The sequence below is a fragment of the Antechinus flavipes genome, chromosome 3 (assembly GCF_016432865.1).
Source record: "Antechinus flavipes isolate AdamAnt ecotype Samford, QLD, Australia chromosome 3, AdamAnt_v2, whole genome shotgun sequence".
NCBI classification, from domain to species: domain Eukaryota; kingdom Metazoa; phylum Chordata; class Mammalia; order Dasyuromorphia; family Dasyuridae; genus Antechinus; species Antechinus flavipes.
Genome location: NC_067400.1, coordinates 300,860,394 through 300,982,289, shown reverse-complemented (window position 1 = coordinate 300,982,289; position 121,896 = coordinate 300,860,394). Strand labels below are relative to the sequence as shown.

Genomic DNA, 121,896 nt, shown 5'->3' with positions numbered 1-121,896 from the left:
TAAACTGTAAGGCATGATAAAAGTAAACCCAACAACCCATAGCAGTATCTTGAAGCCATTTTTTTTTCAAATAGAATACCAAGCTTCTATTTACCCTTGTAAATTCGTTCTTTTGTGTATTCATTGGACTTAGCCAAGACTGTGGAAATGATGGGGGTCATAAGAGTAATATTGCTAAAAAATTAAAGCTTCTTTATGATCTCCATTGGGCCATTGATGTTGTTGTCAGTAATTTTTCAAAGACAGAAGGAAGTCAAAAGAGATAAAATATGGACCAGAAAGTAGGATTTGAGATATTGATGGAGTTTATATGGAAGTCAGTTAAAGAGGATGGAGATGAAAACAGTTTGCTTTCTGCAATAAGACTAAGGTTGTATGTATATAATATGACAAATAGACTCTATCAAGGTTCTAACATTCTAATCAGTGTTAGTCATAATTTTTCACAAGTTCCACATGATAATCGTAAGATATGTTTTTAAGTTTGAGCATTAAATGAATGCCAGAAAAAAAAAACTGGCTTCTCTTAAAATGTATTTCATGATTTCTTTCTCTATCTCCCTTTACCTCTTTCTTTCTTTTTTTTCTTTCTGTCTGTTTCTTCTCCCCTCTACTCTCAATTTTATCCCCTTTCCTCTGTTTTCCCTCTCACTCTATATTGGCCAGAATTCCCCAAAAAAGAGGCTTTGATTTTCAACAAAATGACCAAAACACTGGCAAAAGAAAGAAGAATGAAGGAGCCCAAATAATTGAACTCTAATTCCCCAAGGATTAACTATAATATGTACTTGACTTGGTGTGACTAATAAGAGTCAGCACATGGAAAGAGCTAAATTGATATTTCTGAAACATAATTTCAGGTTTTTAAAATTGCTTTGATTTTAGAAGTAGGCAATTTCACACTTAGTTTCTCCCACTGATGGCATCGCTGTGGCGGAAGCTACTTCTAGATGTACCTCATCAGCACCTGGACTTCCCAGTAGGCAAGGATTATTTCATCATTAGTCAGTAAACATTTATGAAGTACCTACTGTGTTCCAGGCATTGTGCTAAGTGCTTAGAATATGAAGGCCAAAATAACCTGCTAAAACAATCACCACTCTCTACAGACTAATGGGGGAGACCTAGGCCCAGTATTACATGTTAGCCAGAGCTGAACCAAGGACTCTTGTAGCCCACGTGGCAGCTTCCACTGGTTATGTCAGCAAGCTATTGATTGGTATTGGTCAAAGATCAAGAGATGGAAGAACTTTTGATTCTAATCATTTACTCTGATCCCATCATCTTACACATGAGGAAACTAAATCGTAGATTAAATGATTTATCGGGACATGGCAAAATAAATTACTTGACTTGTAAGTCCAGAAGACCCAGGTCTTATTCCTGCATCTAATATTTATTATCTCTGTGGCTGATCAAATCACTCAGTATCTCTGGACCTTAGTTCTATTGTAAATGTGAGGGGTTGGACAGAATGGCTTTAAATCTAGGATCTGGTTCGAAATCAATGACCCTGTGACTGGGGTCACAAAGTAGTAAGAGGCAGAGTGAAAATTTGAATCCAGGTCCTCTCATTCTAATTTTTGATATTCTATCTCCACTATGCTGGATACCTTTTGAGTCAGTTCCACCACCAGCCCTTAGGCAGGAATTGCATTCATCTTTGTAAATGCAGCACCTAACCCATTGACTTCACATGGGAAACCTTAATGGATTATTTAGAAAATGAAAACAAGACATAGCCAGCTACTGAAAATAGAAACTGTATAAAATTGAGTATCATTGTGTAGATAATAAGTAATCAGTCCGCAAATGTTTATTGAATACCCACAGGACCAGGTACCCATCACTGTGCTTCTCAACCTATTCCACTTGTTCACATTATCTTATCCATGCACTGGATGCCTTCTAGATTGATTGACATTGCATGAATACCATGCAGTGTTAAAACCGCAGATCTGTTACCTCTCATTTTCACGATGGGACTAGCTCATCTTTTCTTCCATACATTTTTCGGATGTATCTACTTTATACCACTTCTCCTCTGCAAATTCTCATTAATAACATGTTGCAACCTCCCTCTACTTACCACACACTTTTCCATTATCCTTTGACCTACAGCTTCAATTCTTTGAAGACTGGTATTCCATGACTAATATCTATAAGCATTATTGGATGATTATTAATATTTTTAAAATGTGGACCTTTGTTTCTGAGAGAAACTTAGATAGATGTGTCATTAAAAACACTGTACAATTTTCCAAAGGCAATCTAGCCAAGAAATGTCAGACTCTGGCCCCATGGGCCACATTATGGTTAGCAACATACTCAAATATGGCCCAAAGCAGATTAAAATGTAATTGAGATATATTTTAAAAATACAATAAAACATAGATTATGTGGTTTTCTGAGTCAATGTGAGGCCCACAGGGATTTCTATGAATGAATGGTTTAATGGACTCCATTTCTACTTGAGTTTAACATCTGAACTAATCTACTCCTTTTCAGTTCTGGTACCCGCTCATTGTTCCTTCACAGTGCCTGATGTGTATGTGTATATATATATTTGAATATATATATATATGTTTACATAAATGTTTATATGTAAATATATGTATACAAAACTGATGGATGAGCCTATTCACCTAGCTACATTTCATTACCTGTAATAGGTAAACTAATGGGTTTATTCTATGTGACTGGTTAGACCAGACTCCCTTGTGAGATTATGAATATCATTTAAAAAGATTTGCAAGATATGAGACTTGATGCAGTCAATGTAATGTCATTTGCAAACAAGAGCATCTGGAAGATTTCACCATTTCTAGGGAATCTTTTTTTTTTTCCATTTAAACTCTCCAATGAACATTCTCCTAATGGTGGAAAACATGTTTAGTGATCATATATATCCTTAGCTTTGTGCCTCACTTGATAATTGTAATAGCCAACATTTATATACCACATAAAAATTTAGAAAAGTACTTTATGCATATTAACTCAGTTGATCCTTACTACAATTCTATGAGGCAAGTGTTTTTATTAATTTCATTTTATGGATGAGGAAACTAAGTTAGATAGAGGTTAAATGACTTGGCCCAAAAAACAGAATTCAAACTCAGTTCTATCTAGCATATCACCAATCTAATAGCTTCATATTAATGATCGAAGAGTTCTCAAAGATGTCTTTATCATTATATTTTCATGGAATCTTACAAGACTTAGGTATATGCATAGAAGACACATTGTTAGTGTTTTTTTCTACTAAGTAGAGTCTTTATAGTCAGCAAGCAGTCACAGTGAATTTTCAGTATACTTTTCATCCTCTTATTTGATTATATAAAAATATGAACAGCTGCATATTGTTTTTAAAACCTTGCTGATTTTGCATACTTTCATTGAAGATGTCTATGATAGATATGTAGATTATTCTTAGAAAAATTTTGTGGAGATATGAAAGTAGCCCATTGTTACTGATATTCTTTTGGATATTCTTTTTATTTTTAGTATGAGATTTTTTTGAGCCTTTACCATAGTAAAAGTACATTCTTTGAAAATCAATATCTCAGTGTTTCAAAAATTATTCTACCCCATTTCCTTCTCTGTGTAAAGTCTTGTTCATCTTCCCATCTTTGGAGTTTTGTTTTGTTTTTTTTGGTACTATTTCTGTTTCCTCCTGTGACACATCCAGGACTGTGATGTTAGAATCCAAATATGACACCACTGCTATTGTTGATCAGAGAAAAACAGATTGTTAAACCTCCATTACAGATGGATTATTTACATATCATTTCTCTTTCTCTTCCATTCATTGTCTTTTTCATTTCAGCTATACATGCCCTAGTGTCAATCTGGCTTAATTGGGTCTCCTACCAAGTGCTCTATAAACTTGTTTTCTCTCTTATGTTTCTCAGTGTTTTCCTAAGTTAGAATATTATAAAGATTATAAAGTAATGGCTATAAAAGCAACTTCTCTTATACAAGGGATAAATCACTGTGGGCTGAAGTAGCTGGGGGAAAAGAATCACAAAAACATTTAGACAAATTGGCCTGGAAGAGTAGTTATTATTTAGATCAGTTATAGGAAGCAAGGAGAGCTTTTCTGGCAAGGAGAAAATTGTAACAAAAATCAAAAGTTGAGAAGGAATATGGTATTATTCTTCCCTTCCTAGCACAAAGTACTGAAATTTCTGATTTTTATTGGGGAAAACTCTGTTCCCCTGCTTTTGATTTGCCCCAAAGTCCTCAATTTCTCAAGGGATATATTCATACTTTATCAATATAAGACTGTACATTTAGAGCCAAAAGGAATCTTAGAGGACATCTAATGAAATCTCTTCATTTTTACAAATGTGGAAAGTGAGGTTCAGAGAAGTTAAATGACCTTTCAAAGTTATTACATAGTTAGTAATTTGCCAAATTTGGGTTTAGACTCCAAAGTATAGAGTCTTATTCTGTAGGTTTTAAATTTACTTAAGAGCAGTCAAAATAACTAGGAATTATGCATGCTTATGGTTTTCTATTTTCTCTTTCCCTAGTTTGTTTATGAATTATTTATCCTTTTAAATGTATACCTTACAAAATTAAGCAAGCAGTATTCCACTGATCCATTGACTTCCTTAGAGATCTGGCAAATCCAGCCCTGCTTATTGTTAACATAATTTTAATTAAGGAGTCATGAACTGCTTGTTGAAATTTAACCATAATCTCATTCAGTGAGGGTGAGGCTTTATCCTTTGGATGACGTTGAGTGAAATCCCAAGAGAGACAGAACTAAAATGGCATGGAAAAAAGAAACAACTGAATTTTGAGTGTAAGGCTGAAGCAAAAAAAAATCTCTCAAGGAATACTTTATATATCATCATGTTTGAAAACTGTTCAGACCCACAGAGTCATAACTTGATTCTATCAGAAGGCAGCAAAGGATTAAGCATCTGACAATGCTTATATCATCTTATTAGAAAAAAAAAGATATCTGAAGGTTGCAGATTGCTCATCCAGACTATTTCAAAGGCTTTTATGATTCTTTCAGCATAAAGAAAACAACTTCCCACATTCAGTAGACAAATAAAAGTTTTATATAAGAAGCATATCATGCCTACAATAGGCAGAAATCTGGGCCACGTATTAGATACAGACATGCAAAAAATAATAACAACTATTCCATGAGATTATGTTAACAGCACAAATCATAAAGGCTCCTTGCTGGGAGTTCTGTCATTCTCTTTAATCTTAGATACTTTAGTGCTAGTCCATTTTCTTCAGGAGGGAGTATTACCAAAGCAAAACATCCTGATTAGGATCCTCATGGATTATAACAAAATCATTTATAACTGAGAGTATTAAATAATTCTTTTAAAGGCTTAAAACTTCATAGTCTTACATAATGTACTTGGTTATAATCCATGTTGCTTAAATATTGGATTAAAAAATTCTTTAGCTGAAAGTTCACAATACAGAGAAAACACATGTATTTTAAATGACAGATCAGAAACAGTTCCAATGTCTATTATTCCAACCACAACTCTTTTCATTTTCTTATATCAGTTGTTCTGAAAACAGCTACCACTGACAGCAAGCTAGTTAGTGGTTTAGACACCATTTCATCCAGCTAACCCACTTCCTGCCAAAGTATTATCTCCAGACATTGCTATTAAAATACACATTTTTAATGGGAAATAAAGGAAATACCAAGCTAGTTTATTATTTAAAAGAGTTTACAATAAGTAGAATGAAAGATCAAGAGCTGAACTACCTAATAGCTAGATGAAGAAGGGTACCATCTGAACCTTGAGCAAGTTGCAAGATCTAAGAATAGAGTAAGAGTTTTTGCTTTACTCTTGACTTGCCTCTAACTGTCTTTCTTATTTATCTCAGTCAGATAGTGTAGTATGGTGAATAGAGCATCACAATTGGAGTCCCAAAAACTTGGATTCAAATCCAACCACAGGCACTTAACTTCGCTGAGACCCAGTTTCCTTCTTTGTAAGATGAAGAGATTAAATTAAATAACTCTAAAGCCCTGTTCAGTTCTAAATTAATGATCTTTTATTCTCTCTTCTTCACTCTTTAGATTTGCACACTAGACATGGAGGACATACAGCCACTTTGAGAAAGTCTTTCCGCCCGTCCTCCCTGCTAACCTTCATTAATGACCAGTCCATTCAAAGAATGCCATCTTTTTCTTAAATCTTTCTTAAATAAGAGAAATAAGTATTCATCAAACTGAGCAATAGAGTTGTTTACATGAAAGATGGACATATCCGTCCTAATTATTTGTCTGTCATTTTCTGTCCTATACATCTCTCTAGCTCTCTATGTCCTTAAATCTGCATCTCCATTCTTCCTTCCATCTCTTCCTTCCCTCTTAGATGGATAGATGGATGAATGACTGAATGAAAAAGATTCATATTAAGTTCTTACTGTGTCAAAACACTTTGCTAGATGCTAGGCATACAATTAAAAAAACTAGTCTCTTCTTTCAAAGAGCCTATATCCTAATAAAGGAAGATAGTATATTTGTAGTAAGTTATTACATCAGTCCTTCAAAAGATCCATTACTTAATCAGTATAAGGACTCTTTGTAAGAATTATTTCAATCCTCTCTTGACCTTAGTGGAATGTTTTCATGAGCTGCTATGATCACTATGGTCAAACTAATTCACTGCCTCCTGTGCAGCTTTCTTGGTACTGAGCATTTCTACACTATGTTTGTTGGTCCTCAGGCTGCAAAAGCACAGTCAGGCTGGGATGTCCTTCCTGAAGTCAAGATAAACTTTCTCTTCTTTCTCTCCTGGACCTCCTACATTCTTGCTCCTTACCTCATTACTCACTTAAAATTTATTTTCTCCAAAGTTACCCCTGATCTTTTAACTGAGAAGTCTAATGGCTTTTTCACAGTTTTCATCATTCTTGAACTCTCTCCAGGATTCAACATGATTGAGCATCCTTTGCTTTTGTAATACTTTTTCCTCATGGGTTCCTTTCCATATGTCTGGCAATTCCTGATCCCTCTTTATTGGATCTTCATTACTATTTTGGCCTCTATTTGAGTATGTATCCCAAGGACCTCTTCAATTTTTACACCTTCTCTCTTGATGATTCATCCCATCCCATGGACTCAATTACATCTTGGGACATAACTACCAAATCTATATATTCCACACTTTATTGGACAGTTCCAATTAGATGCTCGTAGAAATCTCAAACTCAGCTCCTCTAAAATAGAATTCACTATCTTTTCCAAAAACAGCTCACCCCCTCAAACTAATTTCCTTCTCAAGATCAAGAATACCATCATCCTACCAGTCCCCGAGGTTTACAAGCTCAGCATCTTCACTTCTCTCTCTTCTTACAGTCTAAGCCTTTGCTACATTTCTTCACATAATTTTTTCATCTATTTCCCTTTTTCTACTCATAGCTACCATCATAGCTCAGATTTTCATTTCTTACCTGGACCATTGCAACAGCCTCTTAGTTGAGTCTCCCTCATCCTTCTTTGTTTTACAATTTAAGTCTTTTGCAGCCTCAGCTAATTTATCTTTCCAAATTTATTAGAAAATCTAGGTGCATTATTCCTAGTCCAGTCCATCTAGAAGCACCAATATAGAGCTGCGCTGGTCTTTGAAAGTAACTAAGGCTTCCAATGGGTGGTGAGGGGAAGCAAGAGCATTTTAGGAATGGGCAAGATATATGAACTTGGTCTGCCTCAGTTTTCTCAGTCATAAAATGGGGATTAAAATCATCTACCTGAAAAAAATCATTAAGAATAAAGTAATAATAGCAAAGTTCTTAGCATACCTTAAAGTGTTATAAATGATAGTTTATGATAAAGATGATGAAGAGGGAAAGAAGGATCAGTACATAGATAGAACATGGAATATAGTGTATGGAGTGGAACACAAATGTCTTTTATGCTATTATTGTTCTTCAATAAGAAAGAAGGAAGGAGGTAAAGAGGAAAAGTAAGAATCTTCCAAAGTCAACCCTTCAGTGCATTACCATTTTGCTTAAAGTCTGTGTAGCCCTTCCATTCATCAATGTATTTCTTCTACTATCATTATCCTTCAAACCCATAGAATTCATTAGGATCATACAGCTTAGAAATCTTCTGTTCTAAATTTTACATTTTTTATTTTAGAATATATATATATGTATTTTATAGTATTTGTATAATACGTGTTCAAAAATCGTTCATACAGCTTGAAGATCCTTTAGAGATCATATGTTCCAAATTTTTATATATTTTATTTTAGGGTATGTGTGTGTATATATTTATATATACACACATATATTCACATTATTACTTGGCCTCAAGGGTCCTAATAAAAAGGACTGCCAGGTGTGTATAATGTAGAGAAATCATGGAAAGATGCCACAGCTAGATGGCATCCAGACAGCATAGAATCTTAAAGTACAGGAAGACCCAAACTTAAAGTGAACTTCAGATACTTTCTAGCTGTGTGACTTTGAGGATTCCTCTCTGTGGTGTTTTCTTCCTTTGTATAATATATGATGGTTCTTTGTGGGAGCAGGTTTCTTGGGGAGGTTTTCTGGAGGCAGCCTTAGTATCAGTTCAGATCAATAATCACCTCAAAAGCAGCCAGGGATTTAAATGCAGTCTTTTATTGTCTCTTCCAAAACAGCCCGGTTGGTTTTCTTAAAGTCTATCTCTCTGCTTGGTTCCAAGAGCTTTTGCAGCTTCTCTGGCAGCTTCTGCCTCCAGCTCAACTCCGACTCCTGGCTTCTCAGTCTCCAACTATGCTCCCCTCTCAATCTTTTCAACTGAATTCTTCTGACTGAGCTCAGCTGTTTTTATGCTCTTTTAGAGGTGTAAATGCAAAGGTTGATGACTCCTCTGAGAGTGGGATTATGGGAGGTGTGAATTTGGATATCTCATACTGAATCCTGAAATCTCCCAAATGTGTGAACCAATGTGTGAGCTAATGTGTGAATTCTCAAAGGTGTTAACTTAAGCATTATTTCTGTCAAATCCATTGAGTTATCACCTTGTTTCAAGTTCTGGCTCATAACACCTCTCAATCTTAGTTTGCTCAATTGCAAAATGGTAATAAGAACATCTACCTCCCAGGATTGTGGCAAGAATCAATATTTGTAAAAAGCTTAGGACAGTGCCCAACACAAAGCAAGCATTTAATAAATACTAGTTTATTTCTTTTCGTCACTTCCCAGGCATTGAAATTAAGAGTGTATTCTCGTGGTTTTAACTAAATCTTCCAAGTGTCAGATATCTTCTGATATAGATGTCATATCATCACATCAAGACAACTTTGTGTAACCTACAACTTTCTCTGGCATTTGCTTCAACTTTTAGTTAGCCCAGGAGATCCAAAAGATGCTGTCCTAAGCTACCTTAGATACTTTATGTATGAGAAGAAAAATTTTAGAACCCAATAGAGGTATGAGTTACTGGGATTTAACACTTGACCCTTGGAAATCCTGAGGGCTGAACTAGAGATAGCTGGACCTCCAGAGAGAGACATATATTTTGGTGTCCTATTGAAATCTCAGGAAGAACCTAAGAAACTTAGTTTATGGAGTATGAGCAGTGCTGAATGGTAAAATACAAGGAGAAAACCTCCTTCAAACAGAGTAAGAAAAAATTCCTCACAGCCTTTATTTCCCACTCACTGGGGGAGTGGGATATGACTCACTGTGTGTGTAATTTAGTTTTTATAGATTCAGTAACATCCCACAAAGTGTGATGATGATTTTTCTCATCTGTATATATCAAAGAAAATATTTGTGTCATTTAAATCAGTATCAGAAATAAATTTTGAAAAAAAGAATCATTATGAAACTTATCCTCAAGACATACGTAAGCCCTGATCTCATTTGTGCAGCAGTCTGCATTGATGTCATTTTCTTGGAGTGAGTTCAATTTTTGTGCTTGCTGCCTACCAAGCTTTCAGCCATTCAGCTCAGACTGTTGCTATGGGTCTGATGCCCATGATTTAATGTGCTGTTGGGGGCTGTCTTTAAAAACAAATCCTTCAGAGCTTTTCTTTTTCCAATTTTTAAGTTTACAGATGAAAATGATGCTGTCATGACCCCGAAACATGAAAAGGAGGAGACTTTGATGAACAAAGGTAAAAAAGTGAACTTGTGGACAAAAATATGGCCAGTAGCAAAATTGAATACTTAGAACTTTGTGACTTCATCATGAGATAAAGAAACAGGAGCCTCATTCTTATGTTAATAGTTTGGATTTTTAATATGAAATTATGGCTCTATCAATAAGAGTGGGTTAAAAGTTACATGGTCAACACTATTTGTAGATGAATAATGATGCTGCCTTATATCTTGAATGTTGTGAATCAAATTGCCAGAAAGGGTCGCATAGGCTAAAATGACCAGACCACCTGAATTCTCCCCATTTTTTTTAATCTTTGATTTAGTGTATGGCTTCCAAGTGCATATATCTTAACATGGAAGAATGAAGTTAACTCCAGCAGTTCTAAACATCTTGAGGTCAGGGGTGATTTTTCATTTAGTCTTATTGTAGTCAGTGTTAACACAGCATTTTACATGACCTGTGATTTTATTGATTTAGTTTAGTTAACTGTCAATGAAGAAATTCCTTGATAGCTTTATAGTCTTAGTGGACTGGAATGCTGAGAAGCCAAATCACTTACGCAGGGCCTCATAGCTAGCATATGCCAAAATGGGGGACTTGTAACTGGACTTAGGGAATCTGGATTTGTCCAAGGACAATTTTTTTTCCTACTCTGCCCTGCTGTCTTAACATTTCATGTAGTAGTCACTTAACAAATGCTTGTTGATTGGGATTGGATTTACCCTTAGAATGGATTAATTGATTTTGAGGTATAAAGGACTTGAGTGATCACTTAGTTCAATTCCCTTCACCTATTTTTTTTTTTTGCTTTTTTAAAATTAAACTTAATTTTTAAATCTCTCCCACTTGCTTCCTTCCTAAACTGTCTAAGAGAGGCAGGAAGCCTTTTGTAACAAAAAAAATCACATTGGTCATGTCCAAAAATATATGTCTTATTCTATGTATTAAGCACATCACCTCTTTGTCAGAAGATGGATAGCATCTACCCTCTGGAACCCTGGTTGTTCCCTGCATTGATCAGAGACCTTAAGTCTTTCACAGTTGTCCATTTTTACAATTCAATCCCTTCATTTGTCCAAGGGGTGGATGAAGACCAAAGAAAGTTAATTGATGTCCCCTGATCATATAGATTATAAGCTTATGAGCCAGGATTTGAATTCTCATCTTTTTAAATAAAGGCCCAGCATTTTGTCCACCATGTTATCTCTGCCTAATTGCTTATTGTATTTAATTAATTATGTATTTATTACAATTGTTCTATTCAATTAATTCATTAGCATGAGTTATTTTAGAAAAAAAGGAGGTCATAGCTAATAGAAGATGGATTAAATAATAATAATCCTAAAAGAAACAATTATTTAACACCTACTATGTGTCAGATACTGTACCAAGTACTGGGAATACAACAAAGAAGAAAAAACTCCTTGCCTTCAAGAAGCTTACAATCTAATGGGGGAACCTGAAGATCAAAGGAGTGAAATGACCTAAGCAACAGCACACACTGAATAGAATTAGGGTATGGCCTAAAACCCACATCTGCCAACTTTATTTGTAGTACTTTTAAATAAAATATTTAGAAAGCAGGGTTCGGAGAGAATAGCAGGTGGTACATGTTAAGTTTCAATTGAGGATGCTGAAGGCACTGGAAAGGTCCAAATAAGAGGGCAGCAGCCAGAGAGGACTCCATTAAGAAGATACTGGGGACAAAAGGAAAACCATGAAGACCCTGAATACCTGGCAGTTTGGGCCATGGTTGGGTAAGGACATCTAAGGCAAATTGCATCATTTGATCTTGGTCCCTGACCCACATCTATTGACAGGAGATTGTAATTCTTGCTTATGACTAAAAGTTAATTTCTGTTGTATTCTCAAGTAGTACAGCAAAAGTGGCTGTTAGATGGACCCAAGATGGCAGAGAGAAGCCAGAAAGTTAACTAAACCTTCCCCGGTTTCCTTCAGAAACAATAAATCAGGCCTCTAAAAGAACTCACAAAAAAGACAGAGTAAATCCGTTTTTTAGCTTAAGATAAATGAAAAGGTCTTCAAGGAAGATCTATCTCACTTGGGTAAAAGGGAACAGAGCACAGCATAGGCAGTGTCTGAGCAAGCCAAGGGGAGGCTCTTAGCCACAAGTCTGCACCCAAGATTTAGCAGGCCAATGATACAGCTAGAAGGCCTGTAGCTTCAACACAGAAGGGAAACTGCCAGCCCCAGAATCTAGGTGCAGCTAGATTGGACTACTCCAGCATAATGGGTAAGCTCTCAGCTTCAGGGATTCTGGCACAGAAAGCCAGAGACTGGATCCTTGGCCCTCAGTGAAAGAAACTTGGGATGGTGGCCCTTGTATCTCAGGAGCAGAATTCAACTTTTAAAAATGAGAAGAAAAAAAAAAATAAAGAGCCCAGACTTATAAAAAGCTACTGTGGTGATAGGAAAGATTCAAATACAAACTTAGAAAAGGACAAAAATGTCAAAATGTTGACATGTGAAGCCTCAGAGAGGAATATGAATTGTTCTTGAGCCCAAAAAGCTTTTCTTTTTTAAAAAAGTTTAAAACTGATTTTGAAAAATCAAATAAGCAAGGTAGAAGAAAAATTGGGAAAAGGAATGAGCTATGTAAGAGAATTTTAAAAGAAGAATCAACACCTTGGAAAAGGAAGCAAAAAGAAATCCTGTAAGAAAACAAATCCTGGGGCAGCTAGGTTGTGCAGCAGTTAGAGCACCAGCCTGAAGTCAGAAAGACTCGAGTTCAAATCTGGTCTCACCCACTTAATGCTTCCTAGCTGTGTGACCCTGGGCAAGTCACTTAACCCCAAGTGCCTCAGCAAAAAAAAAAAAAAGAAAGAAAGAAAGAAAATAAAACCTTAAAAAATAGAATTGGTCAAATGGAAAAGGAGGTACAAGAAATAGCTGAAGGAAAATAATTTCATAAAAATTAGAATTAGGGAGAGAGAAGCTAATGACTGTGAGAAATTAAGAATCAGTCAAACAAAATCAAAAGAATGAAAAAGTAGAAGAAAATATAGGGGGAAATCCATAGTTAGAAATCATAACTGAATGTAAATAGGATGAACTTTCTCATAAAGTGAAAGTAGATAGCAAAGTGAACTAAAAATCAAAATCCTAGAATATATTGTTTTTAAGAAACACATTTTAAGCAGAGAAGCATAAAGATAAGAGACTAGAGCAGAATATCTCATGCTTCATCTGGGGAAAAAAAGCAAAGGTAGCAATTCTGAGCACAAAGCAAAATTAAAAAAAAATAGATTTATTTTAAAAAGACGAGGAAGGAAGCTACATCTTGCTAAAAATACTACAGACAACAAAGTAATATCAGTACTAAATATATATGCACTAAGTAGTATAGCATCTGGATCCTTAGAGGAAAAATTAAGTGAGTTACAGGCAGAAATAAATTACTATAGTAATGAGGGATCTCAACCTCCTCCTCTCATAATTAGATATATCTTACCTCAAAATAAGAAAATTAAGGAGGTGAATAGAATTTTAGAAAAGTTAGTTATGATAGGCCTTTGGAGAAATTTGAATCAGGATATAAAGGAATATCCCAATTTTCTCAGTGGTACAGGGATCCACACAAAAATTGACTATATATTAGGACATTAAAACCCTCACACTCAAATGTAGGAAGACAGAAATAGTAAATGCATCCTTTTCAGATCATGATACAGTAAAACTTACAAATAATAAAAGATTATGTAAAAATAAACCAAAAATTAATTGGAAACTAAATAATCTTGAATAAATGGGTCAAAAAAATCATAAAAATCAATAATTTCATCAAAGAGAATGACAATTTTGAGACAGTGTAGTAAAATTGATGGGATGCAACCAAAGCATTTCTTAAGGGAAATTTTGTACCCCTAGAAGTTTATTTCATGAATAAAATAGAGAAAAAGGAGATCAATGAATTGGGAAGACAAATAAAAAGCTAGAAAAAGAACTAATTAAAAACCACCAATTAAATACCAAATTAAAAATTCTGAAAATCAAGGGAAAATTAATAATATTGAAATTATCTAATAAAAAAAACTATGAATTAGTTTTATTTAAAAAAACCAGAATAGATAAACCTTTGGTTAATTTGATTAGAAAAAGGGAAAAAGAAAACCAAATTTCCAGTATCAAAAATGGAATTGGTGAATTTACCAGCAATGAAGTAGAAATTAAAACAATAATCATGACCTAGTTTGCCCAACTTTATGCCAATAAATCTGACACTCTAAGTACAATAGATGAATACTTATAAAACTATACATTGCCCCAATTAATAGAAAATAAAATAAAATATTTAATCTATTTTAGAAAAAGAAGATGAACAAGCCCACAGTGAAGTCCCTAAGAAAAAATTTCCAGGACTAGATTGATTTAAAAATGAATTCTATCAAACATTTAATGAACAATTAATCCTGCTGTACAAACTATTTGGAAAAAATAGGTGGAATCATATCAAATACTTTTTATGACACAGTTGATGCCTAAATCTGGAAGAGCCAAAAGAAAGAAAGTTATAAATCAATTTCCCAATTGAGTATTAATGAAAATAAAATATTAGCAAAGAGATTGCAGCAATTTATCACCAATGCAATGATTGGGTGGGATTTATAGCAGGAATGTAGGGCTGGTTCAATATTCAATACTTGTAAGCAAAGTAGATTCCTTCTTTGTCTTTTTAAAGATCTATTTTTTATTTTGCTTTGTGTGAGATTAGAATTGCTCTCCCCTGCTTTTTTTCCCATCTAAAGCATGAGATATCAGCATAATTGACCATAACAATAACAAAATGAACAGATATTATGTGATTATCTCAATAGATGCATAAAATAGCATTTCACAAAATACTATTCCTATTAAAAACACTAGAGAGCATAGGAAACTGGAGCTTTTATTGTGCTTGATTGATAAGTCGAATAAGAAGGTCTAAAAAAATCACCAAGCATTATCTGTAATAGAGATAAGCTGGAAGCTTTCCCAATAAGATCAAAGATGAAAGAAAGATGCCAGTTATCACTGCTATTATTTCAAGATTGTACTAGCAATGTTAGCTTTAGCAATAAGAGAAGAAATTGGAATAGACAATGAGGGAAATGATATGATGGTATCCAGCCATCGAGAAATTTAAAAAAACTATGTGAAGCAACAGCTGTAGCAAAGTTTCAGGATATAAAATAAACCCACAAAACTCACCAGCACTTCTATATTACTAACAAAACTTAGCAGCAATAAATAGAAAGAGAAACTCCATTTAAAATAACTGTAGACGATATAAAATATTTGGAAGTCTATTTGCCAGGACAAATCCATGAACTGTATGAACATAATTATAAAACACTTTTCACATAAATAAAGTCAGCTCTAAGCAACTAGAAGAATATCAATTGCTCATGAGTAAGCCGAGATACCATAATAAAAATGATAATTCTTCCTAAATTAATTTACTTATCCTGGGCCATACCATTCACACTATCAAAAAAATTTTTAGAGCTAGAAAAATAATAATAAAATTCATCTGGAAAAACAAAAGATCAAATATATCAAGGGAAATGTTGGGGAAAATGCAAAGAAAGATAACTTAGTCTTACCAGATCCAAAACTATTTTAAAGCACCAATCATCAAAAATGTTTGGTATTGGCTAAGAAATTCAATGGTAGATCAGTGGAATAGATTAAATACACAAAACACTGTAGTCAATAATTGTATTAATCTTCTTTTTGATAAACCCAAAGACTTCAGTGTCTAGAATAAGAACTCACTATCTCACAAAAGCTTCTAAGAAAACTAAAAATAGTGTGGTGGAAACTAGGCATATGCAAACATCTCACACCATATACCAAGATAAGGTCAAAAATGGGTATATGATCTAAACGTAACATGTGATACTTTAAGCAAGTTAGAAGACCAATCTATAGATCTATAGAAAAAGAAAGAATTTATGACCTAACAATAGAGAACATTATGAAATGGAAAGTGAATAATTTTGGTTACATTAAAAAAGTTTTGCAGAAGCAAAATCAATGCAACCAAGTTTTAAAGGAAAGCAGAAAATGGAGAAACAATTTTTATATCAAGTGTTTCTAATAAGGACCCTCTCAAATTCATAGAGAACCGAATCAAATTTATAAGAATACAGATCATTCCCCAGTTGATAAATGGTCAAAGGCTATAAACAGGGAATTTTCAGATGAAGAAAATAAAGCTATAGTCATATGAAAAATGTTCTAAATCACTATTAATTAGAGAAATGAAAATGAAAACAACTCTGTGGTACTATTTCACATATCAAATTGGTTAACATGACAGAAAGGAAAATAATAAATGTTGGAGAAGATGTCAGAAAAATGGGACCACTAATGTATTATTGGAGAAGTTGTGAACTGATCTAGCCATTCAATTGAGAGCAATTTGGAATGATGCCCAAATGACAATCAAACTGTGCATACCCCTTGATCCAACAATACCATTGTTAGGTCTGTGTTCCACAGATAATATAAAAAGGGAAAAGGACCTACATGTACAAAAATGTTTTTAGCAGCTCTTTATGTGTTGTCAAGGAATTGGAAATTGAGGAAATGCCCATCAATTGGGGAATAGCTGACCAAATTATTATATGAATGTAATGGAGAACTATGGAGAATGTAATGGAGAAATGAAAAGCAAGAACATTTTAGAAAAACCTGGAAAGATTTACATGAACTGATACTGAGAGAAGTAAGAAGAATCTGGAGAATATGGTAACATAACATTGCATGATGATCAACTATGATAGAATTACCTCTTCTCAGCAATTCAGTGATCCAAGACAACTCCAAGGGACTCATGATGGAAAATGCTGATCCTCCACAGAAAGAAACTGAGGAGTGTATATTGAAGCATACTTATTACACTTTTTTTGTTGTTTTTTTCTTTTTTTCTTTTTTTTTTGGCTTTTCCCATTATTTCTCTTTCTTCTTTCACAACATGATTAATGTGGAAATATGTTTACATGATTGCACATGTATATGTCAGATTGTTTGCCATTTTGAGGAAGGAGGTTCAGAAGGAGGTGGAGAAAAATTGGAATTCAAAATGTTATAAAAAATGTTGAAAACTGTCTTCATATGTAATCAGGAAAATTTTTTAAAAATCAATAATATAAAAGGGGACAGAGAGTGAGCAGAGGCTTGTGGGAGACTGGGAATGAGGCATCTGACTAACTCCTTAGTAGTTAACCTTTGTACCATGAATAGCACGTAATGAAAACCAGTTACATCCAGTCTCTCTTAGATCATCATCATAAACACTTTGCAGAAAGATGATTTTTAATTACCCTAAGAATACCTTGGTACTATTTTACATATTGATGTTTTACTACAAAGACAAATTGTTTATGGATAGGTTCTTATTTTATGTTTTTATTGATATGTCTTTTTGGGTTATTGTCTCATTATCAAAATGTGATTGCTTTTCTTTTTACAAGGTTTAGTCTCAGTGGATGATAAACCGAAACTGCGCGCTGATACTCCAGAAACAAAACAGAACTCTTCACCACTTAACTCGGAAAGGTGAGAATACGGCAATTACAGAGAATCAAAGTAATTTTAATTATACTGTTGAAATACAGTTATCAGTGTTGAAGTACAAGAAGAGCCAAATTATGGTAACAAACAAGAGATGATAAGTGGGGACCAAATTATGTGGAGGAAAGAAACACTGAAGATAAATCTCATAGATCTAAATCTAGATCATATCTCAGGCCAACCTCCTCCCCTTTTACAGATGAGGAAAACTTTGGCCACAGAGATTAAGTGACAGGTTCATCATCACTAGGCTAGTGAGAATCAGGAATGAGGTATAAATATTTGATTTCATGGTTAATGTTTTTAACACTATAAGGTATTTTATTCTTGACTTTTTTCTAAATCAGGGGTTCTTAACTTGGGGTTTAAAGATTTCAGGGAGTCTATAAATCTGGGTGGGAAAAAATAACATCTCTACTTCAGTATAATTGGTTTTTTTTCTTTGGGGGGGTGGTAATACTATGTGCTTTATTATATGAATTTAAAAACCTTATTCTGATGAGGGGTGGAGTGTTCCATAATCTTCACCAGCCTTCCAATAGGGTCTACAACACAATAAAATTGAGAACTCCTGTTGTCAATCCTTTTTGTCATTTCATATTTCCCTCAGGGGATTGGAATCCATTCTTCATATGGTATTATAACAGGGCATATTATATGTGGTTCTCACAAGGAGTAACTAATTCAAATTATTGTAAAGCTATCACAAATAGAAAATGGGACCTGTCTGGAGGTATGCTTATAAAGGAATGAAACTGATTTTCCGGCATGGCTTTTAGAATCAGTCTCATTACTTTGCCATCACATCTCATCTATGTAATTGTAGCCAGCTTCTTAAGATACCAGCATTTTTCTGACTTGAAACTCATGAAACATTTTTTTAAATAAAAAAAATCTTAAATTTTCAGATCTTACAAGGCATATGAATAACAGAATCAAATTGAATCTTTGATTTTTTTTTCCCCAGAAAAATGCCAAGTATATTATCCAGGGTAAAAAAAAATGTGTTGAAGGGAAAAAAAAATGAGTATTCATACCTGGAAATAAAAGATCTTGTATTTGACAGAGGGGAGGCAAATTTAGAGCAGCTAAATAGAAAATCATCACTGCATGAGCAGAGCTGCCTTTTTCTCCCTCTTGTATACTTGCTTTGTGGTCTTGTGAGAAGTATTTAGTCCTCATCTTCACAAAGTGAAGTTCAAGGTATTTCTCAGTTTTCTCAACCATAAAATAAGGGGGCCAGTTAGTATTCCTTCCAACTCTTAATTAGTTCTATGGCTTTCTAATATGAGCAATCTCGACATTTCTCCCCCATCCCTGTTCCCACCCACCCCCATTGTTTCCTGCTGCTGATTATGTTTACGTTGAAGAAATGAAATCAAGTCTGCAAAGATCTTTCAGATGCTTGGAAGAATTGTCAGGTACCATTAATTAAGCACTTACTTTGTGCCAGGAACTGTGTTGTGTGCTGAGCTTACCAAAAAATGGCAGAAATTGAATCCTTGATCTCAGGCAACTCATATTCTAAGGGGTGAGACAATATGTAAGTGTACTTGTATACATATATACATAAATTTGAGTGTGTGTCTATATATACATATATACACACACATATATATTTTATACACAAATTTATATATATATACATATACACACATATTTATATATTGTATATATTATATACATATATTTGTATTAGACTTACATGTGTATGTGTGTATGTGTATATATATGTGTGTGTGAAAACCAGGATTTCTTAATCTGTGAATATTAAAAAAATTGATAATTATATTTCAGTATAATATTTTGGTAATTCTATATATTTGTTATGCATTTAAAAACATGATTCAGAGAAAGGATTCAGACTTTACCAGCCTGCCAAAAGAATCATGACATAAAAAGAGTTAAAAACAAAAATCTTTTTCATAATTGGAAGGTTAACTCAGTGAGAAGGCATGGAAGTAGAAGTAGAGAGAGTATATGGGAAGACATTAGGAAAGGTATCCTACAGAATGTGGAAAATAATTCAACTGTGGTACATCATTTTAATTTTTTATATAAGTTTTGCCATTTTAATATCTTGTGTTAAAAGACAAAGGATTTTTTTCCTATCTTTTAATTTCATTTTTAATTTCAAATTCTGCCCCTTTTCCTACCCAGTTCTCTGCCCATTGAGAAGGCACAAAAAAGAACAAGAAATACAAAAATCAGGAAGAAGCAAAGTATTTAAGAGAGGCATCTTTATATAAAGGATAGAGGGCCAGCCCAGATTTGGTTGCAATCCTTCTTCTAGAATTTACTGATTATATGATTTGGGGCAATACATTTAAACCCTTATTTTTCTCAGTATTTTTGCAAAACTAAATAACAGGATATCAATGCTTATAACTTATTCCCCTTACCTTTCCAGTGTGCTTACACCTTATACAGCCTCTTCTCCCTGCTATGAGATCCAGTGCCAGTGGCTTCCTGGCTATTCTTCCCACAAGACTCTCTCCAGATTCTAGGACCTTTCTCTGATGCTTCCTCATGTCTAGATACTCCCCTCCTCAACTCTGCCTCTGTCTTATTGTTTTTTTCAAAGCCCAGCTAAAAAATCCCACTTTATATAGGAAGAATTTCCCAACTCCCCTTAATTCTAGTGCCCTCTTTGTTTGATATCTACAGTTTATCTTGCACATGGCTTGTTTGTACATAATTGTTTGCATTAGATTGTGCTCCTCCATTAGATTGTGAGCTTCTTGAAGGCAGGGACTGCACTGTCTTTTGTTTCCTTTTATATCCCAGCACTTAACACACTGCCTGGCAAAAAGTAGTTGCTTTAATAAGTGTTTATTGATTGACTGACATTGACTAAGAAGGAGGATTTCCTCACCATTGGATTTACTCTATCAGTCAAATCCCAAGTTTAGTCCTTCTCTCCATCTAAAAAAAAAGTGGCAAGAGACAAAAGCTTTTATTCGACTGCACCTGCACAATGGAGTTGTGCATGCTGGGAATGCATGAAATAAACATAATTGTGTTTATGTAAATTCATGTGAATATCTTGGATACTTACATTTGAATATATTGTAATAACACTGGTAGGAAAAAGCTTTTGCTGCAGATGTAAGATGCTTTTTTTAAAGCCATCTTGTTGGTAAGCCTTGTCCTGGACAAAGCTTCTGGGAACCTAAAACTGTTCATAAAATTTTTAGCAATTTTTAAAATTCTCCAGGAAAAATGACTTACATAACAAATATGGCAGCTGTGGGGTATAGATTTCTTTTGTTTTTGAGAGATTGCTCATCTAAAATGATACCTTCAAGATTTAATGAGACTTTGTTAAAAAAAATAATAATTCATCCCTAATCCAGAAATCCAGTCCCTATGTGACCAAGGGAACACATAAGCTGGTATCAAAAGGACCCCAAATCCATGTACTTCTGTGCAAAACATTTTAATAAGTAACTTAGACACTACTTACATCACTAAAAAGGCAAAATATCTTTCTAAATAAAGTTTCTGATATAAAAGAGGATAATTAATGAGCATTCAGACACATTGTTCAGTGTTCTTAACAGACAATTAAGCATTAGAATATATAGTGTTAATCTACACAGCTTCAACTGAATTCAGACAAGGTAATTAATGCCAATGAGTTATGTTGATAAAAGAACTTTTCATTTGATATTGTCTCCAATTTCAAGAATAAACTGAAAGTATAAACTACACTATACTGTTCACATGGACATTAACATGATTTGTCATTAATGAACTCATAATACTGTAAGGAGACCACTTTATTATATATATACACACAGATACATATATATGTGTAAATACTACTATTGCTTAGGAAGTATGCCAGGTTAAATATCAAAATAGATATCCTTTGTTAACTAGTAACAAAATTGCAAATACTTCTGGTAATATTTTTAGACTGCTCTGTGACTTTGGGCATTACCTCTCTCTGGCTCTCAATTAAGGCAGCTACATGGCACAGTGGATAAAACTACATGGCAGAGTGGATAAAGCATTACACTTGGATTTAGGGAGATTCATCTTTATGAGTTCAAATTCAGCTTCAGACACTTTATAGTTGTATGATACTGGGCATATATATCACTTAACTTTTCTTGCCTTAGTTCCTCATCTATAAAAAATGAGCTTAAAAAAGTAAATAGCAAATCACTCCATGATCTTTGCCAAAAAAAAAAAAAAAACATCAAAATAGAGCTAAAAAGAATTGGATATGACTGAAACGTCAGAACAAATATGCTTCTCTTCCCTTGTCTTAAAATGAGGAACTCAATAGCCTCTAAGAGTCTTATAAGTCTAAGTTTATGATTCAGTGACCCTGTGTAATCAGAGAATTGGACAGCCCACGTGTTCCACTGGTACTCATACTTTGTCAACACATTTAGAAAAAAGCCTCTAGGATGTTGGGAGGCCCTTCTGTGAAGAGCATATTGGAGGTCATGGGCAAGAGCTGCACACAATGAGAAAGGCATAATTGATCTGCCATCTATATAGTTGGAAGATATGACAAAACCAATGATCAGAGCTGAGCAAACAGTACATGGTTATTGATTGATTATTTAGATAAGAATTGGCAAATTGCCACTTAAGGACCAAATCTAGCCACTTATTTTTATACTGACCATAAGTTAAGAATAGCTGTTACATTTTAAAATAGAATACAATTTTATTTGAAAAGGAAAAATAAATATTCTTAGCTCTCAATCCATATAAAACCAGACAGCTGAATTTGGCCTATATTTTGCTGACCCCTGGCTTAACTCAATTTACAAATATAACCAAGTAGAAAAATCAGCTTTTTACAATAAGAAGTGCATCATTTTTAGCAAATGATATTATATTGAAATAGTCTAGGTAATCCTCCAACAATCTAAAAAAATTATACTTAATGTTCAAATGTATTTATTGTTTATATTATAAATATGTTCTTTATATGCATAAACTTTCTTACAAACACATCCTTATACTTGACTCTAAGTAGGTCTGTGATTAACAGTTTGCTTACTAATAACTTATTTAAAAGTTGGTAGATTTCTTCATGCAGATTTCATTGAGCCCTGGAACATTGCATCAGTCTAGAGTTCTACATGTGAAAAACCCAAATAAAAAATCTAGGGTACATATGTGTGTGTGTGTGTGTGTGTGTGTGTGTGTGTGTGTATACATGCGCATGTGTGTCTGTAGCCCCTAGATCTTTGAGTTTATTGATATAAGAATCCCCCATGCCTAGATGTAAAAACTCCTTCTATCATTACAGGTAAGTACCTTCCCTACATTTTATCATCTTAGAGAGTTTTCTCAAGCACTGAGAAGTCTGTGATTTGCTCAAGATCACACAGTCAATTTGTCTTAAGAGATGTTTTTCTATCCGCTATTTTGTACTGCTCCATCTTCTTTTTTGTTGGAGCCCAATAAGTTGGCAATGAACCTAAAATTAAATGAGGGAAGGGAAAAAGCATTTTTATGTTTATTGTGTGCCAGACAATGCTATAAATTCATTACAAATATGATCTCATTTGATCCACACAAAACTCTTGTTGGGTGGATTACTATTATTCTCATTTTACAGTTAAGAAAACTGGAGCAAACAAGCTTGCTAGAGTCACACAACTAGAAAATACCTGAAACAGAATTTAAATCCAAGAACTAGAGGAAGGAAAATCCATAGGTTACCATTAATGAATAATATAGCTATTTTAATGATCTCAAGCCTTTTTATGAAACAAAAGTCCTTATTTTAAAAGCCTTGCTGATGCAAGGCTATGATTCATAGTATATACTTCAGAATACTTAGAATGGCTGGAGTTGAAGATCACCCAAAGGGCAATGGAGAGGCATGTGGTCAGTGCACAGTAGACTGCCACATGTTGCCAAGAAGGAATCACACAGGAAATCATGTGGAAAGGATATCCTCAAAGAAATGTCACTGGAAATAATAAAGGTGGGCTGATTATATATTAAGAGTGAAGACTATTGAGTCTTCAATCAGAATCCTCCATTGATATTCACATGCTCAGAAAAGCACAGTAAATGGGACTTCCCATTACCAAATTTGTAAGAGGACATAAATGATAACTGCACCAGATGAGCAGGTAGTTTGCTCTGCATTGTAGGGAGGAAACAATCCCATTAGTTACCCCTTGGAATATGGGAACATTTTCTAATAAAATAACAGCCTGTGAAGGCTTGACTCAAGATGAGCTAAATTTTAGAATCCTGTCTCCATTCCCTGGCTCTCCTGGTTTCTGCATATAGATAATATCCCCTTGCTGACTGATGTGCCTTAAGCAGAGCAGTCCCAACATGTCTGAACTAGGGAAATGTTTTAGTTGAAAAGCCTTCTTTGCAGTAAGAAGCAGAGGCATACTGTTAACAAAGGCAATTTTTCACACATTCTGCACAAATTTTGTCAGGAAAAAATTGAAAGCAAAATTTGCCAGGGATTTTTGGAATTTAACCTAATCTAAAAATCAATTAGCATAACCACCCAAAAAGAGGTTTTCATTATTACACTTCTTTGATTTCTTTCCTCCTAATAATTTTTGAGAGTTCATGAAGCATAGTTGGCCTCAAAGTTGTAAAGCCCTGGATTTAAGTCATCTTTCTGACAGCAAACTGACTGTGTGACCTTAAGAAAATCATTTAATACTCACTGCTCTGGACTAATCTTTCCAGAGAATATACTAACCTGCTTTAGTAGAGGGAATTCTCTACTGGTGAAATCACAGTTCAAGTCTTCACGTCATCTTGCTTTTTTAAGGTAGAATTTCACCAAAGAAACCTCATATGTGTCCTTAAATTGACCCTGCATTTGAAATAATAAACTATGTTTGTTTTTGTTCAGTCTATCAGCAGATGATTTAAGTACATGCCCAGGCCAGAAAGAACGGTTTGTGAAGCATGAATGTGATGTTGCTGTTCCTTTTTTAAAGCCTTCTCAAAGTACCTGTGCCAAGAAAACAATAGAAAAACTGATGGCTCAGTTAAGGTAAAAGCATCTCTTATTAGCACACATTCCAATTTTTCACATTAAGAATTTATAAGACTTTCTATTCCTTGATTTTTCTTTCCACTAAATTCTGTCACTGGTCGGATTATCCTATTAAAGTACTTAGCAGCATGTGCTATCATTACATAAATCAGATCTTGCCTTGAATAAAATAATAACCCCTAAATGGTCGCAACTAGCAGCATATCAGTTAGAAGAATAAATTAGGAATTAATTCTATTCTGTGAGTTGTTGTGGGTTTGGTCTGGTTCTTTTTCTTTTTAATTACATATTATTTATTTTTAACATTCTTTTAGTTTTAAATTTTGAATTCCAGATTCTTTGCCTCCCTTTCATTCTTCCTCTACCCCCTAAAAGGGCAAACAATATGGATTATTTATATTAATCAAAATAGGTGATCATTACAACATTGATATTACTGTACACAATGATCTCACTTTGTATCAATTCATATAGATCTTCTCATTTTTTTTTTCTGACACCAATCTCATCATTCTTATATTCGGTAATACTCCATCACCACCATATGCCACAACTTGTTCAGCCCTTCCCCAATTGATGAGCATTCCTTCAATTTCAATTCTTTGGCACCATAAAAGAGTCATTGCAAATATTTTTAAAAGTCCTTTCCCTTTTTCTTTGAACTCTTTGGAGTACAGACCTAGCAGTGGCATGACTGGATCAAAAGTTATGCATAGTTTTTAGCCTTTGGGGTATAATTCAGGTTTTCTATAACCATTAGGTGAGTTCACTACTCCACCAAAAGTTCATTAATGCCAATCTTTCTTCATCCCCTCCAGTAACTGTCATTTCTGGTGGGTATGAGGTGATGCCTCAGAGTTGTTTTAATTTGCATTTCTTTAACCTGTAATGATTTAGAGAATTTTTTTATGTGACTGTGGATAGCTTTGATATCTTCTGCAAACTACTTGTATATATCTTTTGACCATTTATCATTGGTGATTGGCTCTTATTTTTATAAATTTGATTTAATTCCTTATATGTTTGAGAAATGAGGCCTTGATCAGAGACATTTGATATAAATTTTTTTTTTGATATCACTTCATTGTCTTTGGTACCTTTTAGCAAAATGGAGTTTCCCTGATTCTCTCTTTCAATTTGGTATATTTTTGCTTTTGCTTTCTTTGATTGCTACCCCTGTTTTTTTTTACTTCAGCTGAAGCACAATAGATTTTGCTCCAGCCCTTTATTTTAACTCTGTATATCTTTTTATTTCAAGTGTGCCTATTGGACACAACATATTTTTAGGTCTTAGTTTCTAATCCATTCTGCTGTATGCTGCTATTTTATGGGTTGGCTCATCCAATTCACTCTGTTTTCTTCCATTTCTTCTTCTCTTCTTATCCTGTTTTTCTTCAAAAGTCTAGTTTGCTTCTGCCCTCTGTCTTGAGCACAAATTAAAGAGAATACTTAGGGGCCTCATACTGCCATAAACTCACTACACTGCCCTTCCTATATCTCTTGCCTGAATCCTGCCCATCTTGACACTTAGAAAAAAACAGGTATGTCAGTTTGAATTCACAATAGTGAAAGCCTAGTTTTTTTCAGCTTTTATTTGCTGACTTTTAGCCACAACTGTTCTATTTCTTCTACTATAGCCTAACTGTATTGAATTTCCTTATCTGCTTTGGCAAAACAATTTAAAGAGCAGGTAAATAGGACGGTGCCATTCTCAAAGAATTCTTTCATTCTTTACTTTACAACCCCAACCCAGCACTGTACCTGGCACATACTGGGAATTTAATAAATGCGTGTGGATTAATTGATCATGGTTTGAAAGTCAAATCAATCAATAAATATTTACTAATGGTAAATATTAAGCTCCAAAATATAAGAAAGGCAAAAACCAGTCTCTGTTTTCAAAGAGCTCACATGTATACAGAAACTATAGATGGGATAAATTGTAAATAAACAACACAAGGAAGGCTTTGGTAATAAATAAGCACTGAGATTAGAAAGGCTTCCTGCAGAAGGAAGAAATTTTAATTGAGATTTGAAAGAAGCCAGGAGGCAAAGAAAGAGGGAGAGCATTCCAGACATGGGAGACAACCAGAGAAAATACCTGAAGATGAAGCATCTTGTCAAAAAACAGCAAGAATCCCAGTATTGCTGGGTCACAGAATAGGTGAGGATTGGTAGGAAGGGTGAAGAGAAGAGGAGAGAGTGAAAATATAAAGAAACTTGGAACAGTGAGGGAGAAGGCAGGTTATGAAAGCTTTGAATGCCAAACAGAAGAATTTATATTTGTTTCCAGAGATGATAGAGATTGGAATTTACTGAGTAGAAGGGTGACATGGTCAGACCCACAATTTTAGGAAAATTTTTTAGATGACTGAAAAATAGACCAGAGAATGGAGAATGGAGAAATATGAGACAGGGAGAATAAACATCCGACTATTTCAGTACTCCAAACTTGAGGTGATGAGGATCGATATTAGGGTAGTAGTAGTACTTTTTGGGGGGAGGAAAGAAAGTGCTTTATTTAAATCATTATTTAAAAAGCTAAATAACTACAAGATGAAAGCTTTTGTTTTGTTTTTCTTTGTTTTTTCTCAATTTTTCAAATATGTATAAAGATAGTTTTCAAAATTCATTTTGTAAGATTTTGTTTTCCAAAATTTTCTCCCTCCTTCTCTCAACTCTCCCCTCCCCAAGATAGCAAGCAGTCTTTTTAGGTTATACATGTACAATTCTTTTAAATATTTTTCCATTTTTGTCATGGTGTTCAAGAAAATTCAGAACGAAAGGGAAAATACCATGAGAAAGAAAAAGCAAAAAAAAATGCTTCAATGGTGGTAATAGTATTTGAGGAGAGATGGGGGTAAATTTGATAGTAAATTTGACAATAGATTGGATATGGGAGAGAGGGAGTGAGGAAGGATAACCCCTAAGTTGTCAGCCTAAAGACAGGATAGAATTAGAGCAATGGTGGCTCCCAGAGTTATAATAAGAAAATTGGGAAGGTGGTAGAAGGTTTAGCTGAATCTTCTTATTTAGTGGATTGAGTCTGTTTTTGTAATTAGATGGCAAAGAATATTGGAATCAAAGAGAAAAGCATTTTCCTTAATAAATTTGTAGGGTTTTTTTTTTTAGCACTTAAAATCATCCAACAATGAGCAAATGAAAATCTCACATTGATAGGAAATGTAAGTGCATCAATACTTCCCTCCTCCAATTTGTATCCTTAATGCAAATTGCTTTGTAAGGAAAACCTTGAGGAGAATATTGTAGAGAACATAAATTTTTGTGAGGTTTTAGAAGTAACTAACACTCATTTACTTAGAATGAAATGAATTTCTTACTTAAATGACGTTTCTGAATTCCTTTCACAATATATTTTGTTTTTACACATCTGGCCAGAGTAAAATAGCTTCCTCTGCTTATATTTCGTGGCTTGGACTTTTTCTCCCTTGTACTACTTTACATCTATTAACATTCACTCACACCCTCAACCTAATTGTAGGCTCTTGCACGCGTGAAGATTGTGGCTGTTTCTCTATGTAACAGGCATATAAAATGGCACTACACCTCAGCCAGTCTGTAAATATTTAATATCTTCACAATCAATATTTATCATTTTGGTCAATTTTTTTTCCTAACGATAGTGATCATTAAAAGGCCAGAGATTAATAAATCAATTACGTGAACTTGTCAAGATATACATTTTTATTGATAGTTTTTGATACCTACATTACCATCATATCACTAGCCCTCTCTCAGAAACACTTTATAACAAAGAATATAGAAAAAAAATTATCAATGCTAACTAAAAATAGGAGAATGGAAGCTCTTTGAGGACATGTTTCCTTTTAATCTGACTGCCAAGCACAGTGTGCACAATATAGACATTTACAAATGTTCGTCATTACTGATGTGTCCCAGTGCCCTCTCCCCATAATGACAGGGTGTGATCCAGTCACTTATGACCACTTAATATGAATAAAGAGTTGAATGTATGTGTTGTTCATTGGATTCTAGGTTTTTTTGGCCATATCCAGATGAAGTATTTACTTTCTTGTATTTTACCTCTTCAGAAACCAACTGTATAAAGGATCAGATTTATATATGGATTTATATATACATATATATATATACACCATATATATGTGTGTGTGTGTGTGTGTGTGTGTGTGTGTGTGTGTCCATATATAAATCTGAGGTCTCCAATATAACCTTTCATTTTAAAAACTGGTACCGTTAACAAAGTTTGATTCAGAGTCAGAACTCCTAGAATTGCATTCAATGTCTAATATGAGAGCAACTAGGTGGCCTAGTAGATAGAGCACTGGATTTGAAATCAGGAAGACTCATTTTCATAATTTCAAATCTCATCTCAGAAACTTAACTGTGTGACTCAAAGCAAGTTATTTAACCCTGTTTGTCTCAGTTTCCTCCTCTATAAAGTGAGTTGGAGAAGAACCATTCCAGTGTCTTTACCAAGAAAACCCCAAATGGAGTCATGAGGAGTCAGACACAACTAGTACTTTATTTAAAACAACAAACACTTATTACCTCTATGACTTTAGGCAAATCATCTTCTAGATCTATCTTCCTTTGTAAAATGAAGGGATTGAACTAGGTGGTATCTTAACCTTTGAGCCTACCTTTATCTGAGGGAAAGCAGTGTTTCTATAAATATTTTATCTTTAACATAATAACATAACATTATTACGAGTTCTCTGCAAGGCTTTATACAATGTTGGAAACAAAGTACTAAATAAATACTTTTAGTTAAAATGACCTGCATTGCAGACCTGAAGGATGGAAATCAATCAATAAGCATTCATTGAGTGCCTACTATGTGTCGGGCATTGCACCTAGAAAAATGAATACATAGGAAATCTGGAATACTTTCTGGAAAGGAGCAAGAGAGGCTCCAATTTGACATGTCAAATTATCAATAACTTGTATTGCTCATTACCCTGAGTAGCTCAACAAAAAACTGCAAATGTGTTGTGACCAGGTAAGCCCTTTTTCATGAAGTCATCTAAATTTTAAAGGAGCACTGTTTCTGAAAGGGAAAACAAAATAATATACAGTGTTGAATGTTAATTTTTGAAGGAAAGCAAATTTACATTCCAAGTCTAAGATTAATAAATTTCACATCATAGGTGACAAAAAGAGAATCCTTTTTTAAAGTTACTTTCATGGGAGAGTGTTTTTCTGTGAAATAAAGTTGATGGAGTTCTTGAAAGTGGGGACATAGGACATTTTACATCCTTTATCTCTGATTACATAACATTACCTCTGGTTCTTAGTCTTCAAAACAGTAAAATGAAAAGTTATATAGGGGACCTCAGAGTTCTCTTCCATATATAAATCTGATCCTTTATACAGTTGGTTTTTGAAGAGCTTTATGGTGAATGGTCAGATGCAACTAAGAGTTGGGGAGTGTTCATTTTCTGTGCTGTGGAGAGGTCCATGTAATTCTGCAGTAGCATCATCTCTACCAAATGAATAGCAATTCTGCCATATTGATGTCTACCTTTCTTTTTTTCTAGAGAGATTCTTCTTTATTTCCATCCTCACTCTAAGGTCTCCAAGGACCTTGACTACAAGTCTCTGGAGGAACTTATGGCATTTTTTGAGGTAACATAATCCTTCCTATACATAGACCACTGAGGTGATCATTGTGTTGACCTGTGAAGACAAGACTTTAAAGAATTATCTCTGGTTTGCTTAAGTGATTAGGCCAGTGCCACGAACTATTACTGAATTTTTAGATTTGGAGTTTTTATATTCCAGATCATCAGTCTTCCAAGAATGAAGCAAATGTTACCTAGTCAATTTATTCTGGTGATGTTATGAGTAAATGTAAGTTTAGTCACAAAATGAATGATGTTATTAATAAAGCACAAGATCATGAGCTGGAAGAAAGACTGCCTCGTATCTTTAGCAAAGTCTAGATGCTATGGAGAGATAGAAGACATAATCAGTCCCAGTCTGCATAAAATTAGGCCAGAATCTAAAGAACCACAGTGCTAATACTGACCTGCTTTAAGCTGGTGATGCTTTTCTGATGCATATACATTATTACTCTATTGTAGACAACTCATTCTCTGAGAGCTAATATTCTGTTTTATTATCATTTATGGAAACAGCTGGAGAATTGCCCTGAGAAACTAAACAAAAAGCTGCAACTGTGTTGTGACCAGGTAAGACCTTTTTCATGGAGTCATCTAAATTCTAAAGGAGCACTGTTTCTGAAAGGAAAAACAAAATAATATGCAGTGTTGAATGTTAGTTTTGAAGGAAGGCAAATTTGCATTCCAAGTCTAAGATTAATAAATTTCACATCATGGGTTACAAAGAATCTTTTTTTTGTTAAGTTACTTTCATGATAGAGTGGTGTTTTTTGGGGGGCGGGGTTTGTGAAAAAAAGTTGATGGAATTCTTGAAAATGGGGACATAGGAGCCATACACATGCTAACATTCTGAGTCTTAAAAAAAGACTCACTAAATTCTTGAAATATAGAGCTGGATATGACCTCCAAATGAGATGCTTCACTTAAACTATTTCAGAAAGATTAGCATCTTTTTTGTGGAGGAAAGGGGATAGTTTAAAGCTTTCCTAGCAAGGAAAGTAAACTTAATCCATTCCAGGAGGAATATATGATGGTTGTTATATTTTTATGCATTGTTCTAAATAGCAATTTGTAAGTACATAGCATTTTACAAAGAAATTTCCTCACAATTCTGTGCCACTGTCTCCATTTGAGAGGTGGAAAAACTGAGACACAATGAACACAAATCTTGTAACTTCAAATCCAGTTATCTTTCCACTTTGCCTCCATTGCTTTTCAAAATCCTTTTCAAATGTTATCTAACCAGTTTTTGAATTTCAACAGGACAAAGTTTAGTCTCCTTGTTTTGCATTGGAAAAAGTGTTGGAATAGACTAGAACTTAAGATATCTGCTTCCCTCACTGAATTGTACTACAACACTAAATATTCTTTTTGTTTTGTTTTGTTTTTAATACCTTAAACTCAACACATTTGAAAATCAATTAATGAATCCATGCTGCCCCCATACTATCAAAGGCAGCACTATCCCTACAATATACTGGATTCATAATCTTAGCATTGTCCTGGATCTCTTGCTTTCTCCCATTCCACAGAGCTAATGTAACCAAATCTTCACATTCTTTTTCACACCCACCCCCTTCTCTAGACTGACTGAGCTATAATTTTGTTTAAACCCTCATCACTTCTCCCCTAGATTATTACAACAATCTCCTAATGGCATCTTTTCCCCAAGTCTTTGACTAATTTTAGTCTACCATACACACTGATAACAAAGTAATTTCCATTAAGTACAAATCTAACCATGTGGTACCCTGCTCCCAACTCAACCAACTGCAGTGATTTTTAATCATAGCCTCTGGGATAAACTAAAAACTCTGTTTGCCTTTAAAGTACGTCATAATTTGACCCCAAGCTATCTTTATAGACTCACTATATATTGTTCCACTACCAAAACTGATACCCAGTCAAACTGATCTTCCCTCTGCTCTTCACTCCATTTCTCTTCTCTCTGTCCTTGCATTGGCCCTTCTATACATCTGAAACACACTTCCTTCATATCTCTGCTTCAGATCCCTCATTTTCCTTAAGATACAGCTGAAACTTTTTCCTGTTACTCTCAGCTTTTGGTACTCTTTCCCAAAATATTTGTATTTAACTAGTATGTGTGTGTGTGTGTGTGTGTGTGTGTATGTATTTATCAACTTTAGTTTATGTTATATGTGTATATCTATATGTATGCATAGTTATAGATATAAATGATTAAAAGTTAAATGATTTATTCAAGTTCATTTGGATTTGAAGTTTTAAAATGACATGTTTCAAAGATCATGAATTAAGCCTAGGGCTTCTCCTTGCACTATCTCATGATGCCTCTATTTCTCCAGCTTCAAGCACTGTGACTTGTATATAAAAATTTCAATTAAAAAGCTCTGGAAACAGATTTTGAAATATAGCTACTTCAGTAGGTTAGTATCTGTTCACCTTTCTGATGCTCAACACTCCATCTTCAGGCTTAACCTACTTGTCTTCTCCATAAGTAACTCAGCATCCACCTTTACAATCTTTAAACCTTCCATATCCTGAAATTGGCTGTTACTGCTTTAGCAGAAGCACAATAGAAGCTTCTTATCTGCTTTTAATGTTACTGGTTTCAAACGATGTTACTTCTTGTAAGTTTAATTGTAGAAGATGCAGAATAGATGTCTTTTCATGTTCAATTGACTTCACAATATCATCTGAGTTGTTAAGGAGCAAATTCTTCATAGTTTTAAAGTTTATTTTTAGTACTTTGTATCTGCTATTTTAACTATTTTCTTGGCTAATGATCCTCTGGTTGGTTTTGCCCTCTGCTATTTATATGTGTTAAATTACTTGTTTGTTTACTACTAAGCACAATCCTATCCAAACAAAACATTTATTAAGCCTTCAATGTATTTTCAAGGTTCCCTTGATCTTTGTTTCTACTTTCTACTTCAATTTTTAAAAAATAAGAGGAATGAAAGAATAGTACAGGAAACTGAAAAATTATATCTATTGATTTTTTTTTAAATCAACATAAGCAATAAATAATAGACTAGGTGATGTTAAGAAAAATTAATTGGACAACCAAAATAAAGGTGAAAGACACTCAGGATGTTAACCAATGTATAAGTAGAACAAAATAACTCATAGAATAGATAAATCAAAAAGCATAAGTATTTTATCAACTGCAATCCTAGGAGGCACTGAAAAAAAAGTTAAGTACTATGTCCAAGAATTGGACAAGAACAGGCAGTGTTCTGTGATTAGAAAGGGTATATTAATTAATCTAGAAATATAATTGCTAAACTATACAGTTATAAAGACAAAAATATTCCTAAATATTGTGAAAGAAAAAGTTATAGAAAAGGCAGAGTAACATTAGACTTAAATTCTTTTTTTAAATTATATTATAGCTTTTTATTTACAAGGTATATGCATAGGTATTTTTTCAGCATTGACAATTGCAAAACCTTTTGTTCCAACTTTTCCTTTCCTTTCCTCCACCCCTTCTCCCAGATGGCAGGTTGACCAATACATATTAAATATGTTGAAGTATAAGTTAAATACAATATATGTATACATGTCCAACAGTTATTTTGCTATATAAAGAGTCAGACTTTGAAATAGTGTACAATTAGCCTGTGAAGAAAATAAAAAATGCAGGCAGACAAAAATAGATGGATTGGGAATTCTATTTAGTGGTCCATAGTCATCTTCCAGAGTTCTTTCGCTGGGTGTAGCTGGTTCAGTTCATTATTGCTGTATTGGAACTGATTTGGTTCATCTCATTGTTGAAGAGGGCCATGTCCATCAGAATTGATCATCATATAGTATTGTTGAAGGTCCTGCTCATTTCACTCAGCATCAATTCATGTAAATCTCTCCAGGCCTTTCTGAAATCATCCTGCTGGTCATTTCTTACAGAATAATAATATTCCATAATATTCATATACCACAATTTATTCACCCATTCTCCAATTGATGGACATCTACTCAGTTTCCAGTTTCTGGCCACTACAAAGAGGGTAGACTTAAATTCTTAACAAAATATTAATTATATGTGTAAGCATACATATATTTTGTCTATTATTAATGGTGAAGATTAAGGAGATTTAGATGTGCTAAGACAAAAAACTACACACAAGAGTTTTACATTTTGTTGGGGAAAACATGCAAATGAATGTGTTTATAACACAATTATATGCCAAATGAATATTAGGAAGTTGAATAGAGATATTCTATACATTTGGGGAGAAATTAGAAAAGATTTTATGTTGAAGGAAATGTTGAACTACAAATAAAGTGGAGTACAAACAGTGCAAACATAGAGCTAGAGTACTATGTGTGAGTAATAAAAAGAAGCCCATTTTGGATGAAGGTTGAAGGCCTTTTGGTTAAATAGGATGAAGGAAGGGAGTAATATATAATGAGGCAAGGAAAAAGCTGAGATCAGGTTATAAAGGGCTTAAAAATCAAATAGAAGAAATTAGAGCTACTAGAGGGGGTCCTGAAGTTCTCTGAGTAGGAGAGTGACATGGTTAGATCTGCACTAAAGGAAAATCATTTTGGTTATTTGGAGAATGGTTTGAACTAGAATGAAAAATCATCTAAAATATAGGTGAACCATTTAGGAAGCCATTGTAGTGCTAAAATATCTCAACAAATTAAAAGTTATTGAACCCAAATGATAAATAAGAATAACATGTGTACCTGGCAATTACAAAAGCTGAATCTCCTTTTTTTATAATAAAAATGTATTTAAATCTTAGGTAAATATTAGAATTAATAGTTTTGTTCCCCTGTAAAAGAAATACAGCTTTTTTTTGTAATTGTAATAGAAATAATAGATTAAGATAAGTTTTGCTACTTTCATGCAACATTTGGAGCAGTAATAAAATTATAGAAGGCCAGTTGAATATATTACTATTAGAATTTGTGAATGGTTTCAGTTTTCCCATTAAAATAAAAAGTTCCCAAGAAGTCAAGAAACCACTGACATCTTTATTAAAGGAAGCATATTTAATCCAAAAAGATGTGTTGATTAAAATGAAAATATTGGTCTAAAATAGGTCATGAAATTGTTAGTTCTGAAAAAAAAAACAGAAGTGGCAATAATTGTGTCAATTAAAAGAAATTTAGATTACAAAACATCAAAAGGCAAGAAGTTGTGTAATGGCGAAAAATATGAATATATATGTGTTTATATATATATAATTCTCAATTTGTGTGCACCAGAATTTCACAAGTAAATTCCTAAAAGAAAGATTAATTACGTTAATTATGTTACATGTAGAAATAAAAACAGATAATGCAAAGTCATTCCAAGGCTATAACAATTGGGAATTGCAACATGCCGTTATTTGAATATGAGCAAAAAAATTCTTTTAAAAATCACAAATCTGAACAGCCTATTTAATAAAACAGAATTGACAGATTTAATGGGAGAAACAAAGAATACAAACTCTTTTTAGCACATATGGAATGATCATAAAAATTTATCATTCTAAGTCATAGAGAAGACATACATAATGCAAAAAGTACTATTTTATTGGTCAAAAAGTGTAACTGTGAAACAGTGCTTTCAGAGTTATGAATAAGTAAGTGTAGTTTTCATTGTTGGTAGAATTTCACACTTTTAAGAACTTTTATACAGCAATCTATTAATATGCTGGAAAAGCAACAACAACAACAAAATACCTTTGTCCAGAATCACCATAACTGGGAAAAGGTTCCAAAAATGTTTCAAAAACAGATAAAAAGCTGTCTTTTCATATTTCATAATGGTATTTTATAATTTGGAAAAAAAGGAAGTAGTCCATCCAGCAAGAAAATAGTAGCTAGTAACTAATAGTTAAATTATGGTATATTAATGAAATGGAATAAAAGAATGCAATTTTAAGACTAATATAGGAAACAAAGTGACGAATAAACTACATACTTCTTATGACCCTATTAATCAATCAATCAAGTATTTATTAAATACCTATATGTGGAAAAGTAAATTGAAATGAATAGACTTAAACAGAATATGGCAACCAATTGAAAAGTTACTAAAGTTATTTTATGCATTAAAATTCACTAAGTTATACTAAATATGAAAAAGTATTATTTTTTTCACAGATCTGGAGTGTTTATATGGTCCAGTATGAAAAGAAAATAAGAAGGAAAATGCAATCCTTAACTCAGCAGGCAAACAAGACAGCAATGAATAATGAAGCTCATCATAAACAATGTGAAAAACAAATACAAATTACTGAAAATAAACTGAAAAGCCTGAGGGTTAAAGTGGCAACATTGCTGAGTAACTGGAATATGGTAAGTGATGCCATTTACTTAGATGCCAATTATGAAGAGAACATGAAGCTTGCAATTTACTATTCCTAGCATTGGTATTAATCTAATGACTATGGGCAAAACACTCTCCTAACTTGTGCCTTAGTTTCCCCATATGGTGGTTGGGAGGTTTCATTATTGCTAAGTAGTTTCAGTCATATCTGATTCTAGGTGACCACTATTTGGAGTTTCTTGGCAAAGATACTGGAGTGGTTTGCCATTTTCTTTTCCAGCTCATTCTTATAGATGAGAAAACTGAGGCAAATAGAAATAAGTGCCTTGCCCAAAGTCATACATCTAAGCCCATATTTGACCTCAGATCTTCCTGACTAGGCGAGATACTCTATTCATTGTACCACCTCTCTGCCTAGTTATGAGGACAAACTGCACTAAAAAAAGTGCAAATACTCTGGAAAGAAGTTTAAGGCATTTTAAATTCTTCTTAAAATTCCAGATTATTATTTTCAGTATTATCTTTGTTAAGTCACTTCATTTTGTGGGCCTCAGCTTTTTATTCTATTAAAATGAGGGGATTAAATAGCAATTAGGGTGCTTTCCACATCTGACATTCTGTGATCCTAGTATATAACCAACCAATAGAAGCATTTTTGACTAACCTCAGAAGCAATATATATTAACATTTTTACCACAGAAATTGGTTTCCCACGTTTCATCTAGCATATTGTTTTTATATTCCCATGATAAAAAACAGATGTCTCAAATTTGAGCAAGTGGAGGGAAATAAAAGAAATTATTTCATCCAAAATATTTTTCCCTGAAAAGGACTAAATTGTTTTTTTTATAAGAAAATTGTTATTGACAGAGGTGTACTAAATAAATGTTTAACTGGCTCTCTGGGAGAAAAATTGTGTATATAACATGCTCTTAAATTTAATCTGCATTATTAACATTTTCTAATTCACTTTCATAAGTTTAGACAATCAACAAAACCATAATTCTATCCCTGATTGTAGTGTTTTCTCATTTCTGGGGTGTAAATGCTCATACTAAAAATTTAATAATCGACTCTTAAGAATCAATATGAACCTGCTCCAAGACACTATTGAGTCTATTCAAGCATTTTCATAACAAAATGGTTGCAATCAACTTTTTTCATTCACCTCTCATTTTAGGAATAAAAATAACCTTTCACATGTATATAATGCATCAAAGTTTGCAAAGTTCTTTTCTTCACAAAACAACTCTGAGAAGAAGGTAATACAAGTATTATTCTCTCTCTCTGAGCAAAGGACACAGCAAAATTATTACTTGCTCAGAGTCACACAGTTAACAAGATGGGACTCAAATTCATATTTATGTCAAGATCGTTTCTATTTCTAATATCATGTTAAGGAGAATAACAAAGATTATAGGTGACAAACAAAAAATTAGTCAAATAAGAAATCTTACTGGGTTGACTTCTTGTGATGAAACTTCTAGGGTATGGGGACAAAAAAAGAGAGATGATGAAAGAGGGACATCACTGAAGATTGACTCACTGCTTTACAGTTTTACTTAGAAGCAGGGCTAGGGTAGGCCATCTTGAAAAAGCCAACTGTTAAATTTTCAATTGAACATTTATACCTCAGAAATTGGGACTGCTACAAATCAGGGCATGATTTATTGTTTTATTATTGTCTAGACAAGAAAAAAAATGTTAATATTACATTTACATCTTATAATATGTTAACATAATAATGTTCATAATTACATTACCTTACATATTAATATTACATATTAAAAGTATGCCATAGATACTGATTTTTTTCCCCCAAAAAAGTTAGTTGTTAAACATTTACCAGAATACAAAGATACGATTCAAAAGTTAGAAAATGGTATCTATGAGGAAACGATTAAAGGGCAGAAACTGACCTTGAGAAGATAGAATTCATGGGAGATTTTTCAAGTTTATAATTACATAAATATAAAAAGGAGGAAACATTATGATAACATATTTTCCAATAAGTTTATGAGAGAGGAACTAGGTCATGATCCTTAACAGTGTATGAAGAGCAAATAAGAAATGTGAAAGCCTTCTCACAGGAAGGGGTTAACCTTAAGGGCACACAGGTGCATAGGTTAATTGTAGTGAGGAGAAAAGCCATCTTTTTCTATCTTTTGAACTTATGGCAGACAAGGGGTTGAGAAAAGAATAGAAGGTTTTAAGGAACTGGACAGAGGGAATTGAGGAAGTTGCAGGTGGATGAACTCAGTTTTGTCAGTAGAGTTAATATCCCTTTGTTATAGTCAATCAAAGATGAATGAAAGGATTTGAGTTTAACAAAGAGGCCCCAATTGAAGTTAGAGAGCTGACCCAATCAGTACAGCTTCCAAAGAATTTAGCATTTCAGGAATGTAAGAAAAGATACAATAAGTTAGGAATTAGCAGGCTAGAAACAGCAGGTGGAAAAGAAGGCAGAGTTTTTAGGGACAGAGACTATGTCTTACAAATAGCCAAAAAAAGCTTTAAGACTAAGTGAGTGAGAACAGGGCTGGTAAACCCATGTAATAAAGGGAAGCCCAGGGACAGAAATCTCCAGGATTAAAGATAATTTCAGAAGGGCAAAGCTATAGCAGAGATAAAGGGATGAGAGATTGGTTACAGAAGAAGTTTAGAGTTTGAAATAGTAAAATTATAATTGAGTTCTAAGGAATGAGCAACTTTTGTGGATAATTTAAGTACAGCTATTAATGGAGGTCCCTGGATTTCAGGAGGTTGAAAAACAGGCTAAGATGAATATGAAAATCACTCAGGAAAATGACAGAGTGGCTTAAAGTCACTAAGGATCATGTGAGTGTTCTCCAGGCAGAATTATAGTTAAAGGGATCAGGAGAGGAGCAAGAGGAATAGTTGTCCTTGGCGTGTCCCACCTTCTGGAAGTAGCTACATTAACCAGTCTATGAGCATTTATTGAGCTCTTGCTGTATGCTAGGGATGATACTAAGTTATGGGGTTTCAAAGAAAGGCCCAAACACTACCTGTCTCAAGGAGGTCACAGTCTAATGAGAAAGACAACCTGTAAACAACTCGGAACACAAAAAAATACGTAGAATAAATTGGAGATAATCTCAAGGTGAGCACACTCAATTTAATGGGATTGAGAATGCTTTCTAATAGAAAATGGGACTTTAACTGAATCTTGAAGGAAGTCAAGGAAGTCAGGAAGAAAAGATGAGGAGCATTCCTGGGTAACAGCTTGTGAAAATGCAATAGAGTGTTTTGTACCAGGAATTATAAAGGAGAATCACTAAGTGGAGTGTTTTATACTTGTTCATGGATGCAAAAGGGAACCACTGGAGTTTATCAAATTGAAGGGGGGAAAGGACGGAGTATGATCAGACCTAGACTTTATATCTCTGTTTTTAGCAACTGAAAGAAAGAGTAGACCTGAATGAGGAAAGACTTGGTGGGGAAAGACCAGCTAGAGGTCATTGTAGTAGTACAAGTGAAGAGGACCTGTGCCAGGATGGTGAGCATGTCAAGGAAAGTGGACATAGATAAGGGACAGTGCAAAAATAAAGTCACCGGGGCAACTAGGTGGTGCAGTGGATAAAGCACCAGCTCTGTAGTCAGGAGGACCTGAGTTCAAATTTGGCCTCAGACACTTTAACTTCTTAGCTGTGTGACCCTGGGAAAGTCACTTAACCCCAATTGCCTCAGGGAAAGGAAAAAAAAAAAGAGAGAGAGACTCTCCAGGACTTAGCTGCAGGTTGGATGTGGAGGTGGGGCCGAGTAACTGTTTGAGGATGACAACAAAGTGGCAGGCCTCCGTGTTTGGGAGAGTAGGGATGAAAGATTTATAATGAGTTCAGATGTGTTGAGTTTAAGGTGGGTTAAATATTCAGTTCAAGATAGTTAATGGGTAGTATGGGTAACATTAATTCTTCTAGCCCGTGTTACATATAAAAAGTTTGAGAGACAAAGTATCTGGGTAATTAATACTCATTTTATTAATTATGGCTAGTGGATAATTAATAAAAGGGTCATTTGGCTATCTCTTTTTAAACCAAAAACAGATTATGGCATTATCTTGATGTCTTATGTTTTTAGAAAAGTGGGTATTCCCAACAGGTGGTAATCAACTCTGGTTAAAAATTGAGAAGAATTAATATTATAATGAGAGCTGGACCTATTCTAATTAAGGGCTGGGGTATGTGACTTTGATTATGTCCCTTTTACACCCAGCCCACCCAAGCCAGTCTAGACAAAGGATCTACCAACTCTCCACCTCCTCCCACTCAAACCTGGGTAAAACAGAGTGGGCCTTTTCACTTGGGTGGGGTCTGAACAAGATTGAGCAGAAAATTAATCCAATCTCATTATCAACAATGCCCTTCAGATGCTGGCTGAATAACCTACAAAGGACTGATTTCTGAATGAGGAAATAGGAAGGTAAAAAGTCCTGGTCCTCATTCAATAACTGATTATTAATATAAGAAAGAAAGATTCATTTCTCTAACCTGGCTATTGGGAGAAAATAACCTAAGATCTTCAAGGGAAAGCCAGATTTTAATTAATGTTTGAAGGCTAATGTGGGGAAATACATATAGAACAGGTAAAAAATGAAAGGGAGTTGGCAACTAAATGGGCAAATTTTGAATGAGTGGGCAGAGGAAAATAGAGCCTAGGGGAATAGGAATGCTAAGCTTTATAGAGATCAGAGAAAGAGCAGGGTTAGTCAGGGGCAGTTCTATCCTTTTGCTATCAGCAAAGTAGGAGATTAGCTAGAAGGATTTTCAAGCCACAAGAAAGAGGGAATAGAGTATGAGCCAAAGCTTAGAATGAATCAATCAGCTTTAGATACTAATTAATACATGGGCTTGAAGAAGCCTTCACAAGCTGCAACAATGAGGAGACACCCAGGGGGTTGCAGTACAGCTGAGAAAAGTCAGTGGTTTAGACTTGGAGAGGAATTTAGAGGTGAATCTATCCTTCTTGATGTTTTAAGCTCAATAGTGGTTGGGTTTTTTTGTTGTTGTTATTTTGTTTTTCAGAGTACTCCTTCAGATGACTTGGAGCACATTGACAGTTACATAGAAGCTTTGCTGAATGAAGAAAATATTTTCCTACCTGACACTTTAAAACTAGCGGCAACAAAGTCAGGACAAGCTCTCCCTTCCTATGAAGAGTAAAAATAAGTGCCTTATAAACCACCTGCTTTTCAAAACTGTTAATGAGGTGTGGCTTCATAATTTTTTTTATTATTGAAAAAGGATGGGCAGTTTGGATACTGATTTTATCTGTGCTCTAGAAAAAGGGTAAAGCCTGTCACTGAGACAGAAAGAAAAAATCAACAACCAAAAAAAGGATTTTCCTATGTCACTGTCTTTAGAAAGCGCCTTTGCCTTCTTTGACTCCCATGTGAAGGGCAGTGAACAATGAAAATTTATGCAGGTTTAAGTTTTGGTTTTGTCAAAGAAATGTAAAGACTTGAAAAGGGTAGCTTTCAAAAATAAAATTTGAAGAGCTAGACCATTCCATTTTGCACTTTTCCCTTTGAGACTCCTACTATGCAAACGTGCCTAGTGGGGAAATCTGACCTCCCTTCACTAAGGCCAGTTCCATTTTGAAGCAGATAATATAAATCCTAACTTTTGAGCCTTAAAATAGCCTGTCAGTTATATTAAGAAAAATATCCTTTAGAGCTATGTCATAGAGAAGAGAAAGAAATAACTTAGATAAAAAATTGTCATAAAAGTTATTTTATTCTGTTTTTAATCATTACTTAATATGCTTTATTATAATATCTTTTGTTTCAATATATAGGATTAATAGGGAAACAATTTTCATATTGTTCATGGTAACTAAAATTTGTATTTTTCTTAGCAGTGTATGTAACTTTTAATAGAAACAATAAAGCCTTTGTTTTAGTGTTTCTGCCTTTACAACTGTTATCTTTATAATTTGATTATTATTTGGGCGTATTTTGGAAATCCAGTTTCTATGGAAGGAAACCTTAGACTCCATGAAAATAATTTTTAAAATTCTACAAGAGTTCATTAGTTACTTATTATGTTAAGAGATATAGAATTACATGATGTCTAGAGAGCTGGCCAGTTCTGCCTCTGTCACATTCTCTCTGAGACCATGAGCTGATTATTTGACTTCATAGCACTCCAGGAGGTATTTTCTCACCATGATTTAAGGATTTTCCTAGACCAATGTAATCTCCAATTGCCAGCCCTTATTCCTATATGTTCTCAAGATACTATTCAATGTTAATTATTGTGTAATCCTGAGAAAATTTAAAATAGTAAAAGTGATTTGCCATTTCTCCATCTTATTTTACAAACGAGGAAACTGAAGCAAATCGGGGGAAGAGGGAAGGAGGGAGTAAGGGAGGGGGAGGAGAGAAAGGGGGAAAGGAAAAACAGTCCCTGACTGCCAAGATTTTACATGCTATTGGAGGAGACAAAATACAGTCATGCTTAGCCTTAAGACTCCTGACTCTGGAGGACACTGGAGACTCATCCAATTGGAAACACTGAAATATTTGGGACAAAAGTTAAAGTTCAATGATTCAATTCTCTCTTGTTGCCTATCTATTACCATCACAATAGAGAAAGTGTCCACAGCTGTTTCTGATCATCTATCACATCAGAGATAGATTAGACCCTAAGTGATGATAGGTGGACCTTAAGAATTCTTCATCCAGGCTACATCCTCCACTCATTGGTTTTGTATTACTCCAATAAAAAGCACTTGCATTCTCTCTGAAAAGTAGATGGGGACTAATACATACAATGTATTAATACAATGAACAAGTAACGTTTAATAGAGAGAAAATAAAAGCATTGTCTATTATTCCGCGCAGGGATTTGCTGACCACCACTTGACCATTAAAATCTGTTGCTCATCAGAATCCAACATCTATATTTCCAGAAATGATTCTTGAGCCTCAACATTTGCTGTATTGATCACCAAGAACAAAATAAGAATTATATCCACCTTAATGACCATTTTCTCCAAATTTCTGTGCAACAACAAAAATGTGGTCCCTTCCCATTTTTCCTTACTTTCTACCTATTTTTATCACAAATGTAAATGACCAAGAATGGGAAAGTAATTATTCATACAGTATTTATAGGACATATCCAGAAGCCCTTCCCCATGCTAAAAATAATAATATATCTAACCATAACATCTACTATGTGCCAGTCACTCTGCTAAACATTTTACAATTATTATCTCATTTAATCCTCACAACAACTCTAGGAGACGAGTGCTATTATTTTTCCCATTTTAAAGAGGAGGAAACTGAGGCAAACAAGCTGAGTTGCTTGAGGTCACTCAATTAGTGTCAAAAAGCGTCACATTTGAATGCAGGTTTTAAATGACTACACCTAGTGTTTGACAAAGTCTTGTAGTTGAAAAAGGAACCCAGATCTTTTCTGAAAGAAGCATCTATACACCCAATAATTCCTAATTAGAGATGGTTGGCAAGTGTTTAGAAAGATGGCACACTCAGACATTATAATAATCTCTGGTTCCATTAATACTGTCCATCTTGTTTACATGCACAAGCTTCATATAGTACCCCTTCCTTCAATCCATTCACACAGATTTACTGTAGGTTTTCTCTCTATAGATATGTACTAATTTTTTATTGTCCTTTTCCCCCCAATATTTCTTCCATCTTCTATATATTATAAAGAACTTGGTTCAGTAATAAAAATTCTGACTTTGGAGAAAGAGCAACTGAATTTGAATACTTGCTCAAACACTCTCTATTTCTGTAGTCTTAAGTAAATCATCTAAAGACACTGGACCTCAGTTTCCAAAGTCTTTTCTAACTTTAAATCTATAAGCCTATCATAGAATCCCAATATCTCCAAGAGATTACATAGTGTAGACTGTCCTTCTTTATATTTGTATCCCTGCTACCCATTTCAGTACTTGATGATTATAGTCCCATTAAAAGCACAGAGAAGTCTAAATGACCTCCCTTAAAAAGGACATCATTTTTGCCCTTGTATTCCTAGAATGTAAAACAATATAGGAAGCATTTAATAATAATAGCCATTATTTTACAATGCTTTAAAATTTGAAAATCACATTATAAATATTTTCTCATTTTATCCTCCCAAAAACCTTGAGGTAGCTTCCATTTTATAGATGAGGAAATTGAGGCAGGCAGAGGTGATACAATTTGCCCAAAGTAACAAGTAAGGTTTATTTTGTCTAAGGCTGTAATTGAACTCAGGTCTTCTGGACTCCAAATCTAGCACTGTTTCAACTGCTGCCGTTAATAAAATTAATAATTATTATTAAAATTAATTATTAAAAATCAATAATAATAGCTAACATTTATATAGCATTTATTATGTGCTAATCACTGTGCTAAGCATTTTACAAATATTATCTCCCTTGAGCCTCACAACAATCCTAGGAGGTAGATATTATCCCATTTTTTTATAGACGAGGAACTGAGGCAATTAGAGGGCAAATGATCATAATTAGTAGAGCCAAATGAGACTAGAATTCAAGTCTCCAGATGTCCACTTTTAAAATGTTTCCTTTCCATCATCCTGTCCCATTCAGGGAATCAATAAAAGAATTTCAGAATTAAGGGGGAAGGTCAGGCTTGCCCATGTCAGCAGCATAGGTACTTTTAGCTGGACAGCTGTGCTGAGAATACCATCTAGCCATTGTCACTGCCTGCTTTAAAAATGAGCAGTTGAGGTAATCTCACCAGCTTTCTCTTCTTACTTAACCTAAAGCTGTAAGAGGTTTACCGTGGTTGTTTAGGGGCCCACTTGAATTTCGAGTTTCATTTAAGAGTTAGTACATGAATGAAAACAGCCCCAAAGAGAAAGCTGTTAAGCCTGGGAATCCCAATGGGGGGCAAAGAATCAGTAGCCGGTGGTCAAACTGTTATCACTCCTGTCCAGACCCATGTATGGTTTAAGAGATTTATGACAGAATGCCCATCTGGACTGCAAACTCTGCATGAGTTTAAGGCGCTTCTGGGTCTTCGAGGCTTGAATCAAAGGGCGAATCAATATGTTGTCCAACTGTTTAACATTTTTGACAAGAACAAGGTAAGACTTCTTTTCCCTTCATTTCATTTGGGTGTAATTTTCCATCCTCTCCTTTAAAAAAAAAAAAAGGATTATCTGAATTAAAAAGTAGATCTCTCTAAATGTAGAGGTCTTCACAGAATGCACAGCTTGTAGAGGAGTGAGTCATTAAATACTGTTAGCACTGACTGTGTGAAAATAATTGGGGGTGAGGCACTAAGCACTGGGAAATGTTCTGCATGTAGTGAGTTCTTTTAAAAACTAAATTAAATCTCTGTGTGTAATTCTCGTGGCATTATTTAAATAAATCCAGTAAGTGAAGATTGATTTACAAAGCCTGTTTTTCAAAGTATTTTAGGCATTGGTGACATTTTCTAAAAAAAGCAGTTTGTGGAATTCTGCTTTTAAAAGCGTTATTAGATCTAGATAGGCAGATTAAATCAATGGAAATTAACATTGTGTTCCAAACAAAGCAAGAATTTTTAAAATGGATTTTTATAACTGACCATCTTAATATGAAAATTAAAATTTAGGATTAGTTTTGATTTTTTTTTTAGGAGCGCTGCCTTTTTCATGTTTTATTTTTCCCCCCCTGCTACATTTGTTTAAATGGTTGAGTTTAGGTCTATTTGGATTTAGTTTTGTTTATTTGTTTGTTTTAAAGTGAGAATTCAGATCAAAGTGAAGGAAAAAATGATACAAGACAAGAATAAGTCAAAGAAGGAACTTGAACAAAAAAATGACTAATCTAGAATTATAAAGTGGCAAGTTTTATAATAAACAAAAGAAGTCATTGGGTTAATTCCCTCCCACACTTTTTTTAGCTTATTATAAAACTCTACCTTATAGATAAACTTTTTAAAATTCTGCTTAATTGTAGAAGAGGAATCTTCATAATGAACCAAATTAAAAATATAATGGCTGCATCTATTAAAAGAGAGAGAGAAAGAGAGATGCTGCTTTCTTTCCAAGAATAAAGCTAGGGAAGAAAAAAGGGACCAAAAAATTACTATAAGAAATTTTATCTTCTTTAAGATATTAGAAAAGTGGGAAATAGAAAAAAAAATTTAAAAAGAATAAAATGGGATTAATGGCATGACTAAATTCCAAATCAATTGGTTTGCCTTTAAAATATAAGGAAATTTATGATAGCATTTCCCTCAGCACAGAAAATTTCCTAAATACAGAAATAGAAATAGTCACTGAACCTATGATTTCATTAAATCAGAAAACTCTTAGAAGAGAAAAGTCCCTTTATTCATGCAGGGCATATTTTCTCTACAATTTATAGTCTCAGAATGTTGCCTGGAACAAGGCTTCTTAAACTTTTGGCATGATCCCAGGTGCATAGGTATATAAAACAAGGATACAAATCAAACATATACTGATAATAAATTATAATTTCAGTTACAATACCTACATTTGATATAGCCCAGGCAATAGAATTCAAGACGGCCATGGTAATTCATAATTTAGAAATAATTTATTTGTAACTGGCCTAGATGGTCTGCATGGCCAGGACGGACCTCCAGTAGGATTCTGGCATGGTTCCGTGCCCAACTGAAGTAGAGACAGCCTTATAAGCATTCTTGTTCACCCTTACTGGCATATTTTGACATTAAACAGTGACTCGACGTTGCAGGAAGAAAGATACAAAGGCAAATGTTTTAACATAGATAGGGTTCAGGGTTAGGTGACCACCCTCATGGAACAGATATCCTTAGGAGCATTGTTGATCTGGCACTTTGAAGTGCAAAAGAAGCCCCCTAATCTAGCTGAGCAGACTCTTCTCTGGGCCCTTTAAGCTAAGACTGAGGAAGGGGAGGGGAGGCCAGTCCTTTGTCCATTTCACTCCCCCCTTTTTACTCATAGTCGTGACTTATCTGAGGTCAACCGGGAATAAGCCACTTTAAGAGCGAAAAGTTCCAGGGTCTGTATGCAATCCTGAACATATGAGATGAGGCACTTTCTTATTCGGAGAGCTATGAGGAGGAGGAAAAGGGACAAGAGGACTGGGCCTGTACCTCCCGAGGAGGTGGTCAGCCAGTCATAGAGTGACTGACTGAAGCCTCACGACTGGCCTCCCGGTCACCCAACTGTTTACACAGGGAAGCAAGAGATTCCCTAATGACACTCAACAGTTTGCATAGAAGCAGCAAGATGCTCCCAGTGCCACGCACAGACCCCTTGCTTCACAAACAGCGGATCTAACCCATGGAGGTTGTGTGACACGACTCCTGCTAGGGAGCCCACTGACTTTCCTAGATGAGTAAGGAGACCCTCTAGGGTCCTAATGTCTGCATCGACCTGAGAACTAACAAGGCAAATGTAAGGCCGGAGAAACTGAGGCAAGACAGAGACCAGAGAGCTCCCAACATTCTATCAACAGGAGAGTCTGATTGACTGGACAGGATTCTATTCTCAAAGTATCCAGTGGTGAATGTGAGTTCTCAATGACGTGTATACACACACATGGTACAAACACAGGGGTAAACCAAGGCAGGGGCAGGGGCAGAACACAGAGAGTGGGAACAGACTATGGATCTGGTTCTGTCAGCGTGGTGGGAGACACTGGACATTCTGATAGGAGCCAGCAAGTCTGGCCTCCCCCTTATCTTGAGTCTCACATTAACATTTTATAACCTTAGAGCAAGTGGCCCTTAGTCCTTAATGAACCAGAAGCAAGTTTTGCAACTAAGGGGATCAGGCAGAACAGTTAAGGAAACTTGAGACAGAATAATTTAGGGAAACTGAGGCAGAACCAATTAAGGAAACTGAGTCAGGACAATTAAAGAGAACTGTGGCCCAACATTAAAGAAAACTAGAAAAAAATGCAAGGACAAGTCTCTTCTTGATAACCCCAGAGTTAACAGCAGTACAAAGGCTCCCTGTTGCAAGCATGTCAGGTCCTCTATAGTTGAGGCAGCCAGAGAATCCAGTTTGAGATGGACAGTTCGCTGTGAGTTAGGTCTGTGGTCATTTGTGCACTTAACTCAGTCTCTGCTTACAGAGCAGCAGGGCCCAAAAGCTCAAGCCCATTCAGAGGGGCAGATCTCTGAGGGGAGAAGGGTGAGGCTGTAGTAGCTCCACCTGTCCCCATCCAGAGAAACAGACAGGGCTGCAGAAAGGATCAGATTGCAGAGCAGATTATGCACAGTTAGACCATCACGGCAGGCAAACCCCAAACTTTTAGATGCCTGATATCCTTTGAAATGCTGAGGTACTAATTAATAAACTGGGGTTACAGGACTGAAGAAAAACAGATCAGAGAGACTGCCAGTCCCAAGACAGGTGTCTGATTTCTAAAACTTTTCTAAAAAAAAATAATCCCCCAAACTGAGTCTGCCAGGGCAATTTTAACAAAAGAAGGGATTCTAAAGCTAAAGCATCCAAATTCAATCTGAACTAGTGAGATAGGGGCGTGGGGCAGAAATGCCTAAGGCAAAGTGAATAGGAGCTAGGGCTTCCCATTCTTTCAGGTATTTTGAAAAAAATATACCAGTTTCCCCACTGTTCTATCTCTTCCTCCCCTTTTTTTCCCACGGAAAGGAATTATCAAATGACTATTTCCCATATAAATCCCAAGAGCGAATTAAAATCCCTATATATAACAGACTAGTACAGTAGCATTTCCTAAAAAGCCCTCAAACATAACAGCAACAGTTACAGAGTTTTAACAAATCCCATCCCAAATCTTAAACACACAGTAATAGATGATCCAGGCAAGGTTTAACAGTCAGTCATCAACCATTCCCAAAGTCCCTCCTATCAGTCCAAAGTACACTCAATGCAGGGTACGATCCATGGTCTCATGTACAAACTGCTGCTTCAGGTTGTGAAGTGATAGGAGGCTCTCATTCCTTGCAGAGTGGGTGCGTCATGCTGACAATCAAAGCTGATCAAAGCTGATCCAGGTTCCAGAAGCAAGCCAATATCTGTAATTTGACCAAAATCTAGAATAAAAAAAAACACAAATCTAACAAAGAAAAATTAGACCAGTCTCAGATAGACTCAGCTCACCAAACTGCTGCAAAATATGAGGAGGCCAAAATAAATAGGCCAGCAGTTTCCTATGTGACGAGACAAGTTTGCTTTACAAGCCAAACAAATGGCTTCAGTCTTACAGACCCCTGTTAATTGTCCTCTTATCATATAGAACTTTAAAGGAACAGGACACAAATATCCAGTAACAGACAGATGACCAGATGAAATACTTAGTTGCCCAAGAATTTAGGATACATGATTACATATGACCAGACTGAAAATAGCAAGGCATGACACAATTGAATTGCATTAACAGTTCTATTGACCATTGCTCTGATCAGAGAGATCAGTTACAGAAGGGAAAATGCAAGAACATAACTATAACATAACATAAGCAGTTGAGTTTTCACTGCTTATCAATTGTCCCAGGAACTGTCAGAGGGTGGAGCTTTAAAACTCCCAAATAGCATTAACTAATTAACTCTAAGCCCAAAAAAATTTACCTCCAATAACAGATGCCATTAATCAAATTTCTGATAAATCTTAAACAAATATTTATCATAACCTTGCAATACTAACAGAAAGAAATTTTTCTCAGTAAGTTCACAACTTTGAACAATTATCATATCTAGGTAGATGGTACATAAGTGAATATTATACATACAAATCATTTTGCTTTTAAAATACCCAATACATAGAAAAATATTCCAAATTGCATATTGTCCATAAGAGAAACATTTTCAAAAGGACAAAGAAAAAAAACTATTTTCAGAGGCCCTTTAAATAACCTCAGGATGACCCAATACAATCAAATTAAACTTATACAAAAGACCCAATTCCACATAAAAGAATTCAAGAAGATTTTTAACATAGCAATTAAACTTTTAGAAATACTTGTACCAAAGTATGGATCACATTTATGACCATATTCCTCAACCAAGAAAATATTTGTGTATCAAGAAACAGATATTCAATTAACCTTAAAGTAAGCATGTCTTTAAAAATCAGTTTGCTGAACTGGCCGTAATCAGATAAGAAAAAAAAAACGGCAGGAACATACTTGGGGTGGGGGGTAAGGAGAGGAGAGGATTCCACATGGCCACCCTTCCTCCACTCCTGCTTCCTAAAAAAACTTCCCTCAGCTTCCCCACTCAATTTCCTACATAGGGATCCTTTTCAAGATTTAGCCCATCAGTTTCCCAACATCAGGTTTCTTCCCAAATCCACCCATTTCCAACTCTCTCTTTCTCTCTGGTTACATACTTGAACACTCTCCTTAAAGAACTTTCCTACCAGATGCTCCTTTGGTAAAGTAGCAGAAGACAGTGGGGGTGGGTGGCTCCTTCCCCATCTCCTCACCTACTCCTAAAAGTCTTTCTTTCACCTTCCTAAAACCATGCAAACCTCTAATTGCCCTATAAATCAGTCCTTCCTAAATCACCTGTATTCCTCTTTCCTTTTTCCTTCAAAAACCTGTAAGATTCACACTATAGTGAATAGCCCAAACCTCCATAAAACCCATACATGTCCAGCAGAACTGGATTTAAAGTATAATATATGTTAACAAATAAACTCAATATATTTCAGAAGGTAACAAACTCTGAACCAAACTAATACAGGGCTCTTACAAATGCTTTTTTCTTATTCTTCCTGAGTGTTGTCTGACAGTAATTAGCATCTCTAGGCAGAGTTTCCATGACCGAGCCCAGGCTAAATTGGAATTCTATTGTTCTCTTTTTTTTTTCTTCCTTTTTAGTAAGGAAGTTATCAATATTCAAACAAATTCCAAGATCTTATACTCAGAATAAACAAATTTAGCGTGCAAAGATTATAGATAGCATTATCATTTCTCACAATTTTTTTTTCCTTTTCAGAACCATCCCAAACTTCTTAATCAAATTCCTTCCAGAAAAGACTAAGCCAATTCCATTCACTTTACAAAGTAGTTAAAAAAATTTTTAAATCACAAGCAATTTTCAAATAACCAATTCCCACATTTCTTAATCATTGTTCTTAAAACTTAACAAAGCTCTTAAATCAGCAAACAGACTAGGGGCTTTTTCCAGGATCTCTGCCCCCAGAGAGAAGTTTGTTTCACCTTGAATTCGCTTTTTCCCTTTCAGAATCCAAAGGGGTTTCTGTGAACTTGCAAGCCAGTTTAGTGCTTTTCTCTGCCTTCACAAAGAATACCTAGATATTCCATTCAAACTTCTTTTCTTTAAATGTTAGCACACTGCTCTTCTCTCTATATATTGTTTAACTTTCCAAACTTTCAAATCCTTTTCAATTTTATTTATTTATTTATTTATTTTTTCTATTTTTTCCTTTCTCTCCCTTTTCTCCCTTTTTCTCACAGGCTGCTGTAATCAGCCCGAAACAGAGAGAGGGAGAGAGAAAGATTTTTCAAATTTCTTGATATTTTCTAAGCCTGCAACACAGAGGGTGAATTCTTATCTCTTACAAGCTTGCTAACTTTTTAATACAGAATACAAAATACAAAGCAAACAAACACACACATACACACATACACACACACACACACACACACGCAGATATCCATTTTCACCTTTTACATTTTTTAAAAAATCCTGTTGCTGCTTTTTGCTTACGAATTAGTGCAACAGATTAAAAGTTAGAAATCACAATTTTAAACTAAACACCGTTGTAATGTTGTTAACAAAACTTTTAGACAGACAAATCACACAGAACACACAGAACATAGACCACAACCAACAGCAATCAACAAAACAGGCAAATCACACAGAACACACAGAACATACAGACTAGTCTTCCAGAACCAGGTCAGGACTCTTACGATGGCGTCCCATGAAGAGCCGGCAAGGGTCGCTGTCAAACACTGTGTCCAGCTAGGCCCATTTGCTACAGATACAGGAGTACTCAACAGACCAGACAGGCGGCTGCAGGATAGTTAGGCAGCTGCAGCTGCAGGGGCCCCTCAAAATAACCAGAACTGGCTTTTAGAATGCTTTATGCCAATTTTAGACTGAATTCAAAATTTGGGTCTCACTCTCCTGGTCCGCAGAAAAGAGAGTACTGAATATTAGAGGCTGAGGAAGGTCTCTCAGTGGCCATCCCCTAAGATCCATAATCTCTTTCGCCCTCCAGGGAGAGGGACTGGCCCTCAGACCAAGCCAAAGGCTTATCTCGGGGGATCTCCAAGTGAAATAGCCCAGGCAATAAAATCCAAGACGGCCATAGTAATTCATAATTTAGAAATAATTTATTTGTAACTGGCCTAGATGGTCTGCATGGCCAGGACGGACCTCCAGTAGGATTCTGGCATGGTTCCGTGCCCAACTGAAGTAGGGACAGCCTTATAAGCATTCTTGTTCACCCTTGCTGGCACATTTTGACATTAAACAGTGACTCGACTTTACAGGAGGAAAGATACAAAGGCAGATGTTTTAACATAGATAGGGATCAGGGTTAGGTGACCACCCTCATGGAACAGATATCCTTGGGAGCATTGTTGATCTGGCACTTTGAAGTGCAAAAGAAGTCCCCTAATCTAGCTGAACAGACCCTTCTCTGGGTCCTTTAAGCTAAGACTGAGGGAAGGGAGTCCTTTGTCTGTTTCACACTCAGTTACAAGACCCAATACAGGGTCATGAATCACAGTATAAGAAATTGGGACCTAGAGAATTGAGAATTTAAGTGACTGATCCAGAGTCAAGGACAGGATTTGAATTCAGATTTTCTTAGCCTTAAGATAGCTCTCAAGTAACTTTATCACACTACCTTTTAAAAATATTGAAATAGGCTTAAAAGATGAAATCTTGATATTAGTGAAAATTTAACATATGTAAAAATTAAGACTTTTTTCATTCTGTTGGTAATATCAGGCATGCACTTATGATGTGGTTGTAAGCACCAAGTAATGTGATTTAGGACAGCGGCAAATTATGAGATTATTTTAGGTACCAAATGCTGGGATTCTGTCATGTGAAAAGGTAGTTTTAGTTAGAAGAAGAGGTTACAGATACAATAGGTACCAGGAGGGGCAAATCTGAAATAGAGTTGGGAAAGCAGATAGTTAGCAAGGAAAAAGGATTTTAACAATTTATGATGGAAAAGTTCCCTAGTGGAAACCACAATGCACCAGAAGAAAAGGAATACTCCATGAGGTTGGAGTTGCTATTAGCTAATAGGCTAAATAGCAAAAAGACATTTAGCACCCTAAAAGAGTTAGCAATAGGAGGAAAACATCACAAAGCATGGTATAGGGTTGAGAGGAGAGATACCAAGCGGTATGGGGGAAGGGAAAATCATCTCGAGGCAGAGTGCTATGGTGGGCTATCCCAAAAGGGATTCAGCCAAGATTGTGTGAGCAATAGACAGATTGAGAGGGGAAAATTGAATCTCCAAGATTTGACATAACTCAGATTTCTGAGGACTTCCACAGAAAGTGGGACTATGAGGCTAAACTGATTCCTATCAATGCCCTTCCCTACCTGCCCCAGAGCACAATTACATCAATATTTCATTTTGTTCTCTGCCAACCATATCCAGTTGCTCAGGACCTCATCACTTATTCATCACTTTCAGACACAAATTTAAGACAATCAGTGGGAGTGAAGGGAGATCTCATCTTTAGAAGCATTGCTATAATATTCCCATAAAATCCCTACCCCAAGACAGTTTACAATGCAATGGAAAGATTACTTGGATTTTTCCCTGTATTCTTCCCTTATGAACACTGAAACAAGTTTTTGAGACAATTCCTACTCTCAAAAAGCTTACAATCTAAAAGGGATTTTAAATTTTTACAATGTGCAAAAAAAGAAAAATTTAGAAAGCAAATTATATACATGATAAAAAGGAAATAATTAGAAACTAGATAGAACTAGATAGAAAATAAACTAGAAGGGTTAGGAAAAGCTTCCTGTAGAAAGTGGAATTTTAATTGGCATTTAAAGCCAACAAGGTCTGTAGGCAGAGACCATTGAAGGAGACAGCCAAAGAATGTCCAGAACAGAGATGGAGTGTTGTTCAATCCAGGAGACCAGTGTTACTGGATTGAAGAGTACATGCTGGGAAAGAAATTAAAATAAGACTGGAAAAGTTGGAAGGAGCTAGGTTATGTTTGAATGCCAAAACATTTTGTTTTTAATCTTGGAAGCAATAGGGAGCCACTGGAGTTTATTGAGTAGGAGAGTGACATGATCAGATCTGTCCTTTAGGAAAAAATCACAAAAGAGTATGTTGTGCTTGTGTGTGTGTGCATGTGTCTTTCACAAAATCCATAATGTCTTTAAATAGTCTTTAGTGACTCTTTTCCATTGTTCTTCTGGTGTCCCGCACCAGCTAGCCTCTTTTTATATTCCATTAGAATCTAATTAGATAAAAAAGTGAGCTCCACTACAACTCAGTCATTTCCCCAAAGTGTTGCTATCTTTCCATGTCTACAGTTTCTCTCTCAAGTTGGCATTTTGAACCTACAGTAGTTGTCATCATTCCTACGCTAGAGGCAAAATGAATAAAAAGAAAAGCTGGATTTGAGAGCAGGACCTGCTGTTAAAATGATGCCTACTGCTGAGGAAACACATGCAGATAATGTCCAAACAGGCGTCTTGTGATTTACAGATCTTTGAGGAGGAGGATCCCAGTGCCAGGATTGAGAGAGAGCTCAGTCCTAGTCCTGGAGCCCAGTTTCCAAGGTTTATTATCTATTATAGAATTTGATATTGGCTTGGGTGGGGTGTGAATCTAGGCAGAGGAAGCACAGGTGCTACTTCTCTGATAGCAGATCTCATTTCAAAATGGAATATATGTGTGATTCAAAGGAAATTAAGAGGATGATCTTGTACAACACAAGGACACAAAACAAGTCAACCCAACATCAGAGTATTTACTTTTTACATATTGGAAAATAGGAAGACGGTGATTCATTAAGATGTAATCAATCTAATCTCTTTAGAGGGAAAGAGCAATGTGGCAGAGTAGAAAGAGCAATGGACTGAAAGACAAGAGACTTGGGGTCTAATTCTGATTGGGTTGTGAACTAGTTTTCCTCCATAAAATAAAAGAAAGGAAGGTAAGAAGGAAGGAAGGAAGGAAGGGAGGAAAGAAGGAGGAAAGGAAGAAAGGAAGGAAGGAAGGAAGGAAGGAAGGAAGGAAGGAAGGAAGGAAAGAAAGAAAGAAGGAAAAAAGGAAGGAAGGAAGGGAGGGAGGGAGGAAGGAAGGAAAGAAGGGAAAGAGGGAAGAAAGGGAAGGAGGGAAGGAAGGAAGGAGGGAAGGAAGGAAAGAGGGAAGAAAGGAAGGGAAAGAGAGAGGAAATTGTTCCAAATAGTTGAGGTTTCTCTCTGAAAATCCTAAATTTTTCTCTTTTAATTTCTATCTTTGTGGATAGAAATCTTGTTAGTATTTATCATATAACTCCTTATCTTCCTAAACCAATTAAGTCAGCTTTTAAAAAAAATAATAGCTTTTGATTTTTCCAAATACACGCAAGAGTTTTCAACATTCACCTTTGCAAAACCATGTGTTCCAAATTTCCCTCCCTCTCCCTTTCCCCAAACCCCTAGAAAGCAAGCAATCCACTGTATATTAAACATATGCAATTCTAAACATATTTCTGTTTTTGTCATGCTGCATAAGAAAAATCAGATCAAATGAGGGTAAAAGAAAAAAAAAACATAAGAAAGAAGGGGGAAAAAACAAGCAAACAAACAAAAGATGAAAATACTATGCTTTGATCTACATTTAGTCTCCATAGTTTTCTATCTGGATGCAGATAACACTTTCTATCACAAATCTATTGGAATTGCCTTGAATCACTATATTGTTGAAAAGAACCATATCTATCACAATTGATCCTTGCATAATCTTGTTGTTGCTATGTACAATGTTTTCTTGGTTCAACACACTTCACTTGGCATAAAATCAAGTAAGTCTTTCCAGGCTATTTGGAAATCAGAATGCTTTTCATTTCATATAGAACAATAATATTCCATTACATTCCTATACCATAACTAATTCAGTCATTCCCCAACTGATGGGCATCTATTCAATTTCCTTTTCACTACAAAAAGTGTTGCTACTAAGGTTTTTTGTACACGTGGGTTCTTTTTCCTTTTTTAGGTTCTTTTTGAGATATAGACCCAATAAGTAACACTGCTAGATTAAAGGGTATGCACAGTTTGATAGCCCTTTGGGAATAGTTCTAAATGGTTTTCTAGGATGGTTATATGAGTTTACAACTCCATCAACAATGTATTAGTGTCCCAATTTCCCCACATCCCCTCCCACATTTATCATTATCATCTTAGCCAATCTGAGAGGTGTGAAGTGATGCCCTAGAGTTGTCTTCATTTGAATTTCTCTAATCAATAGTGAGCATTTTCATATGACTGGAAATGGCTTTAATTTATTTGTCTGAAAATAATTGTCTGTTCATATCCTTTGACTATCAGTCAGGGAATGGCTTGTATTCTTATAAATTTGAGTCAATTCTCTCTCTTCCTCTTCCTTTCTCTCTCTCTCTCTTCTATATATATACACACACACACACATATATATGTATATATTTATCAGAAACACTAGATTATGCAAAAAAATTTTCCTACTTTTCTGCTTCCCTTCTAATTTTGGCTGCATTGGTTTTGTTTGTGCAAACACTAGATGATACAGTCTTTGACTGTTGTGTACTGTGAACCTAACCTATCTCACTAATCCACTACTCTATTTCTTAGCCAGTATCAAATGGTTTTGATGAGACTGTTCTATAGTATAATTTTAGCTCTGGTATAGCTAGACCACATTTCTTTGCATTTATTCTCCTTAATTCCCTTGAAAATCTTGACATTTTGTTCTTCCATTAATTTTGTTATTTTTTCTAACTCTATAAAGTAATTATTTGGCAGTTTGATTAGCATAGCACTGAATAAATAGATTAATTTAGGTAAAATTATCATTTTATTATATTAACTCAGCCTACCCATGAGTACTTGTTATTCTTCCACTTGATTAGATCTAACTTTGTGTGAAAAGTGCTTTGGCTACATCCCATAAATTTTGGTATAGCATCTCATTATTTCCACTCTTTTAGATTAAATTATCAACTGTTTCTATGTTTTGTTGTTTTACCCCCTCATTCTTTAAATTTAGATTATTTCATTTCTATGTAGTTTTTAGTTTCTTTCTCCCTGGCCCTTATTAAATGTAATATTTTTTGTATCATTATCTGAAAAGGATGCATTTACTATTTCTGTCTTTCTGCCTTTGATTGTGAGAGTTTTATGCCTTAATACATGGTCAATTTTTGTGTAAGTGCATGTACTATTAGGGAAAAGGTATATTTCTTTCTATCCCCATTCAGTTTTCTGCAAAGGTCCATCATATCTAATTTTTTGTAAAATTCTATTCATCTCTTTTCTTTCTGGTTTATTTTGTGGCTAGATTTATCTAGTTCTGATAGAGGGAATTTGAGATCCCCCCAGTAGTATAGTTTTGCTGTCTATTTTTCCTTTCAACTTACCTAATTTTTTCTCTAATAATTTGGATGCTATACCACTTGATGCATATGTGTTTGGTGTTGATATAACTTCATTATCTTTGGTGCCCTTTAGCAAGATGTAGTTTCCTTTCTTATTTCTTTTAATTAGATCTATTTTGGCTTTTGCTTTTGATCTGAGATCAGGATTGCTACCCCTGCTTTTTTTTTACTTCAGCAAACCATAATAGATTCTGTTCCAGCCTTTTACCTTTACTGAGTATTTATCTCTTTGCTTCAAATATGTTTCTTATAAACAACAATTGTAGGATTATGGTTTTTATTGCATTCTACTAGCTACTCCCATTTTATGAGTTCATCCCATTCACATTCACAGTTAAAATTATTAACTCCATATTTCTGTCCATGCTATTTTTTCCAAAGTTATGCTTTTCTCTCTCCTTTCACCCTTTCCCTCTTCACCAGTGTTTTGCTTCTGACCATCACTTTCCTTAATCTGCCTTCTCTTCTTCAGTTCCTCTGCTTTCTTATCTTTTTCCTCTTCTACTTCTGCCCTCCCTTTTATTAGCCTCCCCCTTTCTTTTCCTCTTTCCCCTTCTACTTCCCTATAGAGTGAGATAAATTTCTATACCAAACTAAGTGTGCGTATGATTCCTTCTTTGAGCCAAATCTAGTGAGATTAGGGTTCAAACAATACTTATCCCTCTTCCTTTTTTCCTCAACCATAATAGATCTTTTATACCTCTTCATGTGGCATAATTTTACCTCTCCATTTTACCTCTTCTTTCCTCTTTTTACAGTACAACCCCCTTTCCACCCCTAATTTCTTTTTTTATAAGATCATATTAAAGTCAACTTATACCTACATCCTCCAAATATATCCCTTCTATCTAACTGCTCTGACAAAAATACAGTTCTCAAGAATTACATTTATTATCTTCCCATGTAGGGATATAAACATTTTAATCTTTTTAAAAAAACATGTTTTTTTTCCTTCCCTTTTTAATTTCTTATGTTTCTCTTGGGTCTTGCATTTGAAGATAAAATTTTCTGTTCAGCTCTGGTCTTTTCATCAAAAAATGATTAAATATTCCTTATGTCACTGAATGTCCATCTTTTCCTCCAAAAGATGATGCTTAGGTTTGCTGAGTAGTTGATTCTTGCCGGATTCCAAGATCTTTTGCCTTATGGAATATCGTATTCCAGTCTCTTTGATCCTTTAAACTGGAATCTTCCAGAATAATTCTGATTAGGGCTCCTCAGTATTTGAATTGTTTCTTTCTGACTACTTGCGGTTTTTTTCTCCTTGATTTAATAATTCTGAAATTTAACTATTATATTCCATGGAATTTTCATTTGGATGTCTCTGTCAAGAAGTAATCTGTGGATTCTTTCTCTTTTTTTATTATAGCTTTTTATTTACAAGAGATATGCATAAGTAATTTTTCAGCATTGACAGTTGCAAATCCTTTTGTTCCAACTTTTTCCCTCCTCCCCCCTCACTCCTCCCCCCAGATGGCAGGTTGACCAATAAATGTTAAATATGTTAAAGTATAAGTTAAATACAATATATGTATACATGTCCAACCAGTTATTTTGTTGTATAAAAAGAGTCGGACTTTGAAATAGTGTGCAATTAGCCTGTGAAGAAAAAAAAAATGCAGGTGGACAAAAATAGAGGGATTAGGAATTCTATGTAGTGGTTCATAGTCATCTCCCAGAGTTCTTTCCCTGGGTGTAGCTGGTTCAGTTCATTATTGCTGTACTGGAACTGCTTTGGTTCATCTTATTGTTGAAGAGGGCCACGTCCATCAGAATTGATGATCATATAGTATTGTTGTTGAAGTATATAAGGATCTCCTGGTCCTGCTTGTTTCACTCAGCATCAGTGCGTGTTAGTCTCTCCAGACCTTTCTGAAATCATCCTGCTGGTCATTTCTTACAGAACAATAATATTCCACAATATTCATATACTACAATTTATTCACCCATTCTCCAATTGATGGGCATCCTCTCAGTTTCCAGTTTCTGGCCATCACAAAGAGGGCTGCCACAAACATTCGTGCACATACAGATCCCTTTCCCTTCTTTAGTATCTCTTTGGGATATAAGCCCAGTAGAAACATTGCTGGATCAAAGGGTATGCACAGTGTGATAGCTTTTTGAGCATAGTTACAAATTGCTCTCCAGAATGGCTGGATGTATTCACAATTCCACCAAAAATGTATCAGTGTCCCAGTTTTCTGTGGATTCTTTCAATGGCTATTTTACCCTCTAGGTAATCAGAACAGTTTTTCTTGATGATTTCTTGAAAGATGTTGTCCAGGCTCTTTTTTTTTTTTTTTCATCATGACTTCCAGATAATGCAATAATTATTAGATTGTCTCTCCTGGATCTATTTTACATGTCAGTTGTTTTTTCCAATGAGGCATTTTACATTTTCTTCTATTTTTTTTTTTTTTGGCTTTTGTTTAAGCCAAACAAATTCTTGTTGTCTCATTGAGTTATTCACTTCCATTCTTCTAATTCTAATTTTTAGTGAACTATTTTATTCAGTCAGCTTTTTTGCCTCCTTTTGCATTTGGCCAATTTTACTTTTAAAATAGTCATTTTATTCAGTGGTTTTTTTCCCCCCATTTTGCTAATGCTATTTTTTAAAGGGGTTGTTCTCTTTTTCCATTTAAGTTTCCATGTCAGTTGTTTAAGGAATTGTTTTCTTCAGTCAGTTTCTGTGTTTCCTTTTCTAAACTATTGGTTCTTTTATTCAACCTTTCATATATTCCCTGTATAGCACTCATTTCTTTATCCCATTTTTCTTCTATCCCTATTTTAAGATCCTTTATGAAATCTTCTGAGCTGGAGACCAGTTCATACCCACTTTGAGGTTTCAATTGAAGTCATTTTGCAATTGCTGTCTTCTTCCAGGTTTATGGTCTGCTCTTTCTTGCCTCCATAGCTTTCTATGTTCAGTGCTCTTTTTGGATTTTTGCTCATTTTTAAAAGTTGAGTTCTGCTCATAGGGCACAGGGGAAATTGTCCAAAAGTCTTTTGCAGAGGGACAGGAGCATCTCACTGCCTGGGCTGGGCTGGGGCTGGGGCTTTTGTGGCTTCTCCTCTGGAAGCATTATTTTCTTTCCTTTCTAGTTCTCAACTGGGTTCAAGATAGGTGAGGTTTCTGAAAAACTGTGCATCACTATGCTTGGGAATGGAGGAGGAGGCAAGTGTCCTCTTTTACTCATAAAAAATGCTTTAAAAATCAGAATATTTCATATTTATAAATTGGAAATTGTTTTCCATTTTCAAACTAAGCCAATCAGTAATGAAAGTATAAAGCATAAAACATATTTCTTCTTTGGTTTGTACAGAGATGCATTTTTCTTTTCAGTAACTGATATCGTGTGTGTGTGTGTGTGTGTGTGTGTGTGTGTGTGTGAGAGAGAGAGAGAGAGAGAGAAAGAGAGAGAGAGAGAGAGAGAGAGAGAGACAGAGAGAGAGACAGAGAGAGACAGAGAGATTGAGATTGTCCCTTTGTTCCTTTGTTGTTGGTCATTTTGAAACTCTCAATAAATTTGGTGTTAGGAGCTGGCTGGATTTCACTTGTTCATTTTCTGTCAATAGCATTTATAAGAGGAAGAATATTAAAATGCTCCCATATAATGCCTGCAGTTCAAGTTTTGTTGGCACTTCCCAAGTTTGCCCAGATGGCAAAACAAAACCAAAATTTTAAAATGGGGTGGGTTATCATTGTACGATCTGTATACTCCAGCTGGATTTTAATTTCTATATTGAAATGAGGGATGATAAATTATAGCATAACTGCATATTTCATTCCTCCATTATTAGTAAACAAAGTAAACTTTTTTAAAATTTAAAAGTAGGAATTTTGGGGGCAAAACCAGAATGTTTTACATCTTAGCATACAATTGCTCCAGAGGAAAGAGCCAGAGTCAGGCTGATAGGAATTCTAACTGAGCCTATCCTTTTCCCATTGTCAGGAATGGTGTGAACTCCAACCAATTCCACCCCACCCTCCACCCTAGTTCCCATTGTCAATCGTACCTCACACAAAGAGAGATCACTCCTGGGACAGTTGCCTTGTCAGCCTGACTAAAGCTTGCCCTAACCACTAAATCAGTAAGGACCCTGACAAATAAAGGACTTTTGTTTCCCCTGGGCAGGTACACTAGTGCATATTCCTACAAATAATCTTTGTGCTGAAAGCACCTTAATTATCCTGTATTAGCATATCACTGTTTTTGTATACCTCTCATTGCAGTTGCTGATGTAGACATAATATGCAGTTCAATAAATTCATTCTCCACTAGGACCCTCCTTAACTTTTCCCTAATTTTGGAGACCCAAACTTACTTCCCCACTCACTCTTTTCCTCTGAATTTTAAGTGGCCCTCTTCTCTCACAGTCCCAGTTAGATCACCTTGATGAACCCACGTGTCCTTTGAAGAAATAAAGGATTCCTTGTGATTTTGAAGATGCCTTTGTGAGTTTTTCACATTCTCAACTGCTTTCTCAGAATCTTGTGTTTCATCAAGACCAGTTGTGTTTAATTAATGTTTGGCAAATTTAATTGAAATGACCCACCTTTGATACTTATTAGAATTGTGATCTTTATATCAATAGTTCTTACATATTTTGTGTGTATCAAGCTTGGTTTTTGGCAATCTAATCAAATCTATGGATTTTTCATAGAATAATGTTTGTAAATGCATAAAATAAAATATATAGGAGTACAAAGTACATTAATTATATTGAGCCACAATTTTCTATCTATATTGTATATATATGAGTGAATATACTTAGGTTTATCTACAACTGTTTGTTATAGTACCCATATTGCCAATGGCCCAGGGTATCCAAACACTCTTAAATTTTTATTACTCAAGCTTAATCCTATGGGCTGACTCTTTTGGAGTTCTTTTGTCTCTTTGGCTCACTACCTCCATGTGGAGTTGCTTCTTGTAATATGTTCAAGATACAAATCATGTCTACATTTTTGAAAAGGTAGGTATAAGGACTCCCTAGCTTCTATAAGCACTGAAGTTAATTAACAAATGCATGCTCATGGGTGTATTCTATAATCATATTTTTAAAATAAATTAGGCACCTACTTCTTCCTGGAATGAAACTGAATGTGGAATGCCACTGGGGCAATTGTTTAGCATTCTGGTAAGACCCTCAATCCTAAAGAGCATTTAGATATAGACTCCCCAAAACTTACCATGCCCCTCTGGGTATTTAAACTTCCTTTGAAAGATGAACATATTATGAGTTAGGGAAGAGGTGGTGAACAGGCTGCCCCAAACCTCTTCTATAATTAGATCTACTCCATCCAAAACAACTACTGACCTTGTTCTCCAAGAAGCCAATCTCCCTCATTTTTCCAAAGAATACACCACATCACGAAAGCTCCCATTGTCTTTGGAAGATCCAGTGCCTCAAATCTCTTAGCAAAAGCCACTTAACTTGAGGATTCCCATAAAACAATGCCCAAGATTAAGACTCCTTTCTCAGCCTCAGAGGCCATACTTTTGCCGGTATGTAGTTTTTATAAGAAATCTCTTATTACCAGTTGCTTTCAAGACTTTTTAGTTGGGAAAGTTCACTCTTAGTTAAATATTCTCTGACTGCAGAAAGCAGCTAGTAACCTCAGGTGCAAGACCCTCCTTCTTAGAAGTCTGATTAGTATATATCTCATCCAGTACCTATCCATACATTTGCCACTATCTACTCTCAGGAAAGATTTCTTTTAAAAATGAATATAAAAATGTGTCTGTAACTTTTTTCTCCCACAACTATTCTAACAAGGATCAAAGAAGAGCACCCCAATGAGTAGAAGTCAAACCATCTTTGTGCTTAGCTAAAAGACTACACAAAAAGGAAGAAGTAGTGGGAATGAACTTCACTTTGAACCTCATTTTCACCTGAACTCAAGGATAAAAGAGAGACAGACAGACAGACACAGAGAGACAGAAAGGAATGAGAAGAGGAAAGAATAAGAAGAAGATTCCACAGGGACTATAGTTATGGGGGGGAAACCTAATGTTTAATATTATGGGATGGATTATGAACAAAGATTTAAAAAAAAAGAATCTTTAATTAAGGTTTAGGTAAGGGGAAAAGAAGAGGAATAGGAATGGAAATAGATTGCATCAATCACAGATAACTCGTTACCATCACCTTCTTCTTTGTAAAGAATGGGACAGACAGATGGTAAAGAGGGGAAAAAAGATTAAGAGAATAAGAAGAGAAGAAATATTATTAATGATCATAATTATGAATGTAAATGAGTTAAACTCATCCACAAAATGGAAGGGAGTAGCAGAATTGAAGCCAGAATACAATAATATGTTACAAGAAACACCCCTGAAACATAGATTCACTCAGTGTTCAAGTAAAAGTTTGGGTGCAATGCATATAATAAGAGTTTCTTGTCTGGAAACATATCTTGAGAACCATGTTGTAATCTTTATTCTACTACTGGCTATCCATCTTTATTCATTTCCTTTTGGAAACTTCAGTTCCCTCATCAGAGTAAGGAGATGGTCTCTACGGTCCCTTTGAGATCTACATCTTTTGATACAGTTTTATATTTAATAAAAGATTTCAAATGCTTCTTCTAGCCCTAAGAATCTATGATTCTTTGACATGAAAGAAATGGAGAAATCTCATCTGGATGGAATACATTACTTCACAAAATTGTCATTAAAAACTCCATTATTGAAAATATTCAAAATGAGGGTGGATAATGATCTATTAGGTATAGTAGAGAGAACATTCTACCATAGACTAGGAGGCTACATTTGGTAAACTCCAAGCTTAAATCTTCAATTCTGATTGTGTATAAATTGATGATATTAGAATGCCTTGACATAATATTTTGAAATAATAAAATATTAGATATTCTTGTCATTGCCTAATCCCTTTTATTATAATCTATTTTGAAGTCTGAGAAACTGGATTCTAGTCCTGACTATTGCATATTATCTGTACTATTTTGGGCAGATCACTTCATGTCTCTGAAAAAATGAGGAAGAAAGATTTTGGTTTTGTTTAGTCCTTTTGCAGTTGTGTCAGATTTTTCATGACACTATTTGAGGTTTTCTTGGTAAAGATTTTGGAGTTATTTGCCGTTTTCTTCTCCAATTCATTTTATAGATGAGGAAACTGAGGCAAAAAGGGTTAAATGTTTTGTCCAGATTCACATAGTTAATTAGTGTCTGAGAGCAAATTTGAACTCAGGAAAATAAACCTTCCTGAATCCGACACTAGTGTTCTGTCCATTGTAGCACCTAGCTTCCCCAAGAAGATAAATTAGGTAATCTCTAAAATCCTTTTCAATTATAAATCCTGATATTATCAATCAGTTACAGCCAGTTTACAGTTACTACCAATTACAGTTCTCTCCTCATATACCTTTTAGCATTTTATCCATTATCTATTTTTCACTGGGAAAGACAAAATTCAAGGTTTTTCAACCCCACAAAACAATATCTCCCTAGCAACAAAATCCTGCCATATACTGCAGAAATCATAGACTCTCCGAGTTGAGGGAAGCATTGGGGTAATTTAGGTCAACTTTTATCAAAAACATGAATTTTCTATAGAAAAATAGAAACCCCAGCCTATAGCCTAGCATCCAGCCTGTGCTTGAATACCTCAGTAATAGAAAACTTCTTTACTTCACAAACAAGTTTATTCCATTTTGGAAACATTGTAATCAGATCTATAACTAGAATTCTTTCATGCAAGTGTAATCCCTGCTTCTAGTGCATCTTTCATAGAAAAGATAGATGCTGTTACTATAGCTTTAAGAGCAGATAAAATGTTGAGAAGAGTAGATTTTCAAGGCAGTTTTCAAGTGTTTGTTGAGAAAATGACTTCTTGAGAAATGTTTCTCACCATGAAATCAGGGAGAAAGTAAATATTTTATCTGTGATCTAGGAAGATGCACGAGAAATATGTAAAGACAGATAAGAAAGAGCTAATGTAAAACTTCTTCCTTATCAGAACTGTTTTAAGTGACAATTTTAAAGAAAAACCTCAGACAAGATTCTATGAGGAATTTTGTGAGGATATGGCAATTAAGGTTTATTTTGGAGACTTGTTTCCTATGCAACATTGTCTGAAGGCTTGTTAAAATGTAACAAGGATTCTCTGATGGTTGTTGTTTGTCCTTTGTTCTTGAAGATGACCCTGACCTCAGAGAGGTGATGACATCACATGCAAATGAATTGGATTTGTGAGGGAGAGCTGGGTGAGGTCACCTGCATCACTTTCAGAGCCATATGGATCCCAGAGGCAAGATATAGATCAGGATGGCTAGGGATGGCCCTAGATGCATTAGGAGACTTTAGCCTTTTTTAAGCTCAGTTTGACTGAGGCTGCCCCCATTCAGGATTAAGGCTATATAGCAATTCAGACAAAGAATCTCCTCTTTCACCTAGAAGTCAAAAAATCTAATTAAATAAATCTGGGAGAGGAAGACATTCAAGGTTTCTAGCCAAAGCAGAAATGACTGATATTTACATTCAATTTGAGTCAATTAGGACCAAATCATGACCAACTAGGTCTTCACATAGGAACTATTGGTGGCCAATGAGAATCAAATTGATTTTGCTTTAAGGTATGGTCCACAAAGGGTTTGGACAATTTTTTTCCTCTTCCACTGACTTAAGTCCCCACTTACATGTTTTCTCCATTTTAGGTGTTCAATGACACAGTTCCATTTAATGCAGAAGGGATATTTACTTCAAAGATAAGGCAAAAACAAAATAAAAACATTTCTCTCTACTCTAAACCTCAAGAGAATAATCTTTCCCTTTATACCACCTTAGTCTTTGGGATCAGAGGAGGAATTGGGAGCATAGCTAAGCCCAATTCCTATATAGCAATAGTTCCAACAAGTTCAAGAAGAAAAGATGTTTATACTCCCAAGGAAGAAGTATGGTCCTTGGGATGTTGACATCCTGGGGAACACTCCACTTGATGTGTGTGTGTGTGTGTGTGTGTGTGTGTGTGTGTGTGTGTGTGTGTGTGTGTGTGTGTGTGTGTGTTTACTTACTCACTGAATTTCTTTTTGGTTGAATCTTTCTATCATTACATATCTAACTGTGAGAAAGTTCTTTCTATGGAGATAATATTTGCCTTACTGTGATTTTTACTTTTTGGTCCTAGTGCTGAAGTCATCTAGAATTATGAAAAATAAATCTGATTCCTTTTCCAAACGATTACTTTTCAAATACCTATAGAATTTTTTAAAAAGTGTAAGAATCAAATGAGAGAATAGATGTAAATGGATGTTGTTATTGGTATTAAGTTATTTTTTAATCCGACTCTATTTGCTGCTTCTGTAACTTTGAACAAGTCACTTTCTTCTAAGATCACATATTCTTCATTTATATGCATCCCCAACATTCCCATGGAGATCTCTCCACACTTGGATAATTTAGTCCTGGAACAGGATACCAACTCAAAAGTCTGGTATACAAGTGCCCCACCAAGGTGCTTACTTTTATTAGCCAGCCAGAGGACATAGTTAGTTTGAAACAAAGATATTTAATGAAAGAGAATAGTAAGAAATTTAATTAATAAACATTTCCTAAAAAGGCCTGGAACACACTCTCCCACAAATACAAACATCAACAGTAGGAACAGTAAACATATTATGGAACTTGTGTGCACATATGAAGGAAATGTGTTTTTCCCAGGCCACATGTGGAGGTGCCTGGGGAACTCATGTGACAATATTGGGTGCACAGACAGCTCACAGATTTAACATTACAGGACCACTTATTTCTTCAGAGGATACCTTGCTGTTTCACTGGACATTGTGCTGTTCTGACGTTCCCCTCACTAACGTTATCCAATGAGATTATATTTATAAAGTAGTTAGCACAATGCCTGACACATAGTAGGTGCTTAACAAATGCTTATTCCTTCCCATGGACAAATAAGTGTATGGAAAGTTCTTCCTACTTTATTCTAATGATCCTTCAACTGAGGGATTTCCTCTTTCCCATAAGAGAAGAAATGGGTTCTGTCATCATTCATTTATGTTAGAACTCTGAAGCTTAAGCTTTAGGTCTTTTAAAAGATAAGACAGAGCTTTCACAAATCTACTATTAAGAATAGGAGGAAATTTATGGAAAGTCAGCCATTTTTCCATAAGGAGAATAGTCTGTCAGGTTCTAGGGTCTTAGCAGATTGTGTCTTTTACCATGAAAACAGAGTCTCATCTTCAAAAGGCAAGTTTTTTTGGGGGGAGGAGAGGGTCATAGAATAGCTATCTAAAATCCATAAGCATTATGGGCTTTTCTTTCTTCTTCCTCATCAAAATATGGTCTGTGTGCCAACCCTCTATCTTTATTAGAGTTAGACTGCCACTTTAACTTCCAATCAGTTTCTAATAGCTAAATGCCATTCAATAAAATTACTTCAGAAGCTACCTTGCAACACATACTCAAGGATTATCTGGGTATATGGCTCTATGATTTTTCTTGATCCTCAAAAACTTTTGCTACATCATATATATAAAAAGTATAAAAAGAAACAAAATAAAACAAAACAAATAGTGGGAGCCATGATGGAGTTTTGCTCTATATTATAATTTTTTTTGCTTCAAACTCCTATCCTTATTATGTTTATGACTATGAAAACAACTTACATATAATTGCATTATAAAGACAGACTTTGAAAGTTTTAAGAACTTTGATCAGTGCAATCACCATCTATGATGCCTGAAGACCAATGAAAAAGCATGCTATTCTTTCAACAGAAAATTGACGTATTTAGGATGCATAATGAGATGTGTATTTGTGTGTATTTGCCTACTCAATGAGAGAATTTGTTTTGCTTGACTATACATATTTCTTCTAAGGAATTTGTTTTTCTTGAGTCTTATTTAAAAAAAGAGGGGAGACAGAATTCTGTTCTGTTAATTAAAATATATTTTAATTATATTAATTTTATATTACATTAATATATTTATATTAATTAATATAATATGTTAATATTATATATGATGTATTTATATATTTATACACAACATATAAATATATTATTAATATGATATATTAATAGTTATATATAATTATATTAAAATATATTTTTTTAAAAATAGGAAAGTAGATTAATAGAGATATCAAATGTTGCATGTAGTTTCAGATAAAGTCACTGAATTGTTAGTTTTGCTTAATTGTTTATATATTTATTATAAGAGAGCTCTCACTGGGTGGTAGTCATTTGTAAGGTAAAAATAAAATGCATTAATAAAACATTTTTAAAGGTGATATATGTATGTTGATTGATTTCCTATTGTTTTCTATTTTTGTTTCATTCTTATGCTTCAGATTTTCATTTTTGCTGTATTATTGGCATTCTGCTTCTTCTCTGCCCCACCTCATCCTTACTTTGTAAGCAATTCCAGGAAAAGGGAAAAATAATTGAAAGGAATTGAAAGGAAATCTTCAAGATCTAGTTATCTACCATAGAACAAAGGGCACAAATACTAGTGAGCTCAGATAACATTTATTAATTCAGAAACTGACCTCCCTAGCATGATACTGAGGAATCTTTCTGCGAACCAGACTTTAAATTATTTTAACAGAAAATCTGGCTTCTAACTTCTGGTGTAATTGCCAATTTTCATTAACCCAGTTGATGCCCTCCAGCCTAGATTTTCTCTCTTTTTGTTGCCTACCCTATAAAGTGACTGCAATTATTATTAGTTAATAAGACATTTACTGGGACACATTAATGTATTGGTAATAAGACATATTACTATACACGATCTGACTAAACCTCCATTAAAGTTGTAAACTATCATACTACGATCAGCTTAAGAGCAATGACCTAGAGCTCTTTGTACCATAGCCTCTTGATAAATTCTGTGATGACGATTATGATGATGATGATTATGATGATAAGGAAATAGCCCCAGAACTCAATGTACTTCACTTTCTAGAAAGATAATAAAATATAGACTGAGAATAACCAATTAACATTTTTATGTACTGCCCATTGGATGCAGAACCCTGTTCCACATACAAAGAAGAAGCTAAATAAGACAGAATTTTGTGACAAAATTACTTAAAGATCATTTAGTTCTGGTTCCTTATTTTTCATATGAGAAAACTAAGGTTTAAAGGTTAAAGATGTAAGTAGCACAGCATGAATAGGAATTCATTGTGTTGTTTTTTTTTTCAGGGTCTCTAGATGTGTTGTCCTTATGGTATATACTGCTATTCAGACAATTATAAATTTAGAGGATCCTATTAGAGAATTCTAGCAGATTCTGCTAGTCCAGTCACTATCTTGTTACTTATTAGTTCATTATTGGTTTATATAAAACAAAGAGACCCACTTCCCTATTGTTTCTCCAGAATCTCTTCCCTCCTCCAGGTTTACTTTGTATTTCTTATCCTTCCTTTATTTATGAGAACAAACTTATAAGTTTTTACAATGCATATACAAATTTTAACTGGAAGTAACCTAACCAATGGTGAAGCTGATTTTTCTTCATTTATCATTCTTACTACAATTTAAGACAACCTCATAATGGAGAAGCTGCATTTTGATTCCTGGTGCTATATTGTATCTAATGATCTTGTTTTTTGGGAAATTTGTTTTATTTTGGACCAAATTCAAATTTCATTTATATAGGAAACTCCCAAAGAAAGAAATTCCTTCTACTAATGTTGACCAGGTCCTGCTCTACATATATATTACATTATATAATTTCCTAATTCCAGAGTTGTCTATGGCATTGAAAGTTCATTGACTTGTCCATGTCATACACTAAGTATATGGCAGAATTAAATCAAGTTTTCCATACTAGAAAGCTGACTCTCCTTATCCCTGTTTTAGTTATAATAATACCCATAGATTGGATAAGAGTGGTCCCTTTCTTCAGGTGACACTTAATTAAGATCATTACAATCTCATCTCTAATAGCAGACAGGCTGTGAAATCAATCAAAAACTCAATTGGTAAGTGTCCAGTAATCACCTAATATTCACCAGACATTGTGCAAATATAATGTATGATTAGAAATATGATGTAAGTATAAAGAATGAAACAATCCCCACTCACAAGAACATTTATTAAGTATTTACTTTGTACTGAGGCACTGTACTAAGAGCATTAGGGACATAAATACAAACAAAAAGAATGCCAGTCCCTAATGTCACAAAGCTCACTGTCAAATGAGAGAAAGAAATATATTAAAGGGGAATTGAAAAGAGGGTGAATGAGGAGATGTCAAAGCAGAAGCTTAATGATACAGTTTTCAGGGAATGAGAAATAGATGGTTTGGGGAGGAGAACTTTACCTCAAAACAGAGATTGTAGGAAAAACCCACCACTGGAAAAAGACATTTATAAGAGTAGAGACAGATGACATGGTTGTAAAGAGAATCAAAATTAGCTGGTCTAAAGATTTTACCTAAAATGAAGGTTTCTGGGAGAAGATCCAAGTGGGAGTATTCAGGACACAAGGTTGTACATGAATATATATGTATTTGTGTCTGTGTATTTGTATGTAAGTATATATAAATATGAAAAATGAATAAAGATGAAATAAATAAATATAAATATATACCAAATAAATACAAGATGGTTTGGGAGGGAAGAATATTGCAGTTGATTTGGAACAAAAAGCTCTTCATGAAGAGTAAGGTATATGAGCTACTTCTTAACAGAAGATAGGCAACGAGGTGACATGCTAGAGAAAGCATGAGCCTAAAGTTAGGGAGACCTGAGTTAAATCTAGCCCCACTCCCTTACAAGTGGTGCAATACCAAGAAAGTCACTTAACCTATGTCTTCCTCAGTTTCCTCATCTGTAAAATGGAAATAATAATAGTAATAGCACCTACTTCCCAAGGTTGTTGTGAAGATCAAATGAAATAATTATAAAGTGCTTAGAACACTGCATCACACATAGTAACACTATACAAATGCTATTTGTTGTTATTATTATTATTATCTATAAGACAGAGAGAAAGGAGATATTCTAGGCATGTTGGATGTGCACACCTCTTGGTTGATTTGTTGGTCAGACAGGTTTGGATGCTCTGTATTCACTTCAGTTAGCATTGTTCAGCATCTTAGAAAGCTAGCTCACCTTATCCCAGCCTAGATGAGAGCTTTATAATAGAAAGTCAACTTACCATAGTAATCTTCATTAGGGGAATAAATAGAACAGCCAAAATAATTGGAAATGTTTCATCTAGTATAGCACTGGACTACCTAGGCATTAATAATTAGGAGTTTTTGTGATATGTGTTTTCCAAAGAGTCCTATTTCATATCCCTGAAATTTTATATAGTCGTGGTCAAGGTAAATTTTATGTGAAAAATTTCCACAAAATAACTTGAATTATTCAAAAATTGCAAGACATTTTCACAGTGTAGGGAACACAGAAATGGATATGAAGTTGGGAAAAACTGGGTTCAAATCCTACTTAATGTACTTGTTTGATATGTCAACCTGAAACATTCATGTAACCTCCCTCAGCTTCAGTTTTCTCATCTACTAAATAGGACAATTAACATGAGGAAATCAAATGAGATAATGTATCTAAAGTGTTTTATAAACCCAAAGCATCATGTAAATAGTTAACTAGAACAACAATAATGCTTGAAAAAGATGTGTCTATGCTAAAGACTCAAATTTTCTAAACAAAGTAAAATAAAAAAGCTTTTTAAAATCGAGATAGACCCAACAGAAGAAAACCAAACCATGGATAGAGGAGAAAGGAGAAAAGAAAGAAGTTCATATTATCACTCTATTATTCTGTCTACTCATTAGGCTTACAAAAGATGAGTTTGTATCTTAACATATTTATTCAGTTACAGAAAAGTAATAATTTTATCCACCTGTGCAATGTTCACAAGAACATTAAAATATAAAAGAATAATAGAAAGCTGGCAACCTGTCTCAGGACCATTTCTATTTGAAGTCCCCCACCAAAAAACAAACAAACAAACCCAACAATGAGATGTTAGCTTTTAGTGGGCAATAATATCAAAGTGGTCAAGAGTGGTATATTCTTGCTATGTAGTATCAGGATGAGTACCTGGGTACCACATTTTTTGTAACTCTTGTTCCAAAGACTTTTATGACATAAAGCGGGGGGAGGGTTTGTGTCTTGTTTTTAGCTTACTTTTGGCTAATATTGAGCATGCAGTGCTCATATATTTTCCATATGAGCTGCTTCCTAGAGGACCTCATAAAAAGAAAAGAGAACAAGAGAAAGCTGCTGTCCAGAGGGAAAATAAATTTATCATATCTATCATGGAATCATATTTTAAGGACTGGAAGAAACCTACAAGATCATCAAATCCAGCTCCTTTTATTTCCAAAAAATCCTCCCTTCTGGAGAGCAAACTCTTTTATTTCTTTCACCCAATCCTCACTCGACCTGATTCTAAGTCCATTTGAAGTTATGGTCCCTTTTCTCTTAATGGCTTCCATTTTACAATGTTTTTCCAAAAATATGATATAAAGAACTGAATACAATGCTACAAATGTAGCTTGAATGAGTACAGTAGAACTTTCTTTTTCATATTCCTAAATATTATCCATCTTTTAAAAATAATAGCTTTTTATTTTCAAAATATGTGCATAGATAGTTTTCAATATTCACCCTTGGAAAAACCTTCTGTTCCAAATTTTTCTCCCTTCCTTCCCTCATGCTCTCCTGTAGACAGCAAGTAATCCAATATATATTAAACACGTGCAATTCTTCTATCCATATTTCCACATTTATTATGCTGCATAAGAAAAATCAGATCAAAAAAGAAGAAAAAATGAGAAAGAAAAAAAACAAACAAAAAAGTGAAAATGTTACATTGTGATCCACATTCACCTTCCATAGTCCTCTTTCTGGATGCTGATAGTTCTCTCCATCACAAGTTTATTGGGATTGTTCCGAATCACTTCATTGTTGAAAAGAGTCATGTCCATCAAAGTTGATCATCACATAATCTTATTATTGCTGTGTACATTATTTTCTTGGTTCTATTCACTTCATTTAGTATCACTTCCTGTAAGTTCAATCTCTCCAGGCCTTTCTTAAATCATCCTGCTGATTGTTCCTTATAGAACAATAATATTCCATAGCATTCATATACCATAACTTATTCAGCCATTTGCCACCTGATGGGCATCCACTCAGTTTCCAGTTTCTTGCCACTACAAAAAGGGCTGCTACAAACATTTTTGCACAAGTGGATCCTTTTTCCTTTTCTATGATCTCTTTATGATAATAAAGTAGAGACACTGCTGGATCAAAGGGTATGCACAATTTAATAGCCCTTTGGGCATAGTTCCAAATAGTTCGACAAAATGGTTGGGTCAGTTTACAACTTCACTAGCAATGCATTAGTGTCCCAATTTTCCTACATCCTCTCCAACATTTCTCATTATCTTTTCTTATCATCTTAATCAATTTAAGAGGTGTGTAGTGGTACCTTAGAGTTGTCTTAATTTGCATTTCTCTGATGAAGATTCATTTAGAGCATTTTTTCATATGACTAGAAACGGCTTTAATTTCTTCATCTGAAAATTATCTGTTCATATCCTTTGACCACTTATTAATTGGAGAATGGCTTGTATGCTTATAAATTCGGGTGAATTCTCTATATTTTAGAAATGAGGCCTTTATCAGAACCCTTGGATATAAATATTTTTTCCAAATTTTCTGCTTCCCTTCTAATCTTAGCTGCATTAGTTTTGTATTGTACAAAACCTTTTTAATTTAATATAATCAAAATCATCCATTTTCTATTTTATAATGTTCTCTGGTTCTTCTTTGGCCATAAATTCCTTCCTTCTCCACAGACTTGAGAGGTAAACTATCCCTTGTTCTCCTAATTTGCTTATAATATCACTCTTTATGTCTAAATCATGAATCCATTTCAATCTTTTCTTGGTATAGGATATTAGGTGTTGATCAGAGCCTAGTTTCTGCCATACCATTTTCTAATTTTCCCAGAAATTTTTGTTAAATGCTGAGTTATTATCCTAGAAGCTGGAGTCTTTGGGTTTATCAAACATTAAATTACTATCTTTATTGACTATTGTGTCTTGTGAGCCTAATCTTCTCCATTGTTCTACTATTATATTTCTTAGCCAGAACCAAATGGTTTTTATAATAGTTTTAGGTCTGGTACTGCTAGGTTACTTTCATTTGCTTCCCCCCCCCCCCCCCCGCCTCCCATTAATTCTCTTAAAATCTTGACAGTTTGTTCTTCCAGATAACTTTGCTATTATTTTTCCTAGCTTGTTAAATAATTTCTTGGCAGTTTGATTGGCATGGCCCTAAATAAGTAGATTAATTTAGGTAGAATTATCATTTTTATTATATTAGCTCAACTTATGCATGAGCACTTGATATTCTTCCAGTTGTTTAGATCTGTCTTTGTGTGGAAAGTGTTTTATAAAGTTGTGTGGAAAGTAAATTGCAAATTTCATATGGTTCCTGACTTTGCCTTGGCAGGTAGACTCCCCAATATTTTATATTATCTCCAGTTATTTTAATGGGATTTCTATTTCTATCTCTTGCTGCTGATCTTTGTTGGTAATATATAGAAATGCTGGCTTTTTCTATATATAAATATATATTAAACATATCAATAATTAATTATTATTAAACTAATTAATTTAATTAAATATATTAAATAAATATACATAAAATATATAAATAATGAATTTATTTTGTATACTGCAACTTTGCTGAAGTTCTTAATTGTTTCTAGTAGTTTTTCAATAAAGTTTTTTTTTAATTTTCAAAACATATGCATGGATAATTTGATAACATTGACCCTTGCATTAGTCTTGTGTTTCAGATTTTCTCCTTCCCTCCACCATTTTCCCTAGATGGCAAGCAATTCAATAAATGTTAAACATGTCAAAATATGTTAAATCCAATATGTATAAACATATTTATACAATTCTCTTGCTGCACAAAACAAATCAGATCCAAAAAAAGAGAAAGTAAATGAATAAGAAAACAAAATGCAAGCGAACAACAACAAAAAAAGTGAGAATGTTATGTTGTGATCTACATTCAATTCCTACAATCCTCTCTTTGGGTATAGATGGCTTTCTTCATCATAAGATCATTGGAACTGGCATCAATCATCTTATTGTAGGAGAGAGTCATGTTCATCAGAATTAATCATTGTATAATATTAATGTTGTCATGTACAGTGATCTCCTGCTTTAGCTCATTTCACTTAGAATCAGTGCACGTAAGTCTCTCCAGACCTTTCTAAAACCATCCTCCTGATTATTTCTTATAGAACAATAATATTCCATTACATTCATATACCCTAACTTATTCAGCCATTCTCCAATTGATGGGCATCCACTCAGTTGCCAGTTTCTTGCCACTATAAAAAAGGCTGCCACAAACATTTTTGCACATGTAGGTCCTTTTCCTTCCTTTAAGATCTCTTTGGGATACAGGTCCAATTGTTTCTAGTAGTTTTTTGGGACTTCTAGAATTCTCTAAATATACCACCATATCATCTGCAAAAATTGATAATTGTATTTCCTCATTATCTATTCTAATTCATTTACTTTTTTCCTTTATCTTATTGCTAATGCTAACATTTCTAATGCAATATTGAATAGTAAATGTCTTAGCAGGTAACTTTGTTTCACCACTTATCTTATTGGGAATGCTTCTAGTTTATTCCCATTATATATGATACTTGCTGACGGTTTTAGATAGATACTATTAATCATTTAGAGTAAACCTCCATTTATTCCTGTGCTCTCTAGTATTTTTAACAGGAATGGATTTTGGATTTAATAAGAATGGATGCTTTTTCTGCATCTCTTGAGATAATCATATGATTTCTGTCAGTTTTGGTTATTGATATAGTCAATTATGCTAATAGTTTTCCTACTATTGAACCATCCCTCTATTCCTGGTATAAATCCTATTTGGTCATAGTGCATTATCCTGATGATAACTTTCTGAAATCTCTTTGCTAATATTTTATTTAATATTTTTGCATCAATATTAATTTGGGAAAGTGGTGTATGATTTTCTTTCTCTCGTTTGAACCTACCTGGTTTAGATATCAGCATCATATCTGTGTCATAAAAGGAATTTGGTAGGACTCCTTCTTTCCCTATTTTTCCAAATAGTTTGCATAGTATTGGGATTAATTATTCTTTAAATGTTTGTTAGAATTCACTTATAAATTCATCTATCTTGGGAATTTTTTCTTAGGGAATTCATTAATAGTTTGTTCAATTTCTTTTTTCTAAAATGGGACTATTTAAGTAATTTATTTTCTCCTCTGTCAATCTGGGCAATCTATATTTTTGTAAGTAAGTTTACATCCATTTCACATAGATTAGCAGATTTATTGCTCTCCAATTGAGCAGAATAGCTCCTAATTATTGCTTTAATTTTCTCTTCATTGGTGGTAAGCTCACCCTTTTCATTTTTGGTACTGGCAATTTGATTTTCTTTCTTTTTTCTATTAGTTCAATAGTTTCCTTACTTTCAATTAATCATCCCTTTTATTATTAGAATTTCAAATTTAGTATTTAATTGGGTTTTAATTTGTTCTTTTTCTAGCTATTTTAATTCCATATACAATTCATTGATCTTCTCTTTCTCTATTTTATTCAAGTAAGCATCTAATCAAGTAAAATCTCCCCTAAGAACTTCTTTGGCTGCATCCCATAAATTTTATTATATTGCCTCATTATTGCCATTCTCCTAGATGAAATTATTGACTCTTTCTATGATTTTTAGTTTCCAATTAATTTTTGGTCTATTTTCTTCTGGATCTTTATTATGTATGTGTGTGTGTGTGTGTGTGTGTGTGTGTGTGTGTGTGTGTGTGTGTGTAAAATTGAATCATGATCTGAAAAAATGTATTTACTATTTCTGTCTTTCTGCATTTGATTTTAAAGTTTTTATGCTCTAATACATGTCAGTTTTGTGTAGGTTCCATGTGCCACTGAGAAAAAGGTATATTCCTTTCTGTCCCCATTTAATTTTCTCATTCTATCATACCTAACTTTTCTAAAATTCTATTTACTCCCTTAACTTCTTTCTTGTTTATTTTGTGTTTTTTTTCCTCCAATCGTGATATAGTTTGAGATCCCCCACTAGTACAGTTTTGCTCTCTATTTCTTCTTGCAATTTTTCTTAATTTCTCCTCCAGAAATTTGGATGCTATAGCACTTGGTGCATATATGTTTAGTATTGATATTACCCAAATTTAAATGTGGCCTAAAATCCCACTTGTTTTTTGTTTGCTATATCACAATTTATTCTTAGGGAGTTTGATGTTCACCAAAATGCTCACATCTTTTTTAGACAAACTTCAATCTAGCAAAACCTTCTCTCATCTACTCTGGAACTTATTAACCTATAAATAATAAATTCACATTTATTAAATTCCATTTTACTGAATTTCAGTCCAATACTATACTATTCCAAAGTCTTTTTGGATTCTATCACACTGTTAGTTCTTTGTGTCACTTGCAGATTTGATAAGCATATGTGACTATACACATGTTATGGACAAAAATGTTAAACACCACAGAGTCAAACACAGATCTCTCAAACTCTCTACCAGAGACTTTTATGCAAGTTAACATTAAATTAAATAAAGTTAATATTAATCATTACTTTTTGGGTCTGGCCATTCAACCAGGTTTGAAGTTTGTTATATTATACTATCACCTAGCCCTCAATTCTCCATCTTTCTCATAACAAATAACACGAGCACCCTTAAACATGAATTTTTAAATTCTAAATTCTATTTATAGCATGCCCCAATTTACCACTTTTATAATCCTATTTTAAAAAAAAGGAAATAAGATTAATTCAATAAAAAAAATTCTTTCTTTTTTTTTTCTTTTTCTTTTTCTTTCTTTTTTTTTTTTGAAAGACAGTTGGGCTTACATGCCTTGCCCAAGGTTACACAGCTAGTAAGTGTCTGTCTCAAAGCCAGTACTATATATATATATATATACTATGCTATCTAGCTGCCTCAATAAGAGCAATTCTTCCTGAATTCCTGAAGAAACCTACATTAAAAGCAGCAAAGGCTCAGCAAAGTCATGTAATTGGAATATAAAGAAAATGAAAGAAAAGATTAAGAACATTTTCCATAATTATTTTACAAAACAGTAAATTCCCACTTTCGTATATCTTATCATAAGTAAGTTTCCCCTCTTTCCTCCCATCTGCAAACCAGGGAAAAACAGCATAACCTCTTAGCAGCTATGAGATCCGTTGCTCATAGCTTTTGGGTATAATTTACACTTGGTTGCAGAGATAGCAGTCATCACCATTCTACTATTTCATAACAGACAACTGGCCTCAATGTTAATTCATACTTTTGCTCCAAGTTAACTCTCTACTTGCCTAACTTAGCTCCGTCTATTCATTTAATTTAATTCTCTGTTCTGGATCTGGTCAAATCTGTGAATTGGGATCTCTTGATATTTCTACCATGTGGATTGATTTCTGATTATATTTCTTAATCATCTCTATCTTTTTTTAATTTTTGTTATTATGAACTTGAAAAGCAGATTATATTTCAGTCTAGAAGAACAAGAAAACAAGATTTTTTATGGAACCATGAATCTCCACTTTGTACAGCTTGGATCTTTTTAATAGCCTTCTTCAGTTTTAAGATTTTAGTTAAATCACTCCCCTGTTTGTATCTTCTTCTAAGTTTTCTTCTTTTATTTCTTGTGCATTTTAACTGATTTATTGACTTTTTCCTTTTTTTCTTTTTTGCATCAAAAGAATTATGAGCTCCTTATCCCACTTCTACCCCTATGATTTTGCTACTATGAAAAAGGCCTTCTTTTGTAATGAATAAGTATAATCAAACAAAACAAATACATACATTGGCCATATCTGAAAACATATTTTATTCTATTCTGTAATACTCTCTTCTAAAATATAATGTTTTCTAGGAGCAGATTTCTTGCAGGGCTTCTGGGAGCAGCCTTGCTTTCAGTGCAATATAATCACCCCAAATGCAGCCAGGAGTTAAAGTCCAAATCCTTTATTGTCTCTTTCCAAGTCTTGTCTCCTTCCTTGGTCCCGGTTAGTTTCTTAGAGGCCTTCTGTAGTTTTGGTTCCGAGAGCTTAAGCTTCCTTCTTTGGCTTGTGAATCTGCTTGACTGAATCCTGGCTGAGGCTCAGAGGTTCTAGTGGACTTGTGTGTCTAATGGGCTTGTCCTTTAGTGGGCCTGTCCTTTCTGGCCCTGACAGCTCCTCCTTATATGCCACACACTGAGTATACACCAATCATTATATCACTAGGAAACCATTATTTGTTGTAGGATTAAATCAATGCTAAACTAGATTTAACTCCTGTCTCCTCAGTTCCACTTAGTACCTTGTTTCAAGTTCTGGCCCATAACATCTCCTTGTAGGATTAAATCAATCACACTGAACCATGCTAAATTAGATAATTATTGTCTCTATCAATTCCACTGACTTATTACCTTGTAAGAATCCTAATACTGTTCTTCTGCCAAGAAGTGGAAGCATGATTCCTCATCAGTTTTCTAAAGTTGTGATTGCACATTGCATTGATCCTAGTTATTAGTGCAATAATATCTCATTACATTTATACTCCATAATTTGTTTTATCATTTCCCTATTGATAAGCAATTGCCTTATTCCCAATTATTTGCTAAAGCAAAAACAATTTCTCCAAATATTTTGCTACATATGAGTTCTTTCCTTCTATCTTTGATCTTATTTGGGTATATGCTTACAGGCAATATTTCTAAATCAAATGATATAGCCAACTTAGTGACTTTTGAATATGGTTCCAAGTGCTTTCCAAAGTGGTTGAATCAACAATACATTCATGTGCCTATTTTTACACAGATCTTTCAACAATTGTCATTTTTCTCCTTTATCTTTACTAATCTGATGAGTATGAGGAAGAACTTCTGAGTGATTTTAATTTTCATTTAACTTTTTAATGATGAAATATCTTTATATTTTTCACTTTTTCTTTGAAAAACTTTTTAATATCCTTAACCATTTCTTTATTTGAGAATGGTTGTCATTCTATATTTGTATCAATGTCAGATATATTTGTGTATAGAATATATATGTATATGTGAACACACACATATATGTATTCATGTGTGTATATTATATATATATAATATATACACATATCATTAGATCTTTGTCAGAGAAATAAATTTGTCGTCAATTATGATTGTCTCTTCTAATTCTAACCTAACTGCATTTATTCAAACCTTTTCAGTTTCATATAATCAAAATTTTCTTTTTTAGTCCCCTGTAATCCTCTCTATCCCTTGTTTGATTAAGAACTCATCCTTTATTCATAGATGTGAAAGGTGTCTCCTTCAGTACTTCTTTAATGTTTATGATACTTGTATCTGGGTCATGTAATCTATTTGGAGATTATTCTGGTAAAAGGTGTTAACCATCTCTTTACAGTGACCAGCAGTATAGGGTATCACAGAATCTCAAAGTGTTGTCCCTATCAGATCTAACCCTTGAAGATCTCACAGGAATATAGTTCTTGATGGAATAGACATTTCATTGTTGTATTTGTTTTTGATGAGTATGGGACTTTCCTTCATCTCATCCTTTTTACACAAAAAGAGAACACCTTTGAAGGCTCACAAAAGGTTGGACTGATCCAAGTTTGCATTTTGGAGGAATCTCTCCTCTTAACATAGCAAGTAGGGAGAACATTGGATTATCCTGGCACAGTGACATATAGCTTTAACCTCTACATACCTGAGGCTGGTTGATGGATCACCTGAGCTCAGGAATTCTGAGATGCATTAGTGCTAAAGGCAATCAGGTGGTCATACTGAGTCTGGTACCAATAGGATGAGCCCCTAGGAGTAGGGATACATAAAATTGCCTAAGAAGAAAAAAATTGATTCAGGTAAGACAATGGAAAAGGTCAGTGTTTTGTGCTCAACAATGTTATCAGGCTCATGAGTAGCTGCTGTTTTTCCAACTAGGTGAGTTAGGAAGTCCTAATTTCCACTCTCTCCCACTTCTTACCCCTCCAAAAAAACCCAAAAAACCCAAAACACACACTTAAAAGTTAGCAAATACAGGTTTTAACTCTTTCTGCTTCACCAACTAGCTGTTTGGCCTTAGAAAAAACCCTAAGTCTCTATAAGTTTGGCTTTTCTCTAGCATAAAATAAGGATTTGGGATTCATTGATCTCTAATTTACCTTCCAGATTTAACATTCTATGATTCTATTCCGTCCCCTCTCCTGCCCTTAATTTCTGTAGACAAACAATGACTTGTCTGTATTCCCCCATACAATGAAAGCTCCTATGAAAACTTAAAAAAAAATGGATCGTAGGCAATGGAAATCATAAGATCTGACCCTGGTGCTAATTTGTCTGATTATGTATCAGGATAATGGTAACCATAGTGAAAACAGAATACATCTCCCTGTAGGCAATTGTTTTCTAGAGAGACTGTGGAATAGTTGAACTAAATACACGTGGCTTTGTTCACAGCCAGCCTCGGCTGCCCTAGAGGTCCCTGTATAGATTAGTGGGGCTGCCTATTTTAGAACAACAAAACAAGAATGGTCATGCTCCTCTCCAGGTGATGTTTGCAGAGGGCTAGTGGGCTGGAATGAAATGTAAGTACAAAACTCTGTGGTTACCCACAGTGCCTCATCATAAAATGTCAAGCGTTGTTACTGAAATGCTGCCTTGTGTTGCCTACTGCAATTCATCATTTTGATGACATTTTAAATGTGATGATTGAAATGAAACTCATAAAGTGAAACAATTCATTGTTGAATGAAAGATTTTTGTGGAAACCTGGAAAGAACAGTCCATAATAGGTTTGCTAACTCTCCCCAGGAATCATGCACCTGAGTTACATGTGAAAACTAACACAATTATCGTGTATGTAGTAGGTTTTCATGAGTTATTTTCCATTTAACAATCATGAGAAATGGGCCTGGAAATGCTTAAGGAGGGGGCTGTGCTTAGGGTTTTCCTTGGGAACCATAATGTGGCCTTCCTATTTCAGGGAGGGTGAATTCAAGGGCTTTTGTGATGGGAATTCTCGAACAGGTGGTAAATGGGAAAACTATTTCTTTCGTACTTTCTCTGTGCTATACACTGGCCTAGATATTGGGGGCACAAAGTGATAGTCCTTGATCTCAAGAAGCTTATGTTTTAGTCAGGGGAAACATCATGTCAAGAGAAATTGTGTCCAGATAATTGACTTTTGATTTAAAGAATTACAAGAATTGTGAATTAACAGAAAGCCAAATTGTCATGCCCATTCTAATTGCAATTGAAATTCTGATTTCAGTATTGTTCTTAAAATCAGAGATGAATAAGATCATAGCAGGTCCTCCCTATTTTCCATGCGAATGCATGGATTAAATAGGAAACATATTTTGGAGAAGTCTAAATGTAATAGTTTAGATGAGCCTTCCTCTACAGTGACTTCTAAAACTGAATTTATATTAACTTAGTTTTTGCAGGTCATGCAGGAAGATTGTTTTTCTAGGCAAGAAGACATGAGGTAGGATCAGCATAAATGGCAAGGGGCTTAGATAACCTCTCAAGTCCTGGTAGTTTGCTAAAATAATTTAGGATTGTCTGGCTATAAAGACAATGCCCTCCATTTAGCAAAGTGATCTTCCATAGGCCCTGAAATTTGCAAAATATTTCTTAGAGGATTACTAAAAAACAACCACCTTGGGACAGCTAGGTGGTGCAGTGGATAGAGCACCAGCCCTGAAGTCAGGAGGATCTGAATTCAAATCTTGCCTCAGACACTTAACACTTTCTGGCTGTGCTACCCTAGGCAAGTCACTTAAGCTCAATTGCCAAGAAAGAAAGAAAGAAAGAAAGAAAGAAAGAAAGAAAGAAAGAAAGAAAGAAAGAAAGAAGAAAAGAAAGAAAGAAAAAGAAAGAAAGAAAGAAAGAAAGAAGAAAAGAAAGAAAGAAGAAAAGAAAGAAGAAAAGAAAGAAAGAAAGAAAGAAAGAAAGAAAGAGAAAGAAAAAGAAAACTTGGCAAGTGGATATATGGTTAGACTTCTATTTTCAGAGACCTTGATTCAAATCCTACTTCTGAGGTTTATCAGTTACATCACTGTGCACATTCAAGTATAGAAATCTATATTACTCAATAGGGAAAGAAGAAAAGAAAAAGATAAGAAAAATGGGGAAGAGGGTAAAAAGAGGGAGAGTGGGTTAAGGGAGGCAAGAAGCAAAACATTTATTTGAGGAGGAACAGGATAAAGAGACAGTGAAGGAGAAACAGAATAAAATGGGATGGAGGGAAATACAAGATTAGTAATCATAACTGTGAATGTGATGAATTGATCCATAAAATAGAAACAGATAGCAGAATGGATTAGAAATCAGAATCCAACAATATTGAGTACAAGAGATCCACTTAAAACAGAAAGACACATATATAGAGTTAAAATAAGGGGCTAGAGCAGAATGTATTATGATTCAGCTGAAGTAAAAAAAAAAAAAGCAAACACAGTAATGATCTCAGAGAAAGAAAAGGCAAAAATAGATCTAATTAAAAGAGATAAAGAGGAAAAGTATAATTTACTAAAAAGATTCCATAAACAATGAAGTAATATCAATTTTGAAAGCAAGTTTTACTGAGAAAGATCTCATTTCTCAAATATTAGAAAACTGAGTCAAATTTACAAAAATAAGAATCATTCCTCATTTCACAAAAGGTCAAAGGATATGAGCAGACCGTTTTTAGATGAAGAAATAAATTCTATCTGTAATCATATGAAAAAATGTTTTTTTTTAATTCAATAGAATTTTACTTTTCCAATTGCATATAAAGATAGTTTTCAGCATTCATTTTTGTAAGAATTTGAGTTTTCATTTTTTCTCCCTCCTTCCTTAACTCCCTTATCTCCAAGACAGCAAGCAATATCATATAACTTACACATGTACATATTTTCATATTAAACATATTTTATTAGTCATTTTGTGAACAAAAAGTCAGAACAAAAGAAAAAACACAAGAAAGAAAAAGCAAACAAAAAAGATGAAAACAGTACACTTTAATCCACACTCAGTTTCCATAATTCTCTCTCTAGATGCAGATTGCATTTTTATCCCAAATATATTGCAATAGTCTTGTATCAGTGTATTGCTGAGAAGAATCAAATCTATCGTAGTTGATCATCACATAATCTTGCTGTTATTGTGTATAATTCTCCTGGTTCTTCTCACTTAACATAGCATCAGTTCATGTAAATCTTTACAGTCTTGAAAAAATATTTTTAGTGACTATTGATTAGAGAAATGCAAATTAATTTACATTGTATTAATTTACAATTAATTGTATTCACAAAATGAAGTGAGAAAAACTAGAGAATAATTTTATATAATAAAAGCAAAATTGTAATGATCATCAACTGTGAAAGACTTGGCTGTTATATCAACAAAATGATCCGAGCCAATTGCAAAAGACTCATGATGAAAAAATGTTCTCCATTTCCAGAGAGAGAAAAAAGGAATTTTGAGTCAAAATTGAAGTATTATTTTCTTTCTTTTTTTTATTTTAACCTATGTCTATTATGGAAGTATGTTTTACATGATTTTACATATATTGTTGCTACCATCTCAGTGTATGGGGGTAAGGAGTGAAAGGAAGTCGGACAATTTGGAACACAAAAAAAAAATTTTAATAAATTAAAAAATTAAAGAAAAAACAACCTAGTTGGGGAGCGAATATACAAAGCAACATATATATATATATATATATATATATATATATATATATATATATATATATATATATATATATATATATATATATATATGAAATAGGAATCAAGTAAAATATACATATTCAAAGTGTTTTTTCCATATTTTAAAGGACTATATACATGTTGGCTATTAATATCATCCTTTGCTACTAGGGACTAAAAAAGGCAAGGGGAAAAGAGTAGTTAGTCAAAAAAAAAGTCCTAAAAGCCCATATGCATACAATTATCCTTGATTCCCAGACATACATAGTCAAGTTTCCTTTTTTAATGTCTTTTTTTCTTCAATGCTGCCTTGGATATTAATTTTAACAATATTTCAAGGCATACATATATTAGATAAGAAGAACTCATTCTGCGTTTTGCCTTTAGGCCCCAAACAGCCCCAGGACAACCCTGCTTGGTAGTGAAGAATAAAAACTAAGGAGAAGGAGGCAGGAGTGATCCAGGAGGGACCTGGGTGAGAACAGAATGCCAAAGTGGGAAAAATCACCTGCAAGACAAACATTGCCCCTTTCCTAATTTTGCCTGAGGCTAACTTTGATCTAGAAAACATTTCTCCCTGGGTTTATAACAAACAGCCTGTGATCTCTGGGTCAGATATGGGCCAGAGGCAAGAGCTTATTATTAATAAAGGTCTCCAGCAGTAATTTTTAATTCACTGATAGGATGAACTAGGGCTGATAAATCATGACATATAAAAACCCAACACTGTAGCTGTTGAATATATATTGCATTTTGAAGATGAAACTATGGAGAAACAGCATGTCAATCAGCCTCAGAAATCCAGATGCTGGGATTGTCTAACATTGTCATTACAACTTCTGGTGAGTTTCACAGGTGCCTATTAACAGGTCTGTTTGAAAAAAAAAAAAAGATGTAAAAACTCAGGACCTGAGACACACAGAATCATTGTGTTTTCTGAGAAGCCCTGAAATGAGGCTTTGCAATAATGCCTTTATTTCCAAAGTAGGAGAATTTCTCATGCCATAACTTGATTTCATAAAGTAGGACTGGACACCCTTTGTATTCCCAAGAATTCGCTTTCACAGAAATCATGTTATGTAGAATCCAGGGATGGTCCTTCGAATTTCATAAAGTCACATACTATGCCCTTCTTTCCCCCTCCCTCTCAAGTCTCAAGTATCCTTTATTGATCCAGTTTCCTTATTTGTAAAAGTAGCCCAGCTAACACACAATTTAAAAAAAATGTATACTGATCAATGAATATCAAACCAAAATATTTATAGGGCAAAGGACATGGATTGGAAAACTACTTAGGAAAATATGATCAAAAAAATTAGTTAACTTTTAGCAAATCTACACTGCATTCATGTATAAACCATACCTGAGGTCGTTAAAAATTATCTCACTTTGCATCTACTTTTAAAAGATACTAAGCCAAACAACTGCATCTGGCAGATTCTTTATAAAGGAATAAAAAGGGACAGATCTTATTCTGTTTTTCAGTGCTCAAGTCCTTAAAAGAATAAGTAAATATCATCCTAGAGGCAAAGGTGAGAAAAGAATATTTCAAGGATAGAGAAACACCGTGTGCAAAAACATGTTTTGGAGATGGAATCTTATGACCCAATAAATGGGCCAAGTTGGCTACAGTACAGTGCACATGAGGTAAAGTAATATGGAAATCCACATAGAAAGATAAGTTGGAGTGAGACTGTGGAGGGTTTTAAATGCCAGAAAAATTTTATATTTTATCATAGAGGCAATAAGATTTTTTTCTTTCCATGCTTCCTTCAAGGGAATAAGTGAGTACCTTCCTTTTAAAGAGTTAAGCCCCAAGGAAAATTGACATGCTGGGTTCTTTATGGGATTGTATAGTATTGTATTAAAGGTCCTGCTTATGAAAGATTACTATCCAAATAAAAGCCGACTGCTCTGGTTAAACATCCATTTCCTTTCTCACCCCTCCCTTTCTGTAGGATGGATTTATCGACTTTTTAGAGTTTATTGCTGCCGTAAATTTGGTTTTACAAGGGAAAGTGGACCAGAAATTGAAGTGGTATTTTAAGCTCTATGATGCTGATGGAAATGGATCTATTGACAGAAAGGAACTACTGAACATATTCATGGTAAGGTTGTAAATGCTGTGTATTCTGGTGCTATAGGACTTTTTATAGCATATCAGTTTTTCTCACTCAATGGAATCAATGACTTTTCAGGGTGTTCTCCCAGACAGTTTTAGTCTTGCATGAATGAATATTTTGAGATGATGGGGAAAGTGCTTGTCATGGCCACCAGGGGGTACCAGGGGACATTTGCAATCACAAATCAGCATTTAATGCTGGAGTTCATTCCAACCTTCACTAATAGAGCATAGAATTTTCATCAACATCAAATAAGTGATCTGGCTAAAATTAACTTTGGAAGGACTTCTAAGGACTGACATAAATGAAAATAGAGTAGGCATTTATCTATACAGCTGAACTAGAAGAATACCCAAGAAAGATTTCCCTACTTCAAAATATCTTCTCAAATATGCCTCATGCCTGAAATAGCTCTCTTCAGGGCTGCTGCATTGAAGACAGTTATTATAATTCAATTAAATATATATATGTATATATATATATATACATATATATATTTATATATAATGCTTTATATGTGCCATTTTACATTTAATTAAATTTTATTTTTTCAATTAATAAAAATCAATTTCTCTTTTCTTTCCCCAGTAAGAGAAAAAATAACAAATATGCAAAGTCAATCAAAATATATCAAAATTCTATTTTCTCATTCTGTATCCTGAGCCCATCATCTCTTTGTCAGGAGGGAGACAAAATTCTCCATCATTAGTCCTCTAGAATTATATCTATTGTATTGATCAGAGTTCTTAAATCTTCCAAATTTGTTTGAACTTACAATGCTGTTTTTATTGTACAAATTGTTCTCCTGGTTCTGTTCATTCTGTAACACATGAGTCTTGACAGGTTTCTCTGAAATTGTATCTTATATCATTTCTTATAACCCAACAGAATTCCATTATATTCACATATCATGATTTGTTCAGTCATTTCCCAATTGACAGTCACCCTACCCTTTTTATTTGTATATTCTTGCAAAGAAAAACCAAAGGTAAAACTTAGTTTACAGAGACAAGAGGTAAAAAAAAAATCTGAATGATTTATGAACCTGTGGTTTAATGAGTATAGGGGAAAAGGTATCAAATAAGTAATACTCTCAAGTCAAGCCCAAAATATAAATATTTAACAAAATAAATAAAAATATAATAGTACATAGATAATGTTAATGAGCTATATTCTAAGTTAATAAACCACCTGCAGGAATACTTATGTATGCTTCCATGTTACTCACCTTTCATTTCTATTTGATTTTTATACCACTAGGGTAGAGACCTTCTGGAGAGGAAAGTTCTCTACCAATATAGTCAACTCTTCCGTAATTTATAATCTTAGAGAGTTGTTTAGGACAATACTTCTTAAACTTTTTCCACTCACGACCCCAGGTATGTAAGTATATAAAAGAGATATTTTGAAGCCATATTTTTTCCAGTTCCAAGGCCAAATTTATAGCTGATAATCTTTGCTGTCATTGATTTAAATGTGATAAATATTTAAATCACTGATGTGTGTGTGTGTGTGTATATATACATGATATATATATACATACATACACATATATACATATATCCAAACATATATATACATATATGTATTTCTGTATGTGTATATAATTTATTTATAGATAAATGTAAGGAATTTTAATATCTGTAAATGTCTCTAGCCAGAAGCACTCTAGAATTTTATCACCAGGTAGGAAAACCTCAAGATGAATAGTTTGCAACTCCTAACCCTAATAAGCATATATTTATTTTTGAAATGTTATGTCTAATTAAAATATACTGCCAGCAACATTTCAGAAGATATCTGTGTGTTCAATAAATGCTCTGTAAATATGAAATACATTTCTGAGAGCCCTGATTAAAATTATTACATTTTTCCAAAGACATAAGCATAGGCTCCTAGGATCCTACCTTTGGAAAGATGTTCAAATGTCATTAGTCCAACTGCTTCATTTGATAAATGAAGAAACTAAAGCTCAGGGAGTTTAAATTACTGTTCCATGTGTTATTTAATGTGACAGGAGTGGAATTTGAATCCAGATCTTCAGCATTTGAGCAAGAGCTTTTTCTACTACGCCACACTGTCCACTGTAGAATAATTATAATGGTAATTCCAACTCTTCCTTGCTCATTAAATTTTCCTTTTCTGTGTTAAAGACCTAAACTCTACTATCTAGTGGATAGGCAATTGAGGGAGAGGAACATGTCACACACATGTCCTGCTATATCTGGTCAATAGATGGAAGAAACAAAATCTTGTATCCATTTCTCACAAAATTTGCTTTCCCTGGGACAGGTAGAGGTTTTAGGTAATGTTGATTTATTACCAGCACTCTAGGATGTTTAGCAACCTTTTTTGTGGGTATTAAGGGCTCCTCAATGGGCTATAAAGATGATCATTTGTTCTTCCTTCTTGAAGAGGATCATAGCATCATGAGATGATGCTGTGATATACAAACTAATTGAATTTAAGGAAAGGAGGGATGTGCAAGGTCATCTGCCTCACTTTCCCCTCAGGAGACATCTGGTTCCAGTGGCTAGATATAGATCAGGACAACTGGAGATGGCCCTGGATGCACTGCATTCTTTGTTAAGCAGAGGATGGTGATAATTTGAGTCCTTATTATCAGTTGTCATTTTAACACTTTTTTTTCTATGTTTTGGGGACCCTGACTATAATATTATTATGAAACTATAAGTAACACAGAAGACTTGAATATAATTCTAAATTCTTCCTTCTAGTGTCTCTCTAAGTGAATTTGAACACTTTAATTAATTTTTTCAGGTCTCAACTTCTTCATATATGAAACAAATTGGTTAGACCAGAATGTTAGAGTTAGAAGTGACCTAGTTCCTTCTAACTAATATTTTATGATATTTTTTAACTTTCTTGAAACAACAATTCGTTTTTATCCCATTTCCTTTTAAGTAGTCATAGGCCAATAAGCAGGTCTGTAGAGTGTGCTTCCTTCAAAAGACCTAAATACAAATTCTTCCTATTGAATTCTTACTTCACAAGGTTGTTGTGAAGTTTGAATAAGGCAATATACATAAAATACTTTGTAAAATTTAATGTTAACTATTATCTTTTATTATTATTATTATTCACTCTTTAAAGTCAGTTTCAAACACTATATCTTCTATGAAGTTTCCCTGGTTACTTCAAGTTAATAATGACTTCTCTAATTACTATTTTTTAAAACTCTCTAATGTATTTTTCTTGTAATGTGTGTTAACTATTAACTATATTAAAGTCTACTGGATTAGTTATTATAAATTCTAGGAAGGAAAGGGATTATGTTCTTTCTTGAAAGGCAACATGGTTTAATGGAAAAAGCTGAATTTAGAATTGGTAGACCTGGGTTTGAGTTTTGGCTTCACTAATTACTACCTGTATGAGCTCAGAGAAGTCATTTATTCTCTCTGGGAATTATTTTGCTCTCCCATAAAATGAGAAAGTTGAATTCAGTGGACTACTTCCAATACTAGATCTACCAGCTAAGTTTGGCATCTCTAAGGTAGGACTGCCACAACTTTGATCTAAGCTGTTGGGGTATCATGAGACATTTCCTTCCCAAAGCTTTAAACTTTACGGGGACCCATTCTTTGGCTTGGTCCACTTCCAGAAGTAAGGAGAGGATTTCCAGCCCCCAAAAGGGCAAGTATCTGGGCATTGCTGTACCCACAATTGGATTGCCTTCTGTATCTGGACTGATTCACCCCTAACTTTTGTTCAACAAGTGAAAAACTTTCTAGTTGTGACTTTGATCTATTCCATACCTCTTACTCACAGTAATTATTTTTTAATTAATTAAACTGCCCCATCTTTAAGAATAAGGGAAGGAAATAGGGAAAATCCCAACAGGAAGAGCTTTGATAGACCCACTTAATCAGTGATAGGTAGTTGAAAGGGGTAATGAAGAGGGGACAAAAGCAATATTTTATTGAGAATAAGATCAACAGTGATCTCAAAGTTCTTAATATCAAATCTGACATATTGGAATATCTAACAAATATATTTGGGTAGAGATAGAAAGGCTTTAGAAGTCACAGATATATAGAGGAAAACAGCTGTTTAATAGGTCTCTGGCTTCCTGATGGCCTCCCTAGACTTTGGAAAGAGAATTTTCCTTTGGCCAAAATTAGGGTCTCTTTCTCTTGGCTTAAGTTAAGATCTTATTTTGCTCCCAGCCATGGAACTCATGGATATTTCTGAAATAGTCCAATATATAGAATTTCCAATTTATAAATGGGTTTACTTGCTATGCGTGTTATTTGTTTCTATAAAGTAATGTATATGAGACAAAGCTGGCTGCCATAACTGAGATCTATTCTCTCCCTTTGAACAAGGAAGCAGCTTTTGGTTTGAATCTATCCTGAAGCTAGATCAACAGTATTGGGCAATGGAAGGTGGAAGAAGCAAATAGAGATCATTTTACTCCAGAACCCCTCTGAAAAAAGTGTCTAGCCATGTCTTTTCTCATGTGTCCCACCAAGAAGGAATCAGAATCTCCAGATTCCAGATGTATTTATTCAAGCTATCTTGAGCAATATTTTAAATAATCCCTATTTCCATTTCTAGAGGACGCTGGGTAGTGCCATAGTGCATAGACTGCCAGGCCTGAAGTCAGAAAGACTCATTTTCCTGAATTCAAATCCAGACTTAGACACTTCCTAGCCAAGGGAGCCTGGGCAAGTCAGTTAACTCTGTTTATGTCAGTCTCCATGAATAAAATAAGTAGAAGGAAATGGTCAACCACTCTAGCATTTTTGCCAAGAAATCCTCAAATGGAGTCATGAAAAGTTGGACACAGTTGAAAAGGGAATGAACAATACAATTCAGTTTCTAATACTAACCCTAATTTCAATCCTAATTCCATTTCTACCTTTCCTCTCCTGAATGTATATTTGAGTTGATTGTATTTGAACCTTTTTATTTCTTTTTACAGGAAATACAAGCCATCAATGGCCAAAACATCCTCAATGCTCAAGAGTTAGCCAACTTGGTATTTGAAAAGATTGATGTAAATAATGATGGTAAGTCAGTTGCTAGTCCTGGAATCATTTTTCTAATGGTCCATAAATAAGAGGGTTTAAGGATAGGAAATGATAAATGTATTTTTCAGTTAGATGGTGATGAAAAGGGAAGATATATTTAATTCCACATTTATCACAGAACCACAGAATTTGAAAGAGTTAGAAATTTGGAAAGCAATTATTTAGTTCATGCCATAAATGAATGAACTCTTACTATAACATTTCGATATGTAACTTCTGCTTCCAGTGAAGAAGGTCTTTCATTCCACTTTGGGTCAGCTCTAGTTTTTGAGAAATTTATCCTAACCCAAAGTCTAAGTTTACCTCTTTGAAACTTCCTTCATTACTCCTGGCTCTAACCTTTGGGCATAAACAAAATCTAGTCCATATTCCTCATGATAGCCCTTAAAACTTCTAAAGACAGCTATCACACCTCCTGAAGGTTAGATGGTACAATGGATACAAAAAGATCTATAGTTAGGAAGGAACCTCAGTTCAGATGTGACCTCAGACACTAGCTGTGTGACTCTGGGTAATTCATTTAATTCTCTCAGCGTTTTTTTTTTTTAATATTTATAAAATGAACTGGAGAAGGAACTGCTTAGTGATTTAAAGAGGTACACAAAGTAGATAGGACAAGCAGAGAAAAAGGTTCTTATGAACTAGGAGGTAATCAGAAGGAAGAAGAAATATTTCAGAGGATCAAGAAGTCAAATCTATTTTCATGTTAATATTAAAACACTATTTGCCTATTAAATATTCAACCTTTTTCCAACTACATATTTGTGTAAAACAGAATTTTCTTTATAAACTTGAATCAAAACAACATATTGTACAGATTGGATGCAGAAGCAATATGAGAATCCAACTTTTTTTTTTAATTAAACCAGACACTAAAGAAATTTGCAAAAATATGTAAAACAATCTGTTCTCACTATTTTTTGAAATTATCATTATTTTTCATTAAAACATTTATAATATAATAGGTTTACTCTTTTTAATATATTAATGAATAAATACTTTTAAATTTATCAGTTTTAATTTCTAATGCTATAAAAATAGATAAATATAACTTTATTATAAACAGAAGTTCACTCAATTGTGAAAAATGTAAGAGTAGCATGTTTGACAACCTCTGTTATAAAAATAGGTATTAGAGTGGGAAGGTATAGGATGTGTTCAGGAGAAAGAGTTCTATGGAACATAGTTTTATTATGTATTGTAGGACTGGGGGAAAGAAGATCTATATTTTCCTATCTTAACAAGGATAATATCATTTTAGAATAAGCTTGAATGTTAGTGTAATGGATAAGCATTTTAATAGCATGTTTTTAAAATTTTTAATTAACAAGTAATTAACAAATTAAATGTATCAATAAAATAACAATTAATTAATTAATTAAAATCTGTTTTATCTTCCTTCTGCCACTTTATCCATTGGAAAAGAAAACAAAAGTCAAATCCCTGTAACAAATAACAGTCAATCAAAACTAATTCCCACATAGTCCATATTCAAAAGTATATATTCTATATGTCTTATTCTGTATTTAACACATAGTAAGCAATTAATAATTTCTAGTTGACTGTCAGGAGGTGGGTGGAATGTTTCATCATGAGACTTCTGAATTCATGATGGATTACTGAGTTGCCCTGAGTCAACTTTTTATAGTTTCAGTAAGTACATATTAATCCCTAAAGGTTGGTTCTTCTAGGTACTTAGATGGCATAGTAGATAAAGTACTTAACTTGGAGTCAAGAAAACCTAAGGTTTAAATGGGACTTTATGACCCTGGGCAAGTCAGCTAATTTATTACAACCTCAGTTTTCTCCTCTATCAGATGAAGATCCCAATAGTACTTGCCCCAACAGTGTTGCTGTGTGGCTCTGTAGGCTTTGCCAACCTATATAAATGTGTACCTATTATTTTCTGTTATCTACTACTCCAATTCTTGTGCATGGTCATACAAAAGACAAACTCTTTCCTGCCTCAGGCCCCTGAGACCAAGGGCAGACTAAATTAGAAGTCTCTCTCCTCTTCCTTGGAACCCAATAAACCATCCACTCCACCTCCCATGGACCAATGACAGACCATTTGAAATTCATTTTAAATGCCTTTAGGAAATGGCTAATATTTAGAAATCTATCAGTCTCATAGAATTTCCTCTTCTCTAAGGGCCAGCTCCCTGCCCTTTGGAGACCTACGCCACTAAAAGGTCATGGTGAGATGTGGAGAGATGGCCACTACTAGTGAAATGCTAAGGGAGAGGTGAGATAATGGCAGAAGCAAGCTTTCATTTTAACTCTTCATTAGGGTTGCTACGAACAAATTGAAGTACTGAAAGTTCTGTCAGCACCCTCTTTAATTTTCATCATCCTGGCTAAAGTCTTACCTTCTCAGCTTTAGTTACAGCTTTATTAACACCCCCAGAATTCCTTGCTTAGTAAAATACAGTGGAGTTTATATACATTCTATTCAAACAATTAATAATGTTATGAGTTTGTGGCCCAGATTTTTAGAAAGTCTTAAGATGTTGTTTATTCAACTAGTGAGACTAGCTTGTCTAATAGAGCTTATAAACTTATTATATCTAGAAATATCTTTTAAAGACATTTTTCATCTTTGAAAATGAAAATATGACAAGCACTTTAGACACTATATTAGTAGTACAAGTTCAATCAAATATTTATTTTAATTTGGTGAACTATAATAAAGGTTTTTGGAAAACAGAAATACCATTTATGCTCACTTTGAGGACCTGAGAGTTTTCAGTGGAAGCTTTCAGAGTAGCTTAGTAAGGTCTTCGATTAAGTTAGAGTTAGAATAGGACATTTGAAAATAGGCTAGAGAATGTCAGAGTTAAAAGGTACCTTGGAATGTAAAATGTCAGAGCTCTGTCAGAGATGGATTGTTAAAAGTGGAAGGACATGTGGAACACTGATTATCAGGACTGAAAGCCATCTTAGAACACAAATGACAGAATATAGAGAATGAGATATAAAAACCAGAAGAAGCATTAGAAAGCCAAAAGGTAGATTTGGGGCCATATAGAATTTGAGAGATGGAAGGGACTTGAGAAATTTTCTAGTTCTGGGGTTCTTAATCTTTTGTGTATATATGTCATGGACCCTTTCACTATATGGTAAAGCCATCTCAGAATGATGTTTTTTAAATAACTGAAAAAAATACTTAATTTCAGTTAAAGGTTAATAAAAATGAAATATTTTTTTTAAATGTGCCTTTTTGTATCCTGTCCCCAAAACATAATTCCCATTGACTGAGTACTACAGAGGTTATATCCTATCTGGAGAACCTCACTTCCCCATGTGAGGATGAGTCCCCACTTCTGATTATATCTCATAGTATGTTTCAGATTCTAATTTATAGTTTCCTCTAAAACCTTTGTAACCTTTAAGGTTTCATCTCAAGTTTCAGTTTTACTTCTCTGGTTTAAGTTTCTTAACTCGGTGGATATTAAACTCTTATCCAATTCTCACAATATCTTTGTAGTTTTCAAACTGGAATCTATTTTTCAGTTAATTCTGCTAGTGAAATTAGGCTAATATGTCCTTAGATCCCTAAGGATTTTACTTACAAAATTCCTGTTCCCAAAAGCCATAGAGAGGAAGAGGAAGGCTGAAAATAGAATGATCTACCATTTATCATCCATAAGACTATTTGATTTCATTCAGAAAAAGGCCAAAGTAATCATTAAATGAAGGGTAGTAAGTCATAATTCTTAAATGTTCATATCTAGTGTGAATATTTACCATGAAGAAACAAAGTAAATGCCATTGACCTATATGGAATGAAATCAGATGAACTGGTTGCACTTTGAAATTAGAATGATCAATGGTTCCCTAGTAAAGCCAAAAACAACAGACCTAGAGGAAAATTGACAGTGTTGGATTTTCTCCTGGGTGTGTAGGGGATGGGGAAGGAAGAGCTGAATGTCAATCAAGAATTATGACATCATTTCAGAAAGTTGGGCCTGGAATTAGGAATACCTTAAATTTAAATTCGGCCTCAAGTACTTAAAGTTGTGTAACTCTGAGCATGTCACTTCATCTCTGCCTTAGTTTTCTCATCTCTAAAATAGGGATAATAATAACAATCACCTCCCAGAGTTGTTGTGAAAATAAAATGAGATGCTATTTATAAAGCATTTTGAAAACCTTAAAGTGGATGGGGGCTTTTTTGTGGGGTTTTTGTGTTTGCTTGTTTTTTGTTTTTTGTTTTTTTGCCAGCTCTAAGGGTAGAAGTTCATAGGATTTAAACTCAGAATAGAATTTAGAGATTATCCAATGCAACCTGCTCATTTTACAGATGAGGAAATTATGACCCAGCTGGGGTAAAATGACTTGCCTAAAGTCACATAGGTAGTAATTGGAAAAAAAAATCTATGTTACAGTCTCATATTCTTTCCACTTCATAATGCTCCCTTCCAGGCTCTGTCTCTTCAGTTCTGGAGAATTCATGCTAAACATAATGCAAATGAGTCATCCAATGCAATAGTCAGAGGAAATAGTTTATGAAGAATTGAAAGAAGCATTATAGAAAAGGTCACTGCATTATACCAGTGAGCAGAGATTTCATGGTTGCTGGGCAGAAAGAAAATAATCAAGAAATCTTCATTGGCAAATGTAGAAGAAGATAGAAAGGAGTGAGATTGTTTAATGTCTTTAGGGGAGCTGATGGTAAATGCTGAGACCTTAATATACTTATCTCTGATTTCTGAATTTTCAATCTATAGTGACTATAGATTTGAGAGCAAAATTTATGTTTACCATCTAATCTAAATTTTTCCTTCTAAGAAAATCAGAAGCACTTTCAAATTTACATTTTTACCACTTTTGATTTAAAACAGATTTTTAAAAGATTTTATTAATATGTTTTGTTTTTATAGCATCATTTCCCATTTTGTGCTTCCTTCCCTCTTCTCTTCTCTGACAACTATTCCTTATAACATCGATTTAAAAAAAAAAAAGAGAAAAGAAAAAAAGGAGAAAAATTAATCAAAGCTGAAAAACATTAAAAAAAACTGTTGTATATGCAATATTCCATAGGAAATCTGACTTCTGAAAAAAATAAAGGAAGATATCTTGTCATATATTGTTTTGTTTTTAAATAAGTACTTGCCAACTTCTTGGACACTTTTCATTTCAATAAGAATTTACTAATTTTAAAAAAGTGAATAATAGTATGTGTCTTAAGAACAGTAATGCTTGTGACTGTGGAGAACTCCAGACTTGTCCTAGGCCAGATTGATTAGAAGCTGACAGAAACAAAAATAATTTGTGAGATATCATTGCTACCAGATAAGATCACTGAACACTGAGGTTAGAAATATGAATTATGAGAGTCTCCAAAAATAGTCAGAGTTCAGAGACAAAAACAGATGCAGCCATTCAAAAAGGAGTTGTTTTTGTAACTAAAGTCACTCTGCCTGAATAGGAAAGTACATGACAATTATGAAATATTCTTTCCTTGAGCTATCTTAGTAGACATAGATTCAGGAGAAGAAGATTCATTAGGAAAGAAATTGGGGATTAAGGGAAATAAGGTAAAGATATTAATAAAAAGTAACATTTGTTTGAACACTCAAAAAAAATCAAGAATAATATAAGAAAAAAATAATTCTCCAAGGAAATCAGAATAAAAAAGTTATGAGATATGGCCGAAAATAAGGCAAGCTGGAAGGAAATCTAAAAAGATTTAAGACTAGTAAAGTCAACCAGATTTCAAACAGAGAGAGGGAGACCCAGAGAAATAGAATAAACGAGTTAATTGTGAAATTCTATAGCTGCTTTTCACCTAAAGAATCAGCAAACTATATTCCCTATGAACAAATTCAGAACTAGTGTCTGGGGTGATTTGAGGAGGAAGAAATGATAAGTACTTCTTCAGTAGGAAATGAACAAAATACTTGTCTAGATGATATTTGGCTGTATATCTAGAGTCTGATATTCCAGGACATGTATGTATGGCTTTAAATCACAACTTGTATGTTACAAAAAACTGAATAGGAAAAAACCCAAGATTGCACTTTTTTTAATGATGGTAGAGTTAGAAGACATTCAAATATTTCTCTTAAAACTCAATGTCCCTACTAGCATTGATTAGAGTTGATATCAAGATAGGTAGTAGGGCACATATTAGCAAGACACCTGCTTCATTTCCACTCAGAGTATTTAATTAATAAAACAGACTTTGGGGATTGACCTTATGAAGATCTGGATTAAACTGCCCCTGGCATTTACTGGCTAACTAATCCTCTCAAGTAACATCTCTCAGCTCTAGTTTTCTCATCTATAAAACAAGAATAATAATATTTCTGGTACTTACTTCACAAGATTATTGTGAGGTTCAAGTAAGATAATTATGTAAAATATTTTGCAAAGCTTAAAAAGATATACAAATATCATGTTATAGGAATTATTACCATTATCCTCTTTATCCAGTCCCATCTAAAAGAAAAAATATTGAAATATTAAAAAACAATCTTCTTTGATTTTGATAACAAGAAAGAATTTTACATAATAGAATGTACAAATCAACAAACATTTACTAAGAGTCTCCTGTGTTCTGGAAACTTTACTGGGTGCTAGGGGGAGGGCTGTACCACAGTACAGTGGATACAGTCAGCCTAGAGTAAGGAAGACTCATCAATGTGAGTTCAAAAAGTCACTTAATCCTGATTGCCTCAGTTTCCCCATCTGTAAAATGAGCTAGGAAAGGAAATGGTAAATCACTCCAATCTGTTTGTCAAGAAAACCTCAATGGGATCTCAAGGAGTCAGCCATGACTGAAATGAATGAACAATAACAAGGGGAAATACAAGGCTAGATAAGAAGTTTCCTACCTTTATAGAACTTGTAGGCTAGTGGAGAGAAGGTAAGACAATTAGAGGTAACTTTTATGTACAATAATACATGTTAAGTACTGTTGAGAGGTACAAAGCAAGAAACTAACCAAGGTGGGAATAGTTATTACTAGGGAAGAATGAAGAAAGATTTCAAATAGGAGGCAACATTTGAGTTGGGCTTTAAAGATTAGGTGGGAATTCAGCAGGCAGCAAAGAACATTTCAAAGACAAGAAGGCAGGAAGATACTACATGCATATTAGAGCATCCAGTTTAAATATAAGAAGTTATCTAAGTTGGCCTTCAAATGTAAAGGACACAAACACAAACTAAAAATTCAGGTTGAACGAGGAAGAAAAACGTAGCTCTCAGTTCTGCTTGACTTTTTCTTAATTTGAGATCATCTAGCTATTACCTAAATTGATCAAGCAAGCAAGCAAAAAAAAAAAGTTTACTTCTAAAACTAATCAGAGGAGTTTATATCTGATCCAATAATAAAGGACAAAAGTTTGTTTAATACGGGAATGACTTGGTCAAATCCTTACTTAAATGTGATAATAGTTCTAAGATATTTAGCACAGTGCTTGGAAGTTGGTGCTTAATAAATATTTCCTCCCTCTTTTTCTTCTTCCCTACCTCCCTTTCTCCTTTTGATGCGGTTTGAATCCCTTCATTCCTGGTCAGGGAACCAAAAATGATGCAGTTTGGATGCTCTCAATTTCTTGTGGTCAAGAGGCTAGTGGCAATAAGAGATTTATTAAAATATCCCTTTAATTGGCCACAGGTTTAAAGGTTTAAAGAATTCACTTATTCCCAAATTATTAATTGCAAAATGAAAATTTGTTGTTAGATAAAAATCAGTTTGCTAAGGGACTGACTTCCATAGTGGCAAAGATCTATTGGGAAATGGAATTTTACACTGTGAGAATCAGTGGACAGGGTCCTAGCCATCTGCAAAGAGCTTAGTTGAGGGAAGCTGTTATCTTCCCTGATCTTGGTATCTTGGGTATCTTGGTGGGGGGGCTGAGATAGTCTTAGCTGATCAGATCAGGATTCCTCAATTGAATAAGAATTTAGAATTTCTATGGGAGTTGATTTACCCCTGAATAGTATTGCTTCTCTTATCCTGGGAGGAAGGGCTCTGTCTCTAGACTTCTGGTAGTTCCTGATCTCTGAGATCAGAAAAGAGGACACAATCTCTAAGAATGATAATCTTAAAGGGAACACAACTTAACAGTTTTCCTCCCTCTTTACTTTCATTTCTTCTTTCTTTTCTCCTTCCCAACTTTTTTACCTCATTTGTTCCCTTCCCTTCCTCACTTCCTGCTTGCCTGCCTGATAGCTGTGTGGAGATTGGATTAGAATGGTGAGAGATACAGGTAGAGGATTGTCAGATAAGAGGTGAGGAGAAACAGATTTCCCCTACAAAAGGAACAGATTTTCATCTCAGGTAAACATATTCTGGTGAAAAATCAAGAAGATTTGGGGCAGAATTGGGGTCCTCCTGGTACAACCCACTAAGATCTGAAGAAAGACCCCAGGCTGGAATTAACCCATGTGTAACACCTCTGGGCTGGCTCCACAGAAATGCCAAGTGGGAACCCTTTGGGCTAACTGATTATGGCTGGAGCCTTAGCAGAAACCACAGAGACTCTCACCTCCCAGACTCTTTGTGGAGTCTAGGTTTGCGTTCAGGAACACAAAAGGAACCTCGGCTGATTGGGAACACCAGGCCCAATTGTGCTAAGGGACAAGGCCCCAGGTGAGAAGGAACCAGCACCCTGTGAGTGCAGGGGCAATGGGGCAGGGATGCTGCTGGCTGCTGACACTTGCAAGAGGGTTGATTTGAGGTTCTTGGTCAGAGGGTAGAGCTGGAAGGAAGCTTAAGGCACCATTCCCCCACCCCATGATAAAAGGTACTTACACCAGTAACTCTTATTTTTTAAAAAAGTGAACCAATAAAGAAGAAAGAATATCACCATAGAAACTTACTGAGAGAACAGGGAAGAAGTTTTGGGTTCCTCTTCAGAGGACACTAAAATAAAATAAAAGTTTCTACCCAAAGAGTAACGTGAAATATCTCCCTGTCCAGAGAGAATTTATAGAAAAACTCACAAAATAATTTAAAATCAAATGAGAGACATTGAGGAAAATTTTTTTAAAAAATGAAAACAACCATCCAAGAAAAAAAATTATGGAAAAAAAGTTAACCAACCAGAACAGGAGATATAGAGTCTCAAAGATGAAAATGTATCTTTGAAAATTTGAATCAGGCAAGGGGAAGTCAATGAAGCTGTGAGAGACCAAGAAATTACAAAACAGATTGTAAAGAATGAGAAAATAGAACAGAATTTGAAACATAAAAAAATGATAAATCTGGAGAACAGATCAAGAAGGGAAAATATAAGAATAATTGGACTGCCTGAAAGTTGTGACCAAAAAAAGAACCTTCACAAAATAATGCAGGAAATAATACAAGAAAATTGTTTTGGAGTGTTAGAATATGAGGGGAAGTAAAAATAGAAAAAAATCCATCAATTACAACCTCAACATAATCCTGTGTAGAAAATACACGGGAATATTATTGCCAAATTTAAAAAACCCCAGATCAAAGAGAAATTTTTTTTTTTACATAATAGGAACTTTATTAGCTGTTGCAAAATTAGTCTTGACTCCTTGAAGTAACTATTGCTATCACAATTGGGCTCCAAAGACAATGATTAAAGATCTAATTTTCTTTAATTCTTTCGTCCCTCTACTGATTTATTTGCATGTTCTTTCTTTCTCTTTCTCCCTCCCTTCTTCCTCCTTTTCTACATCCCTTCTTTCCTTACTCCCTTCCCCCCTCCCTCTCTCTCACACACTCTCTCTCTCACTCTCTCAAAGAGAAAATTTTTCAAGAAACAAGAAAAAAGCAATCCAAATATGCTGGAGTTACAATTAGAATTCTACAGGACTTAGCAGCTACAATAAAAGATGCAGGTCCTGAAATCATATCTGCTCACGACTAAAAGAACCAGGCCTGTGGCCAAAAATATCATATCCAGCAAAATTATCCATAATATTGAATGAGAAAAAATGGACATTCAACAAACTTGCAGATTTTCAGAACTTACCATCAACCAAATCTGAACGTAATAGAAAATTTAACATATCAAAGATCAATTTCAAGGAAGTCAACATGGACAAATGATTTATGGTCTGTGTTTTACTTGGAAAATGTACACTATATGTTTAAGATTCACATCAAACAATAGGGTAAAAAGACTGGCAGAGTTAAGATAAAAATAGTTATTATATTATATAAATGAGATGCAAAGGAAGAATAGACACAGAAGCATTAGAGGGGGGAAGAGGGCTTGTAGTTCTGAAAACCTACTCACATCAGGAGTGGGTTTAATTGGCAACATAGCATATATACCATGAAGGATATAGCACCCTCCAAAATCTACAAAGAAATTAGAGGAGGGATGGGTAGACAGGGAAGCAAAAGGTGGAGGAAGAAGACAAGGGAGGGATTCATGGGTAGGAAGAAGTTAAGTAATAGCAAGGCAAGGTATGGAGTAGAATTAAAACAAAGTCAGTAGAGATCTGAGAAGATATCTCCCAACCTATCTCTAGGTAGAAGTGGAAAGTGTTATATGTTACATACATACATACATACATAATCCTTTGTAGACTTTGTCACAGAATCAATCAATTATGCTGATTTCTTCTTTAAAAAAACAAACAAAACCCAACCACTATTTGTTATATGGAGATGGGGAGGGGGAGAGATACATGGAATACCACGATGATGTAAATAACAGAAAACATCAATAAAAATTATTTTTAAAAAAGTCATTGGTAATTTTGGGAAATTGTTGCAGTTGAATGATAAGGTTGGAAGCCATATTGTAGAGACTTAAGAGAGTGAGAGGAGAAAAGTGGAGGCATCTCTTGTAGACCATCTTCTCAAGGAGTTTAGCCAAAGATTGCCACTTGGTGAACTTGAACAAGCTACTTAACCTCAGCCTCAAATTGCTCATTTATTAATAGAACAGAATAGAATTTACCTCACTGGAGTATTAGGAAGATCAAATGAGATAACATGTAAAATAATTTCAAAACTGAAAGAACTATATAATTATTATTTTAGTATGTTTTATTTTCCCTTGCAAAATCTTTTGAAAGCAGAAACCAAGTCTTACACATCTTTTTTTTTTAAATCCAGAACCTTGCACAGTGCCATGCATATAATAGAGCCTCAATAAATTTTCACAGAATGAATGAATGAATTGGTCTGACAGCTCCACAGATTCAGAAGCCTTCATTATTTTACTGTCTCCCTCTCGCTTTCCCCTAAATGGATATTTAAAGAGGTAAAAAAAAATCCATTGCAACTTCATTTTTCAAACAGAATGTGCTATTCACGACCAGCCTTGCAGATATTGGCAGAACAACTGGGCCCCTGAGAAGTGTCATTTCCTCTATGGTTGGTCAAGGGCACTGCTCTTCCTCATTAAAATTCCTACCATTGGAGTTACTATGGGTTGGACTACAAAGACCCTGCCTGCATCCTTGAGGGGATGATATTAAGGAGGAAGTCAGTTTTCTAGTGGGGAAGAAAGCCTGCCAGCCACAGGACCTGAGTATTAGAGAGTTTGCATTAGATCCCTAGATCAGTAAGGGCAGTCCTAAAGTAAGGAAGTATGGAAATGGAAATGAAAAAGGAGAATATTATAGACCAATAAGTCTTTCATAACTATTTAGCTAACTTTCCAGTTCTGCTTAGGACTGTTCTTGTTACCATATTTTAAAAAGGGAGTTCACTAAATCATTCTTACCAACAGGATTTATTAGGAAATTAGCATTGTAAATAGATAGACTACTACATTTGTATTTAAAACAGCCTTGGTTCAAATCATGCCTCTGACTAGCTCCATGATATATTAATTACTCCTCTAAGTTTATTCATCTATCAAATAATGAATCTCATTACAATCTTACTTGGCCCTTGTTAAGTAATCTTGTTAAATAATATACATAAAGTATTACCTTAATGTCAACAATTATTGACTTCCTCCAACCTTGATGATCAAGAGTTAATCATATCTTCATCTAGAACTGGTCACCTCTTCAAATATTCACACTTTTTCTAGGACTTTAAAGTTTATAAAGTACATTTATATTCCTAGCACTAGTAGGCATTTATGCTTTTGACTTGACTTTTTTTTATAACAACCCTGTGAAGTCAGGAAGACATTATAATCCACATTTGGTATTTAACGAAAAGGAGATCTAGAGAGTTTAAGTCTAAGTTTAAGTTTAAAATCTGCCCAAAGTCACATAGCTAATAAGTATTAGATCTGGGATTAGATGATCCGCAAGGTTACTTTCAGCTTTAAATTTGTGATCCTATGATTTGAGCCTAAATGACTTCAAATCCAACATTGTAGCTCTTAAAATAATAGAATTAGAACTATATGGGACTTTATAGATCATTCAACCCAATCTTCTCATTTTATAGATGAGAAAGCTGAGAGATTAAATAATTTCCCCACAGTCTTCCAGATATAATAGTTAATATTATTTAAAAAATTAAGATTGTCAAAGTGCTTCAAAACACATTATTTCAATTTTACAGATGAGAAAACTGAGGCTGAGAGTAATTAGAACTTAATCTTGATCATCAGAGGCATACATGGACTATGGTCCTCAGGGGAAAGATCAGTGGTGGTAATTCTTGCCCAGGATGGTTCTGAACATTATGCATGTCTAATTAATGTCAGAAGCAGGTTGAGGTCTTCTTGACTCTAAGTCCAACACTTATTCTATTCTACCTGTCAGCAAATATCAGAGAGTATGGCAGGCAGATTCTGTAAGAAACATAGTTTAAGAATATAAATTGCCCTGTCCTGAGTCAGATTTCTAAATGACTTGAAGCAGGCTGAATTAATCAGTGAAACAATCATCACTATCCCTACCTGCAACATTTCTCAAGTATATCTGTAAATCAGTCTTTGAGCAAGAAGGGAAATGCTTTACATCCAGAACAGCATAGCACCTTAATGAGTTCATTACTAATTAGGAAGAGCCTTAGTAAGCATTTAATAAATACGTATTGGTTGAGTTGTTGATTGATTGAGAAGAACTTAACAGTCAATTGGAGAATCAGAGATATATAGATAAAGATACAGTCATTAACAGCAATATGTTAAAAATATTCAAAGTAGTAATTGTAATAAAATTGGATTCTTCACTGCAATAAAATAAATGATATGACGATAAGTGTCCATTGAATAGAGAATGGCTGAACAAACTGTTACAAAAAATGTAATGAAATATTGTCAAACCAGAAAAGATCTGGGAAACTAAGAGTGAGAACAATAATAGATGATTCATTATTTTCTCTAATTGCTCATATATTTTTATATTCTAGGAGAATTAACTTTAGAGGAATTCATTGGTGGCTTAGAAAAAGATCCAAAACTTTTGGAGATGATTACCAAGAGTTTTGACCTCTCCCATGTACTGAAAATAATTCAGAATGGGATGAAGCAAGACACCTGAGATACCTTGCTTTAGACCATGGCCAAGGACAAGGACCTTCAAGACAAGAGGAAACAAGCTATGGAGCCTTTATTCTGTCCAAATATCTTTCCCTACATTCAGTGAATATGATAGCTGCTATAGCAAGGAAAAATCCTTCTCTGTGTATAATATTGTTGGGTGCAGATGTAACATTCTTGAATCATGCTAATAAATAAAACTGCAATATTCAATCCTGAGAAACTTTCCATAAAGTTATGAACAGGTACCTGTGGATGTTCTGTTTAAGTATTGGTTGTGCTGTCCTGCAGATTAGAATGTGGCAATAAAGTTGATTGATACATTTCTGGATTCCATCACTTAAGGATAGAATCCTAATTTGCATTAACATGCAGGCACTAACTAATCACATTTTAAAGTAGAATTGAGTTATTTGGTTAAAAAGTTTGTTCACTTTTTGTTTCAGAAAAATAACTACTCAGTAAACAGGTTTTTTAAAGTTCCTAGTTTTTTAATGAAACCATATGTTACAGATGACTAGTTCCTTTTCTGGCCTTTTCTCTCCATTCTTCATTTTTTATTCTGAATGGAATCATGAATTAATGATTATTTTTTCTAAAGGAACATCCCTACAACATGAGAAGTTGTACATTATGATTCTTAAAAAGCTAGATGTTTGTTAGACAATCTCAGTTCTTTTATCAACAAGCTCTATGACTATGCAATCACTTAAATTCTGAGCCTCAGTTTCACCAATTGTAAAAAAGAAAAAAAAGGACATTGCTTTTGCCTACCCACCTTGTAGACTCAAGTTAAATATTGTGGCTTCCTGGAAAAGGTACTGAATTTGGAATTAAAGAAATCTGTTCAAATCCCCATTCTGTCTTTTTACTTTTTACTCTGTTACTTTTATGATGTTGGTCAACTCGCTTAAACTGTCTCAGCCTCAGTTTTTCATCTATAAATTAAGGGTTTGAATAAGACAGCTCATAAGGTCTGGTCTATTCTAGATTGATGATCCTTTGAATATATGTGAAAGATTTTTGTAAAGGATGATACATATTTAAGGTATTATAAAAGAGGAAGGAGCTTTGGGTTAAGCAATGAGAATGTTTTCTTTCAATTTGTTATAAATTTGTGTCTGGTTATACATGAAACGGTGATATCACATCTGTAATTATTATGCCAGTTGTTGTTTTGATGAATACAGCAGACAGCCAGGCTATGCAGCAACAAGCACTTGACATTTTAAATGTTCCTGACATTATAACTCTGACATTTCATGTTTTTTTTTAATATCCCTTCCAAGAGAAAATGTAGTGATGAATGGGATTTCTTGATGGGTTGTAACTTTTAAGTTTAGGGTTTTTATAACCCAGGTGCATTAGTGTGTCCATCAGTGCTGGGCTTCCTTACAGAAACAAAATATAGACTGAAGAGCAGATGTGACAAGTCTTCACATTTAAAATGGTATAATTATACTTTAACATACTGTTTGTAATTTATATACTTTAAATACAATTTAAATAAACCTCAGAGTGAGACTTCCGCTCACTTCAGAAAGTTATTATGAGGATCAAATGAGATAATGAAAGGGTTAGGTTTCCATTTTAACTCTTCCAACTAGTTAGATTCAGGACCTTTATTTAAGTATTATTCTTGAAGAAAGACTACCTACTATGGCCTAAAGCAACAGTCAGTCACCAAAAGAAGAATAATGAAAATCCCTACAGCTGGGTTGAAAAGAGCTACTTTTATGCTAATAAATAAAGGTGAAATTAATCTGGGATTTTTAGGTGGAAGATTTGTCTTAGGTGCCTTTTGGGGAATAAGCAGGTACCTGATTTGTCTTAGAATGATTTAGATTGCAGAATGATTGCCCCCGGTAAGACTCAGTTTTCTCATCTAGAAAATGAGAATAACATTACATCTATTATAATGTTTTGATAATTTTCAGATAAGTACTGGCTAAATACATTTCTAAGGCCTATGATGATAATGGCAATAATGTTTAATCTTCACAACCTAGCCTTTTTCTTCATGGATAATCCTATTTGAAAAGATAAAGACTACTAAGCACAGTCTTCAATAGCTCTATTCACATTGTGCCACATTTATACAGTCTTTGTCTATTTTAGCAAGAGTTTATGTCACATAGAACATATGTTCTAATTCAAGCTAACCCCACAGATTCTTAATAATGGAAATGAGCATTAGAAGGACATATAAAACATAAACTCAGGTCAGAAATCCTACCCACCTCCAAAGATGAATAGAGCTCAATTTCAATATGAAATTAAAGTTAAAAAATACTTTGGGAAAATGAGCAAAGAACAACAAGGAGAAAGAACCTAACCATAAAAAACTACTATAATAACAGGGAAACTCAAAATGCAAACCAATAAGACAATGACTTGGAAATATCTATAAACAAAGGCTCAAGAATACAGTTCAGACAAAACCCCCAAAAACATTCCCAGAAAAGCTTTTTAAAAAGTGATTAATAAGTGATAATGATTTTAAAAATTAAGCCAAAGTTCCTGATAGAGGAAAAATAGGAAAAGAAATAACTATGTAATAAAATTATGTAATAGAATTAATGGCTTGGTAAAGGAGGCAAAAATCCTGAAGAAAATAATTCTTTAAAAATCAGAACTTATCAGTAAAATAGATAAGCCATTGGTTAGTTTTATTTATAAAAAGAAAGATGAAAACCTATTTACTTGTATCAAGAAGGAAAACAGAAAACGTAAAAACAATGAAGATAAGCTTAAAGCAATATTAAAAGCTAATTTACCCAATTATACACCAATAAATCTGACAATTTAAGAGAATGTATAAATATTTGCAAAAATATAAATTTCTCAGAATAACAAAAGAAAAACTGGAATACTTAAATAATCCTATCTTGAAAAAAAAATTTAACAAGCCACAAATTAGCTCCCAGGATCAAATGGATTTTATGAATTTTACTGAGTATTTAAGGAACAATTCATTCTAACACCATATAAATAGGCAAAGAAATAATCTTATTCAATTATTTTTATGACACTGATAAGGTTTTGATGTCTAAACCATGAAGAGTAAAAAAAAAGAGAGAGAAAAGAGACTATAAATCATTTTCCTTAATGAATTTTGAAGGAAAAATTTCCAATAAAATATCACCAATGAGATTATAGCAATGTATCACAGATAATATGTTAAAACTATACTAATAATGCAGGACTGATTCAGTATTAAGAAAACCACAAACATAACTGACCATTTCAAAATCATGTAACTATAAATAAATGCAGAAAAATCTTTTCACAAAATACAAAATTCATTCCTATTATAAAACCCTAGAAAACAGGAAAAAATGGAACTTTTGTTAAGGTAATACGTTATTGTTCAGTCATTCAGTTGTGCCCTACTCTTTGTGATCTCATGTACCATAACATACCAATTCTGTCCATGGAATTTTCTTGGCAAAGATACTGAAGTTAAGTATTTTGCTATTTCCTGCTCTATTGTGTTAAGGCAAACAGAGAATAAGGGACTTGCTCAGGATCACACAGCTAGTAAGTGTTTGAGGACAGATTTGAATTCAGGTTTTCCTGACTGAAGCCACCATGTTTTATCTACTGAACTAGCTGCTGCTTACTAAAATGGTAAGCACTATCTATCTAAAACCAAAAGTAAGCATTATCTATAATGGGGATAAATTAGAAGTCTTTATCACCAGGAGTGAATTAAAGTTGACTTATTATAACCACTATAATTCAATAATTGCAAATTACAAGCAATAATTCAATAGTGTAGAGAAGTGTTAGCTATAGTGAAATAAAAGAAAAAATTGAAATAATTAAAATAGGTCATAATGAAATAATACTATCCCTTTTTAATAGCCAATATGATTGGTAAATTTAGAAAATCCTAGAGCATCAACTAAAAAGCTAGTTAAAACAGTGAACTTTAGCAAAGTTGCAGAATATAAAACAAATTCCCATAAATCATCACCATTTCCATATATTACCATCAAAGTCCAGCAACAAAAAATATAAGGAGAAATTCTATTTAAAATAACTAGATAATAAAATAAAAGCTTGAGAGTCTATCTACCAAAACATACCCAGGAACTATATGAATACAATTATAAAACACTTATCACAAAAATAAAGACATCTAAAGAACTAAAGAAATTGCTCATGGGCAAGGGTGAGTCAATTAAATAAAAAAATAACAATTCTACTTAGATTAACTTACTTTTTCAGTATTATAACAATCAACCTACCAAAGAATTATTTTAAAGAAACAGAAAAAAATAATAAAAAACATTCATCTGGAAGAATAACAAGTCAAAGATATCAAAGAAATCAATCCAAAAATGTGAAAGAAGATAGACTAGATTAGACATAAGCAGCTTTTAACTATACTACAAAATAGTAATCCTCAAAACATTATCACTGGCTAAGAAATAGAGTGGTAGATCAGTGGAACAGAATAGTTATACCATAAAAAGTAATAAATAATTGACCATAGTAATTTAGAATTTGATGAATTCAAAGATTTAAGCTCTTGGGACAAAAACTCATCGTTTGGAAAAGATTGCTTGGAAATCTGAAAAGCAGTTTGGCAGAAATTAGGTATAGAGCAGCATTTCATGTTGTATGCCAAAATAAAGTCAAAATAGGTATGTGGTTTAGACATAAAAGGTAATATAAGTAAATTAAGGGAGCAGAAAAAAATAACTATCAGAGCGAAAGTTCTAGATAAGGAAAAAATTATGACCAAACACAGGAGGTGAAATGAATAATTTTGATTACATTAACTTAAAAAAGTTTTTCCACAAGCAAAGCTAATAAAACCAAAATTAAAAGGAAAGCAAAAAATTGGGATGGGTTGGGTGTCACAGTGTTTCTCCGATTGAGGCTTCCTTTCTCAATATAGAGGAAACCGAGTCAAATTAAAAAAAAAATCCTAACAGATAAATGGTCAAAGGATCCAAAAAAACAATTTTCAGCAGAAAAAAAGTCAAAGTTATCTATAGTTACATGGCGGGGGAAGCTCTAAATAATTACTGATTAAAGAAATGCAAATTAAAACAACTCTGGAGTACTTGTTCTATCAGTTTGGTTAATTTAATTAAAAAAAAAAGAAAAAGGGAAAATATTGGAGGAGTTAGGAAAATTGGTGTTGGAGTTGTGAACTGGTTCAAACATTCTGGAGAACAATGCCCAAACGGTTTTTTGACCAAGGAATACCACTACTAGGCCAGTATTGCAGAGAGATCAAAGGAAAAGGTAAAGAACCTAAACGTGCAAAAATCTTTGTAGTAGTTCTTTTTTGTGTGTGCAAAAATTTCAAGATTGAAAGAATTTCTATCAGTTGGGAAATGGCTGATAGTTCTGACATATGATTATAATGATGTATTATTGTGGTATAAAAAAACGACAAATGGTACCTGAATTGATGTTAAGTGAAGTGAGTAGAACCAAGAGAACATCTTATGCAGAAACAATGAGATTATGTGATAATCAACTCTGATGGATGTGGCTCTTTTTAAAATGAGGTAATTAGGACCAATTCCAATGAATGAACCTGTGATGAACAGTCCTCTGCATCCAGAAAAAAGGACTATGGAGGCTGAATCTGGATCACAACATAGTATTTTCAATTTTTTTTGGTTGTGGTTGTTTGCTTGCTTTTTTTTTCTTTCTCATTTTTTTCCTTTTTGATCTGATTTTTCTTGTGCAGCATGATAAATGTGGAAATATGTATAGAAGAATTCCACATTTAACCCATATTTGATTACTTGCTGTCTAGAGGAGAGAGGTAGAAGAAAGGGAGGTAGAAAAATTTGGAATGCAAGGTTTTGCAAGGATGAATGTTGAAAACTATCTGTATGTATTTTGAAAATAAAAAGCTATTATTTAAAAAAAAGAAAGAAATGACAAGTGAGATCATTTCAGAAAAAATCTGAGACTTATATTAACTGAGTGGAAAACAACATAATCAGGAGAAAATTGTACATAGTAAGAGCATCATGATAAGGATGATCAGTTGTGAAACACTTAGCTATTCTGAGCAATACAATGATCCAAGAGAATTACAAAATGCTCATCATGAAAAAGCTACTTACCTCCAGAGAGAAAACTAATGAATTCTGAGTGCAAATTGAAGCTTTTCATTTATTTTCTTCATGTTATTTGTTTTGTTTTGTTTTATTAAGTTGGCTAATATGGAGATGTTTTGATTGATTTCCAGACTTCACTTGTATAACTGATAACACATTGTAATTGCCTTCTCAAAGAATGGAGGTGAAGCAGGAAGGAAGAAAAAGATTCTTAAATGTTAAAAATTTAAATAAATGTTAAAGTAAATAAATAAAATTTTAAAATCAGACCTAGCTAAATGGTGGGGGTTTATAAGAGACATCCTTGATACAGAAACATAGATTTAAAATAAGAGTTGGAGCAAATCTATTATTTTTCAGCTGAAGTAAAAAGGAAGGGATAACAATCATGACTTCAAATTTTTAAAAAGGCAAAAATAGATCTATTTAAAAGAAATAATCAGGGTGGCTATATTTTGCTAATATGTACCAAATGGCATAGCATCCAAATTTTTCAGAGAAAAAATAAGCTAATTAGGGGATAAAATAGATTATAAAACTATACTTGTGGAGGAACTCGATATTTCTTAGAGCTAGATTAATCTAAGTATAGAATATTAAGAAGATGAACAGAACCTTAAAAAAATTTATAAGATAAAACTCTGGAGAATAGGAAATGGGAATAGAAAGAAGTAAATCTATTTCTCAGCTACATAAAGGGCAAAAAACCTCACAAATGCAGTCACAAAAAGCAGAAATATTAAATATACCTTTTTAGGTAATACAATACAATACAATAAAATAATACAATAATACATATAATACAATAATACAATAATTGTATACAATAAAAATCACACTAAAGAGCCTTAAAAGCAAAGCTACAAAATTAGTTGATAATTAAACAATCTAATCCTAAATAATGACTAGGGCAAAGAACAATTCCTAGAAACAACCAATAATTTCATTAAAGATAATAATAGCAAATGAGACAACATACTGAAATTTGTGGGATGCAACCAAAGTAGCACTTAGGGAGTAAATTATATCTGTAAATTCTTATATCAATAAAAAAGAGAAAGGACAAGTCAATGAATTTGGTATGCAACTTTAAAAAATTAAAAATCTCCAATTAAACTAAAATTTTAAAATAAAAATCCTAAAAATCTAAGGAGAAATTAATAAAACAAATTAAAAGATGAACTAATAAATAAAATTTGTAGCTAGTTTTAAGGGAGAACAAAAAAAGATAAAGCATTCGTTAATTAAATTTAATAGAAGAAAACCAAACTACCAATATCAAAAATGAAAAGATGACTCCACAACCAATGAAGATGAAACTACAACTATTGTTAGAAGCTATTTTCTTTAATTATATGCCAGCAAAATTGATAAACTAAATTAAATTGATGAATATTTGTAAAAATTCAAATTCAAATTAACAGAAAATGAATTATAATACTTATATAACCGTATCTTAGAAAAAAATTGAATAAGCCCATCAATGAGTTCCCAAAGGAAAACTATTTCAGAGTCAGATGCATTTACAAGTAAATTCTTACAAACATTTAACAAAGAATTAATTTCAATACTACATAAACTTTAAAAAGTATGTAAAGAGGAAGTCTACCAAGTTTCTTTTAGACATGTTTTTGATACCTAAGATGGGGGGAGCAAAAATAGAAAAAGAAAACTATTGTTCATTTTCCCCTCATAAATTTTGATAAAATTTTTTTTAAATAAAACATCACCAAGGAGATCATAACCATGTGTCACAAGGATAATATACTATGACCAGGCTGAATTTATATATGCAGGGCTACTTTATACTAAAAAAAATCTATAAGCACAATTGAGCATATAAATTTTCCAAAAAGCAAAAATTGTGTGATTATATCAATAGATGTTTCTGAACTTTTGACAAAACCCAAAAGTCTTCCTATCAAGAATAAAAGAAATCATAAGAATAAATGGAGATTTTCTTAAAATTGTAAATGGTATGTGTGTAAAACCAAGAGCAAGCATTATGTGTAATGGAAATAAATCAGAAGTATTTCCAATAAAATCAGGGATGAATCAAGGATGTCCGTTGTCACAAATATTATTCAAGATTGAAATAGAAATGCTAGTTACAGCAATAAGCTCAGAAAATTGAAATAATAACCAAATCTCATCCTTGCAAACAAAAGAATCCCCCCACAATTTAAACTCAGATCTTTCAGTCCAAGTGCAGTCTTCTATTCATTAAATCACATAGCTTCCAACCATATTTACAAGTTTACCATTACAATCTGTACCAACATCTTTGTTCCTTCTCTCATCCCATAACCACTCTTCCCAGTTTGTTGTGACTTACTTCTATAAAGCAGTAACCTTTGAGACAGCAGCCAAAAGAATAAAGAAGGTCTTAGACTTTGGTAGCAAGAACTGAGCTGCTGTTGACCTCTGTAACATCATTTCATCATTATCCAGACATTATGTTTCAGTCATCAAGAAGTTTGATGTACAGTCCAACACACGTCTTCCTCTGGGATACACACGCATATGCACAGATATTCACAAAACCTAACTACATAGGGAAAACCGATGAGGAAACTAGAACCTTTTTTCCATCCTACTTTGCTACAATGAATCCTCACTCATTTCTCTTGATTTACACTTTCCCAAAACACAGAGCTATAGATTACCCTTGCAGTTTTTGCATTCTTTGCTTTTATTTTCTAGATATAAACTCAAAGCATGTAAGCAGATTGAATCCTAATCAGAACTATTAACAACTTTCCCATCCTCATAAAGCAACTATCTGTCTCCCCATTTGTGTTAGTCCTTCTTTCTGTGCCTCAAAATCACATTAGTCTGGTCCAACTTCCTCCCTCTCCGATGACTTCCTCACCACCTGTACAAAATTAGCAGCCTCTGTGGCTTAGAAATGGTCCCTTTTCTTCCTTGCTTTATCAACATCACTAGAAGAAAGTGGATAAATATGGCAGGAATTAATTTTAAGTGATTCCACAAAGACCTTGATTTCTCAAAAGTATCTCTCTTAGGAGAAATAAATTTGTGACCAAAGATGAACTAGAAACCATTACTGATCACAAAATAGAAAATTTTGATTATATCAAATTTAAAAGCCTTTGTACAAACAAAACTAATGCAAACAAGATTAGAAGGGAAGCAACAAACTGGGAAAACATTTTCACAGTTAAAGGTTCTGATAAAGGCCTCATTTCCAAAATATATAGAGAACTGACTCAAATTTATAAGAAATCAAGCCATTCTCCAATTGATAAATGGTCAAAGGATATGAACAGACAATTTTCAGATGATGAAATTGAAACTATTACCACTCATATGAAAGAATGTTCCAAATCACTATCGATCAGAGAAATGCAAATTAAGACAACTCTGAGATACCACTACACACCTGTCAGATTGGCTAAGATGACAGGAAAAAATAATGATGAATGTTGGAGGGGATGCGGGAAAACGGGGACACTGATGCATTGTTGGTGGAGTTGTGAACGAATCCAACCATTCTGGAGAGCAATCTGGAATTATGCCCCAAAAGTTATCAAACTGTGCATATCCTTTGATCCAGCAGTGTTTCTATTGGGCTTATATCCCAAAGAGATACCAAAGAAGGGAAAGGGACCTGTATGTGCCAAAATGTTTGTGGAAGCCCTGTTTGTAGTGGCTAGAAACTGGAAATTGAATGGATGCCCATCAATTGGAGAATGGTTGGGTAAATTGTGATATGTGAATGTTATGGAATATTATTGTTCTGTAAGAAATGACCAGAGGCTTGGAGAGACTTACATGAACTGATGCTAAGTGAAATGAGCAGAACCAGGAGATCACTTTACACTTCGACAACGATATTGTATGAGGATGTATTCTGATGGAAGTGGATTTCTTTGACAAAGAGACCTAATTGAGTTTCAATTGATAAATGATGGACAGAAGCAGCTACATCCAAAGAAAGAACACTGGGAAATGAATGTGAACTATTTGCAATTTTTGTTTTTCTTCCCAGGTTATTTTTACCTTCTGAATCCAATTCTCCCTGTACAACAAGAGAACTGTTCAGTTCTGCAAACATATATTGTATCTAGGATATACTGCAACATATTTAACATATATAGGACTGCTTGCCATCTAGGGGAGGGGGTGGAGGGAGGGAGGGGAAAAATGGAACAGAAGCGAGTGCAAGGGATAATGTTGTAAAAAAAATTACCCTGGCATGGATTCTGTCAATATAAAGTTATTACAAAATAAAATAAAATATATAATTTAAAAAAAGGAGAAGAAAAAAAAGTATCTCTCCTACTGGTTTGATATAATTAGACATACCCTATGACCTGACCCAAAGTACCTATTCTTAGAGTCCTTTTTTTAACTTAGGAAAGACAGAGAGAACCAACTCCATAAAGTGATTGAATAAAATATATAGGTATGAGATAGTAGACACTTGATTCACTTATTTTGCTGAAGTGTTTTTTCTCTCTTCCTTTCCCCCTCTTTTTAATGCTTTATTATTCTCTGAGAGAGGTAGCAGGAAAGGATACATTGAGAAAGGTAGATGATGTAAAAAAATTATCAATAAAATATTTTTATAACAATAAAATAAATGTAATCCATTTTACCAACCTTTGGTTGGTCACTTACTCAATTTGGTGAACCTGGATTAGATTCTGTAAATGTTAGCTATTATTACTGTATAGATTCTAATTAACCATATAATTGCTTTTTTTCTTTATTAAAGCTTTTTATTTTTCAAAACATTTGCATGGATAATTCTTCAACATTAACTCTTGCAGAACTTTGTGTTCCAATTTTCCCTTGCTTCCCCCAGATGGCAAGTAGCCCAATTTTTGTTACACATGGCAGAAATATGTTAAATGCAATATATGCATACATATTTATACAATTATCTTGATGCACAAGAAAAATCAAATCAAACCAGAAAAAAATTAGAAGGAAAATAAAATGCAAGCAAACAACAACAAAAAGAGTGAAAATGCTATGTTGTGAACTACACTCAATTCCCACAGTCCTCTCTCTGGATGTAGATGGCTCTCTTCATCACAAGATCTTTGGAACTGTCTGAATCATCTCATTATTGAAGAGAACCATGTCCACCAGAATTGATCATCATATAATCTTGTTGTTGCTGAGTACAACATATCATTGATTATTATGAAATATAAGAATAATAATATAAAAATACTTATACTATAAAAATGTAAAATAGGGAACAAAATTCTGTTAATAGGAACACACAGTAAGTCAATGAAGAAGAAAAGAGAACAATGTTGCTTTACAGGTAAGATCAGATTTTTAAAAGAAGCACAAAAATAAAAAACCATAGTATACAGTATACAAAGTATACTGAGGATGAATTGTTTAAAATGTGGCTTGGTTCTGTGTAAATATTAACAATAAGATCGAAATTTAAATGAAATTGATGTTTGTAATATGCTAAGGACAGCAATAGACCTTTGGAAAAATGTATTTTATGAATAAGAAAGTAACAAAGAAGGGATAAGATCAGTTGTTGGGGGGAATGGTATGATTATAATATACAAGAAAAATATAACTATTCAACTCTTACTTTAGTTCTGTTTTCTTTATGAAGGAAAATTATATTCAGGTAGGGAACAATAAAACACAAATGGTTGGGAGATGATATGGCAAAGTGGAAGGAGCTCTGCTTTTGAAGTCAGATCCCTAGAGTTCAAATTTGCCCACCATTTATGATTCTTATGACTTCAGCTAGCCTGACCTAGCATTTCTTTTCTGTTTCCTCACCTTAAAAATTAAAGAGTGGAATAGATGTTGACTTCTCAGGCCATTTCCAGCTGTAAATCTATGACTTCTTCTTTCACTGAAGTCAATGGCAAAAAACTATTCATTTTTTAAAATTTTTTATCTATCCCAGAAAGAAAAGAGTATATTTTGCTTTAAAAACTATCAGGGAATGTCCTACTTCAAATCAGGTAATAAAGTCAGATAGGGTGGATAGCCTCTGTGTAGAATACCTAGTAAGGGATAAAGTTTTTTTCTTAGTTTCCTTCTTAAAGTATATGTTTATATAAACTCATAATAAAGAGAATATATGAGTCAATAATATGCTATCATAAAAATATTATGTGATATTTTATATCACTACATAGCTCTGTGAGTTAAATTAAAAGCCCTAAAGGAACTATAACTCTATTAAAGAAACTGCCTATGATGTTAAGGGAAATGGGATTTTTTTTTCTTTTTCTTGGTATTGGTCTAACCTTTAAATGGAAATGAAAAACAAAATAAGTCCTGACATTTAAAATCAAATTTAAGCACTATCTTTGTTAAAGATATACAAATCTTTCAGAATTACAGGGTCAAGGGATGGCTTCTTGGTGAATCAGTGGGAGTTTGTACCTAGGAACAATTCTATGGCCAGGTAGAACAGGACATTTAAATAGTTCCTTGGGAGCATAACAGTTAAACGCTTTTTGTATGATACATGACAACCTTATGGACATTCAGATATGGAGAGAGAATATGCATCTCTCACTCTGGGTCCTACATCCCCATCATTTAACCAGATTTTTAAAATTTGTCATGCTGATAAGGAAAAAGACTTGAACTTACACTATCCTTTCCAAGAGGTGGACACTTAAGTGCTATGTGACGGTTATTAATGAAAATGAAAATGATATACTTATTGCACTCAGTAGAGTTTCAATAACTTAGTAGAGTTATTCAACCAGGCCAGGCAATTTTAATTTTGGGGACAAATCTGGGACTTCATTGGTCCAACCAACAATTCAGATCAGAAACTTTTTAACTTAAAAGCCTTAGAGGATTTCACAAAGAGGTTAAGTACACATAGTCAGTAAGGGGCACTTGGATTCAGATCCTCCCTGATTCCAAGCATAGACCTCTCCATAGTCTACCTAGGGCTGTATCATTTGATAATATATGCTTTTCTTTTTTAAAAAATATTAAAATTTTTACTTTCTCTCCTTCCTAATTTCCCTCCGGAAATCCAACTGGGGGAAAACAAACAAAGAAACATTTGTAACAAACAAACATTTATAACAGATATGCATAATCAAGCAAAATAATTCCCACTCTCTGCCATTATCATGTCCAAAAAGTATGCTTCATCATCAGTCCTCTGGAGCTCTGGCTAGTTATTGCAAAATTCTATCTCACAACTCTACCATCAGTTCTGGGGTTCAATGTGGTATAAGGAGAGTTTCTCAGATTCCTTTCCCCCCTTTATTTCTGTTTCACAAGTAATTTAGAATGAAATTAGTCTAAGTTATTTTGGAGTAATATGGGACTGTTTTTTATGTTTAAAGAACATAAATCCCTGTCCTGACTTATTCCTGACACAATATTTTTTTTGTCTGCTTTCCTTTTTATTTTATCCTGTAAACAATAAACTACATTATCACAAAATATTAAGTGTATTTATCTGTGAATGCCATGAAAAATGACCGGAGATAGTAGAGTACCTTAAGAGGCAGGAACAATGAGTCAGAAATAAATATTTCTCATATTTAATATTAAATCAATAATTTATTTAATCTCTTAGATTAAATTAAAATTAAAGTTCAGTAATGAATTAAAAATAACTATTTCCAATTTAATGGCATGAAAACTGGGGTTAGGGTCAGCTACCCATCCTAAGAGTGACTGATGAGGGCAAATTTGTGGCAGACATAAAGAAAAGCCTGTATAGAATACCACCTAGTGGCTAACTCAGTATTACCCTCTGAGGTTATTTAAATTTACTTGTCTGTACAGTTAACCAAATGATAGTGGTCCCCTACATAAATAAAAATTATATTAAGCTGTGTCAAATAAAATTTCTTTGTGATTATCTATTTTCTAGTGCATTAAGTAGAAATTTCTTTGCTTTCCATAATTTGACCCAAACCATAACTATCCAAACTATTTCTCATAACACTGGACAAAAGCTCCTTGATACCATATTATAGGCCCTACGAGCACAAACCTAATTTTATTTAACCCCTTCATTCAATTGAATGACAATTTGTTGACATTCTAGGTCATGTGACTGACAAGGAGAACATTTTCTTCAAACCTAATAACTTCTCACATTTCTCCAGAATAAATATTATTTATGAGAAATAAATCAATTTCAGGTTTCTCCTCTAATAACAATTAAAATTAAGATAGACTGAGGCATAAATTTCCAAATTAGATAAATTTGTTAATAAAGTGTGAATTTACCATCAAATAGAATCTCAGCTTCCTGAGCAAAGCTAAGACCTAGAATAAGATGGACAATTCTCTTTTATAGGTTTTGGGAGTATAGAAGAAAGAACTTGTAGGCAGAAAACAAGTTGTTTGGTTAAAAGAACTTGACATCATGAATGGTGAAATCAATAAGATTGGCTATAGAGCTGGAGTGTGGGGGACAACAGGATTTGTTGGAAATTGGAAATGAGGGGCTAACAATAACCTCCTCCTTCCCTCTGGTGACTAAGAAATATTCATTGTTTGAGTCTGCCTATAGGGTTAGAGAATTCAGGACCAGAATTTTTGGGATAACAAACCAGACATCATGAGGGCTTGGTGGTATAAAGATACTAGACCAGGCTCCCTGGTGTCTATCTGCCTCCCTCAGGGATGACAGATTTCCTTGATACAAGAATAAAATGGAGATTAGCAGGAGGTCTGGATTTCTAAACTTAACTCCTTTCAAGCTGACTGAATTCTGAAGTAAATTCAGAAAAAAAGAACCATGATTTAGGTAGTTACAGGACAAAACAAATTAATTCTAAATAAGATAAAATAAAAATTGAAACAAAAACAATCTGATTATTTCAGTAATAAGCATTTATTGAGCACCTACTATATATCAGGCCTTAGATGTTGAGAATTCAAAAATAAGGAAGACGCAGTTCATGTGATCAAGGAAATTGCATTTCACAGGAGGAAATAACATAGAAACAAATAAAGATATATAAAACATATACAAAATAAATAGAAAATAATAATTTGGGAATGGAAGAGAGCATGGACACTCAGAAAAATCTTTCTTGTTAGATCTGACTACCTGAATTCTGCTTTGTAACAAGCTAGATTCAAAGACATGAAGGAAAAGAGGGAGAGGATTCCAATCATGAAGAACCCTGTTTTATCTCCAGAGCCTAGAGTAGTTGCTCTGCATACAGTAAGTTCTTAATAAATGATGGTTGTGTTTATTTAGACTTGCTCTAGAATCACAGATTTAAAGCTAAAAGGGATCTTAACAATCAATCTTCTTGCCCAACTGTTTTATTTTTGCAGATGAAGAAACAAAGGTGAAATAATTTGCACCTAGTCAATTCAATTTAATTATTTTGAGGGCATATTAT

General features: G+C 34.0%; 2 protein-coding genes across 2 annotated transcripts; both read left to right on the top strand.

Moving 5' to 3' along the window:
• Nucleotides 1–9,978: 9,978 nt before the first annotated feature.
• Nucleotides 9,979–42,282, top strand: LOC127557186 (MORC family CW-type zinc finger protein 1-like). Its single transcript, XM_051990606.1, has 6 exons — nt 9,979–10,106; nt 17,572–17,656; nt 24,537–24,680; nt 30,224–30,311; nt 36,389–36,583; nt 41,597–42,282. Exons 1-6 carry the CDS (start codon nt 10,064–10,066, stop codon nt 41,732–41,734), a joined length of 693 nt encoding a protein of 230 aa, XP_051846566.1. The 5' UTR covers nt 9,979–10,063; the 3' UTR covers nt 41,735–42,282.
• A 3,157-nt stretch (nt 42,283–45,439) lies between these two features.
• On the top strand, nt 45,440–106,725 carry GUCA1C (guanylate cyclase activator 1C). The gene is made up of 4 exons (XM_051991201.1): nt 45,440–45,643; nt 87,833–87,982; nt 92,943–93,030; nt 106,313–106,725. Exons 1-4 carry the CDS (start codon nt 45,440–45,442, stop codon nt 106,441–106,443), a joined length of 573 nt encoding a protein of 190 aa, XP_051847161.1. The 3' UTR covers nt 106,444–106,725.
• Nucleotides 106,726–121,896: the final 15,171 nt, after the last annotated feature.

What these genes read in the sequence shown, in the direction of transcription:
- LOC127557186 (XM_051990606.1), top strand. Translation starts at nt 10,064, where the DNA reads ATGACCCCGAAACATGAAAAGGAGGAGACTTTGATGAACAAAG. An exon ending in AAACTGATGGCTCAGTTAAG is followed by an intron (nt 24,681 to 30,223) that starts GTAAAAGCATCT and finishes CTTTTTTTCTAG; the next exon opens with AGAGATTCTTCTTTATTTCC. An exon ending in TGCTGAGTAACTGGAATATG is followed by an intron (nt 36,584 to 41,596) that starts GTAAGTGATGCC and finishes TTTGTTTTTCAG; the next exon opens with AGTACTCCTTCAGATGACTT.
- GUCA1C (XM_051991201.1), top strand. Translation starts at nt 45,440, where the DNA reads ATGGGGGGCAAAGAATCAGTAGCCGGTGGTCAAACTGTTATCACTCCT. An exon ending in AACTACTGAACATATTCATG is followed by an intron (nt 87,983 to 92,942) that starts GTAAGGTTGTAA and finishes TTCTTTTTACAG; the next exon opens with GAAATACAAGCCATCAATGG. An exon ending in GATTGATGTAAATAATGATG is followed by an intron (nt 93,031 to 106,312) that starts GTAAGTCAGTTG and finishes TTTATATTCTAG; the next exon opens with GAGAATTAACTTTAGAGGAA.